Raw genomic sequence first — 135940 nt, 5'->3', positions numbered from 1 at the left:
CGCTGTGGTTCAGTCACGTCAGGCTGGGGGGTCTTATCACCGCCCTGCACAGAGTGACGCCACAGACTGCAGAGGGGCCCTGAAAGCCTTAACCGAGATGGCATGTGTGGGGTGCAGAGTCTGGGGTCCGGCAAGTCCCAGACGTGTCACCGTCACCAGACACTCTTTGTGTTGCTCCTGTCTGTCACCACGGCCATTACCAACGGGCCAGCTCCGGGCTCCAGCATCAGGGTCTTGCGGACAAAACACAACAGCTCTGTGCTGGGCCCTCACCAGGGAGGGGTTGAGGGGCCACGTGAAGAACAAGACGCTTCTCGCGGATCCTGAGGGGGCAGCAGGGACTCCACAGCTAGGCCGGGAAGCAGGAGGCAAGGGATCGAGGGAGACCCGGAGCAAGACGCAAGACGGGAGCTTCACTGGGAACGCCATGGAGTGGGGGTGGGTGGCGGGAGGGGACAGAGAGGCCCACACTGAGCTGCTGTGCCAGTCCGTGGGAAACTGTGAGCGGGATCGGCGCATGCAGGAGCGCCAGTGCCAAGGCCACTGGGGTGCAAACGGGAGGGTGGGCTGGGAAAGGTGGGACACCCGGACAGGGGGCCACTCAGGAGGAAGGCCGACCCATGAAAGGTGAGGCCCTGAGCAGCAGAGGGAGGGTCAGAGGGGGCAGGGGCATGACCGAGGGGGAGGAAGGGAATCCTCAGAACCGGCTGTAACCAGATGTTCAAGGGAAGTAAAGTAGGGAAGTCAAGGGTGAGCCCCCAGGTTGACCACCTGAGTCATTAGGTGGATGTCACGGCTGCTCATTCATCCCCCCATCAAAGATCTCGCTCATTCGTGCCCTCACCCACCCACCCACGCCCCGCCCACCGGCTTCTCCAGGCAGCTGTGAAGTGGGGGTGGAGCATGGAGCGCAGTGAGGGTTTTGGGGCAGGGACACAGGCCCTGCTCCGAATGGTGTCTCATCTGTTGGAGCTGGTGGGAGGACCAGCCCCTCGGCTGCCTCAGTGTCACCCACTGGGGAGGGACCCACACATCAGCCTGAAGCGTGACCATCATCAGAACAGCCCCGCCTCCCAGCCCTGCGCTCTAGGCCAGGACGTGGGGCTCAGAGAGGTTGTGGGACCTGTCCCTGGCTTCACAGATGGCTCGGCCAGACGGGCTGCTGTCCTGAGTCATACCGCTGCGCAGAGGGGCCCGGCGCGTGGGGGAGGGGCACGGAGGGCCAGGGCGGGAGGCCCAGAGTGAACCAGCTCCGTCCAGGAGCTCACGGACGGGTGGGCGGACAGTCAGATGCCTGCAGCCGCCCTGGCCTGACCGTGTGACCTGGGCGTGTCCCGGCTTCTCCCATCAACAGGCCCCCACAGTGTCCAGCTCTCACTGCCTGTTGGGCTGTACCCACACCTGCCCAGCCTGGTCCCAATCGACCTTCCTGGGACCTGGCGCTGGCTGAAGCCTCGTGCTGGGCCAGCTCGTGCTGGCTGTGTGACCCACACTCAGGCCTGGCCCCTCTACCCTGCACCCTAGGGTGAACACGGGAGGGGACGCTGGGAGCCCCGGGAGCAGAGGAGGGGCCGTGGCTGGAGTGACCCTAAGAGGAACAGGATGGGTCACCTGCAGGGGCGTCACCTGCAGGGGAGGGGGAGGGCATTTCCCAGGGCCCCCCCAAACCTATAAGCAGCAAAGCCGGACCCTTCCAGCCCCCTCCCCACCCCAGCACGAACAGCAGCCTGGGCCTGTGCAGAGGCTTCAAGGGGAAGAGGTGGGGCTGGCGGAGACAGGCAGGCCCAGGGCCCCCAGATGCTCGGGCTGGGACATATGGTGGAGGTGGGACAGCCCTTTGATGAGGCGCTGGCAGCCGGCGCACGGCCAGCTCCCCTCGGGCACAAGGCAGAGCCCCTACCAGCTTCTCCGCTCCTGTCCCCACCCAGCACCTGCAGCCCCCCACCCAGGGAGGAAGCCCCTCTGCCACCCCCATCACAGACCTCATCTCAGGTCGGTTCCCAGCAGTGGGAGGCAAGAACAGAGGGGCCCAGGGCCCCTGAGGGGGGCACAGGCCACGTCTCCGTCCTCCAGGAGCACCCGACATGGGCACTGGTGCCCCTCCCCAGCTCCCCGCCAGCCCCGGGGGCAGGCAGCCACCACTCACAGGCTGACCTCCCCGACTCCTGATGGAAATGCGTTGGCCCCATCGGTGACCTGGGAAAGCGAGGGGGAGGCTTCCTTGCTGGGGGGTGAGATCTGCTGTTAAGTGTCCCTGTGTCTGGAGGAGCGAAGTGCTGGCCCATGTTCACGGGGCCATTGCTACAGGCGGGGCCCAGGGATGGAGGGACGGTCAGGCACCTGGACAGCCGCTGCACTGGGGGAGTGCCCTCGCCCCCCAAGCCCTCACTCCCTGTGCCAGCGGCCACCGGACAGAGTGCTGTGGGGCCACCATGACGCTGACCTGACCTATCGGTGCTGTGGGTTGGACTGTGTCCCCTAAAATAGGTTCAAGTCCTAGCCCCCAGCACCCCAAAATGGGACCTCCCTTGCTGAGGGGCCTGTGCAGAGGTGACTCAGTGGAAGCCAGGTCACTAGGGTGGCCCTGACCCAATGTGACTGGTCTCCTTATGAGCTGGGGACATCTGGGCCCAGGGACACAGGGAGAGCACCATGTGACCGGGTGGACAGCTGCCCGCAGGCCAAGAACAGAGGCCCGGACAGGCTCTCCCTCACCAGGGGGCCTCAGAAGGAGCCAGCCCCGCTGCCGCCTGGATCTCGGACTCCCGGCCTCCGGGGCTGGGAGGCCATCACTGTCCCCCATCCCGCTGCCCCGTCTGAGGAGTTGGTCACCTGAGCTAACAGATGCGCACAGGTCCCCGTCTTCCTCTGACCTTGGGGAGTGATGGCCCCAAGGTCCTGAGCGCCTGCGCCAGACACGTCTGGGCAGCAGGGGCCTCGGGCCACGCCCTGGGAGCCGCCCAACCCGGTGGCTGGTCCCGCTCCCTCGGGACTGTCACAAGGCCCCAGGGACCAGGCTCCACGCAGACGCTCCGAGACACACAACAGCCCTGTCCTGGTGGTGCCAATCTTGGGCCTCTGGGGAGGGTGCTGGGCCCGGCCCCTGACCATGACCCCGGGAACAGCCGGCAAGGGGCCCAAATGCCCATTTCAGAGACACAAACGCTGAGGCTTCGAACGACAGCTCGTCCTCAGCCCAGGAGTGGCATGGGGACAAAGCTGCCCGAGGACCAGGAGCAGGGAGACGGTGCAGCAAGGACAGGGGCTGGGGCCGGGTGGGGGCCAGTGGGGGTCCTCGGTCCTGCCTCCGCACCCAGGAGGGGGCGCTGTACCTGTCCCTAGCCTCGCTCCCCACACCCTGGTGCCCAGCCAGCTGTCTGCTGTGACTGATCTCTCGGAAACAACAGCACTTGGGGAGGCCGGTGGGCTGGGGGCGGGGCTCCAGTTGCCTGGAGCGACGCTCTGGACGGGGGCCCAGTTAGTGTTGCCTGTGCGGGGCCCGAAGCACCCCGGTGTGGGGACCGGTGACTCAGTTCACTGGCCGCAGAAGGGCCCCAGCCACTGAGCCCCAGAGTGGAGCCCTTGGCACAGCCTCCTCCTCCACCATCTGCACTCTACACGCAGAGAACTCCTGCTCACCCTCCATGACCCGCTCCCCGGCCACCGCCTCCGGGATGGCTTCCCAGATGCTCCTCGCTGCATGAGGCCCCAGCTCCCCGTGTCCCTCTGCACACAATCTGCCCCTGTCATCCCGCTCAGCGGCTGCCCCTTCCCCCTCGGGCTCTCAAAGACGGGCGACCTGTGGCCGACGACCGCACTGAACTCGGCGGCAGACGGGAGCACAAGCAAGAGGAGCTACGCGGCCGCCCCGCCATGGAGCCATGGGGCCAGGAAGGCTCCACAGGCACCGCTCCGTGCCCACAGTGAGAGGAGGGGTGGGCACTGGGCTGTCAGTCCCGTGGCCCCCAACAGGTGTCCCCTCTGCCTGAACCCCTTCTACTAAGGATACGGGGTGCTGGGGCACAGCCCCAGGGGACAGTGCCTCCCTCCCCAGGGGACCGAGGCCATTGTCCCAGGAGCTCACCTTCTGGTCAATGTCACCGAGGGGCGGGGCCCGGACACCAGAACACACTTTCCCACCAGCCCTTCAGGCCCCGGCCTTGAACACGAGCGTCGCGTGGGGCCCAGGTGCCTCCTCACAGAGGCTGGGAAACAAACAAACAGAAACCCTGGGGCCCCTCTCCAGCAGCAGGGGCCCCGAGGGAGGCCCAGGGTGGGGATCAGAGGAGGGGGCGGGGCGCCAGGGAGGCGGCGTGAGGCCCCCGCCCTCCCATCTGCAGGGCTCCCCCTCCGCACACAGGCCAGGTCCCAGCAGCTCAGAGAAGGGCAGTGGCCCCCACCTGGGGCTCCCGGGGTGCAGGGTGCGCTCGTGGCTGTGGGACTCCATCCCTCTGCCCCACTGGGGCCCTTGTCGCCCCTCAGAAGCCCCGGGCCCCTACCCGCTTTCTCAGGACCTGCTTCTCATGCAAATGCATTCAGAATACATGGCATTTCGGAAATATCTATTTGTATATATTTAGACTCCACTTCAAAAGAATTATTCAAAACCAGAGCACTTGGGTAGATGGGTGTGGAAAGGCTTGTTTCTTAAGTGTTTGCATCAAAGATGCTGTGTTTTCTGAGTGGAGCACAAAGGCCAGAATTACTGGAACAGACACGTTCTGCTGCAGGGAATCACAGTGATGGGCTGGCTCAGGGGCTCTGGGTCCTGAGGACAGGATCCGGGCACCCGCACCGAGGACAGGGCACCGGGCGGCAGAGCGCTCTGCGGAGTGACCACAGGTCCCCGAGGGCCTGGCCGGGCCAAGGCGTGTGGCGCCAAACTCGGGGCCTGTCCCCCAGGGGCTGCCCGGACAGTCCCGCACCATCCTGCCCCGGCCAGGTCCCGGCCTGAAGGGACAGGGACCCACCCTCTCCAACCAGGACAGGGGAGCCCCCCGGAGGCCCCAGTGTGCCAGCGCCAGCACGTGAAGGATCATGGGTGTGGCCGGGGCCACACCAAATGCGTGGCCCGAAGGGCGACACACAGGCGCCCGCTGAGCACCAGCCGGTGACCGGTCCCGGAGCTTCAGTCTCCTTCCGCACAAGTCGCGCTGACGGTCGGGTCTCGTGAAGTCAGGAGGTGATGCCTGGGGTCCCCAGGGTCCCCAGGACGTCATGCTGGGAACACACACGCTCTCTCTCTCTCTCTCATCACTGTTCCCCACACCAGGGGGTCGTGCCTGGAGGGGGTCCCTCCCAGGCAGGAACAGGAGGAGAAAGCGCTGGGCCCGGGAAGGTCTGCAGCAGACACTTCTCTCCATCGGCGTCGGGGGCGAGGCCACTGTCCCTGCCGAGGGGGCAGTGGCAGCCCTGGGCGTCTTCTTTCCTCAGGGCGAGCGTCAGAGCTGGGGCAGAAGGCCAGTCTACTTCGGACATTCGCTTGCTCTCTTGTCCTTTGCTCCGGACATTCGCTTGCTCTCTGGTCATGTCCTTTGCCTGGTCCCCCTCGTGTCTTACTTGAGTGGCAGAGGCCTGACCCCTCCCTGTTAGAGGAAGCCCATTCATCTGATCCCAGGACGTGAGGGCCTGACGTCTCCTTCACGGCCTGGCACCCCCGCCGCCTCTTCCCTGGGAGAGACGGGGCCTGCAGTCTCTTCCCGGCACCAGGGCTCTGGCCCTGTCAGCCTCGCTCCTTCCTGGTGGCTTCCGCACCGGGTCAGGGGCCCCGCGTCTGCTGGCACAGGAGGGTATGTGCTGTGCACACAGCAAGAGAATGACACCAACTCGGCGTGTGACGTGGGGTCCCACGGGGATGCAAACCCCAACCAGACGGGACTGGTGGTGGTGATGGTGGTGATGATGGTGATGACTGCCCCTGACCAACTTGAGTTCACCCCAGACTCTCGAGTACTTCACGGTTAGAAAACCTACACATGGCATCAACCCACCGACGGTTTGAAGGAGAGAAACTAAATAACCACCCAACAGGGTGTGAAAGCGTATTTGAGGACATGAACACCCACCCAGGACTTTTAGAAAAGCTCCTCTCGAGCCCCCAGCAAACTTCTCGGTCTGACAGGAGCACCCGTGACAAACCTAACTGTCACACTCCTAACACGGCAGTGTGGGAAGCGACCCTTGTAAGGACCCAAACGGGGACGCCCCTGTCACTGCGAGGCCGACACACGCCAGAGCCCCCACCCAACACAAGGGTCTAGAGAGAGAAGCTAAAGGCAGGCTCATGGAGAGGGAGAAATAAAACCATCGTTATCAGCAACGACAGGGTCCTCGTCAGAGGGGCCCTGGAAGACATCTAGGGCAAAGCATCCGAAAGGAGACGTCACCACGCAGCTGCACACGCCTGACAGAAGTCACACACGGCGCCCCATCCCGCACCCCTGGGCCACTCACAGAGACTGACGAAAGGCCTGGTTTAGGGGCAGCTCTCTGAAAGGCCACTGTCTCCCTCTGGGACAGTCGGTGTTCCCACGCATCTCACCCACCAGAGCAGACGTGAGACGCAGGGGGACGCACTGTGTCTGCTGATAAGACCCGGCACCTCGGCGATGTCCGTGCTCTGCAAACGCTCCACAGAGTTAACTCAGCCGCAACGGAGACGCTGATGGGCTGTTCCGGAAGCTTGAGCAAAGGGCCGGCAAGAGTCCAGGTGACCCAGACAGGAGGGTGATGGAGTCATCTACCAGGTGGCATCACCTAGTGCAAAGCTGGTGACAGGAAGAGTGAGGGGTCCATGTGGCAAGGGGCAGAGGCCAGCCGGAGAGCCCTGTGTGGGGGCTGAGCTCGGACAGAGCCAGCAGCACAGAGGACAGGGACAGGGGCTGGGGGCACTGACCACCCCGCCGGGAATGGAAAGGCAAGCTGGGGTCCTTCAGACCAGGCGGGTGGGGGCGCACGGTTCGCACAAAGCCCTCAGACACCCAGAGGCCCCCCGAGGGAGGCCTCGGGGGACGCACGGGTGGGAGAGAGGTCTGCAACCCGACCCCAACCAGGCGTTGCATCCCGGGGACACACTCACATGTCTGCAAGTGTGTGTCTGTGCTATGGGTCACGGGAGGGAACAGACAAGCTGATTATAAAAACGGGCACAAGCCATGAACAGACTTTTCACAGCAAAGAAAACCCATATAAACGTATGAAAGATTCCGCTGCATTCGTAACCAGGGAAACGCAAATGAAGACCACAGTGAGGTACTGTTTTACACCCGTCAGTCACGGCTCTACCGGCAAAGATCACGGCTGTGCCGGGAGAGCGTCTGGGAAGCAGCACTCGGGTGTGAGGACACAGCGACTCACGGCCACTCTGGGGATCGCTCGGGGCCATCTGATGAAGGGGGCCGTCCACACGCCTGACCCAGCGGCCCCAGTGCTAAGTGCAGATTAGGGGGGAGGACCCTCCCCCTGCTCTGAGGCAGACGGCACCCAGACAGACAGAGCCCCCAGAGGACAGCACCCACGGCGGGCAGCACCCACGGCGGTGAGCCCCGGCACCACCGAGTCAGGAGCACCCTCCGTCTCCGTGAGAGGAGAGTGGGTTTACGCACCCCTGGAAAGTGAGAGGTACGGCTTTGCACGACCACGTCGGGGAGTCCTGGGGAGAGGAGAAGCAGCCTCAGGAGAACGCAGATTGCGGGCCCCATTTTAGGCACTAAAAAAAGCAAAGCCGAACATCACACTAACAACCAACACACTTTACCCGCGGGCTCCGAGTGGAGCGGCACCAAGCTGCTCTGAACACCCGATGGGCAGCGATCGCAGATGTGACCTCAGGGACGAGTGTCCCCGGGCCGAGCCCCACGGGGACCCGTGCTGACAATGTCTCGGTCCTGCCGGGTCAGGGGGAGGCTGACGGGAGTGCCCCTCATCACAGTTCCCCGGACACAGCCCACACGGCCTGTGCCAGAATCAAACGCCAGACCAGCAAATGACCCCAGGAACGGTGGCCTTTGGCCTGTGAGGGCTCTGCGAACCCGTGTCCTTTAACCCGCGTGGCGTGACCCGAGCACAGCCCTGCTCTGAGGTCTGGCCTGCTGACTCCATGTGCTTCGCCCCCCACACCCCCTATGACGAGCCGAGTAACCGGGTCCATGGTAAGATTCGGACACACCCCACTCCCAGGTTCCAGTCCCCAGCCCGCTTGCAGGGGCCTCCTGGGGACCATCATCGCCGGCCACTGAGGACGAGCCGTGCCTCCACCACACACAGCTCACACCCCGTGACACGCCCCCCCCAAGACCACAGGGCTGGGCTCCCACAGGGGCCCTCACAAGCTTCATACCGAGCCGACGGTCTAGGACCTGCTCCAGCTACACCAGCCCCTTGCTTTGGGCTGCTCCGGCCACTGCGTCCCCCAGCCCCAGCCGTCCCCAGAGCCGGAGCCAAGAGCCCCCTTCCAGGCTGGGTCCATCACCTGCCTGGTGGCCCCCTCACCCTGCCCATCTCCCCCGGGCCACCAGCTCACATGGCACTGTCTGGCCCTCTCATTTGTCCTCTGAGGGGACAGGCAGCTTGGCCCTCAGCCAGAGTCAAAGAGACTGGGTTCCAACCAGGTGCCACCGTGGGGTGGCCCTGTCCCCCACGTGGCCCGGGGCTCGCCGAGAATTCGGTGGAATGGTGTCCGCACATGGCAGAAGCTGGTTGATTCCAAAACAAAAGTATAGTCCCCCCCCCTCCAGGGCCCAACACGCCCCTTCCCAAGCGTCTCTGCCAGCCTGTACTGCCCCTGCGGCCAGCCAGCACCCTGCCAGGCCCATTTGGCTGGCTCACAGGACAGGGGGACAACCACTGAGGTCCCAGGCCTTGTAAGTGTGGCGGGAGCCTGGCTGCGCAGTGACGGCATCTGGAGCAGTTTATTCACACTGCCAGGTCGCATGCATGCTCCTCGCTGTGCTTTCCTGCAGACCCTCCACTGGTCCTGCCGACGGCACCTGCGTGGGCCCTCGCGGGCCGCCCTGCAGCAGTGGCTAAGTACCAGGGGCGGGGAACACAGCATTGGTGTGGCCGGGAACCCGCCGTGGGCCAGGCGGCACAGCCACAGGCGAGTCACCACTTCCACCTCTCCAGCAGGCACCTCAGAGGGGCTCTGGCTGGAGCCGTGTGGACAGTGCCCCCCGAGACCACCCTCAGGGACTGCCCCTTTCTCCCCGCGCCCCTGCAGGGAGACCGGGGCGAACCAGCACTCCCAGGGTCCAACAAAGAAGGGCAAGGCAGCCAGCTGGGCGCTGGGGGAAGGGGGCTGTCCGTGGTGCTGAAGCTCAAACCCATGCTGGGGACAGGTGCCCTGGCGGCCTGCTGAGGCCAGGGACACTGGGAGGTGAGCGTCAGGTGTGCCCAGGGGAGGAGCTGCAGGGGCATCCACCCCGCCCCCACCCACGGTCAGACCTCTGCTGTTCCTACGCCCAGCCTGTCACAGGGGCCTCGCCTAAGGTCACCTGCCCAGGACTCCGTGGCAGCTGGCGATTCCCTGTGGCCGGGGCTCCAAAGGAGAACTGAATCCCCCAAAACTGGAATCGAGGAAGGACAGAAAGGGACTCTGAGGGCGAGGAGGCTGGGAAGTGGCTACGGGTGGCTTTTCCTGCCCACGGCCTCCCACCCGCGGGCCACACACCTGCAAACAGGCGGGAGCCACTCAGGGGGCCACGGTCCCCCGATTAGGGTGTCGGGCTTGTCCATCCCAGGCGGTGCTGCCGCGCGCCCTGCCTTCCAGAAGCACACAGCAGACCCTAGAACCGCTGGCCCAGGAGAAGGGCCGGCAGCCCGTCAGAGGGCCAGCCCACATGCACCGCACCTCCTGTGGGCGGGCGCCACCACCGGCTGCCCACCGCACCCTTCGGTCTGCAGGGCACGTACTTTAAGAGCCAGCTTGTCTGACGCCCGGGTCCTCTGTTGGGTTTAATTTTGCTGTTTTTCTGCCCTGCTGTCAAGAGGTAAACAGGCACACTGTTCTGTCTCCTAAGGCGGTCAGATTAATAATTCATGGGCGGCAGGGGGCAGGGGAGGCCGGCTGGGCTTTCATCCCGGCTCTGTCCCCACTGGCTGTGTGACCCAGGCAAGTCACTGAGCCTCTCTGGGCCTCTTCACCTCCTGCACAGGTGAGGACTGGGGGTGGGGGTGGCTGGCTGTGAGTGCTCAGGTGAGAAGGGGTCCCACTTCCTCCCCACCCCACAGATTAGGCAGGCGCTGCTTACCCCCAGCTTTGTCATGACCTTGGGGGGCCGCCCCCCTGGACAGCACCCTGACGGGGAAGTGAGGACCCGAGAGATTGAGCAGTGTGCTCAAAGTCACCCCGAGGGGTCAGGGGTCACCAGCAAGGTGGGCTTGGGACCCAGGCTCTCTGCCGCAGGGCTGAGTCCCGTGCTGAGTGAAGGCAGCGGCCGCCCCACTGGGCACAGCCTCGGAAGGAGGACGAGATGCCGGCTGACAGGTCCCTAGAACACTGTTTCTCTGAACTCAAAGGAAAACAGTCTCATTTGCATGCAATTTGCATACAGCTGCTGAAAATGAGCCCCAATTCCCCACCACTTTAAAACTGCATTGTTTCTGCCTCAAAGGGACCTTCCCACGCACACACCCATCCCCGGATCACCCCGCTGTGGGTGGTGTCCCCTCGTCACCTCTCTCCGAAGGAGGCAACTCCCCCTCCCAGCCCAGCCCCCACACCCCCCTGGAGTGGCCAGGGTCCCAGCCAGCAGAGCAGGGCGCACACTGGGCAGGCGCTCACCCTGAGCCCGGGCCCTCGCACAGCCGGCCCTGCGAGGCTCAGCGCCTGGGCCAGGCCGACACAGACGCTGCTCCACCGCCGCCCCCCAGCCGAGCCCCTGCGGGAGCCCCCATCCTGCACCCTGTGTCCAGGCTCAGGAGTCCTGGACAGGCCCCCTTCTGGTACAGAGCTCACAAGCCCCATCTGGGATGGAACCTGCAGCCCAGGAGGAGACCTGGACCGCAGGGGAGCCCAGAGGCACCTGCAAGCAGGGTCTGGGCCTCCGAAGACCCCGGGGCGGAGGGGCTTGTCCTATAAGCGTCTGGGCAGTGACTGTGGGTGGTGTCCCACCCCTTCCTCCCGGCTGCCTAGTCTGGGCCCAGCTCAGGGCCAAACGCCTCGTCTGGGGAGTTGCTGCTCCCCCTCCGCCCCACGCCCGGCCCCCACCCTCCTCTCAGCCCTCTCCCTCCTCCTGTAGCCCAGCGGCCCCCAGCCCTGAGAAGTCCGCCTGTGCTCTTGGCTGCCCGACCCTCGCTGTTCTCCCAACACCACCGGTGGGTGAGCACCCAGCTCCCCACCCAGCACACGCGACTGCACGCAGTGCACACACACACACACACACAATAAACACACCCGCACAGCCAGGTGCACGCACACACAAGTACGAGTCTCCCCTGCAGGTGCCCACGCCTGTCTATCGTGTCTGGGACGAGCCCCCACCTCTTCGGCCTCAGGTTTCCTGGGCAAAGGAGCGCGCCCGGGCGGTAAGGGCACAGCTCCGGGGCCCGCGTGCACACAGGGCCACCCCTCCCGTCCCCACCAGCTGTCCCCATATGCCCTGGGACACAACCCGCTTCTTTGCAGACAGGAGAACAGATCTGCAGCAACTCAGTCACAAGAAGGACCCCCCAGCATCCACTGCACCCAAGTGCCACAGTCTCAGGCCCTGCAAACTGCAGTCGCCATTTACTCACCGGCCCGGCCTCCCCGACGAAAAGGCGGGCCCCTCCCCTGTACCAGCACAGGCTCACCTTCCCCAGCAGGGGGGGGGGGGCTCTGACGTCGGGGCAGCACCTGCGGGCGGCCAGGATGGGCACTGGTCTTCTGCTCCCAAACATGACTCCCGGCCCTGGGAGCTGGGCACCGTGGTGACCACACGCGGGAAGGCCCAGGCCACAGTCCACACGGCCCCAGTCCGCCTGGCAGCAGCCCGGACGGGGGGCGGGGGGGACGGAGGGACGGTACTTTTGGGTCTTCCTGCTAAACCACAAGGCTGGTCACGTGACCCCACAGCTCACTAACATTTCATTTAGAGTGAGGCCAGCAGCCTGTGATGCTCCTTTCGCACATGGCACATTCGTTTTACCCCAAGTTACACACGTAGGAATTTCCCCTTCCAGTTGTCTAGAAAAGTTCGTGCCAGACTGGCCCTCTGCTTGCCGGTGGGCAGAACGCACTCCAAGACCCTGGGGTCTTTGGTTTCCATGCCCACTAGACAGAGCGCTCCCCACAGACCAGACTCCACCTCTCTGATGCCAGGCGGGGCAGTGGGGGGGCCAGATGCTCAGAAGGTACCGAGTTGTACTTTCCCAGGACCCTGTCCACCTTGTCCCTAAGTGTCCAACTTTGTTGGCATAAACCTGTTCCTAGAACTCCCACTGTTTGTGGAGTTCCTGCTCTCCTCCTCCTGGGTCACACTCCGAGTGGCTGTCGGGTTTGCACAGCGTTTCCGAAGCAGCCGCCTTCGGCTCTGTGGAGATGGTTACAAACCCCCGAATTCTGCTCTGCGTCTCGTGTCTTCTTGCTGATTTCTCTGGGTTGATTCTATAGTGCTTTACTTTTATCTTTTTAACATCTCAAAGCATTCGTTCTCAGGCTTGCTCCCCCTTCGTGCAGGCGTGCAAAGCTGCAGTTTCCTCTGAAGGACGCGGCGGATGCGAGTGTGGTGTCCTCACTGTGCTTCACTCCCGCCTTTGTCGCATCGGTAACGCCTTCTTCTGAGACCTCTGGATTCTCCGGAACCAGGTTTGAATTCCCACATGCACAAGATGCTTTTTTATTTTTTTTGCTGCTGGTATCAAACGGTGACATTTCTCTACCTGCATTGTGTCCTGCCTCCCTAGTTCTCCGAAGCTCTGAACACCAGTGACACTGGTCTCATGACCCAAGTCACAATCAGACCTTGTAAATATCCACCCCAGACAAGAAAAAGCTGAAGGAGTTCACCACCACCAAGCCAGCATTGCAAAAAAATGTTAAAGGGGCTACTTTAAAGACAAGAAGAAATAACAGATAGAAATCATAGAATGGCGATAACTACGTACCTGTCAACAATTACTCGAAATGGAAGTGGAATAAACGATCCAATCAGGAGACATTCAGTGGCTGAATGGCGAAGAACACAAGACCCCTACACAGGCCTGCAGGGGTCTGTCTCCACCGGAGACTTGCGTCAGGTGAAGGGCACAGACAGCAAGTGACAGACGGAAGAAGATGCCCCACGAAAACAGGGAGTTTTAAAAAGCTGCGCAGCAACACTAGCACCAGACAAAGACGGACTTCGAAACAAAGGCGACAATGAGACCAAGAGCCCAGCAGTCCCCGGTCTGGGTGTCCGTCCGGAGAAACCGAGAACGTAGATTCGGAAAGACACGCGCACACACCTGTCCACCGCAGTGCCATGTACAGGAACCTAGACACGGAAGCGGCGAAGGGCCCGTCACCAGACCAGTGGGCAAAACACGAGGGGTGCGCGGTCCGGCAGGACACCGCTCGGCAACGGGGAGAGGGAGATTCTGCCGTCCGCGCCAGCGGGGCGGACCCCGGGGCATCGTGCTGAGGGAAGTCGGTCAGAGAGACACGGGTGGGACTCCTGCGCTCACACGTGGAGTCTACAAAGTGAGCACCCGAGACAGCAGCAGACTCCCAGACACGGAGCAAACTGTGGTTCCCAGTGGGGCCAGGCGGGGCGGTGAGAAAGGGGAGGGATAAGGGGGTTCGCGCTGGTGGTCAAAACACTGACAGCGCCCTGGCTGGTGTGGCTCAGTGGATTGAGCGCAGGCTGCAAACCAAAGGGTTGCGGTTTGATTCCCAGTCAGGGCACATGCCTGAGTTGTGGGCCACATGAGAGGCAACCACACATTGATGCTTCTCTCCCTCTTTCTCCCTCCCTTCCTCTCTCTCCAAAACTAAATAACGTATTTAAAAAATAACTAAAATAAAGGGATGTCAAACACAGCGGAGGGAGCACAGCCAACAACCTGTGAGGACCATGTAGCACGTCAGAGGGGTTCCAGGTTAAGTGTGGGAATCACTGTGTAACTTACATGAGTGTCCAGTCACTGCGTGGTCCGTCTGAGGCCAAAACAGCATTGTATGTCGGCTGCAATTGAAAGACCACTTTGAGGAGACGCGTCAGCGTCCAGGCGCCACGCCCAACATCAGGGCTCCGGAGCGTCTGCCGTGCCGGCCAAGCTCCAGCTACTGCCGATCTCTTCCTGATTTCCTGTCCTCGCACCCGTGTCCAAGCCTGCTGCTCCCACGAGGGGCTCCCCCTGCCGTGTGCACCGAATCCGAGCTGCCTCATCACGTGTGTCCCAGAGCAGGGCTCCCGTCCACCCGGCGAGCGCCCACTGGTGCGATGACTCCTCCTGATCCCATTCACGCAGCGCGCTCGGCCTGGCTGCGGAGTCTGCCTGCCCGCAGCGGCGCTGCTACCCAGCTCCCTCCGGCATCGTTCCTTTCCCCTCCACGTGCCCCTCCCACGGCTTTACGCGTCAGTGCATGTCTGATGGACGCAAATACCCCTTGTTTCTTCTGATCCCAAACCGTGACACCAAACCCTGACACCCGTGGCTCTTCCGACCTGTTACTTAGGTGACCAGGCACGGCTCCAAAAGCTTGCCTGCCGTCCCCCATTCGTCCTATTTGTCTTCCGTGTTATTTCAGCTTCTCTTGTGTCCTTCCTGTTTTTACTCAGTAAGAACCTTGGTTTGATGGCACTCTGACCCCTCTTTACTGCCTGGAAAGTCACAGACCCCCACACTGCTCTCAGGGGCCACCCTCGCCCCAGCTTGATTGTTTCAAAAAAAACGGGTTTCTTGTCTGTGTGCCTAGTCTGTGAGGCTTTGTCACAGAGTAAACCCCAGGGACCACGGACCGCCGTGAGTGGCAGCGACCCCTTGCTCACTCCACCAGCCCGTCTCCCATCTCCACATGTCCGTCACTTCGAGGGTGTTCCACGTGGTGGTCACACAGCTGTGACCTTTGAAACTGGCGTCTCCACTCAGCAGAACGCCCCCGGAGCCCACAGGTCCGCCCAGCCTCGCTGGATGCAGAGCAGGACCCCGAGGTGTGAATGCTGCGGGGTGCAAGCCTGCACCCCCAAAGGGCACCTGGGTGACTTCCGGTTGGGGTTATTGCACACAGGGGGTGACGAGCGTTTCTGCACGGGCTGGCCATTTCCCTGGGACAAACACCCAGGCACGCCGCGGGTGAGCAGCGAGGCGGGCGCAGTGAGAACGGCCCCGTCCCGTCCTGGGCCGCGGGCTGGCTTGTGAAACGCCAGCCGCTCCAATGGCTGGTGACGCCGGACATCTGGTGCGTGGTGCGGTGCGTATCTGTGGCCCACAGACCTGCTCTGGTGAAGTGTCGGCTCGAATTCTTTGTCCTTTTTCTAAATGAACTGTGTTCCTGCCGCTGCCTTTACAGAGCTCTGCACACAGTCAGGACGCAAGCCCTCCGCCGGACACGCCGCGTGCGAAGGTTTCCTTCCCGTGAGAGGCCTGTGTTCTCTCCCCCTTGACGGGCCTTCTGCAGAGCGAAGTTTTCCTGCTGATGGAGGAACCCCTGCGTTCTCCCCGTGCGTGGGAATAACAAACGCTGAACTTCATGCGCATGGAGGTTCCCCACAAATGACAGCAGCACCTCCCCCCACGCGGGCATCTGTCCTCTCTGAGACCTCGCCCCCAGATCAGACATTAGGTTCAGGACCACAACTCGTCCTAACAGCACAGTAACTGCACGCGGTCACCCTGGACTGGCCCACAGCGCTGTCCTTGAGTGACCGGTCTCCCCCCGGTGCTCTTCTCCAGCCCAAGGCGCAGCCTCCAGAAACTCTCCCAGGGAGCAGGTCCGGGTGATAAGCCCTCAAAGAGTTCGCTTGTACAGAAATGTCTGCATTTTTGTCTTGAAAGGCGGTTCTGTCAGGTGCATGGCACCGGGTTAAGGGTCACTCCCCCTCAACCTGTCACAGACACGACATCACGCCGTCTGGCCTCCCCCGGCTGCTCCTGAAGGGTCTCCAGCCGCTCCCACTCCACACCCCCGACGAGCTTCTGAGCCCAGGTGTGGACGTGGCTCCCCCAGACTGGCCTGGGGGAGGTTCGGCGCCCCACCCAGCTGTCCACTCTGGCCTGCAGTGTCCTGAGCCCGCCTGGACAGCCCCCCCCACTGCCTCTGTGCGTACTGTCCCCAGCTGCCAGGACGAGCGCGCACTTTCCCAGAAAGCCCTGCCTTTCCCAGCTGCTGCGGGGCCCTCTCGTCCCTGGACCCGATGTCCACCCTCCCCGCCCCTAGACACACACCCCTCGAGGGGCCCAGAGCTGTATGTTGGAGCCCAGCAAGAAGCAGGGCCCGAGAGCAGCGGAGGGGCCGGTGGAGGACGGCTGCTGGGCGCCCCCCAGCAGGAAAGGGCAGAGCAGCGTCTGGCGGTCAGCCCCCGAGGCTGCCTCGGCCGGGCCTGAGGGGCCAGATGAATGATACACGTTCTCACGTGCCCTGAGCCAGACGCCTCGTTCCAAGCAAAGCACTGCTATCCCCAGGGTGGGCCCGGTCAGGGGCAGACGCACGGCGGGGGCAGCAGAAGTCTGCACCTTCAGGAAGCCAGCACCCCCGGACCCAGCTTGCCCCTCTCAGGAAAATGCAGAAGCCAGCAAGCTTTCTGCTGGGGCAGTTCGGCGAGCGTGGGGGGCTCCCAGGCGGGTGCTGCTCTGCTCGCCGGGTGCTCCTTGCCCTTCGGCTCCCGCTCACTGGGCGGGTACACTCGGAGGAGGCCGAGCAAGCCCCCTGGAGGCGAAGACCCCTCCGCCTCTTCCTCCCCCTCCCCCACACCAGTCCTCCTGGGCTCTGAAAAGGCCCTCTGGGTGTGCCCCTCTCGGGAGAGGCCAGGGCCTGGGCCTTCTGGGGACAGCGCACGAGAGGGGGCCAAGGGCCACAGGCTTTACCCCCTCACTGACTTACTTGGTGCCGGCTGGCCCCAGCCAGGAGCTCGCTGGCGGCCTCTGTGTGCGCGGACGCAGCCTCGAGGCTGGCTTCAATGCTATCTGCAAACCAAGACAACGAGAGTGATTACTGAGTGGGGCTGAGGGTGGGGTGCAGGAGGGGAGTGGCGGCATCTCCCCTCCAAGGCCACAGAGGTCCAGGTGAGGAGTCCCGCCTCCCCAGAGGCAGAGGTGGCAGAGATGCACCAGGTGGTCCGCCTGGTGCAGGTGGTGGCTGGCCCCAGCCACGAGGACAAGGGCCCGACAGCGGCCCTCGGGGCAAAGGGGCCCGCTCAGAAAAGGGTGGAAGCCAGCTGTTAGGGTTCCAGCTGTTAGGGTTCTGCGCCCTTGGGCGGCCCCACTGCCAGCCAGGCCTCAGCCTCTGAAACAGGGTGGCCCTGTCCCAAGCATCTGACAGAGCCACCACGGCTGGTCTTGAACACACTCCACACTGACCCTGGGCGTCCAGACGCTGACTGGGGGTGAGCACCCTGGCTGCCGGTCAAGTGCTTCGCCCTGGGAGACCTCAGCCTGCACACGTCAGACAGAGCTCCACCCACAGGCCAGCTCCCTGGTGCCCTCCTCCTGAGCCCCAGGGGCTGCCAGGTGGGCGGGGGCAGTGCCGGCAGGTCCCGTGACCGTCTGGTGCCTCACCAGCCCCAGGCCACTGCTTTCAGGCCTCTGGAAGGTCCCAGGTTGGCCAGGGCAGCTCTGTGGGGACGTGGACCCCTCCATGCAGCCCAGGCTGGGCACAGGGGAGTGCCAGAGCACCGAGGCGACACCAGTGCCACACTGCCAGCCCCTCCTGAACCCCCAGGATGCCACCCCACCTGCAGCACCCCAAAGCCAGTTCTGGCTCTGCCCACAGGAAGGCCTGCCCCATCGCCGACGCCAGCCCAGAAATGCAGAGCACCCGTCATGTGCGCCCGCCCCTGGTCTGGGCACGGTGCCTGCGTGTCCCCACGAGGCAGAGTTCTGCTGTCCCCTCCGAGGTCCTCCAGAGGGAGCTGGTCCTGCTTCTGGCTTCATCCCCCAAAGTTTCTTCTCCGGAACTTTGCCTCCAGCTCCCCGGAAGGAAAGCGCCCTGCGGAGGAGGTGCAGCCACCAGCTGGGGACGGACAGCAGCAAAGGTGTCCTGACTGAGGGGACACTCAGAGGCCGTCTTGAGGAGGACAGGGCAGGAGGCGGCGGCAGAAGGGTGCCCGAGGCAGCTGTGTGCAGCGGAAATGTCCAGCCAAGTGCCCTATTCCCTCCTCATCAGGCACAGAAACTTCCAGCAAAGGTGGGCCCTGGAGGTGGGCCCCTGGGCTCAGGGGTGGGTGAGCGTGCCCTGCGCTCTGGGAGCCACCCTGGCCTGGCCAGGGCCTGAGAGATCCCCAGAGAGGAGCCCCAGGGGCAGCGCAGGAAGGGGCCACAAGGAGACTATCACCCTCACCCCCTCCCTGCTCAGGGCAGGTGCGAGGTGGGCGCAGGAGGGGCCGGCTGGGCCAGGGAGGGTGGAAACGGCCCCGCTGCCCAGGCCATGTGTGGGTCCTGAGGTCCCGGGAGGCCTCTGGCTGCACCACATCCTGGTGAAACAAACCCAGAAGGAGCGAAGCTCGGGACCAGAATGAACCTGACTTTGACCCCAAGCCCCTTCACTGCCAAGAGGAGCAGGTGCAGCCCTGGCCTGAGCCTGGGTGCGCACCTGGAGGCAGAGAGGGCTGAGCATATCACATCCCCAGGGCCTCACACCTCCTGGGGGCCCTGCTCTCGTGATTACGCCCTGGAGACACCGGCCGTGGTAGGGAGGACCCACGTACTGGGCGGGGGCTCTCGGGCTGGGCCCTCACCTGGGGGGACTGCAGATGAGAAGGACTCGGCCACCACGCACCCCATGGGCGTGAGGACGAGGCCGGGTGCAGGCGGGCACTCCGCCAGCCTCATGCGCACCAGCCCCCGCAGGTCCCGCCACTCGTGCTTGAGGTCGCCCAGGCCCCGCTGCCAGCAAGCAGCCCGGCGCATTCTCGCCTGCAAGATCCAGCTCCGCACACGGTGCTTCCGGGCGGGTGGGCCTTGCCGCGCCGAACGGCAGCGGGTGGTGGCCCGTCACCCGCTGCACCAGCACCTCCGTCTCCTGGGGGCTAAAGTTGGGCTTGTGGGTCCCAGTGCAAGGGTGGGGGCCTGGCCGCAGGGCCGCACAGCCCTGCCCGGACACCAAGGCTGCCGCGGCCGGCTCGGGGCCGTGGCTCTGCCGGCAGGTGGCCGTGCCACTGCTGGGCCCTGGAAAGGCACCAGAGGCTGAGGGGCCAGCCAGGGCACAGCTGGGGCAGGCGGTGGAGGGCACAGCACCACCAGGCTGTGGCCCGGCGCCCACCTGTCACAACTGGAACGGCACATCAGCACAGAGCAGGGCCCCAGGGTCACAGAGTCCCGGGTCCCGGCACCCACCCGTCCCTGGGCCCTGGCCACAGGTGCCGCAGGTCAGCGCTCACTGCCCTCTCCCCCTCCCAAGTCCAGAGACCAACCCTCAGATCTGCCCGACGCTGGGACTGGGTGGCCACATGGGTGGCATCCAAGTGTCCATCTGGAGTGGACACACCACTCAGCAAACCCACTGTCCCAGTCAGCCAGAAGCAGAAATGGCTACAACCACACCCTGAGACCCATAGGGGCGAGTGGCTGGGAGGATGTGGAGACAGGGCAGGTGCTGTGCAGAGGGCACCCGAGGGCAGCCAGGGCCCGGCTGGCTATGCAGGCCCTGCTGGAAGCACAGGCTCCAGAGGAACAGGGACTGTGGCTCAGGGCAGCGTGGCTCGCCCACTCCATTCACCCCTCACGGCGGGGGCGGGGCTCCTGCACAGCCCAGGGCTCCCAGGGGGCATCAGCAGGGCCAAGGAGCAGGCACAGAGGAGGGTGGGCGAACCCCCGCGTCCTGCCTGGGGGCTGTGTTGGCTCAGGGCCTTTGGCACCGGGGGCAGCAGCTGAAAACACCACCAGAGTGCCCAGAGGGGGTGGACAGGCCAGGCTGGGTGGGGCTCATGGGGAGACAGCTGAAAACAGCAGGGATGTCCGCCCTCCCGGCACAGCTCTTCCCCACCACACCCCTGGTCCAAGACGTGGCCACCAACAGCGGAGCCGGGGCCCTGGAGCAGCCTGACGTCCCCCCCTCGCCCCTCAGGGCACCGCTGAGGAACAGGCCTCCCCAGGATGGACAGCCTGCCCACTCCGCAGAGTCCTGGGGTGAGGAAGGCCCGGGGGGGGGGCATGGAGGCCACCTTCTTGCATGAGCCTCCCCCGCCCTGGCCCGCCTAGGAGTGGGAGGCTGGGGAGCCGGGGAGTGAGGCAGCCAGCACTCAGGCCTCCGGGACCCGCCCTGGGCCTTTCTCATCCGGGAGGCGGCCCTGCCCACCCCAGAGAGAGGGCTGGAGGGTGGGGAGCAGGGGCACGGGCAGCGGGTACCCACCAATGGCCTCTCCTTGCTCCGACACCAGGGAGGCCAAGTCCTTGAGGATCTGGCTCACATCCAGCAGGTCGCTCTGTGGGAACAAGACGGCGGTCCTCAGGTGCCTGGGGCTGCGGGGGCTGTGGCCAAGGGCATGGCCATCGGGGAGGGTGAGAGCCAATAACCAGGGATGGTCCGAGGTCACCCTGAGAGTCAGAGACGGGGCTGGGATCTGAACTCTGCCTCCGGACCCCAATGCCAACCCCAACTCTCCATGGACCCAGAGCCTCAAGCTCCCCACTGGGTACCAAGGAGCTGGGTCGGCCCCCAGAAGGTCACAGTCCTGGCCCGGGCCCCTGCGTCGTCCTGCAGCCCCATGCTCAGGAAAGAAAAGGCTGTGTGCCCACCAGCCCCGCAGACGCCCCCCACCGGTCCTCGACCACAGCCCCTTGACGGAGCCCTAGCTCTCCCCTCCAGGCACCTGGCACCGCACACAGGCCGCCGCCAGGTGCCGCTCAGGAGTCCCGGGGTCGGAAGGGGAGTAGACAGGTGGTGGGTGGGCGGACGGATGGACGCTGGACAGTAGCCCCACTGCTGCCCCAACACCGAGTGGCCCCATGAATTCGCTGGTGAAGCGTCGTAAGGAGCAGACCCTGGATCAGGGGTGCCCCCGCCCCACCTGCCATGCTGGCCCCTGGCATCTCCCGTGCTGTCCGACTCCATCTCCCTCCACCTGCCGGCGGAGCAGCACTGCCGCCCGTCAGAACGGCGGCCGCACCATGCACACGGGCAAGCCCTTCCCCCACCCCCGCCCTGACCTTGCAGCTCATTCTGGAGCCTGGGCTGATTTCCACAGGGTCACTTCACCCCACGCAAAATGTTACAGGGAAACTCATTTTCTTTTTAGGAGTGTTCTGGGAAATGAAGCAATTAGTGTGATCTTAAGCCAACACACGCTATCACTTGTAATTCAATTACTGGGCTTCACTCCGCCAGACTGGGGCCCGAGGCTGGGAAGGCGGTGGCCAGGGTGGGGCCCCCAGGTGCGGGCTCTGGGGCTGCCGCAGACGGGTGGGTGCAGGACCGCACAGCCGCAGGGACAGGGGCCCTCCCGCCAGGCAGCCTCTGTCTGCCCGCGCCATGGGCGAGCCCACCGGCCGCAGCCCGTGGGGGGCTTCGTGGAGGGACAGCAGAGGGGCTCTCCCGAGGACGCACAGCGCTCACACCTGAGGCTGACGGAACTGACTCAGGTCACAGCGCCAGACTCTGCCCCTCTGGGTCACCTGGGTGGCCGCTCCTAGGTCATGCAGCATGGCCCAGGCACGGTCCGGTCCACCTGTGGGCACCAAAGCCCATCCAGAGGCCGGGCCTCAGCGCCAATGCCCAGCCAGTGTCCTGGGTGTCCGCTGTCCAGAGCAGTGCTGACCCAGTAGCCTGGGGCGGCCCAGACACGGCGCAGTGTCCCAGCCTGACTTCTGTCCTGGGCCTCAGGAGAGGTCCCCTCGGGGGCCAAGGTGACCTTCCACACTGCAGACTCGCTGATGGCAACACCCGGCTCCCCACCCCCGGCCCCCAGCTCCCAGCAGGACGGGTCTGGGACAAGCAGTGGGAGGCAGGTCTGCAGAAGGGGGACCCCGGGAAGGAGCACAGACAGGCTGCCTCACTAGCAGTGGGCCGCACGGTGTGGGAGCATCAGGGCACAGGTGGCAGCATGAATAAGTGTCCCTCCGGTCACCTCCGGGCACCTAGGGGCCAAGCCTCAGCTCCTGACAAGGCCACTGAGGACCAGCGGTGGGGCCTGAGTCCCGGGCCCGCCTGCAGGGTGCCCAGAGATCTGGGTCCCACCGGGCCACAGGTGGGGCCCGCTGGGCCCTGCAGAGACGGAGCCTGCGCAGGGGTCTGAGTTCCCGGAACGTGGGCAGTGAGGGTGAGGGGCGAGGCTGAGACACCTCCACTCAGCAGATGTGGAAGCGGCTGCTGTTTTCCCGACCGCCTGCGACACCAGCGCTCACTACGAGCCCCCCAGAACCTGCTCTGCACCCCATGGGCACCGTGGGGTGACAGCCTCATGAGGGACAAGGGGGGTCAGCAATGCCGCTGCATTTTCCGCATCTCGAAGCCCCTCCTCACAACCACCCACCTACCGAGGCATCGGTTCCATAACCAGACAGCCACACTCGTGTGTCGGTTTTTACTCAGTGTCCACGCAGTGAGACATGAGCCCAGCCAACTGCCCGGCGCTGTGGCTGCACGCCCCACCTACGGGAGGGATCAGCCCCAGCCTCCTCCCTCCGAGGCCTGCCAGGTAGCCATGACAACAGCAGCCAGTGCTCTGAGCTCTGCACCTGGAGGGGAGGTCAGGTGTGATGGGCAGGAGCAGCCTGGCACAGACCCAGCTGGAGGTGGACAGCTGACTCCGGTCCCAGCTCCACAGGCCACACCAGTGCCTGGCAAGTGAGTGGCGTGGCCGCCCTCCCCTGCCCCAGTGGGAGGGGCCCTGCCCTGGCCCACCCTGCACATTGGGAGGGCAACCTCAGCCAGGTGAAGTCACCGCCATGAGGACAGAGCTGGCGCTGCCACTGCCGCGTGGTGACCTCAGTGACCTCCTACATCTTCACCACCTGGGACAGAGGCCAGCCAGGGGCCAGTGTCGGAGCACCAGAGCCGGGCCGGCCCTGCTCCCGCGTCAACCAGCCCGGCCCGAAGCACAGCTGAGCGCACGCAGGACACGGCCTGCGTGGACCTGTCACTTCGGGGACCCGGCAGTGACAGACAGGCCTCCATGGCCTCTGTGCGTGCGGACAAAGGTGGACGACGCGAGAGGGGGTCCAACAGCAGGCTGGGACGTGCGGCACAGGCCCCAGGCCCCGCCCAGCCCCGCACACGCAGCTGCAGTGGCCACGGGACGGAGGACACACGGCCGCCAGACAGGCCCCAGGCAGGGCCAGGCTTCGGTGCGGCTTCAGTGCGGCTGCGGTGGACGCACGTCTGCTCAGGGGCAGCGCACACAGGCTGGGGGACAGAGCTGCCACCTCTCGGCCACCTACTGGCCCGCGGTGGGCGTGTAAGCAGCCTCTGGACGTGACTTAATCAGGGGCCCAGACACCTCCTTGCTCCCCATCGGTCCCCCATGTCCTGCACCCACTCCCAACCTAAGATCCGGCAGCAAGAGGGGTGGCCTGTCTCCCCGGGGGGCTAGCTGGGGTGTGGGGGTGGGGCTCGAGGGCGGGGCCCAAGGTGGGCATCTCCAGAGCAGCACCGGCCCAGCTGGCCCTGGAGAGCTGGGTCACCACACTGGGGGGTTTGGGAGCACACGCACACACATGCACGCAGGTGCACGCACACACGCGTGCACAGGTGCTCACCTCGATCTGCAAGACGGCCTCCTCACGCAGCCGCGTGGCCTCCCAGTCTTCGGTGACCTCGGGGCACGGTGCCTGCTCCTGGCCCTGCCACACACAGCCGTCCTCGTGCCAGAGCTTCGGGTCGGCCGGTTCCGCCAAAGGGGCCTGGGGGCTCTGTTGACGACAGACAGGCCGGCTCCCCTGCTGCGCCTCAGGGCCCCTGGGCCACCTCTCCAGCCCAGGCCAGAGGCCCGCAGCCCCACCTCGAGGCCGGCATCAGCTCACAGTGCCAGGAGCCCCCAAAGTCTGTGTGCTCCCCACCCCAACCCCGCCAGCCCCCCGGCCAGGGGAGCACAGGCCCAGCCCGGGCTCTGCAGCCACAGGGGGTGGCAGGCCTGTTGCTCAGGGGACATGCCCGCTGGGCCCCGGGCACTGGGCTGCTGTAAATGGTGGACAGGGATCAGGCCTGGGTCGCCCCAGGCCTGGCTGAGGGGGAACAGTGGGATCCACAGCCCAGCTGCAGCCAGGGCCACACAGGAGACCCTACCGAGCCACCTCCATGTCCCCAGCCTTCTAGGGTGGTAACTCCAGGGGACTGCGGGGCCCCACAAAGCCCAAGAGCACGTGTCTCGTGAGTGGCAGTTCCAGGACCACACCTGTGCCCTGGCAGACCCCCACCCCCATGGGTCCGGCCACAGCCACAGGCCCTCCGGGAGAACATAATTCCGAGGCTTGAGTCCTCCCCAGCACATGTGTGGGGGCCGTGACGGCCTGCCCCGTGCCGGGGGCGGGGAAGAGCAGCAGACACACTGAGCTGGGCACAGAGACCAAGGAACCCGCCGGCGGGCACTGGGGACCCTCTGGAAAACGCCGGCATGTCCCAGCAACCCCTGCAGGAGGCCCCAGCAGCGATGGCAGCCAGGCAGCCAGGCACCAGGGCGGGGACAAGGCGTGACGCAAGCAGCGCCTTCCGTGACGTTGCCCACGGCTCCGCAGGTGGTCACGCCGCCCACAGTCGGTGACAGGGTGGCTGATGCAGCCCAGGAAGGGTGGGGGCGGAGAAGCCACACTAGCCTGGACCCGCCCCCTGAATACATGGTGCCAGGGGCGGGACCTCCTCCCCCAGTCAGCAGAGGCCTTTAAATAAACAAAATCATAAATAGACGCGTGTAAAATTAAAGATCTGAAAACCCCATTGACAAGCACTCCTGCGCTGGCGGCAGTTAACACCCCGCTCCAGGGGTGGGCAGGCGGAAGTGAGCTGAGTGGGCCCTGGTGGTCCAGCCCCTTCCAAAGCTGCAGCCTGGCCCTGCCGGCAGCTCCAGCCGTAGCCGCCAGGCCTCGGCTTCCTCACCTGCAGGCTGGGATCCAGACCTTCACCCCAAGGCCAAGGCTGTGGTGCAGACGTGGGGTGACTGGGACCCCACAAGCCCACCCTGCTGCACAAATGCTGCCAGGCCACCCTCCCCAGCAGCCCGTGATGAGAGACAGGGCAGGAAGAGGTGGCTGAGCCACCTGACCTGGCCTCAGCCCCTCCCTCCCGAGAGGACCAGAAAGCACCCCTTTGTCCTCCTCACAAAGGCCCAGTCTGGGTCTGCCACCAGCGGTTCGCTGGCACTGCGCAGGGGCCGGCGCGGGGGCCGCCCTGTGATGCCTGTCCAGCTCAGAGGCGCCCACAAAGGCTGCTTTCTCCTCCTTCCAGGCCCAGGGGCTGGGGCCCATCCTGACACGTAGAAAGGAAACCCACAGCCCAACGTGACTCGGCAGAGGGGCCGGGCAGTGAGCACTTTCCCGTGAGAAAGACGAAGCCCTGGGGGTCATCCCTGGAGCCTGGGACGACACCCCACCCCAGGAAGCAGGCCACCTCCTCCAGGGCTCCAACCCCGGACTCTGCGGGGGGCGGGGGGGCATCCACAACCTTGGGGCGGAGAGCAGGGTTAGGGCACGGGCCAGTCACACACTGGAGAAACAGCCTCCGTCCAGCAGCCGAGCTGATCACCAGCCTCTCAAGCCGTCATGACTCCACTTACTACCTGATGGAAGTTTCTGGAGACTTATCAGAGCCAGGCAGCCAGAACTGGCATGGCCATGCCCCCGCCCCCATATGGAAGAGGGGAGCTGGGCCCAGGAGCAAGGGGCAGCTCTCCTGGGTGGGGGCCGGGCAGGAAACTTCCAGCTGCCCAAGGGGCGAGGTGCCTCTTCACTGCCGCACTGAGCACAGGGCAGGAGCCAGCCCAGGCGCACCGGGACCCAGCTGGGGCTGCAGCCGCCATGGCCAAGACGGCCCACTGCAGACAGGCGGGCGGCTCCCAGCCACCCAGCAGGGGCTCAGAGGACGACGCAGGCGGCAGGCACTGCCAGGACCCCCCACCCCGCAGACAGCGGCCTTTAAAGCCGTCCAATCATCTGCAATTTCTCCCAAGCACCGCTGGCTGCTCTCTCCTTTGAAAAGTCCTCTGGAAACACAGCCTCCGAGCCCAGGGGGCACTGTGCTGACGTGCGTGTCCAGGGGCTGCTGTGAGGGACTGAGGGCCTCCCCACAGCATGGCACGAATGGGCGGTGGTCTCGGCGGCACCGGTGCACCCCACACGTGCGGCAGCCACCTTCTCTGAGGCACTATGGCGCCTTCCCACCGCCCACCGCTGCCCTCGGCTCTCGGAGGAAGTCAGATCGAGTCTTACTACTCCTTTAGAAATCACGAGACGTTCTTCTCAGGCTTCCCTCAGCCCTCGAGATTTTATCTTCAGCTTTCTTACCCAAAACGCTCTGATGATGTGAGTGAAAGTGGGCCTCTTAAAGGTGGTTTTTAAGAGACAAGATAAATGTATCCTCTTCGTCACAAGGGTTCTTCCCTCCCTGACGTGAAGCACCCGGCCAGTGTTGGGGACTCTCAGCCACTGCCTCCTCCAGTGGCTTCCGACCAACCCCCCACCCTCGTTCCCCCAGGGCTCTAACCAGACTCCTCTGGGGGTCCGCCAGCCTCCACTCACAGGGAACTGTGCTCCAGGGGTCCAGTGAGCCCAGAGGCCCAAGGTCCAGTGCCCACTCTCCCAAAGGCCCTCTGTCTAAGCAGACGCCCCGCCTATAGCCCCTCCTGCTCGTTCCTGGGGCGCCAGGGGGACTCTGTGCTGCCCCTCACGCCCCCGGCCCGCCATTAAGTCCCCACACCCACCTGCTGTCTGCCGCCCGGCTGCGCGGCGGGAAGCACGGCTTGGGACCTTTCTGCAATGTTCTGTCGGCAGCGGCACAGAAGCAGAGGAGAGACGGCCCGATGGACGGGAAGCAGCATGTGGCCTCGCCCAGAGGAAGGCAGCACCCAGGGGCCTTGGGAAAGCCAGGCGCCTGGCCGGGCTCTGCTAACCCCCTGGGGGACAGTCCTGTCCCAGCAACGGAGTCCCTGGGTCTGTTTCCTTGCCCACCAGAGGGCGTGACCCCTAGCTTCCCTCCTCCTGAGGGGGCTGCCATGCAAACGCCTTCTGGGTGGCACCAGAGGCCACCACCCTCCCCTGCACGCTCCCTGGGGCCCCACCAGCCGCCAAGGCTGTCCCACACCCACAAGGCTGGTCCTCCCTCGGCTGTGGGGGAGGGGGCAGTACCAGCCCAACCCAGGGAGCAGACACCACAGTGCGTGCCTGAGGGCGCCTGGCCGGCCACCGCCAGCGCCTCACCCTCTGCACCGCTCCATAGCGCTGAATGGCCTCCGAGAGCTGAGTCCTCAGGCGGTCCAGCTGAAGGCGCTCCTGCTGCAGAGAGAGCGGCGGAAACAGGCCCGAGGTGCCTGCACTGCACCCACCTCCAGGGCCCCAGCCCCCCACTGTGCCCCCGGCAGTGCCTGCACCAGGCCCGCCCCCGCCTGCCATCACCGCCACCCCCTCAAATGCTGACACGGGCTCCACCGCAGAGCCCGCGTCACCGCAGACACCACCACCGCCCCACCCACACAGTCCCCCACCCTGACCTCGGAGCCAGCCAGCGCTGCTGTGACCAGCACAGCCTCCTGGTCCCCCAAACAATCCGCGCTGGAGAGAAGCGTGCCGACCCCATCGGACAGCTGAGGAGACCCAGCCCGGCCCGACATGGCCCGCTCAAGGCCACACCCCACAGGGCCCACACGCCTCACCGCTCCATGCTGCTGCTCCTGGGACCACACTGCCCACTGCCCCCAGCCCTGGCACACGGCCTCTGCCCCCCCACCGGACTCCAGCCTGGCCTGGAGCAGGCACTCCAGACATACCGCCGCACGCAGGAGCGGACAAGCCAGCACTGCAGCCTGGGACCGCCCACTCTGCTGGGCCAGGGCCACCCCAGGCCACCGAGCCGGCCCTCCCCTCCCCCACACAGCAGCAGCACAGACGAAGCCACGCCGCCTCGGTGCCCTGGGACGAAGACCACTACGGGCACTCCTGGTGCCCTCCTGCCCCACGCCTCCCGCCGGCTCCCTGGATGGTCAGGCCACTCCCCACCCCGTGTCCCGTCACGGACAAGCCCACCCAGCCTGGGGGGCTTCCATGCAGCTCCGACGTGCACTTGGTCCCTCACCACCACACACCGACTGCCACGCACACCGGCGAGACCGGTTCCCAGCAGGGCCTTTCCGAGGCACCAGGCGGTGCCCGCGCCTCACGGTGCCCCCTGCAGCTGAGGCTGCGGCTCTGCACCTGGGCAGCCAGGCTCAGAGGCCAGGCAAGACCCTCCTCCTCGGCACCGCCTGCACCCAGACCCGTCTGAGCACCACGCTCACACGAGTTGGCCCCCACCGCTGCCCCCTCGAGGCCCGGGGGACATACCCGGGAGCAGCCCCGCAGCAGCTCCGACATCTGCTTCACGGCGCCAGCGCCGGCGGCCACAGTGTGGTTGGTCTCCTGCTGGGCCCAGTGCCTGTGGCGAGCAGAGCTGCAGGTGAGGCGGGGCCCTCCCTCCCAGACACAGGGTTTAGAACTCTGGGGACCTGGAGGGATCTGGGGAGACCAGCCCTCGCCTGCTTGCAGCCGACGGTGACCCCTTAGATGGAACCACGCCAGGGGCCAACCCAGCCCTCAGGCCTCCTGCTGGCGCACCGGGCAAGGGCAAAAGTGCCCGCTCTGCACCCCCCACGCAGAGCACGCAGCCGGCGAGGTTGGCACCCCTCAGGCCACCACACCCAAGTCCAGGCACGTGAGCAGGGCACACAGGGAGCTCACCGAGGGGGAAAACAGGCAGGACAGAAGGGGGCCCGAGCTGGCCTGAGATGGAGGCGGGCAAGCCCTGGTCCGTCAGCACTCCGCCCCCCCATGGGCCACCCGTCGGCCACACGGCTGCCGGGAGCCCTGGGGCAGCACAGCTGAGAGGACCTGAGGTGCCCCTCCCACGAGAGGGGCAGGGCAGGTGAGACCGAGCGGGACGGGGGGAGGCCAGATGGGGGAGACAAGGTGGGGGAGACGAGGGAGGGGGGGAGAAGGGAGGGGCGGGGCAGGGCAAGGCCCAAGCCGAGGGCGCACTGTAGGAGGGCACAGGGCTGAGAGGTGCAGTCAGCCCACCCCTGCTGGGGTATCTGCCCTTTGGGGCACCAGGAAGTAGCACATGCAGCTCTGATGCTACTCCCATGGCAACAAAGACCCCCACCAGCGGCGGAGGCAGGTGTGGTCCCCACTGATGCAGACCTGTGCAGGGAGCGGAGTCCATGGAGGCCGAGCCAGCACAGACCTCGGCCTGGATGGACGCTGCGGCCAGGCGCCCCGCCAGCCCCTCCACGGTCTGACTGTCCCAGGGGCTCCCAGATGCCAAGGTGCACAGTGAGACTCCTGCTGGAAGGGCTGGGGCCACCCAGAGCCCTGGGGCTGAGCACCCGAGGGCCAGCACAGGGGCGCCTTCTCTGTAGGCCCTGCCTGCCACCAAGGACAGCTGACGAGAGCCCAGGGCCCAGCCGGAGCCGGGACCCGGCACCCCTGCTGTGCCCGGGGTGGGGCCCCTCGTACCTCAAAGCGGGTCTCCTGGCAGCACCATCACAGTACTGAGGACACAGGGCGCTGCCCACAGGCGACTGCCCGTGGGGATCCTGGGCTTCTGACCGCCAGCAGCACGTGGCCCAGGACCCAGACATGCAGTCCGGCAGCTGCCACAGGGCCCGACTGGGGAGAGACCACCAACCAAGCAACTTGGGCCTGTCCAGACGCCTGTGCAGGGGGCCCAGCAGGTCCCCGAGCTGCGCTGATGGGGCAGCTGCCGCGAGGAGGAGGCCCGCAAGCTCCACCCCGGACGCAGGAAGGGCTGTCCTCGCCTGGGGCTGGAGACGCCCTCGGGCAGACCCGGCCTTCTTTGCTCCGAGGGAGCGGCAGCACAGTGAAGAGGGTGTGCGGTTTTCACGCCCTTACTTGGCAGAATGAAAAAGCTGGCAACTCCCAGTGTGGAGAAAAAAGAGCTGGCAACCAACCGAACATTCATTTCCAGTCGTTTAAAAAACGCTCACAGTCCAGGAGGCGCACCAGCTTCCCCACGAAATGGGGTCACAGCAGCTCGGGAAGCCACGGCTCCCTGGTGAGGGGCCGCCCCGCTGGGGGTGGGGTGTACATGGGGGCAGGAAGGCACTAAAGTTGGAGTTTCTGGACCTGCAGGCTGAGGCAGACGAGAGTGGGACTGGGGAAGGGTGCTGCCTCGGGGACACTGGGTCCCTGCGGGCCGAGCCCGTGTCGGCGACCACCCAGGGGCCAGGTCTGCTCTGCAGACCCGTGTCAGTGACGTCATCCTCCCACCAACCAGACAAGGCGGCCCAGGAGACCCGAGAGGGCCGGGGCCTGACAACGTCGCCTGCCTGACCCACACGGGACGCAACTCTCAAGGCCCCCACCCAGACGCAGGTTGCCGGTGGCTGTCCCCAGGGCTCTGCTCTCAGCACCGGGCACGAGAGCCCGGCCCGGCCTCGGCACTGGGCCAGGCAGCTTCCCCCGCACCCCCCGTCCGGAGCCTCAACCAGCACACGTGCCGGCATGTTACCCACATAAGCCCAAGTCTGCCAAGCTCAAGGGGTTTGAGAAGAGGCCGCCGGGAACACCTGGGACACCTGTGGGTCCCAACGCCACAGTGAGCACACTGCTTCCCTAATCAGAGAGCAACGTGCACTTAGAGAAAAGGAAGCAAAAATAAAAACCAGAATCACATGTGAAATCTGCAAAAGGCCCTCTGCTGCCCTGAGCTCTGGACCCCGGACTCGGAAGAGCTAGTCCCAGCCTGGGAGGGGGTGGACGGGTCAGGCCCGTCCATCCAGAGAGCTCCAGCCTTAGCCACACATCCAGGAGCCTCAGTGTTTTCATCTTGAAAGTGGGAATAACTCTACCTGTGCTCCTCCAGGTCGCTGGCAGGATCCGAGGGACTGAGGGCAGGGGTGGGCCCCAACAAGGACGCAGCGGGCAGGACACTGCCAGAACCGCCCATCCCAGAGCAGGAGGGGTCAAGGGGGAGACAGGCCCGGGGACACCTGGCCGAGAGCTCAGTGCAGCGGGGCACCGGGCACTTCCCAGACCACAGGGCTCCTGCTGGGGGTCTAGCCAGGTGCCTGCGTGGACACGGGGCCAGTGGGGGACCACGGCAGTCAGGCATCTACTGTGCCCTGGTGGGAAAAGGGGCTGGGCACAGAACCACATGGACACGTGCTGGTCCCCTGGGGTCCTGCCTGTGGGGCGGGCCGTCAGATGCTTGTTACCCACACGACGGCCAGGGGCCACCACCGGCTTTGTTTCCCACGGCCAAGGTCGGGGCGGGGGCGTTGGGGTGGGTCTAGCAGAGCCACGGGCTTTACGGTCTCTTCCCACCAGGGGCACCTGTGGGTCCCCAGAGTGGGGGGGGGGGGCAAGGCTGGGCAACAGTGGAGGAGACAGGGAACCCCTGCCCCTTGCGCTCATGGCAACCCCACGCCGTGCACGGGGCCCAGTGCAGCCCCGGCTCCTCAAGCCTGCTCGGAACCCAGTGGTGCCGGAGCCTGGTCAGGCTTAGGACGCGGGCTGCCTGGGAGAGGGACCCGGGTCTCAGCTGCAGCCCACACCCTTCAGAGTGCGTCTGGTCCCCCACCCCCTGCGCCGGCTCCGAGAAGCGGCAGGGACAGCCAGGACCCCCCTAGCTAGGAGGTGGCCGAGAGGACGGGCCCAGATGCAGCCTCAGGCCCAGGGCAGCGCGAACACAGAGCTGCCCCCGCGCTGTGCCAGCCGGGGAGGCGGGCTCCCTGCAGAGGTCTCCCTTCTCCAGGGCCCCGGGTGGCCTTTCTGTCAGCGGCCAACCCTCCGACCAGCAGCCTCCCTGGCCAGACCCAGGGCGGCCTCTGGGCACCTCAGAGGGAACACCAAGGGGACAGCCCAGGGAGGGGAGGAGTCGGCCCCGAAGCCTCACTCCACCCAGCCTCAGGCTCCAGGTGGCGGCCAGCGGGCCCACAGGTGCATGGGACGTGCACAGTCCAGGTGGCTGCCACACGGGGGGTGGGCAGGTGGCACAGAGGCGGGCGGAGGGCACAGCCGTGCACACCGCCAGGAGCACTGCGCACGGGCACTCACTCACAGACTGTCCCGCAGCTGCTGAGTGTCACTCGATGTCCCCAGGGACCGGAGGCCCTGCTCCAAGGAGCTCACTGCAGAGAGAAGGGGGCAGGTGTCAGGAGCAGCAGCCCCTCCACCCAGTGGTACCCAGACTCGGGGTGTGCGCCCACACCCAGCAGGGGCAGGCCGGGGCCTGTCGGTGTGGTTATGACCCCGCCAGGACCCCAGGGGGTAGCACAGCACAACCACACAGGGTCGGCCACACGGGGCCCAGGGGCTCCCAGGCACCTGCCTCCGTGGGCCCTGCCCCCCACCTGGGGGCCCTGCCCTCCCCTCCCCACTGCCCGGTCAGCACCCTCACTGCCCCGACCGACCTCAGGGCTCTGGAGCAAACACCGCCCTCACCCACGAGGCATGGTCAACGCCCTTGCCCGCGTGTCCCAAGTTTGCAGGGGCTGTCCTGGCGGACACTCGCCCCCGGCCCCAGCCTCGGTGACCAGCAAGCCGCCAGTCCGACAGCCTGAGACAGGCCCTGACCCTCTCCCTCCCGGGGGGGCCTCCTCCAGGCCACGCCAGCAGGATGGGGGTGGGGTGAGGGGGGAGCCAGTGCAGCAGGAGCAGGAGCAGCACTGTGGGGGGCAGCCCGGACACACTGACCTGCCGGACCCCATCCTGGGACGCCGGAGCCTGGGCCACAGGGCAGCGTGGTTGGGCTTGGGGAGGCCATGGGCACCAGCACCACCGGGTCACATCAACCCCGAGGGTCGCCTCGGCGGCCCAGGGTCAGGGTGGGGCCGCGGCTAGACTCACCACTGGAGTTGATGTGGAAGACACTGGCTGACGCCTCCTGGAACAGCTCCTGCAGGTCCCTGGGATCCACGCGGGTGGCTGCGGGGAGACAGGGAGGGGAGGCCACAGTCGCCGTGCGTCCATGGGGCAGTTCTAGCGCTGAGGCCACAGCCACCCCCTCCCCAGCCGGCCCCTCAGGCGGGCAGAGCGTCACAGTGGAGACGGAGACCGGAGCCGGGCAGCGGGGGCTGTGCACCTGGGCAGGCCCACGGGGGTCTGTGCGAGAGGCACGAGAGCGCAGGTGGCCGCACGGGCGCAGCGCCGACGAGGTGGGGCCCCCGAGGAGCCAGCACTGACAGCGCGACAGAGCCGCAAACGCCACCCATTGGCCAGGACCCTGAACGGCACGGTGCCGTCGGGGGCTGCCCGGGGCTCTGGGGCTGCAGGGGTGCCCCTCCGAGGACACGTCGGGCCCAGTCCCTGGCCGGCGAGCACAGGCTGAGCCCCCGAGGCCAAGCCCTGGCCGCTGCCTGCAGATCGCCAAGCCCCCAGGACACGGAGGACCACGCCTGAGCAGCTGCATCCGAGCCGGGGCCGAGGCTCCTGGGGAGGTGCCCTACGGGGTTTTCAGAACAAGCCTCGCGGAGGTCAAAGGTGCCACAAGGGTGTGAACTGCCTCTGGAACGAAGCTCAACTCTCCTCAAAGGGAAGCAATCAAACCGAGAGCAGATACTACAAAACTCACCATTACACCTCACCAGACGTATGAAAAACAGGGTGAGTGACCCCTGACCGTGACCACAAGGAAAACCGGTCAGCAGAAAACCCGGCCAGCAAGGACACAGAGTGGACGGAACTCGCAGGGAGGAGGAGCGTTGGCGGGAGTTTCAAGCCCAAGGCACAACACACAGAGAGGGACGCACCCGCCCAGTGAGACCACAGCGCCCGTGGGGTTTCTGAGAGACACAGGAGGGCGTGGGGTGGGGAGCAGATTGGGTGCCGAGAGGGAAGCAGGGAGAACTGGAGGACCGGGCACCAGACAAACGGATGCAGGGGACAAGGCGGCAAGGGAAACAGAGCTGCAGGCTGGTCCAGCAGCCCAGTCACACGGGCAGGGCGCCAAAGCGGGGCCGGCACAGTGTCAAGGGACGTGGGCCTGAAGAACCCTGGCGTTATGTGACTCCACGCCGAGAGTCCCCAGAATCTCAGCAAGTCCCAGCACACGCTCATGAAAAAGAAAACGCCGGGGACACAACAGAGTCGGAACTGCAGAACCCGTAGCAACGGCAGAGGGGCCCAGAGGCCTGCGCCACCCCCGGCAGAGCAACGGCAGAGCCCGTTGGAGCGAAGGCGGTGCGGCGCCACCTCCGAAAAGTGCAGGGAAAGAGCGGGACACTCGGCTGGGGTCCTGGGCCAGCAGAAGTGGCCTCTGCCTCCTCCCTGACCCGAGTATCATCCAAGGGACAGCTGAGCGTTCGAGCAGCATCGTCAGGGTGTGCAGGCCCTGGTCTGCCGGTGACACGCGCCATGACGACCCTTCTGCAGGCAGGCCGTGGACAGCTGAGCACGCCACACACAGCAGAGGCACTAGGCACGCAAACACACATGCGGACGCAGGGGGGGGGAGCACAGGGAAGCACAGACGGGAGCGTCAAGGCGGGAGGCTCAAACCCAGAAACAGTGGCGTTCACCCTCGGGACCAGCGACCTGAAAGCCAGTCGCCCGGCACTGTCCACAGGCGGCCAGTGGCGCCGCGTGCAGGCTGCAGACCGCCCGCATCATCCCCAAAGTCCTGGCGGGGGGACAGCTGTAACCTTTCAGACCAGAGCAGAGAAGGTCAGGAGCAAACTCACCACACAGCGGGCACGGGAAGCCCACTCCACGTAGGGAAGCAGACGGCACCCATCAGTGAAGGACCTGGAAACACATCACGGCGCCGGGACGAGAGACGGCAGGGCAGCCACGCCCGTGACAGCGGAGCGAAGGGACACCGTCACTACACTAACGGGCTGGACGGGTGAGGACGACAAATGCCCCGAAACGTGCGCACCCCCCAGACCTCAGGAGGAAAAATGAGAAGCAGAATGGAGCCAAGAAGAGAGGTGAACAAGCCCACAGTCCCCCCCCAGCTGTCATCCTGCTGTGGTCGGCGGAACAGGTTGGCAATCAGGGTGCGCAGGCCGACAGCAGCGCCCACGGGCTCCCTGACCAGCGTCCGCAGGGACCCTGACCACCAGCGGGATGCACGCCCCACCCAGGGCCCGAGGCCCGCAGCCAGGCCGTGGGCGGGGGGGGGGGGGGGGCAGCTCAGACCCAAAGCCTGTCTGTGAGGCAGCAAGAGACACACAGACAGACACTTTCTGACCGTAATAGGCTTAACCTGGAAACAGGGAACAGAAAGCTGTCCGGAAATTCCGTTATGTGCAAATCAAACGGCGTGTTTCCAAACAACCGTCAGCAAAAAGAGAAATGGCAAAGCTAGCAACAGTTTTAACCAGTGACGACACAGGGCGTGTGGACCTGCCAGAGCCGGGCGGTGCGGGGGGGGGTGTACAGCAACCAGGACGCCCGCGAGAAAGCCCGCGGTCTGCCATCTGACAAGAGCGGATCGGCCCCAAGGGAGGCGCGGGGAGTGAGTATCAGACGAGCAGAAATCAATCACATCGACATTAGATAGGACAAAAGCAATGAGATCAAGTCCGCTTTTTTGACACAATCAATAGAACTGATAGACTTACAGGCAGGCTAATCAAGAACAGAACAGCGGAGACACAAACCAGCCACCTCGGGAACGAAGGAGCAGCTCCCACCCCCGAGCTGGCAGCCCACAGACAACACGGCGGGGGCCGCGGAGCCGCTCAGAGACGCGAAGGACCACGGCCACCCTCGGGAAGGCACAGACGCGTGGGGAGCAGCGCGGCCTTCTCGGGACTGCGGTGTGAAATCTCCCCGAGGCGGACACACCAGGCTCCGAGGGCAGCGGGGAACTTGGCCGAACGCTGAAGGGCAGAAGGAGGCACACGGGCCCCGGGGACCCGGCGGCCCCGGACACCACAGCCTGGCTGCAGACAGAAAGGCGACAGAATTCAAGGGGACAGGGCGGTCTCCAGCCTGAGGCAGAGCAACTGGGTGCCCCGAATCGCAGCCCAAAACTACCCCAACTCGACACCATGCCGGTCACACTGAAACACAGAAGCTAGAACTGCAACACTCTGGACACCGAAGGATCAAAACACCGAAGAAAATAACATCAAAACCCACTGCTTCTGACCTTCCGAAGAGACGAGCCGTGCAGCTCAGAGGCAGCAGAGCCGGAGAGAGGCAGCTGAGGCCGCAGCGCATCAGAGCAGGCACCCCACACCCAGAACGGGCGGCACAAACACGCAACGGGTGGACGCACGGTGGCAGCTCAGCACACAGCGCTCGGCGTCAGGGTCCCCGTGCACAGCACCCTCGGGGCGGCGGGGCACCCACGGCCACAAGGGCCGCCCCCCGCCCCAGTGAGCACAGGCAGGGGCAGAGCCTACAGCCCACCCACGTGGGGCGGGGCCGACCGGGCACCACCACTTTGGAAGAGTTTCCCTTCTTCCTAAACGGCTACACTTTCAGTTCACAACCTGCAACCTGACTCGGGTACTTGTCAAAGCCCCGCCATGAAAAGGACGTCTGTCCACACAGAAACCTTCCACAGATGACGAGGCAGCGTGGACGGGACGAGGCTGTGGACGTCCCCTCCTGAGCGGTCAGGGACACGCTACTGACATGCGCCACAGTCTCAGCCAGCCCTGGACCGCGGGCTGAGGACACGTCAGAGCCGTGGCCTCCCTGACAGGGACCCTCCACGGGGACGCCCGCCTAGCCGCCACCAGAAGCTAACAAGCGGTGGGGCTGGGCGGGGGAGCCCGTGAGCCCAAGGAGGGGTGCGGGCAGTGGGCCGAGCCCCGACGCCCTTCCCTCCACTCAGCGGGGGGCAGTGCGGTTGGGCACCCCTCCCTGAGTCTCCCGACAGAGCAGCACCCCCGGGAGGAGGGCAGAGAGGGGAGCCCCATTTTCCACTGCCCCCGACACTCCCCGGAAAGGGAAGAGGACAAGCCATGTGGGGACTCACCTTCGCCCTTGACCAACCCCACCTGCGCTCCGTGAACCAGAGCTGAGTCGGCAGCCCTCGCCCCAGCTCTTCCCAGGCTGCCCCGCCCGTGCCTCCCGGGCACAGAGATAGTGGGGCTTCTTCTGAAAGGACCGCAGGGAAGAGCCGGCCTCCACTCAGCCGCACGACCGCGCGCTCCCATGTGGCACCGCGGCCACCGCCTCATCTGCTGCCACAGACCCCGGAGTTGAGACGTCCAGCCCTGGTGATGACGGCGTCAGGCCGCAGGCCCCGCACTGTGCACCACCCCACACTTCGCCGGTCCTGACGGCAGCTGCAGCAGCAACAGCCGCCTGCCAGGGCCCCCAACAGGCGTTCCCGGGGTGCACAGCCCAGGTGGGGCCCCTCTGTGGCCGTCCCTCGAACTCAGGGACCCGGGAAGGCTGACTCCACCACAGGTGACCCTGCGTGAAGACGGGTCATGTCTGGACAAGAGCCACGGGCCGGGGCCGTGCCTGGGCCAGTGCGGAGCGGCCCCGCAGCCCCTGCTGTCCCCCTGCACGAAGGCTGAGGGACACAGGCTCCCACACGTGACACTGGCTGGAAGGGACACAGCCAGGCCAGGCCCTGAGAACAACAGCCACTCGCTGCTCTGCCCGGGGTGGCAGCAGGTCCCACGTGGGCTGGCGGCAGAGGAGGGGACAGGACAGGCTGGCTGCAGGCCAGACACACGTGTGGCTAATGCTTTCTTCTGAAGTCCGGCCCCGTCTCAAGGTCAAAGCCCAGGGGGGAATTAGAAAAGCCCTTGAGACCCAGCTCCAGCCCTCACCCGGGGCCAGTGAGGCCTGAAGAAGTGCACACACCCCCTTGTGTCCCCTGCTACCCCCACCCCGCTCCCACTGCCGAGGGGGGCAGCTGTCCCACGGACACAGTGGAGTGGACACAGCCAGCCCCAAACACCGCCCCGCATGAGGGCGGCCTGCGAGCCCGGGGCTGCCCGCCTGGGCTCTGTGGGTTCTGCAGCACCCACACGCCCCGGTCCTCACACGCCCTGGCTGGGCACGAGCACGACCCGGCCACGTCCTGAGGGCGCCGACGCGACCTGCTGCAGACCCAGGCTCCCAGCCAGTCCCAGGTGGCGTGGTGCTGTGACCTTCGTGGGCGGGTTCCACGCACACAAACCTGGTGCCCGAGTGTGGGGACACTGTGGAGACCACGAGGCCCTCATCCTCCCTCAGTGCCAGGTCGCTGTGGCCCTGAGTGCCGCCGGGACCAAGCACCCCACCAGCCACAGCCGGGCCATCTGGCCATAGGCCCGACCCGGGTCAGGAGAGCAGCTCGGAGTGTCGGCAGGAGCACGTCACTGCACGGGGTGGGCGGGCCAGCACAGGACGGGGGCGGGGGCAGGACAGAGGGGTGTCAGGGACGACGCAGGGTCAGCACCGTTTCAGAAACCGCGTGTCACCCCGGCAGCGAAAGAAACCCGGGTGCCCCACCCTGACCGTCTGTGGGGAGAGGGAGGCTGTCCCGCCACGGGCCCTCCCTCCTCACTCCTCTGTGCTCTGGTGGCCTTCCCGGGGACCCCAGACCCAGCACCCCGTGGAAGAGCCCCGCTCCCTGGCCCTCGGCCTGTGGACGTGCCCGCCAGCCCCAGGTCGCCTTCCCCGTCCTTGCCCACACAGGAGTCCCGCAGGCTGCTCTCTGGCAACGGGCAGGGGATGTGGCGGATCCCACACTCCGTCCAACATCTGCCACGCTTTGCAGACAGCGGGTGACTGTCACGGCTCCGCCCAGCCCGTCCAGGGCGGCTCAGGGCACCGCTGGCAGGGCAAGGGCCCCGTGCAGAACAGCGGCACCTCGTGTCCTCCCAACAGCCACACACAGAGGCGCCGCTCAGGCCCACCTCCTCCAGGAAGCCTTCCCTGAATGCCACACCCTCCAGAATGTCCCTCGACCCTGGGAGACAGTGGGGAATTCAAAATGTCACGACATTCTGAGAGTTCTCTGCGTCACAGACCCTTCTGAAAGGTGACCCCACCGCAGGACAAAGCCCCTTAGAGCAGGGCACTCGGGTGCCGCCCACAGGCCAGGCTGCCTGAGACAGACGCTGCCTGTCGGTGGCGGACAGTGCCCCTGTGACAGTGACACGTGAGAATGGAGAACAAGGCTTTGCCGACACACGTGGCCATCTGAAGCCACCAGCACACCCGGGACGGGCTGGGTCTCTCGGTTCTTTTACAAACCATGCCACATTGGAAACAAAAGTGAAACGGAAGCCAGTGCCTCCTGATGCCCGCTGCGGAGTGAGGCGTGACTGTGGGGCAGGGGCACGTCCGGGGGCAGGGCTGGGCCCCCGGGAGAACTCTGTCTTCTCTTTGATGACGGTCATCTCTTCCCAAACACTTCCTGGGCACGTTTTGCTGAAATGTGCTGGAACTCTACGAAGTGCGTTCTAACATCTCTGGACCCGAGAAGACTTTCAATCACGTCACCAGGTGTCGGTGGTGGTGGCCAGGCCGTCCTGGGCTCTGCTGTCCCAGGGCTTCCAGAGGCGGCCTGTTACTGGAAAAGTGCCCAGGAGCTGAGGGCTGGCTGGCTGGCGTGCACGCCCTCCCGCCCACGCCGAGGCTGGCAGGAGCTCCAGGTCCTGCGTCTCCCCCAGAGCAGGGACAGTGGGGACAGCTGTGCAGCCGCTGCTGTGTGTCCTCTGGGAGACACTGCAGCCCAGCGTGATGGGGACAGGACTGCTGAAGGCCCCCGGGGGGTGGAGCTGGGCCCAGAGGCCCTGTCTTCCACGCCCCTGCTTCTGGGCCCACGGCTCCCAAGGGCCTGCCCCTGCCCCAGGACGGGCAGGAAGCACAGACACTGGGCCAGCTTATCTGGGGGTGGCAGTTCCCACGCCACAGAGAACAGCCCCAAGCAGTTTCTGGGTCCCGGGTGAGAACAGCCCTGGGCAGTCACAGCAGGTGCATGCGCCCAGGACCAGGCCCCACGCCCACACGTCTCCCCAGGTCTGAGCGCCCGCCCTTCAGCCCTGGCAAGGGCCCGTCCCCCCGAGGGCAGGCCCTGCGGCTCCCGTCCCTCTGCAGGGCCCGCTGCGGAGCCTTCGGGAAGGGCCTCCTCCCCACACGCAGGGCCAGGGCCCCAAAGGCAGACACTTCCCGGCCCGAACCCTGGCCCAGGAACTGCTGACCCCATGACGGTAGGCAAAAAGGAGTGCGGGAACCCACCCCCGGTGATGGCACCCCCTTCTCGGAGCCCCAAGGAGCTCTCCTGTGGGGGCTGGGCGGCCGCGGACCAGGCTGGAGGCCCACGCTGCTGCCCAAAGGCCTCGCCACACCAGCATCCGGTCACCGGAAACCCGAGCCCTGGCTGCCCCACAGTCCCCAGACACCTGAGGAGGGGCCACCAGAGCTGCTCTCCTGAATCGAGTGGCCCTGGACCTTCGGGGGAGGTGCCCAGAGAGAGAGTGCCCGGGGAACGGCGGGCACAGGGGGCAAACCCCACAGGCTCCGCAGGAGAACCTGCCTTCGAGGCTCAGACTTGGGGAAGCTGCCGCAAGGTCGGAGGAGAACCAGGGAGTGCGGCACGAGGCGCGCGGACGCACCGGCCGTGTGGCTCCCGTGGGCCATGGTGCGGTGCTCTGGGACTCGGTGGGACCCACCCGCCATCTACGAAGGGATCTCGCCCCACAGGGACACGCCCTGAAGGCCGACAGAGAGAAGCGACAGCGGAGGCGCCCGCCCTGGGGCAGGGAGGTGAGCGCCAGGCAGCACTGACTGGTCCCCCAGCGGCGCCACTAACGAGCCTCTGTCCCCGGCAGGCACCCTCGGCAGAGCAAGCCCACCGGGAGGGATGCTTACAGCCGCCGGACACGGCCCTCACCCCTGGACACATGGGACAGCGGGCAAGTCACTGAGAACCAGACGGACTCGGGGAACTGCAGAACTGACGCGGGGAGAGGCCCACGCACCCGACAAACAGCAGATGCCAGTCCGTCCCATCAGCTGCAGGAGCTTTACCCGGGGAGACTGGCCCACGCCCACGCAGCCACCGCACAGGCGCTGACACGGGCGGGAGCGGAGGGAGGGTGCTGGGCACATGTCCCCACCCCCTGCCGGCTGGGCCGAGGCACCCACGGGCCCTCAGCAAGGCCCAGTGAGAGGGCCCCAGCAGATGACCACGACCACCCTCGCAGGTGGACCAGGACAGATGCCACAAGGCACTTGCATCACCAACACGTGGAGCAGGGAAAGGAAAGGGCACTTCTGTCCCCATCACCTGCTCCTCCTGGGAGCCACACACACTGGCAACTCGAGCACAGACGGCCACAGAATGAAGCCATGTGGGCCCCTGAAGCAAGATCCGGGCCAGCCAAGCCAGGAAGAAAAGGGCTGGCCAGGTCAAGCACCACAGCCCACCCCACCGGGCCAGTGCCACCGTGGTCACAGGCAGCAGCGTTCAAAGAGACAGAACCGTGCACGGCCACCAACACGACAAGACATGACACAGCAGAGACCTGCCCACTGCCCCCCACCCCCGCCCACACAGCCGGCCACTGTCATTACCAAGTGGCTGGTAGCCTTGTCTGGAGGGTCCCCCGAAAGGGCCGTGGCTCCCCAGCCTGCCACTGCCGGCGATGGACCCATATGACATCTTCTCACAGAGGGCAGGGCCGCCTTCCCGCGGAGCTGCAGAAACACAGAAACCGGGCAGAGGTTAGTGCTCAGGGCCCAAGCCCGACGCTGCCGCCTCCGCCCACAAACCCCGGCCGGGTGGCCTCCTGTCCGGCATCCCGTGTGCAGACCCTGAGAACAGCCCTCCTGCAAAGGCCATGGTGGCCCCGGCCCCCCTGCTCTCCCGAGTGAGCCCACCTGCCCACCCGGTCCTGGGACCATGGGGCCCCCACGGCGCTGCCAGGGCTGAGCCCTGCACCAGGCTGGGACCCATGGGCTCACCCGCCTGTCAACCCTCGGTCTCCAGCTCCGGACGCCTGAGCGGCCCAGGACAGCAGGCGGGCAGGGGAAGGGCACTACCCTAGCAGCCTGGACCAGCACTGGCCCTCTCCAGGCCCTGGTCCCCTCTGCCAGTGAGGGGACAGGAGGCCGGCCCCTCAGGGCTGCTATGAGAAGGAAGAAGACGGTGCACCAGCCCTCAGAACCAGGGGACACACAGACCCGAGCTCGCTGCGGGCTGTGACCGCCGGTCTGCACTCCTGGGAACCGCTGCTTGGGTGGTGGAGGGGCCGTCCCCAGCGTGGGAACTGCCACCTGGGGCCCTCCCATGTCACCAGTATTCTTAGCGTGCCTGTGACCACACCATGCGGACCCCCAGGCCCGTGACCTTGTGCGTGGACGGCCTTCCCGGCGCCAGTCTGATCTGCCACATGCTGGCAACCTGGATGGGGCAGGCAGAGCTCGGCACAGGCTGGACTGGGCTCCCAGCGCTTCCCAGCCGCCGCTCAGCCCCTCACAACACCCCCGCAGAGGGCAGGCCTGTGGCCAGAGGGGGCAGCACAGAGGCAGGGAGAGGCCCGGCCCCACTCTGCGCCCCATGCAGCCCGTGCCACCCGGCCGTCCAGGGCAGGACCCCGACATCCGAGTCCCCGGCTAGGACTCACCAAGGACCCCAGACAGGCACAGTTTGCGCAGATCCTGGCCATCGCCACTTGCTGTGTCAGAAACCAAAACGAAGTTTGTAAAGAACATTTGATCATTTAGAAAGTGACCGTGTACGCCCCTCACCTGTACACATAAGTAACACTCTCCGCCAAACAAACCCCCACCTCCCCGCACCAGCCACGCAGGGAAGACAGCAAGTGTCTCCCAGCTGGCGAGGCCCCAGGCGGGCTGAGCAGACGGACTGCCTTCCCGACCCTGCCTCCCACACGCAGGTCCGAGGCGGAGCCTCCGAGGAGCCCGGGCCACCGCAGGGAGCTGGCCGAGGGAGGGGCTCGGGGACCCCCAGGGGTCCTCAGAGCCCATGCACGTGGAGAATCTGATGGGATCCCCAGGAAGGGCCTCTCAGGGAACATGGAGGAGTGCTGAGGAGCCAACCCTCCGGGCAGAGTGTGGTGCAAAGGTGGAAGGTAAGTGGGAGACACGCCCTGGGACAGCAGACAGAGAGGGGACAGCAGGGACCCCCGGGCTTGGCCAGGCTCCTCTGTACAGCGACAGGACTCAAGAGGAACACCCAGCACTGGACGCCCTGAGCTCGGCGGGAGCCGGGAAACTCACGGCCACGGGCAGGCGGCGGGCGTGACCCGGCCTCGAGCCAACACAACTTCGGGACCTGAGGATGCAGACGGCGCCCAAGGAACCGGCTCCGCTGTGCAGGGGGCTGGCGGGCAGGGCGGAGTGACACAGAACGGTCCCTCCGCACCCCTGCCAGGAGAGCACTCAGGACGCGCCCCCCACAGGGCCCACCTAGGACACGGCAGGCAGCACCACCCAATGCAGGGGCCGGGCAAAGGACCAGGGCAGAGGCCCCACCCAGACCAGGGGGCGAGCGGCAGAGCGGGACCGGCAGAAGGTTCCAGAGACACCCGCTGAGGAAGGTGAGCCGACAGCCCCTCAGTGTGAAGGAGGTAAGATGGTGCCAGCGAAGGGCTGTGGGCGGCGCTGCTGGGGCTCCCGTGAAACACGGCGCACGGGAACCACGGCGCAGGCAGGGAAGAGGGCGCAGCAGCCGGTCCCCTCTCCCGGCTCCGTTCCCCACGGGGCACGGGGCCGTGATGGGGAAGCCGTGCCCTGCAGTGTGCCACCACCTGTACCCGTGCAGGTACCTGTGGGCATGAGCACATATGTGAGCATGTGAGGCGTGTAGGTGACATGTGTGGCTGTGTGCACGAGGCATGTGCTGATGCAGAGCAGCAACGAATAAAGGCTTCTTCTTGATTAATTGCATAGAACTCATTTATTCTTTCTGAACTTGTTGGGTGTGTAATTTTAAGTAGTGAAAGGTCATTTGTAAACTCCAGGGAGGCTGCCATCTGGAAAGATTGTGTGGAATCACGGCGGGTGTCTCCTCGAGCGGGCGACATCCCCCTGTGGGGACCCGGCAGCCCCCTCAGCCCTCAGGAAGGCGGCCTGGAGAGCCACCAGCATCGCCCTGGGGTCAGGAGGGCCCCCAGGCAGACGGGGCCCAATTCCATAGACACAGCCAGTACACCCACTGCACGCCGGGCCGCAGCCCCGGGGATCTGCGCGTTGTCAGGAGTCAGCTGGAAGACACGGGACGAGGGCTCCAACAGGAGCTTGCTTGCAGAGACCTGCGGCTGCGGTGGGAGCCCCCAGAAGCCGAGGGACCCGAGCAGCAGGAAGGGGGAGCAGCGAGCCGGGTCTGATGGCAGAGGGCCAGGGGCAGCCCCGGGAAGATGGGAGGGGCAGCAAGGGCAAAGGAGAGGCCAGGCCAGCTGGAGGGAGTGACAGAGCCGGTGGGCAGAACCGGGGACCCGTGCAGCCCGAGAGGCCCACAGTGTGCCTGGCCGTAGGCAGGGCAGTTGGGAGGGACAGGCAAAGGCAGAGCGGGCAGCAATGGATGGCACCCAGCCACGTCCAGCGGGTGTGGCAGGCAGGGTCCCAGCGCACTGGCACCCTGACCTGCCCTGTCGCTTCGCTGTGCCTGGCACGCAGAGCCCACCTCTGGGCCTGCGCTGCCCAGCGGAGGCTGCTACCGGGACGGGAAACACCAGGACCTGTCCCCTGCTGCTGCCTGGTACCCCACCGGGCCAGCCACACTGGAGTCCCCGGCCCGTTCCCAACTGCTGGGAGACCACCCGGGGCACTCGGCTGCCAGCCAGACCCCAGGCTCCCTGGGCCCTGGGCCCAGGCCGTGCCCCCACCTCCGCCCAGCAGTTCCAGTTCGTGCGCCCGGGCCAGGCTGTGCCCTCACTTCTCACCCACGCAGTCCCCTGGCAAGGGCGGGCTGGGGCCACAGTGGAGCCAGGCGAGGAAGAGGGCGGGGCAGCTGGACAAAGGCTGCAGGAGTGCTGGCAGGCAGGCAGGCGGAAGCCACAGCAGGGCCAGGCAGGAGGGCCGGGCGGATGCTGATGGGCGCCGGTGCCCGGAACGGCCCCACACTGCCCCACGCTGCCAGACCGTGGTCACAGGAACAGCGTCCGCTCCCAAGGAAACCTCCTACTGAGCTGTTTCCGAGGCCACCCGCAGGGGCTGCCCGCCTCCTCCGGCCTCCTGACTCAGGCTGGCGCCTGGCTCTTGCCAGGGCACCGCCCCCGAGGCCTGATGGGAGCATCTGTGCTGTTCTGCCCAGGTCCCGTCTGGGGCAGCAGAGGAAGTGCTGGTGCCAGGGAAGCCGCCCCCCAGGACAAGGCCCCCAGGCCCCAGGTTGGGGAGCAACGGACCAGCGAGGCTGGATGCAGTGGCCTCAGCTCCAGGCCCCGTGTTGGGGCTAGGACGGGGCCCGGGGTGGGGGGCAGGCTCCGGCCCCCATCCTTCAGGGAACAGGACAGTGACTCAGCTGAGCTCACTGTCCAAAGGCCAGGCCCCTGCAGCCAGGCCACAGGGCACCACGGTGAGGGGAGGCTGCAGGGAGGCAGGAAGCCCTGGGCAGCGCTGCTGTGGGGAGGGGGAGGGGGCCCCAGTGAGGCACAGGCCTGCCCTCCCAGTTCCGCCCCCGCTGCCCGCCCGGCTGCCCAGCCCCTGAGGGTGCGACGCACTGAGTCAGTCGCTCAGGGTCCCTCCAGCTGGACTGAGGCCAAGGCCGTGGGCGCCCAAAGTCGCTCCACTGCCAGCTACCACGACTGCCACTGTCGAGATGCTTCAGCCACACAAAAGTGACCGTGGGGCGGTGCCACGGGAACCCTGGGGAAAGGTCATCACACCCCAAGATACAGGAGCGAGGCCCAGCCTGGGGCCACAGCGCCCTGTCCGCGGGTTGCCCCGGGAAACCCCAGCAGCTCGCCCTGGGACGCTGCTGCAGGCCCACGAAGCCAACCCTTCCTGGACAGGGCCTGGGGGCAGGCACAGGGCGAGGCCCCAAACACCATGAGCTCCTGCCCCCTGGCCCTGGGGCCACAGGCCCAATCTGGGTGCTTCGAACACCTTGCAGAACTCGAGGGCACCCACCATGGACATCTGCCTCCAGTGGCCAAGGCCGTCCTGGAGGGACCCAGCCCACCCTGGACAGGCAGCAGCTGACCTGTGCCTGTGGGGGCGGGGCGCCGCACTGAGATGCTCCCACCTGGGAAAGAGGGGCTGGGCTGACGGAGGAGGGGTGGCCCCTCGCAGCACGGGCCCTGGGGTGGGCACCAACACCCCTGCACTGCGGGGCTTTCCGGGTGGGCCTGGACGCGGCCGGTCTGCACGGCCAGCCCCTGGGCAGGTCTGCCGGCCAGCCCGTCACTGCGCACGCAGCAGGGCGTCTCAGAGCCTGGCCGCTGAACCAGCACATCAAGTCCCTCACGATGAAACAGTGGAGTCACCTGCATCCAGGACGCACGGGGTCACGGCGGGGCGGCCTCCTGAAAGCGAGCGCCTGCTTCCGCCCCGCCCCACACACGGTGCCCCAACACCAGGGACACCACCCGTGCCCGCCGGCCCAGGTCAGGAGTCGCCGAGGGACTCCAGTGCACAGGAGAGGCCCTGCCCCCTCTGTCCGCCTCCCCTCCCCGGGGGCCGGGGGCAGCAGGCCAGAAGTTGTGACCTGCTTGCTCCTCACAGGACAGTGTCAGGGAGTCGGGAGACTGCAGACAGTGCCAGGTCTGAGTCCCCACTCTGCGCCTGACCTACCGCATGGCCTAAATAAGGTCCCTCCCCACCCACCAGGGTCCAGGAAAGAAGGAGACAGAGAGCAGGTGTTGGGGGGGCACAGGAGCACTCACTGCACCCCCCACTCTGAAAGTGCAAGGGTGGCCTGAGCCCCAGTGCAGAGGAAGGACGGGCGGGACCCCCACAGACACTGCAGCAGGGAGTCTGCTCCCCCTTGTGAAGAAGTGGCTGCAGGCAGACCCAGGAGGAGGTTCAGGGACGCGGCTCACCCAGCATCCAAGGCCACGGGGAGAAGCAGTTCCCAGGCCTTCAGCCAAAGCGGCCCCTGCAGGTGGCCAGAGGGCGGCGCTGGGCACGGCTGCTGGGGGTCCTCTTCCCATGCCACGCTGCGCCGAGTGCCAGCCAGCCAGGCCGGGGGCCTCTGAGGGGCAGAACACACTGAGGGGCACCGGGCACCAGTCCAGAGGCGCCTCTGAGTGGGGACTCAGCCCCGGCACTGTCTGCAGTCTCCGGACTCCCTGACACTGTCCTGTAAGGAAGCTGACTTGGTCCTGGCTCTGCCCACCGCCAGGCTGCCTGCTCGTCAGCCCGGAGCTCTGCCATGAGGGGCGGCTCAGGGACGAGACGACTCGGCCTGCATCTCGTGACGCAGGGGTGGGGGCTGCACCCAAGCTGGGGAGCCACGGCCCCATCTGCCTGGGCACGCAGCCCCGCCAGACAGCCCGGCCTTCGGGGGAATGTGCAGACCAGCCTCCACAGAGCAGCCCCAGCTGAGGGGGGAGCGACCCCCAACCCACGGCAACTCTCCACGTCCCTCGCTGACCGCCTGCCCTCCGCAGGCACCGAGCTCAAGGCCAGGCCAGCGGCTGGCACACAAGGGGAGCCCCACACACCCAGGTGCTCACCCCAGAGGCTTGAGAAGGGAGAAGGCCCAGAGGACAGAGGAGCGTCCCAGGACCTGCACCCCCACCCCTCAGCGGCCTGGGAGCTGTCCACGGTGCTGAGCACCACAGCCCGGAGCCACCTGGCAAGCTGGGTCCATGCCCCTCTCAGCACCTCTGGGGTCCCCTGCCACCTGGCCTGGAGCCAATCCTGCCAGGACTGGCTGGCCCCCTCTGTCCCGCAGGAGGGAGCAGGGGTCTGGAGGAGCGCCCACTAAGTGCCTACCATGTTAAGTCCTACTGTGGGCACGCACCACAACAACCATTCCAACCCCAGAACCCTCTGCTTCACTCTCACAGCTCCTGGAGTTCACTGGGTACGAGGAGGCCGACTTCAAATATCAACACCCACTCACACCCACTTCCTCCTAGAACGCACTTGAGGATGATGAGGATGACCCCGAATGACCCCAAAAAATAACCGAACAATAAATTTAAAAGCCCCCTCTTCATATGCAGAGAAAGTAGAAAATGGGTACAATCCGCAGTCCTCCGAGCACAGCTGAGGCTTCCCAGAGCCTTGGCAACGGAGCAGAACCCCCCCCCCGTGGGAGCACAGTGACATGCGCGTGTGGTGGGGGACAGTGTGGCAGTGGGAGGTCTCCGAGAGCACCTGGACATCAGGGCTGGCCCTGCACGCGACACCTTCCCCCCACCACCACCACTGAGCTGCAGACCTGGGTGGGGGCTCGGGGGAGGAGCTGGGACCACAGCGTGGCTCCCCCAGGAACGCGTACAAGGCAGAGGAGCCTTCCCGGGGCACAGAGAGAGGAAGCACCACCAGGGGCGGGGACAACAAAAGTGAACAAACCGAGGTCAGAAGAAAGTAACCACGAGGGGAAGAAAGCCAGGAGGGCTTCCAGTCGCCCCGAGGCCACAGTCACCGTCCGAGCCAGTGGCCTGGGCTCCACGGGACATTCCGAGGACACTGGTCTCAACCCAGGAGGCCGGCAGCACACACATGGTCCCCCAGACCCAGGCGCTGCCGGTGGGGACACAGACCGGCACAGCTGCGGGGGACAGTGCACAGGCTCCTCAGAACTGGAAACCAGGCCTCCACCGCTTGGCCCAGCCCCCCACCACTGAGCATCGGTCCAGAAGAACGGACACTGGGGTTTCAAAGGGACACCCCTGGCCCCAAGCTCGCCCCACACTTGCAGTAGCCACAGTTCAGGAACAAGCCAAGTGTCCGTTCGACGACAAAGAAAATGCAGCAGCCACCAGGGGACGGTCCCCAGCCCCACAGAGAGGGGAGGTCTGAGGCCACACAGGGCCTCGGGGCGGTCAGCCTGCTGCTGTGGAGAGAAGCCGGACGCCGAGCGGTCCACTCACGTGAGGCGTCGACACAGGCAAGGGCAGGAGCCGAAGAGCAGCAAGGTGGTGGCAGGGGCGGATGAGTGAACCCCACGGCCTGCCGCCAACGGCGCCCACACACCGTGCGCACTTCCCAGGCTGAGAGGCAGCTCTCGGCCACGTGCCTCCCTCGCAACACAGGGCGGCTCTAAAACCCGTCGGCCGTGGCTGTGGCTGCGCAGGGCACGAGGGAACCAGGCTGCTGCCAGAGGGGGAGGGCGCAAGCTCCTGTGTCGGCCCGGGTCGGAGAGGGTGCGACGTCCGGGAGAAAGGGAGCCAGACGCACCCTGCACGCGGGGCAGGAGACTGAACTTCAGCAGGGGACAGGCTGCACGGGAACACGGGTTTCTCGTTAAACTTGAGGAAAAGAAGCTTCTGCTGATGCGACTCGAAACCCAAAAGCCACCGGATACCGATCGATGAACTTGACTCCACGAAAGCCACTACGTGGCAAAACAGTAACAGTGACAAAGCAGGGCGCAGACGACCTGAATTCCTCGGCCCGAAAGAGCTGACTTCCATCGTCCACGGGGAAAGGGTCGAGAAGGCAGCTTCTGAAGATGAGGGAAGGCGCAGAGTGAGCGGAGAAGGAAGCGCCAACCGCTCAGGCCGCACCGAGGCACCGAACTCAGCCAGTGACGAGCGGCCACACCCTCGCTTGGCTGAGCCTGACCGCCCCCTACGCGGGGATGCCAGGCCTGTGCGACCCCTCTACCGAACGGCATGGGAACAAGGCTATTCGCTCTGTGACTGGAAAGACGGAAAAGAACGGGAGTTCCCACCGGGTCCCTGCAGTGCCCCGCGCCCCGCCTGCCCGGAACCTGCCACGCCAGCTCCCTGAACGGGACCTGGGGAGCAGTGAGCGGCGGACTGGCTGTGCTGAGGCCCAGGCAGGTCACTGGACTCTCCCGGCCACCCTCTCCTTCTGTTCTGAGCAGCAGGTGCCGCCGCCGGCGTGCAGCACCTGATCAGGGCCGGCCCACCCTGCGGTCAATGCCCCTCGGCCCTGCCGGCCACCTGGGCATGTGGAGGTGGCCCCAGCACCTCAGAGGCTGCTACCTGGGGACAGCTGAGCTTGCATGAGTGTTTATGGAGCACCTACTGTGTGCTCCTCCTGTCCTGGGGCCACAGGGACAGAAAAGGCATAGGTGAGGGGCAACCACGGGGGCCCGACACTGCCAACCACAAGGTGACACACGACCTGCCCCGTGAGGCTGTACCCGTCTGCAGCCTTCCCGGTGCCCTGACTCCTGCAGCCAGAACAAACAGGAGAGGCCGGCCAGGGTGCCAGCCCCCCAGGCCCCGAAGACCCCACAGCCCCGAGGCCCCACAGGCTTGCACAGGGCCCCCTCGCCTGATACGGGGCGCCAGGCCTTCTCGGCAAGGGCAGAGAGCTGGCACCCAGGGCAGCCGACACACAGGCCCTGCAGGTCAACCAGGGGCTGAGAACACAATCAGGTCAAATCTCCAGGAGCTGCAGACGCCCAGGGCGGGAGGCAGCTCCATGAGCACAGGCAGTGTCAGCGACCCCCGAGCGGAGTGAGAAGAGCCCTCCCAGACCCCTCCCCGCTGCCACCCCCAGCAGGCCCTGAGTTCATCAGCACCTCGGCTGTGGGTGCCAGGAGGGCGGCCCTGCGGGAAGGCGCCGGCTCCTCGGGTACCGCCACTGAGCCTCGCTGCAGAGGCTGACTCTAGGCTGCCGGTGGTTTCCACAGGACACCCCTTGCCAAGTACTCGGCTAGAACAGACTGTGGACCCAGGGGAGGGCAGCCAAAGGTGCTGGGTGCAGGCAGTGGGCGTGCCCGCCCCCTCTGGCCAGCTCTGGCCAGCACGGGTCGTCCGCACAGAGCTCCCACCCCCGCCTTCACCAGCACCCTGCAGCCCTGGAGTCTAGGGTGCAGCCCTGGAGTCTAGCTCCCTAGCCAGTGCAGGCTCAGGCTGCGCACCCCAGACCACAGCCAGGGTCCGGCTCGGGGGGCAGGAGGGCAGGCAGACAGGCTCCGCACAACACCTGCCCCCAACCCTGCGGATGCCTGGTGGCTCCTTGACCGGGCGCGCCGCCCAGGTCAGGGAGAGCCAGCGAGGCCCCAGGCAGCGCCTCCTGCCCACCTGTCATCCGGCCTTGCCAGGCCCGCCCTCCCGTCTCCGTGATGAATGTCACACTTCCCGACCTAAACCAAGCACTGTCCGGTCACGTCCTCCAGGACTCAGGCGACACCCTGCCTACGGAAAGTGCGGCCGGCCGCACAGGCAAGGACAACAGGAAGCATGACAGCAGGAGCTGACCCCGCTTCGGGTAGCTCTGTCACGACCCCTCACTTCAACACACAGGCGTCAGGTGCTCACCGGTTCAGGCCGGGCCACAGCTGGGTGTGACGCAGCTCCCAGCAGGTGGGGGGGCAGACAGGGCAGGGGCAGCTGTGGCAGTGCCCTGGAGCCCCAGCCCGGGGCACGGGGGGCGGGGGGGAGCCTTCTCTGAGCCCCAAAGCCCCTCGCCTGAGCAGTGGGACCAGTGCCCTAGCAGCCCCCGGCCGGCCTCGGCACACCCAAAGAGGACGAGGACATTCTGGGCAGGGCGCAGACACACCTGCACGACTCCACAGTGACAGCTGGAGGCGGCGTCCCCGTCCCCGCTCAGTTCTGCTCACTCTCTCCCCTTGGCCTCCTTGCTAGCCCCCTGCACGGGCCCAGTACACACTCAGGAGCCAGGCAGCGCAGGGCAGTGTGGCGGGAATGGATGCTCCAGCAGGGGAGCCGCCTTCACAGCACCAGCAAGGCTGCCCTTCGCATGGCACAGAGCAGCCTCGAGAGAATGTGATGAATTACCCCTGACTGAGCCCCATGGGAAATGCCGCTGGCAGCAAATAACACAATCAAAGAGAACCCTGCAGCCCCAGGCAGGCCTGTGTGCGGGAAGAGAGACGGAACAATCCGAGCCCCGGCCACCTGGTCAGGTGTCCAGACACCAGCCGGCGCAGAGACCGCCCCACCTCCTGGGATGCCTCCGAACGTCGGGGGTGGAGCAGATGGCATCTCAGAGCTTCGAGATCCGGGGACCAGGCGAGTTCACCCCTCCGAGCCTCAGTTCCTGCTGTGATACGGCGCCAACAGGTCCTCCCCCGGGTCACGGTCCCCGTGGCCTGAGTTGCTGACCCTAATTGCTCAGGACAGGGCCCAGGCAGCCAGCACCATCACCCCCAGAATGTCCACCCCTCTCTGTGGTGGACCACACCGCCTTGCTACAGGGCCAGGCTCAGATCCCGTGCCGGGGAAAGGCCGTCCCCGGGACCTTGCAGCACGCACCTGGTCCTTGTCACGTATGGCTCCATGGACCCTTGTCAGTTTGAGTCTCTTCTCCACAAATAGAGGGGAAGTCCCGTCACCCCAGTTCAAGCTTTCCACGTGCTGAGGAGGCCCCTCACCACAGGTGCAGGTCTCCCCGTGTCCTCTTTGCCTGCTCTTATGTCCGGTCCACTCATGAAGACTTGCTGGGTGCCCACCAGGCTCCAGACACCGGGCCAGGGGCTCAGACACAAGGTGACCTAGACAGAGGCCCCCTGCCCAGCCACGGTGGGAGGCAGGCACAGCCGGCACCAGCGCAGCACAGAAAGGCGAAGCCGGCACGCAGGGCCATGGCCAGCAGCATACATGGGGGGAACCCACCCCCGGGGTGGCAGGGGACAGGAGGGCTTCCAAAGACATGTCGAGAGAACAAGGGCCTGGCATCAACACACTCACACTGGTGAGAAAACACGCGGGACGTGCAAGAGGCAGGATTCCTGCACCAACGCAGCCCACGAAACACACCAAGGAAGACACGGCTGGAGCGCAGGGAGGAGCCAGAGCCCAGCCTTCTCCCCGCAGGAGGCAGGGAAGAACTTGAGGACACGGCCCACCCTTGACCCGTGAGCCCCCAGGCAGCAGTTCCTGTGCCTCAGCACCCACCCCAGGACTGCAAAGGAGCAAGCACCCAGGTGAGGTGCCTGGACACAGCCAGGGCAGCCAGGCCAGCAGAGAAGGGGAGATGCATTGGCAGTCTGACTGAAGCACCTCCTCCTCCAGGAAGCCTGCTGGGATTTGCTGACCTCCCACAGCCTTCTGCAGTCACCACTTAGCTCCTGACCTGTGCTGGCCTGGGCAGGCACTTTCTGCGCTGGATCCCCACCAAGGACTTACAACCTGTCAGGCTGTACCACGTGAAAGAACTGATAGAACCAGCCGAGCGCCCCAATGCTGACACTGACGGCCTTCACCTGTCTCCTTCAGCCTCACACTTTGTCCACGCTGGGGTGCAGTGAGGAACTACCCCAGTGTCCGCCTCACGAGGACTAAAGATGAACCAGGACACAAGCAATAAGCAGTGGCGACAGGACCCGGGTCCTGAAACGCTAGAACAGGAAGGAGCAGGCCCCCGAGACAGGAAACACTGCAGGGAGAGGGTGGCCAGGAAAGCCGGCCAGACCCGCTCTGAGGATGGGGGAGCTCAGAGGATGGGGGAGCTCAGAGGATGGGCGTGGGCAGGCAAGGAAGGAAAGGGAGCCAGGTAGGCGCCATGGCTGCAGGCCCGGCCGCCCAGCACTCTGGCACCCAGAACGCTGTGGGATGGCGACAGTGTCCATACCTGTGCCACGTAAGGCCAGTGGCCACCGCTCCGAGTGTGACACGGGTCTACCAACTGGAGACCTTGGCGGGCATCGGGGAGGAGGTACAAATCACAGCCACCTGGAAGCTCCTAGGGCGCGAAGCCCTAACCCTCAGTACCCGGAGGCACCTTTTAAGCCAAACTTGGAAAAAGAACAGGAAAGCGCACAGGGTCCGGCTCTCCCTGCAAGGCCGGCTCCCAGCCGCTGGGGACTGGGAATCGACCCTCGCGCCCAACAGGTGGGCACCGGGGCCTCAGAGAAAGCGCACGCCCACCGCCTGGGTACCGTGAGTGCTCATAACCGCGGTGGAGGTCGAAAATTCCCACCGCTGCGTCCTGCAGCGTTGCCCTGGGGGAGGCGGGGCCGAGGGCGGCTACGCCCCCTTCCACGGCGGCCCCGCCTCTGCCGGCCTGCCCCACCCCGCGGACCCCTTGGGCCCCCTCCAACCCACCCCAGCCCGCCCCGGCCTCGAGCCTCGCGCCCTCCGGGACAGCCTGCCTGGCCTTCGCTGACCTGCCCCGGCCGCCCCCGCCTCACCTGGGCCTGGGTCTCCCGCAGGAGTGCTCCCTGCGCTCTCAGCGGGAGGGGCAGTGGGAGGGGCGGAGCCGACACCCAAACATCACGCGACGGCCCCTCCCATGCCGGCCCAGCGCTGCGTTGCCGGGCACCCTCCGTCCGGTCCGCCCCGACGCCTGGCGTCAGCCAATGGGCTGCCGGAGCTGCGGACACGCCTTGGGCTGTGTGCTCCCGGGACTACAAGTCCCAGAGTGTCCCGCGCGGGCAGCCGGAAACGGCCTGGGACGGGAACCAGACCCGCCTTAAGGCTTCTTCCACCAGCGCTTGCGCGTCTTCCCAGGCCGTGGAAGACTGCTCCTCACTCTCACACCCGAACCCCAGTCTCTCCCCATCAGTAGACGGGGTGACGGTGAAGGTGAAATTAAGGAGCGCGCAGGGCCAGGCCTCACAGGCTCTCCAGGAACAGGCTCCTGGCCCGATCCGACACCGAAGGGTCGGAGCCAGAGGTGCCTGCTGTAGCCCGCACACTGATGCCCAACGGAGCCGAAGGGGCTGTGCCCAAGTCGCATCCCCAGTGGCCCCTTCCCTGCGCGGCTGCACCCTGCACCCTCGGGGGGCCGGCCTGCCTGTTGGCACGGGGCTCCTAGCCCCAGGGCCACCCTCCTCCGGAACCACTGCGCCCCTGGCCCTCCTGGCGACACACCATAGGAAGGGACCTGGGAACCCAGGAAGGATCCTGAGGCCGGTGCCTGTGTGCCTGTGGGTCCGCACCCCGCATGGTCATCTCTCTGAGCCTGTTTCCCCACAGGTGGACCAACAGCCACACCTGGGCAGGAGAGGGGCCCACACATGACATCGATCCCCTGTACCCCTTTCATGCCCTTTATCGTTCTCCCGTGCCAGATGGAAGGTGGCCTTCTAACTGCGGCTGCTCTAAGCAAAGGCCTGCTGAGGTCCCCGAAGGGCAAGCCCTGAGGACAGCAGCAAGCGGCATTGTCACCAACCACCAAACCCTGTCCGTGGAGGGGCTGAGCCGGCGAGCCTCCCTGCCGTTGGGACTAACTGCACCCCAGACTCCTCATCACAGGGGAAACAAGCCCCTGCGCCCTTCATTCCCAGTGAATTCCAGCCGCTGTGCGCATCACTGGCACCGCTGCCCTGAAGGTGTGGGTCCCTGGCAGCGTGCGTTCACGCCCCAGGCATCCGGGGGGTGCCTGCGCAGGCCGAATCTCAGGAGCGGCGAGTGAGTGAGTGAGTGAGTGGGTGAGCTGCGCTCCTGGCCTTGTTTTTCAGGTGGCTTCCCCATGGAACTGAGTCTGTGTTCCCACAACAAACCTGCCTGTTTGGCTGTGTGACGCTGACCAGGGACATGCTTTTCTGGCTGTGTTCTCCAAGGTTTTCATGGGGGAGTCCACGGAGACCGCCCAAGCCGAAGCTGGTAAGGGCTGTGTGGGAGGGTGGCACCGTTGCCTGGTCACTGCACAGGGGTGACGTCACCAGGGGATGCGTGCTGGGTCGGGGCTGGCACTGGGCCAGCAAACTGGGGGGTCCCACCCAGGCAGGTACCTGGCCCCCAGCCATTTGAGACCAACTGTCACAGCACCAGGCTCTTAGAGAATAAGTGCAGCATGAGACTTGTAACAGCCTCCCAAGGTAGTTAACGCCAAGCAGGAGTGGCAAAAAAAAAAAGTAAAAGGAATCCATGGCAGGAGTGCACAGGGCTGTCTGCTCATCACATCCCCCGCGAAGGAGTTTGCTGCCGGCCTGGGAAGTGGCAGAGCCTGCTCGTCCTTGTCCCTCAAGAAGGCAGAGCAGCTGCACACCCCAAGGACCACAGTCTGTCTGTTCCACACCCACCACCGGCGCTTGCTGCCCGGCACAGTATCCCCTCCCCTCTCTTGCCAAATCTAATCTCACCCTCTCCGCCACCACTTATTCATTCAACAGTCTTTCCTTCCAATGACAGGCAACGTGCTAGGCCGTGGGGTACAGTTTGTTATTCCAGAGATGCTGACGAGGTTGCCCAGAAGACTTGGGGGACTGGTCCTGGTCCAGACCGGCTCCCCCTCCTCCTTTCTGTGTGATCCTGAGCAAGCCGCTCCACCTCTCGGCTTCGGTTCCTCGCCGGTGAAAGGTGCACAATGATAAAGCCTTATGGCGTCTCCCATCCTGCTGCTGTTGACCACTTCACAGCCTTCACCTCATGCCACCCACCCACCCACTCACAGGTTATCCTGACCCTAGCACTGCGGGCAGCAGTGGCAGAGCCAGTGAGACCCTGGCCCGTCCCACCGCAGGCCTCAGGGTGGGGAGACGGACCAGCGAGGCCACCACCCGGCCCTCGGCCACCTCTCTGACAGAAAACAAGCCCTGGGCCCCAATGGAGGAGGAGCACTGTGTAATCTGCACCGTAAGCGAGAAGAAAGTAGGGGGGTGTCAGGCTGTCTCGGTTGGTCGGGGTCGTGGGGTATGTCCCCGGGGTCTGGGCTGGGGATCCAGCACCCTCCCCAAGTGCCCTGGGTACCCAGCCATGCAGGTGTGCTGCTCACCGGCCTCTCCTGGTGACCGTGAGCCAGCGCCAGGGGCAGGCGGCGTCGGGCACGTTGACTGTATTTGGTGATCGTCGCTGTATTTACAGGGCTTGATGGGGATAAAAATAAAGTGAGGAGGAGCCGCGTGAGTCACTGTGAGTGTTTCACAGTGTGGGCGCTCTGCCCTCCCTCTCAGATCCAGGAGTGGGGTTCCCCCCCCACCGCCCTCTGTGTCTCCTTCCCAGGCTTCCCTGCAGCCACCGTCTTGCCAGAGGGATGTTCAGGGAGGTCCAGGCTCAGTGTGTGACCAGGGTCGGCATTCAGCCTGCGTTCCCAGGTAGGACGTGTCCCTAAACCCCAGGCAGGACCCGTGCTCAAGTTCTGTCTGGAAGCCGGTGTGTGTCTAAAAGTTCCCCATGGAGCACCCCATGGTCTGGGTCCCCTCCACGTCACAAGGCTCTCGGGGTGCTTCGTAGGCTGCTGGGGCGGCACTGTGCAGAGGCCAGGGACCCTGTGCATGTCCCCACAGCCCTGTCCTCCCCAGGACCCCACCTCCTCCCCGGCACCTCCCTGCTCCCAGGAGCTCAAGTCCTGGCCTGAAGGAGGCACTGGAGCCGTCCTAGGGCCACCTCCTCACCTGGGAGCCAACTGGGTGCTCGGTTGTCGTGCCCGCCCCCCTCCCCAGTGGCATTTGCAGTGGCTTCCGTGGGATCCCCGGATTCCCCTTCCGGCCTCTGAGCCCTGCTGGCTCCACCGTGGGACTGGCCCTAGGGAAAGCACTTCCCAATCTGAGGGATGTCCACACCCGGGACTGGGAGACATGTGCTGGAGCCCCTTGCCCCAGGTTGGGATGACCCTGCAGGGCCACCCCAGGTCCCGTGGAGCCGCTGAGGCTGCTGGGACCATGCAGCCCCTCCATCTGCCCTCCAACTCCCAACATGAGCTGCTCCCATCCACTTCCCCCATCCGCTCCCGGCAGGCAGATCTCCATCTGAGCCTGCCTCCAGGCTGAGTCCCTCCGCAGGGACCCTCTCCTGCATGGGCCCCTTCTCTGTGCTCTCCTGGACCCAGTCGACTTCCAAACTTTTCTGCCTCTGGCCTTGAAGTCCTGAGAGCACCAATTTCTGCACCACGGGCAGGAGCTGGAGAGTAAGGTGGGACATTTACAGAACCAAGTGACCACCACCTGGATCCACCTGGACCTGAAGTAGGCCCTGCTGGGGATTTATGGAGCTGCCAATTCCTGTCTGTTTGAACAGGCTCTGAGTCGAGAGCCCCATCTGATCCAGCTGTGGGGAACTCTGCGAAGTAGGAGGCACCTCGGATGTGGAGTAGTTTGGGACATGAAAGGGCTGCCTGGTGCCCTGTGTGTCCTGGATGAGGTCAGGGCCATGCAAGCCACGAGGAGTTTGGGAAATAAGATGCTGTGTCCTGGGAGGTCCTTCTGGCCATCGCAGCCCACCACCCCCGACCTGGGTCCCCCACGAGGCCTGCATAGGCGGCGATGGCAGGGGCAGAGCAGCCCTGCCCTCCCCCAGGCGGAGCACGGACCCGGGAGCCAGGTCAGTGAGGGCAGGGGCGGTGTGGGGGCCAGGGCAGGGCTGGGTACAGACCCTTCAGGGAACACTCAGCCCACCAACACGTCCACTCTGCTCTTGGCGTCCAGCTGCCCAACTCCTGGCAGTGCATGGCACGGCTCTGCTGGCCCTTCCCACATAGGGGTGACCCCTGGGCTTGGCGGTCAGGCCCAATCCCTCCGTGAATGGAGAGTCTGTGACCCCTCATGTCAGGGAGGCAGACAAGCAAATGAGGGGCAGGGGCCCCAACGCTTCTTGCCTTTCCCCAGAGGAAACCCCCTTTGGAGACAGGCGGGTGGCCCTCGGTTGGTGCAGTGGGCGGGGGGTCAGGTTCTGGTTCTAGGGCAGACGGAGCGGGCGTGCCCCCCACCCCAACTGAGCGGGGGAATAAAACCCCAAGTCCTCTGAGCAGCCGGACGAGGGCCACGAAAAGTACACGTCAGCCAGTGGTGGGGGAGAAGCCTAGAGGGGAAGTACCCTTCTGTCACGGGTGCGAGTCCCCTTGTCCCTCTGGTACCCTCCAGCTGGGACTCACAGCACCGGAAGCCCGAAAGTGGGCAAACTTCAGAGCCAACAGACAGAGAGGCCCCGAACGAACCCCCCAAGTCTGACTCAGCAGCAGGCTCCTCACACCTGCGGGGGGCGGGGGACTAGCCGACCCTGCTCCCAGACCGGAAGTACCCTTCAGCGGGTGATGGCCAGCTGAGGTCGGTCCACGTCCGGATGGGGCCTCCGACCCGGGGGCCGGGCCTCAGGACCATTCCTGGTGGGGGCCCCTGGGTGCAGGCAGCGGTGCCTCGGGGCACGGTGCTCCTGTCACCTGACGTGGCAGACAGTGACCAGCTCAGCTCTTCCCCCGGCACTTGCGCCAGTTGTCCCCTGCTCCGGTCTTTCCACCGCCCCCCTCTGGCTGCTCTCTCTCCCCGCCTGGCTCTCCGGGGGCAGGGCAGCCCCCCACTAGGTCGCCCACTCCCCAAAGCAAACAAGCCATGGAACTGGCGTTTCTTGGCCTCTGCTTGGTGCTGCCCACGCCAGCCCCTGCGGTGGAGACATCTGCCCCATTTTACAAGGGAGGCCTGGGAGCCCAGCTGGGGACAGTGATGGGATTTGAACTCAGAACCACCTGGGCCGCCCCTCCGATGCCCCCACCACCGTCCCTCCTCCACTTCTGTCCTGCTCTCGGGCCAGGTCCGCACCAACCCTGTGCATCCCCAGGGATGAACCCAGGGCGGGAATGTCCTGGTCCAGCCCTCCGGTCGCTGGTTTGGGGGTGACGGCGGTGGGGACCCGGACTCGGGCGCCTGCCTCCCAACCTCACTGGCAGCCGTCCCCCTGGGCTGCACTACCAGCCCCTCCTGCTGCAACGACACCGTGGGGCGATGCCTGCTGTGACGGGGTGTGGCCCAGTTGTCCCAGGAGGAAGCCCAGGCCCGGGGCACATGGGGGGACAGGGGAAGGACACTCCAGGCTGCGGGGTGAGCGGGGCTGGGCGTGGTGTCCCCAGGACACAGCGGGCGAGGGGCGGGGAAGCCGGCCGCCCCTGCTTGCCGAGCCCAGGACATTTCGCCAGTCTCCACCTGGCCCCATTTAAAACTCACAGGTAGTGCCTCGCGCCTTCCCCAGAGCGCGAACAGCACAGCACGACCTTTGCACCCTGGTGAGACTCACACATGACGCCACCGGAGGGACTGGCCACTCCCCTCCTCCTGCCACACGCCATGACAGCCACGCGTGCACGAGCACGCGCACTCATACAGTGAGGTCTGCACACAGCTCGTGTGTTTACATTCACACGTGGCTGTGCAAGGCACTCACATGAATGTCCGTGTCTGTGGTTGTGTGCACACACGTGTGGACACACTTGCACGTGTGTGGTGTGCATGTATAGATCTGTGTGTGTACACAGGAAACCCTGCTCGTGGTGTGTACACACGAGACGCATGTGCTTATGAGAGTGTGTGTGCGCGGGTACACACCAGCACACACTTGCACACGAGTTGAACACACAGGCACACACCAACATATCCACTCTTCCAGAGTTAGCAGTGACTGGAGCCCTGGGGGGCACAGGGTGAGCCGGGGCCCACCAGACTGTGGGGGTGCCCTGCCCACCCCTCGGGCCCCCCGGTGGCAGAGCCGTGGGGTCTCTGACCAGGGAAGAGGTCAGCTGTCCCACTCTGTGCTCCTATGTGACAGGTGGTGCCGGAGCTCAGGCCAGCCCCTCAGCCAGGCCCTGTGACCACTTGGTCTGAAAAATGGGCACCCTCCTCCCTCGCAGGCTCTTAGGATGTGGGAGGGGCCCTGGGAGAGGCGGACGCAGAAGCCGCCCTGCCCTCCATGGCGCTGCCGGGAAGCTGCCAGCTGCCCCGTGCTTCTGGAGGCAGAGACGGGAAGTTGGTGCATAGTTGTTCCGGGACCCGGTGGTGCTGAAGCCCAGAGCCTCCTTGGCCTGGCCCAGCTCTGGGAGAGATGAGGAGGCACCTTCCCAGGACCCAGGGCACCTCGGCACCAGCGGGGGCTGCAGGAGGCCGAGCCCTCCCCAGATTCCGCCCTTGGTCAGGGTAGGGCCAGACCACGCTGGCCGCCCCTCTGCGGGTGGGGACACGGAGCTTCAGAGACCACATGTGGCTGGGGGCGGGGAAGTGCTTGGCACTTCCGATCAGCTCTGACCGCCAAGGGCCCGGTCAGCCGTGCCGCCCCCATCCTGAGCCAGGGAGTTGGGACCGGGGAGGAGTCCTGTATCTTTTCTCCTTTGGGTTTTGGGAAGTAGCCTTTCCCACCTTCTCAGGGTTGGGAGAGCTGCTTGCTGTTCTTCACGCCGTCCCCACTTGGGGCCGCAGGTGTCAGTTCGTGGGCACTAAGGAGGTCAGCAAGGGGTACGAGCTCCGCTCCAAGGCCCCTCTGTGACCCACATTGCCTGCCTGTCCCACTCTGGGCTCAGTGGGAGGGCATGCTGGGTGTGATTCTGGGAGTGTGGGCGGGCGTGGGTGTGTGCTAACTGACCTCTTTACACACACACACACACACACACACACTGGCATGCTGTCTGTCCTCACCACCGCCCTCTGGCGCGCCCCAGGCCTCTGGGCCGAGAATCTGGGTTGAGCAGGAGGCACAGGGTAGCCCTTCCCGGTCTGGCCCGTGGTGCCCGGCCCAGCATCTCTTTCTGTCGCCTCCACTGGGGGGCCCGGCCGCCACGGTCCCTCCCACCCCCAGGCCCTGGGGGACGTTCCAGTGGTGTAATCGGGACCTGGAGGAACACAAGCGACTGACGTGGGGAGACTGGCCAAAGGCCCCAGTTCCTGACCTGCAGGGGTCCGAGCCTGCCTGCCCAGCAGAAGTCACATCAGGACTCCTGCCACCGACCCGATCTCAGTATCACCCCACCCCCCCAACACCGAACGCCACCAGGACTGCAGCCGCCATCTCCGTGCCACCCGCTGTCCTCCTTGGGCCCAGCACCATCCCTTCCCACGTCAGGGCCCTGGGAGAAGGTCACCACGGCGCCAGCTCCCCCCTCCCCAGCACCCCCCCCCCCAGCACCGCTGTGCCTGGGCCACCAGTGACCGCCCCTGATGGCGGGTCTCGGGCGCACAGTACCTCTGGGCACCTGCACCAGGGGCCCTGTGGGCCTGCCGCTGTGTGGCCAGCCCCCTCCCCGGCCCCCACACCCAGCCCTGCCTGCGAGCCTGCAGTCCCAGGCCGGCCCCCACCCCGCCCGTTCCCTGGCTGAACGCTAATGGAACCTGGCGGCAGGCTGGGCTGGGGTTTTGCTGCCTGTTTATTTTTCCCTCTTTGTGTGTAACTCCTTTTTTTTCCTCTAATTGGGCGCTGCGCGGGAATTCACCGCTCCCCTCCCCGCTCCCGTTCCGGCACGCTCTCTCTCCTCTCCGCGGCCCCAATTACCTAATTTGTAATATTTCATCTCCCCTCCCTTTCATCTTTCCCCAAGCACCCCGGCCGGTTAAAGTAAATATGTATTTTTAATTTTGAGGAGCCTAATTTAATCTGGCAGCCACGTGCCGCCATTCACGGGCACACATCTCTATCTAGTCGCGTCCCAGGCCACCAGGCACCCCGGCCGCCCGCCCGCCCGCCAGCGGCCATGTGGGAGGGCGCAGGGCCTGCACCCTGAGGCAGGCCAGGACCAGTGGACAGGGCCTGGGCCCAAGTGTCCTTTCCTGGAGAGGCTGTGGGACACGGCCATGGGACCTTACAGGGCCCAGACGTCCGCTCAGGCCTTCGGGTCCCAGTGCCCAGTACGGGACCGAGGGAGGGCCTGTGGATAGTGGGAGGCCCCACAGGTAGCTGTTGGCCCTTCTGGGCTGGCACGGGGCGTATCTCCCCCCTTCGTCTCTGCCTAGTCAGCAGGGTGGACGCATGTCTTGCTGCCCCTCTCAGAGGCCATTGTCACCTGCCTGAAGGCCACAGCCCCAGCCGCCTCACCATCGGTGCACAGACCTGGGCCTGTCGCTCTGCCCTCTCCCTGTCCCCAGCTCCCAGCCCTGGCCATGAGCATCACACCTGGGCCCAGGGGTCCACAGGTAACGGGGCTCCAACACCAGCACGAGCTGGAGGCCGGGGGGTCTCTCCCACCGGTGGTCACGGCGGGGCCCTGGGCCGGGCCAACACAGACAACAGACTGGCCTCCACTGCACTCCGGGCCCTTGGCGCCAGCCTGCCCCAGCTCACCAGGCTCCTGTGCCTTTCTCCCCCCGCCTCCAAGGCCGGCGGGGAGAGCGGGGGAGCAAGGACAGTCGGCAGCCTCACCTGCGCAACAGGCACGGCTCTGAGCTTTGCCCAGTGACGACTCGCTTAATGTCTGTATCTCCCTGGCACCAGCTCAGGGACAGAAGATGGGAAGTAGCACCGTGGCCAGCCCGTGATGGAGGGTCTGCACATCTAAGTCCCTCTTAAGGGACTAGGGAAGCAGCCCCAACCTGCCCTGGGAGGAAGGCCCACCCCGCTCCCTGTGGCGCCGCCATCTGACGCTCCCTGGCGAGGCCTGGGGTCCGTTGACCCGCAGGAAGTTCCTCGTGCGGCCACTGCTCCTTCCGTGGGAGCCTCTCCGGGTGGCAGCCATCAGGGGCCCTGCAGAGGCTTGGGGGTGGCCTTCAGGATCCCCTGGGACACAGCAGGGTGAGCAGAATGCCGGGTCCAGGAGAACAGACCCCAGGGCTGACTCCGCTCTGCCTGGTCCTGTGGTCCAGGCCCTGGGTGCCAGGTCGTGCGCACACATGTGTATATGTTTGTGTGTACACAGGTGTCCGAGTTTGTGTGTGCACACATGGGTGTTCACCCAGAGGCTGAGCTCTGTGGCATTCACAGTCCAGCCGTGACCCTGGCAGTAACCAGGCACAGGGCAGTTGGCCCGGCCAGGGACAGGGGAGGGTGGGGGCGGGGACGGCTGCAGAGTGAGGGGGGCTCTTGGGGGTCCGAGGAGCTGACCCTGTATCTTACTGTGTCTCCGTATCCGGACTCATTCGGACACCCGCTCAACACACAGGGCTGAGCAAGGTGGTCCCTGGGCCCAGCCCAGAGCTTGGGGCTGAAACAGATGCTGGAAGAAGGGTGCCCCAGGCCACACCCCGGAGAACTGGGGACCGTCCGCACAGCCAGAGGGGGCTGCCCGGAGAAGCAGGCTGTGGGACAGCGCGAAGGAAGGACTGTCTCCCCACCTTCCCAGAGCTCCGGACTTGGGAGGGGACACTGGAGTGACCAAAGGGTACGGCAGCAGGTCAGCCAGCCGCTGGCTCGGGAAACATCGAGAAAAAGCCACACAGGTTCTCGTTCCTGGAGCTCCGATCCATCCGAACCAGATGGATCTATTCTCTTAACATCATTGAAATCACCATTGTCACCACCACCACATTCATCATCCTCAGCACCATCACCCTCAGCACCATGACCACCATCACCCCGCCCTGCTAGGTTCTAGGCAGGAAACTGTCCGAGTCCATGGGGACCAGCGGCTGGGGAACCAAGTGCCCCGGGCAGTCGGCTGAGAAGGGCAGGAGGGCGTCCTCAGGGCCCAGGCCCTTGCTGGGCGGCTGGCTTGTCACATCGCCCTGCAGGCTGACTCGCTGTCCCGAAGCCTCACCTCCCCACCTTTGAGAGGGGACGCATGCTCCCTGACCTCTCTACTTTTTGTGTTATTTTGAGGCACAATAATTTGAATATTTGGAGGTGTTGTGTGAATCGCAAAGCGCTGAGCGAAGGTCACACATTGCCATCGCCCTGTCTGGCCATCGGCCCGCTGTCCCGCCCCAGCCCTGCCCCGGCGACCACGCGCTCGCCAGGTCTGCAGAGGCTCCAGTTCCACAAGCAACCCCAGAAGCTGGAAGATGGATTCCACCTGGGAGTGAAATGCAAACAATATGCAAATGACATGCAGATTCCCTGTGCCCTGTGGGAGCCCCCAGCCTGGCACTGGGCTGCCCTGGCCCACTTCTGGTTCCGAACAAGCCGGAGGGGGAGGGGCAAGGCTGTAGGGGTCAGAGGGGTCGGAAAACGAGCGGAGCATGAGTCCTTGACTCAGCGTCGTCCCCCGTCTCTGCTGCACAAAGTGTCACCATGTCTTTACAGAGGCGCGAGTGTCCCCTCATTGTCTTGAATGTCAGCATCTGTCCCTGTGTGCCCCTTGCCCCTCCCTCTCTCCTCCCTTCCTCCCAGTCTCCCTGCCAGGCCCTTGAGCTTTGGGGACAGAGGTGAAGAAGAGGTGACACCCACAGTCCCCACCCCGCCCTACCCTTACCTGCAGGAAAGTGACAGGGTCCAGGAAGCCCAAAGGGAGGGCTTGTCCCAGACAGGGAACACAGCTGACAGGGCCTTCCCGGGCCAGAAGGAGCCTGACTCAGGCAGGGGTGAGGCGGAGGGCGCCCAGGTGGGCCATGTGCTGTGATGGGCGTGGGGTTTCTTAGGGAGGAAAGGGGGGGGCCCGGCAGGCATGGAAGCCAGGACAGACTGGGTCACACCTGCCACTCAAAGAGGTCAGAGTTCATCTTAACGGCCCTGAGGACCTGACCCAACGTTCACTGAACATGGAGGGAAACTGAGGCCCAGGGCCAGGCGTCAGGACTCCCAGGCCCCACGTGCTCTCCGCCCCTCCTGCAGGTGGGCAGGAGGGCTGAAGGATGTGAGGGCCCTTTCCTGCTGCCTCTGGGACAGGCACCTGCTCTGCCTCCTGCTGAGCAGGGTGTGGTGCGGACGCCCCAGGCCCGGGCCTCGTGTCCCAGGCTGGTCCTTCCTTGCTTTGGCTGATCCGGGAGCAAAGTGGTCCCCGCTGGCCCTGCATCGCCCACGCCCCAGCCTGCCCTCCACCTCCTCTGGCAGGAGTAGAACCTGCCGTGGGAGTGGGGGCTCTCTTGGCCTGAGCTCCACCGCTGGTCCCCCCCCGTAGGGCCACAGCTCCAGGGGACTCAGGCACATGAGGCCCCCCGCGGGGCACTGCCGCCTTAGCCCACGGAGTGCACCGCGCTGCCTGGGTGCGGCCCGGCCGGGCAGGCTGACAGGGATGGACGACTCCCGGACCACAGGGGTGGCTCGGGGCCCAGAGCCGGTCAGTCTCTGACCTTGGCCTCCGCCCTCCTCTTGGCGGACCTTGGACCTCAAGGCTCACCCCAGACTGCCGGCCCCCGGGGCCTGAGGCTGCCCCTTGAGGAGCCCTGGTGTGGAGGAGGTGTGTCTATTGCCCTCTGCGTGTCTGTCTGTCTGGCCGGCTGACCACCCGCCCCCCAGGCTGGTCTGGGCCCAGATCAGGCCGCCCACCCAGTGAGAGCTGGGGACAGCAAGGCCTCCTGCTGGGGCCGTGGTGGGGGGGACACCAGGGCCTGGGCTGTGGCTGTGTGTGGCTGGTGGAGCGGCCACGGTGTGGCGTGGGGGCCCCGAGACCACCTCCGGCCTCTGCTCCCGCTGGCTCCCTGATCCTTCTGATCGCCTGCATTGATTTCACCCGCGCTGTTTATTAAACGCTCACTCTCCAGCCACTGAAAGCTCCCAGAACGTGCCTGGCACCCTGCTCAGCCCAGAGGACTGGCCTCGGGGGCCGCTGTCTCCACCAGCCTGACGTCCGCACAGCCTCTGCCTCGGGAACCAGGGCGGGCGTGGGCGGCTTGGCCTGGCGTGGGCAGGTGCCAGGCCCACAGAGGGGCCGATGGAAATGAGCCTAGAGATGCCCATCCTTGGGGCGCGACCAGGGTGCGGCAAGGGTCAGGGCTCTGGGCCAGGGTGCAAGCGGGCCCAGGGTGCTGAGAGGGCTAGAACGTACTTCGAGAGTTCCTGGCCCACGGCAGGAGCCCTGCACACAGCAGTACACCCCCCCCCCGCCCCTGTCCCCTCTGCCCTGCCAACCTGGAAGGCCCCTTTGAGGGATGGGCCTGTGACTCTGGGCCCCACCCTGGTCTCAGGGGAGGCTCGGCTGTTAGTCCTAGTCCCTGGCCGGGCAACCTCAGGCAGGGCGCATCGCTGCTCAGAGCCTGTGTCTGCAGCTTGGGGACGACTCTGTAGTTATCGTCACAAGGGCGGAGGACAGGGAGGGAAGTGAGCTTGGCCAGGACCACCGCTTCACCCAGCTTCACTCTGCAGGGCCCTGGAAGGCCCAGGGGTTCCCCACCTGGGCCACCCCAGTCCTGGGGGTGGGGGGTGTCCAGGAGCACAGGCCTCTCTCCCCGCCCTGCGTCCCTCCTGCCCACCCCCAGCGGTGTCAGGAAAACCTGCCACTGACACCTGCTTCTCACCCGGAGAGCTGTGAGAACCAGCGGATGGAAATAGCCTGAAAACCACCCCAACCTCCTGCTCCCCAGGACTGTGCAGGGCCGCTCGGGTTACATAAGCCCTGGGGCGGCGTCCTGGGGAGCAGGCTGAGGACTCACAGCCCCCCCCACCGGCCAGGAGAAAGGCTGGGTGCACCGGGTCTCGGGGCAGGAGCCTGGTCGCTGGAGGCTGGGAGGGGCCTCAGGACAAGGTGGGACGGAGAATTCTTCAGAGCACACAGTCCTGAGTCCGCCTCCTCCCACAGCCCCCCTGGGTTCCACCCACGGGGACCTGCTCCATGGCCTCGACCAGGGCCTTCCCTCTCTGAGCCTTTGTCGTAAAGCACAGCACACATGCTCAGAGGGGACAGGGCAGCCGTGGCCACAGAGGTGGACGCGAAGAGTCCGGAGCAGGACTGGCTCAGCGTGTGCCCAGGGCCAGTGATTAATGGCTTCAAAGTCACTTAGAGGTCAGGGCTGAGTCCAGGACTGTGGTCAGGGATTGATTGGCTTCCATCCATGAAGAGGTGACAAGGTCAAGCTCCTTCTCTAACTGAGTGACCAGGTCCTAGGACCTGATATCCAGCTAGATCCGGTGGGCCCAGCAGGGGACCGTCCATTTTCCCTGCCCATAGAAGTCCACCCCAGGTTTCTTCAAGCCCAGGCCAGACCCTGGATTTGCCAGGCAGGTGGCACAGCGGTGAGGGTCAAGGTTTGAACCAGGGTCGGGGGTTGAGGGGCTGGGTGTAAATTGGTAGAAGTCTCAGGAAAAGGGAACCTGGGACCAGGGTTCTCGAACCCTGGCATATCTGGAGCCCTCCGGAACCTTTAAGTCACAATGCTCCGGTACCAGTGGGGAACCGAGGCTTTGCCCCGCTGCGCTCACTGGCCCCCGGCACTCAGCTGGGAGCTGAGGGTGGGGTCATCGGGCCAAACCCCCAGTCTGTTCAGGGAGCAGCTGACTCCTCCCCCTCTTCAGGGAGGGGCTTGGAGGCAGGGATGCTCTGCCTCTCCGACAAAGGTTCTGGACCAGGAACTGGGGCAAGGGGACAGTTTTGTAAAAGAGGCAGGTCAGGAGGGAGATGAGGGGGAGATGAGGAGTCTCCGGGGCAGGGAGGAGGAAGGCATAGCCCTGCTGAGAGGTCCCACTGGTGGGAGACTCCGCCTTGCCGTGGGCGGGCCGATTGGAGGGGCCGCAGCCTCGCCGAGGCCCAGAGCAGAGAAGCCGGGGATGGCGGCTCCCCACCCCCACAGCAGCATCTAAACCCTGACTCAGAGCCCGCACCCTGTGCGCAGCCTCGTGGCCTGACATCAGAGGCCCCCTGGTGGCCACCGGCTGCCAGTGCGGCCAGGAGGCCAGACGGGGAGGGCAGCTGAGTGGGCCCTGGGCCCTGGGCCCTGGAAGGGTGGGCAAGTACCCCCTCCACGCCCCCTTCCAGACTCGGAGAAGAAAACCCTCATCCTGGAGGGAGCCAGTGGGAGGAAGAAGGCTGCCCGGGGGTGAGAGTGGGAAGGGGGCCCTCCCCTGCTCCGTGGCCCTTCTGACCAGCCCCTCAGGACACCCACCGCTCCAGGCCCAGGCCTCCAGCTGGCTTGCCAGGGAGGCTCCAATGCAGGCCCACCTGACGAGCTGCCCAGGTGCCTGAGCACTGGGGCGACTTGGTCTCCCGCCCCTTCACCCGCCGTGGGGGGCTGGTGCCCGGTGGGGCACTGACCATGGTGGGGGTGGGGTGGTGAGGGTGTGGCATGGGGGTTGGGGGTTCCAGCGACAGGCAAGGGGAGACGGAATGCAGGTGAAAGCTTGGGTTCAGGCTGAGGGTGGTGACAGTGAGCGTGAGCTGACGTTTCACAGTGACAGTGGTGGCACCCGATGGCGCCTCCTGCTGAGTCTACCGAGAAAAGCCAGCAGCGGGGGCAGAGGTGGGGCCCAGGCAGTGGAGGCCTTGGTGGGCTGCTGAGCCGAGTGTGGGACGTGCGGGCTCTCCAGGCCGGGCGGACTGGGTCCTGTGTTCACGGTGGACCACACGTCGTGGGAAGGAAGCAGGGGCTGGAGGCGGAAGCCCCGCGGCAGGGGAGCAGCCTGCAGAGCTTCCCTGAGGCCGTGCCTTCCCGGTTCCGGACCCCATCCCGGAGCGGCCCTCAAAAGAAGACGGCCTGTGGGTGCTTTCGGGGGGACCAAGCAGCTAGAGGGCCCTCTCCATCAGCTTGGGGAAAACCACACGTGGGGCTGGGTGTCCCCACGGTCACCAAGTCAAAGAGGATGACCACTGGAGCACGGGAAACGAGGATGACTGAGGCTCCTCTGCCCGGAGGTGGGACTGGGCTAACCCAACTTGGGCCGCTCCAGTGGGCCCTTCCCACCCCAGCCCCCCGACCCTCCTGGACGGGCTCCACCGCTGTGACGCACTGGCCCCCACTGGCCGGCACCCGCTTGACCTCCCACCTGCTCCTCCAGCGCCGCCCACCCCTTCCTTCCACCTGCCCAGCGGCCCTAGCCCTCCATGCCTGCGCCCCTTACCACCGCCTGTCCTGTCCATCCTCACTGCCACTTTCCTCCGCCCCCCTCTCCCACACTAACCCAACACCCTGCCCCTCTCTCCAGGCACCTGTCCGTTCTGTCCATCCATCCATCCATCCATCCATCCCCCCAACACCTCCTCCATCCACACCCACTTACCTCATCCATCCTTCCACCCATCCCTTCCTTCTATGCACGCTTATGTGCGACTTCTGTCCTTCCCTCCACCCGTCGGCATCTGTCCGTCCGGACACCCCCCACCCACCCCTCCGCCAGGCCGTCCATCCATCATCCAGCCAACAAGCAGCCTGTCCTCAGCTTCTGGAAGAGGCAGCGAGCAGAGCCCCAACTCCTGGCGTTCCTGCTGCCTGGGGCAGGAGCCGGGCTCTCCTCGGCGTGCGCGCGTGTGTGCATTTTATCGCCCCCCCCCTTATCTCGCTCCCCTCCCCCACACCCCGCCCCCCGCTCGCGCTCCCCTCTAACGTGTGATCTGGAAGCTCTATAAAGCCTGATGTAATCCGTAATGCGGTCTCTGGCTCCCGATTCGGGATCCAGTTTCAGAGAGCGAGAGAGTGGGGAGCGCCGGCAGCCCGGTGGGGGAAGCAGCTTGCCTCTCTCCTCCTCCTGCTCCCGGTCCTCGGCTTCCTCCTCCTCCAGCCCGCGCCGCCCCGCCCCCGGCTCGGCTCGGCTCGCCCCCCCCCCCCCAGGAAGGGGAAAAAAGGCGAGAAGAGCGGCGCGGCGGCGGCCGGAGAGGGAGCGGCGGGCGCAGGCGGCGGCGGGCGCGGCGTTGGCGGCGGCCCCGGCGGAGCGAGGGCAGCACCGGCGAGCCGGGAACACAGGCGGCCGCGCGGCGTCCTGGCCGGGCCCGCGCGCTCCGCATCGCCCGCAACCCGGGCGTCCGACCTCCCCGGCGTCCGAGGGGCTCCGGCAGGCTGGGGGAGGGGAGGGGGCCTGCGCGCGCTGGCGGGGGCGCTCCGGGGTCGTCCGGCTAGGCCTGGAGCCGGCCGGGGGCGGCGGGGACAGGAGGAGCCCCCCCTCCGGTCGGGCGCCCGGCTCGGCCGCCAGCGACAAGGGGCGCTCCCGGGTATTCGCAACTCGCCGGATCCAGTGCTCGTCCGCGGGGCCGCTGCTGCTGGGCAAGGTAAGGAAGGCTCCGGCCGCGGGCTGGGGGCGCGGCGGGAGGGGGCGCAGCGAGGGCGGGGGGCCGGGGGAGGGGCCGGCGCCCGGACTTGGTAACTTCGCCGTTTGGGGCTCAGAGCTCTGAGGTTTGCGTTCGGAGCTCAGGAGTTTGGACCCCCGGACCCCGGCCTCCGGCCTCCTCCAGCGGCAGCGACGGGGTCTGGCAGATCCCCGAGCGCCCGCATCGGGCTGGCTGAGGAGGGGGCGACTCTGGACGTGGGGGAGGCCCTTCGCGCGGCTCACCTCCCCCAGTCCGCACGCGCCGAGCCTCTGGGCCGGGGGAGGTGCCCCTTCCCACGGCGTGCACAGACCCGGGGCAGGCAGGGGAAGGCGTTCCCGCTGTGTCCCCGACACGGACAGACGCTAGCAGGATGGGGTCTTTGAGAGCCCCACATGTGACCCCCCAACAGCCGCACATAGACCCATGTAGGCTGGGGAGAGAGAGACACCCCAGTGTGTCCCCCTCTCCCTGATCGCACCCAGAGCCCCCTGCGGACGTTCCGGGCCCGGAGTCCTTCCCCCACACTCCGAGCCGGGGGCGTGCACCAGAAGCCCTCGCCCATGGACCCGGCCTTGGCAGCCCCCTCCGGAGACTCCCCGGAGGTTCTCTGGTCCCCAAACAGCGCCCCCGTTCCCAAACACACAGACGCCCTGGCTGTTCCCTTGTCGCCTTCTTCTCCACTTGGTCGGACAGGCCGCGCGGATAAGCCGCCTCGAACTTTGGGTCCGCCCTGTGCCCTCTCGGCGCGAAGCAGCGAGGCCAGGCGCGGGTTGGCCCCGGTTCTCAGCGAGCGGAGGCCGCTGGCCCTCCGCGGCCGCGGCGCTCGCTTGGAGCCTCCTGGGTCCCCCTGGAGGAACAGTCACAGCCCCCGCCGCCTCCGGGAGGAGCGGGGGCTCTGGTGTGTCCAGGCGCCCTTTCCCCAGTCCCTGCGGCCCCCTGGGCAGGGCAGAGCGCGTCTGGGGCCTGCCTCGGGAGGGGGCGGCGTAGCTGAAAACCGCTCGTCTGAGGCTGCGTCTCCGAGCCCGGGTCCCTCTGCCGGGCCTCGGCGGCTCCTGCTGGGTCGCTTCCCAGGCCGCCGGAGAGAGCGCCCAGCCTGGCACCCAGATCCTGGGCGCGGGGCACCTGTCCTTTGCCACTTTTATTTTGGGCTTCCAAGTTTCCTGGAGCGCAGGGACCCGGGCTGGGAGAGGACGAGCCCTCGTTCCCCTCCGCCCCAGCGCCTTTGCTGCCGCGCGTTCTCCATCACGTCCCGGTCCCCCGGGCCTGGGCCGAGGGTTCCTTAGCGCCAACTCCGGACTAGTTGAAAGGCGTGAACCGGTGTAGGTGGGCAGGGGGCGCGAATCCCCACCCCCACTCCCGGGAGCTAGTGGGCATACGTGTTGGCGAGGGTGCGGAGAGGTCCGCGTTCCCACCCCACCTTGGGGACCCCAGGACACCCTGGGCACCCTCCCCACAGACACAAACATTCGCCCCCCTCGGTGCAAGAGCCTCTGAGGGGAACAGGCAGCGACCGCGCGAGCGGGAGGCGTAGGGGGCGGATGCGGGGCTGGGGTCCCTTTGAACGTCTCCGAGGTGTATGGGGTCTGGGGAGGTGGGCACAGCTCTGTCTTCTAGAACCCTGAAGCCTTCGCGTTCTTCCCAGATCCTCGCAGCCAAGGAGGCAGCGAGGGAGGTGGAGGGAGGAAGCCGCTCCCTGTCGACCGCAGGCGGCAGCGAAACTCAGCGCCCGGACGCCCGGGTGCCGCCGCGTTCGGCTTTGAGCACCGGAGCAAGGTCAAGCCAGCGAAAGAGGGGACGGGCTCCTGGGCGCGGCTCTGCCCGCGTGGAGTCGGAGCTTTAGGAGCCGCTGTGAGCGGTCTGCGGAGCGAGCCCCCGGCGCCTGCCGCCCGCGCCAGGTCCCCGGAGGCGGACGTTGCGCGCGTTCGGGGATTCCGGGGCGCTCTGCGCGGTTCCGGCGTCCTCGCCGCGTTCGCCTGCCGCTCCTCCGCGCCGCTTTCCGACTTGTTGCGCCTAGATTTGGGGGCTCCGGGCCTGGGAGCCCTGAAGCCCGGGCAGCTGGGGCCGAGCCCGGAAGCCGGCGAGAATGCGCCAAGGCTGCGCGAGGCTACGCGGGCGGGCGCGGCGCTGGGGGCTGGAGCGGGGAGTGTGCTGCCTGCGACCCTGGAGAAAGGTGCCTGTCACCTTCGCGCTCCGGAACGGGGGCGGAAAAGGCGATTCGTCGCCCTGGGAGTACCGCCGGACCCCGGGCAGGGGAGGGGCGCAACCAAGTCGCCGAGCCCCCCTAGTCCCTTCCCTCGTCCACAGCCCTCGGCGCCTCGCGGGCCTTGGCGGTAGCGTTTGTGAAATGGGGGCGCGGGTTGTGCTCTGGGAGCCCTCCCGGCCCAGCCCCCGTCCCGGGATCCACGGTGCTGGGTCCGCAGTGTGCCGGGTCTGCGGCGTCCCGCAGGCCGGGTCCCGAGGCAGACCGGCGCCTGCGGACACGGCCGCGGGTTCCGGGAGGAGGCGGCTCCCGGAGGGTCGGGCGAGTGGCCCGGGCGCCGCACCCTCTCCTGGCGCTCTCGCCCCCTAGCCCTCCAGCCGGCCCCGCCCCCCCTCCGGGTCCCGGGGCCCCGGGCCCGCCCCCTGGGGACGCCTCCGGCTCGGGCCCGGGCTCCCCGAGCCTGGCTGCGGTGGCGGACCGCGGAGGGCAGCGCGCTGCGGCGAGCGGCCGGGAGAGGGCGCGCGCGCCCACCCGCCGCCCTGCCGGCCTCTTCCGCCGCCTCCGCGGCCGCGGCGCCAGCCAGGTCCTGGGCAGCCCCTGGGCGCCTCGCCGGCCTCTGCGCTCCCCCACCAGCGCCATTCGCTGGCGACTCAGCCCGAGCCCCAGGCACTTGTCTCTCCCCAAACTCGTTTGGCCCCCTGCCCTGTGCACAGGCGTGAGCGAGCGCGTTTGTGTACAAGGGCGCGTGTGTGCACGGGTGCCACTCACGCACGTGCTCGTCCAGCCGGCGTGTGTGCAGGCATGAAACTGCCACCGGCGTGCGCGGCGCGGTGTGGGTCCTCTGTACCCGCCCCCACTTCCCTCGTGGGCAGGTGCTGTGTCTGGGAGCAAGCTTCTCAGCCCCCGGCCTGGAGGGTCGCTGACCCCCGCCGTGCCCACTGTCCTCTGCCCCCTGCTGCCTCGCCCCAGTCTCCCGGCTGCTGCAGCAGGTAGTGCAGAGGCCGGTTTTCTGGGTAGACGCGGAGTGCCCCGGCCCATGCGCACAGACCACATACACACTGAACGTGTGGGTGCCTGTGTGTACACACTCACACGGGGAAAACTGAGGGCGTGCCCCCCCCCCACCAAGGCCAGAGGGCATGCAGGAGGACAGAGGCCCTGGTAAGCTCTGGGCTTGGGCTCTGGAGTGGAGGACAGCAGCCCGCAGGAGCCCAGAGATGGGGCTCCCCTGATGCTTCCAGAGGCTGGGCAAGGGGTGGTGGAGGGCCAGAGGTTCTCTGTGGAGACAACAGCCATGCAAAGGGCCTGTGGCAGGTGATCCTGGAGGCATGAGCACCAGACAGGCGACTGAGAGGAGAGTGACTAGGAGGACAGAGGGAGCGGCCCCAGACCTGAGCGTCCTGCAGGCCCCTGGCCACGTCCTGGAGGGCTGGGGCCACGGGGGCGTCTGCAACGGGGGTGCTGATGTGGCCTGATGGACACAACAAAGCGATAGCGCTCCAGGCAGCAGGGGAGGCAGGGGAGGCAGGGTGCACAGGGGGCGGCCCCACCCACCCCAGCAGGTCCGGGCCGCCGTCCTGGCCCCCACGCCGTCCGTGTGGCCTATGAGCAGAAATGCGGGGCAACCCACATTCCCCACAGCAAAGGAGGCCCAGCCCAGAAGCCCCTGTGCCTGGGATGTGGGCCCCTGCAGGGTCCACACCCTGGGAACAGTCGGGGAGGGGAGCCCCTCCTCCCCTGCCATGGAGAGTTCCGGGGAAGTGAGGCCCCGTGGGGCGTGAGCTTCATGGGGAGCTGATGCCTGATCTCCACACAGTGCTGGTGACAGGGGCAGGGACCCCTGTCCCCCAGCAGACCCTAGGACGTGACAGCTCCCTGGCCCCTCAGCCTCCTAGACCTTGTGCTGGGGACACAGTGTCCTATCTTTGGGTGTGGCAGGACCAGAGTGGGGGTAACCCAGAGCCGCTAGGAGGGACGATTCCTGTCCTGCTCTGTGTCCCTGCCTCCCCTTCCATATTAGCCCCTTACTAGTGACAGGCGACGAGTGGTGGGAACAGCACCGAAGGGCCCGAGCGCAAAGTGGCCCCCCCACCCCAGGCCGCAGGTCCCTGCACCCTGTGGAGCCAGTGTGCAGGCCACTGTCCTTCCAGAGTGCTCTGTGCCTCCCCACACGCGTCCTGTGCGTTTGTCCTGCAGGTGGCTTCGACAGACGGGTGTTCCAGGGGCCCAGGGGCACCTGGCTCGCCCACCCTCACCCCCACCCCCCACGGCCCCCCAAGACCCAGAGCCCCAGGGAGTCATGCAGGAGCCACCCTGCTCCTGACAAGGTGACTTTGACTGGCAGTCCCTGCGAAGGGTGTCCCTGAACCGTGAAGTGCTGGGTGGCAGGGGTTGGGGATGTGGGGGCAGGTCTTGGTGAGGACCCGGGTCGGCTGGGGGACATCGTGTCCCCCCTAGAGGAATGTGTGGAACCTGAGTGCAAAGGAGCAGTGAGGGAGAGCAGGCTGGCCACTGGCTCCTCCTCAGCCCTGGGTGTCCCAGCCCCACCCAAAGGCCCTGCCTCCCTCTGTCCACAGCACACACTCGGGGGCATGGCCACTGGACATGTGCACCATCCTCAGTACCAGCCTGTCTCAGACCAGGGCCCAGGCTGTCCAGCCCTGGGCCACAGGTCACTCATGCCGCCTGCTCAGGCTGGGCGCTGAGGGGCACAGGGGGGTTGTGACCCTGAGCCCCAGCCCCACACTCCGTTCTGTTGACCTGCCCCCCTCGGCTCCGCTGTCCCAGACAGAGGGCGGTGAGCACCCCGTGGGCATCAGGGGAGACCCAGGGCGGGGCCTGCTCTGCTGGGCACGGCCTCCAGTGGGAGGTCAGCCCCACTGAGCACTAGCCTGCCCTGCCTCCCCTGGGGACTGGTCAGCCCTGCTGCAGCCATGTGGGGGCGGGAGGGTGGACGTCAGGGGCTGGGACACACAGCGGGGCTGTGCCAGCACCTCTCCAGTCTCTACCCTGCACCGGGACTCTGGGCAGCCCCGGGGCTTGGCTGTGCACCTGATGCTGTGACCTTGGGCAGGTGACCTTGGAGGATCCCCTCCTGCTGGGGATCTCAGGTCCTGGCGTGGCATGGAGTGTGGAGGGGGCGTTGCTCCTGGGCCAAGGGCAGGACGGCACAGCCACAGGGCCTGGGTCTCCGGGCACAGGGCGCACTCTAGGCGCTGAGAAGGGACAGTGAGAGGAGAGGATGGCGGCGTGTGTCTCGCCCAGACTTCCAGGAGCCTCCCCTCCTCATGAGGGTCCCCCACCCTACAGGGAGGCCCTGTGCCTGGGACAGACTCTATCACTGTCCTCACTGGGAGGGGGAAGAGCTCTTCTTTGCAGAAGAGCACGCCTGTAAGCATGTGTACACGCGTGTGCATGTCGGGGTGCAGTGGGAGCACACGGGGGGCACATTCACTCGGGAAGCTCTGCAGGTTCAGGTGAGGCAGCTGCCTGTTCTAGAGGGGGCGTGGCCTGGCCGGGCAGCCCAGGGGGGACACACAGGAAGCGAAGGCTCAGGACCCCGAGTGCGTGGAGCATCTTCCGGGCCTGCGGCCAAGAGGCCGGGCCGAGAGGGTCCCAGCCCAGAGGAGGTGTGATGAGGCCCGGGGCCTCTGCAGCCCCTCAGAGAGCTTCCCATTGGCCCCACGGGGGACGAAGGGTGATTGTCTCTGGCTCCAAGGTTACCTGGAGATTCTCCGTCTCCTCGTGACATGCAGGTGACATCCCCCTGGCCCTTTGCAGGCAGGGGAGCAGGTGTGTATGGGGTGGCCCCCCGCACAGCCGGAACAGAGTGACGCACCTCCCCTGCCCCTGGCCACATGGGTCTTTTTGAGGTCTCCCCTCAGGAGGTCCCACTAGGTCCCCCCAGTGTCCCCGGAGCCCAGGCAGGTGGGCAGAAAGACAGGAGGAGGAGGAGCCCTCCCAAGGGACAGGCCAGGTGTGCTTTTCAGGAGCAGGGCCCTGAGGGCCACCCAGCCCCACCTGGGCACCCCTCCCAGCTCTAGGAGGCGCCTCCCTGGTCGGCCCGTGTTCTTCCCTCAGGGCCAGCCCAGGATGTCCCATGGGTCAGCCGGGTGGCCCTGTAGCCTGGTCGGCCAGGACTGGGGAAGTGAGGCAGTCTACCCGGGGCCTACCTGGCTCTGTGCCCCTGGAGGGAGGCCTGCGGGGCTCTGTTGACCCCTCATGGTGGTCCCAAGCCCCTGCAACCACTTCCTAGACGGGTGGTCCCGGGCCTGCCCTGCCCGCCCCCCCCCCCCGTGACTGCGCTGCCTGACCTGCCACAGCCCGGGGGGCATCTGTGTGGCCTACGGGGCATCCGAGCCAGGTCTCAGGGCACAGGCTGCCTCAGGCTGGGGTGGTCGGGCCCCTGGGCTGCCTCTCCCGCTGTGCTCCCAGCCCCCGCCCGCCAGGCCCCGAGCTGTCCTCAGTGACTCGGTGCCCACCCCGCCCTTCCCCCAGCGCAGCCTCTTCCCAGGACACACAGGCGGGCACTGTTCAGAGGGCCGGCCAGGACCACAGAGTGCCTTTTGTGGCTGGCGTCTGGGGACGCCGTTGGCGGCCCAGGGTGGGCGGGGAGGGGATGGGGAGGCTGGGCCCGGGGAGGAGGGCCAGGCGGTGTGGGTGAGGGGAGGCCAGCGCCCAGCTCCCGCCCTAGTCGGCAGGGAAACCGAGGCACCAGGGCTCTGATTGGCATCGCCGGGCTGTCTCTGGTGGCCGTCCCCATGCCTGCCCCAGGGGCTCCTCGCCCTTCACGAGGCCACCTTGCAGGGACTGGGTAGAGCTGGCCACAGGGGTGGGGACTGGACACAGTGTGGCCCTGAGAAGGTGGCAGGAACAACAGGGTCCCCAGGCAGCTTGAAGGATAATTGGCCCCTGGGCTTAGGAGCCCAGGACGACAGTGGCTTTGAGGACCAAGGCCGGGCTGTGGGGAGCCAGGTCCCACACGGTCACCGTGAGGGACCTGCCAGAGAGGAGTGACCAGCGACCTCACGGACCCCAGCTCTGGGGTCAGCCCCCACCAGCCCCACACCTTTGCCAGCAGGCTCGGGGCGTTCTGACCCCCGTGGGTGCTGGGAGCTGGGAGTGGCCGCGGGGAGGGTGTGAGCCGGCCTGCTGCTCCGCCCAGCCTGCTCCGCGGGCCCTGCTGTTGCTCCTCGCTCTCCCGCCTGGCCAGCAGGTCTCCCTTACCTGCCCCCTGCCGACAGGGCCCCTCTTCCAGCCCTGGCCCCACCGTCCCCCACAGCCCAGCCCAGAGCACAGCACTTGGCGCTCCGCCTGCAGAGTGCCCCGGACACGCAGGCACACGCGCGTGCACGCAGACACAGGAAAGTCCTGGCCGGGCCGTGGTGCTCGGACGTGCAGCTGGGCCAGCCCCACAGCAGCTCAGTTGCCCTGAGACTGTGCAACTAAGTCAGCAACCTCCGGCGGGGCCCGCACCTGGCCTCCGTGCCTCGGCTCCCCTCCCCACCCTGGCTCCCTGGTGGCCCGTGGGGGGTCCCCCCGTGGGACCCAGGGGCTCTAAGGAACCCTGAGTGAGGACCCCACGAGGGGACACCTCCGGCTGCCTTCCGGCCCCAGGAGTCTATCGAAGGCTCACTCCAGAGCCTGGGTCCTGGAACATGGCTGCTGGGAAGGGCTCCGGCCTCTGCCCTGCCCCTGACCCCCTCCCCCTGGCCCCTCCCTCCTCCTCAGTGTCCAGGCCAGGGACATCCCCTCCATGTCTGTCCCACAGCCCAGCGGGCCACCCGGGCCTCTCTTCATCTCCTGAGCACCCTCCCCCTGCCACCACCCAGCTCCACCATGCTCCCCTCACCTGTCCCCCCCAGCTGCCAGGCTGGCCTTCCAAGGGGTGCTTCTGAATGGGGCACTGTCCTGTTTCTGACCCTCGCTGCCACCTCGTGACTGCTGCACAGGACGCTGGGTGGTCCCCAAGTACTGAGGAGCCCAGCGAGCCGTTGCCCGGAGGCCGCCCCGCTGTGATTGGTGCTTCTGCCAGACTCTGTGCCTGCCCACCTAGGGCTGCATGCGGTCCCTGGGCCTGCGGCCGCCAGGGAGAGTCCTGGGGCTGGGGCTCCAGCCGGTGGCGTGTCGGGTCCCAGCCTGGACCACGGAGGGCGCTGCAGCCCAGCTGGCTGAAGGGCCTCCCGGGTCTGGGACGGGCTGTGGGACCCTGGCCCAGGCCTCGTGGTCCCCATACTTCAGTGGGCAGTCAGGGCAAGGTCACTCTGCTATAGCAATGCCAAAAGCTGTCCCCTACAAGCGGGAGGGACAAGGTGGGGGCCGAGTGAGACACGAGCAGGACAGTGTGCGAGCTTCCTTCCCGGGGCGCCAGAGCCTCACCACTGAAGAGCAGCCGGAGGGCCGGGTGGCCACGCTGTCCCAGGACCAGAGCCCCAGCCCCCTGCCCCCCACCCCTGGCTGCAGTTAGTCCCAGGTCCAGTGCTTACCTCTGCCGCAAGCCCGGCTTCACCCCCATCTGACAGTCGGGGAAACTGAGGTGGGGCTTGCCCAAGGCCACACAGCTATGAGGGGCATCCGGAGTCCAGGCCGGTGCCAGCTCCCCTCTCCGTCTCCAAGGCCCACGGGGGAGGGACGCCAGGAGGGGACTGCAGAGCAGTGACCGACCTTGTGTCTCCGGCCAGCTGGGCCCCGGCGGCAGGAAGCGGCGACTCCCCGTGGGCGGGCTGCGGCGTGTGTCCGCTCAGAAGAGCGGAGGCGCGGGCACCAGGAGGCCGGCGGGCCCCGGGGGGCCGACTGCCACTCTCTCTCCCTCGCCCACCCTCTCAGCTGCTGCACGGGGCCGACGACCCAGCCAAGGGTTCTGGGGACAGTGGGGCAGGTGGGCTTGGAGGCAGAAGGGACCTGCCAGGGGCACAAGCTCCTGGGGACAGGGCGGGGCAGAGTGAGCGGGGCCGGCTCCCACACCCGGGACGGCTCCTCCGTGTCCTGGTGCCCGTGTGCCGGGGCAGCCTTCCTGTCCACGGGCGATGCCAGCAGCACGTGGTCAGGCTCGGTCTGGGTTCCCGCGTGGGCTCTCCTGCCCCTACATGGTGCCCTTGGTAAGTCACTTACCCCTCCCAGCCTTGGTGTCCCCTTGTGGAATGGGGGACGGGTAACAGCGCCAGCCGGAAAAAGGAGGAAGCAAGGCGTCCATGCAGGGCGCTGGACGCAGGTGGTGCTGGTGACTCCCTGTCCTCAGCCCTCCCTACCTGGAACTGCAGGGCCCCAGGGGCCACTGGGTCCCCAGCTCTGAGGACAGAGGACAAGGAGCTGAGAGACAGCAGTGACGGCTGGGCCGGGGAGCACAGGAGGGTATGGGTGGGTGTCAGGTGCAGCTCCGGACTGGGGTCCGACCCCTGACTTCTCGAAGAACCGGCCACTCCTGCTGCGAGGAGGGGGGGGTGGGAGGAAGCGCTGCACCCTCACCCTGGGTGAGAGTCTGGGGGAGACCCTCCTCCTCTGCTCCCCACACCCCATGGCCCTTCTTGCCGGCTGCGCAGGGTGAGGAGGAGGAGGTCAGGGAGGCAGGAGACAGAGGTGGGGGTGGCCGGGAGAGGGAGACAGGGCCCCACTGCAGGTTCACAGACAGCCATGGAGGGCCGGGCTGACGGGTGGCCACTGTGGCTGTGACGGGGAGAGTGGGCAGGCAGCAGCCCCAGGGCCCTCAGGAGCCACGCTGGGCCACTGGCCAGACGGGCACAGCTGGGGCCCCTGTGGCACTCGGCCCTGGCCAGACGCTGCCCACCACGCCCTGCTCAGGGCTGGGTGGAGGAGGATCTCCTATCCCCTTGGCCGGGCCGGGCCCCTGCCCCTGCAGGCGGACGCACTGGTGGGTGGCAGATGGACAGGTAAACAGAGCAGGTGCCTGGGAGCGGTGCCAGGCCTGCGTCAGCTGTCCAAAGCCCAGGTGGGCACTGGCCTGGCCGTGCCCTCAGCCCCAGGTCCCCTGGGCTCACACCACCCCCCTCTGCCCTTTCTCTTCCAGCTGCTGCTGCCGGTGGGCAGGCACCAGGGCCCTGTGCCTTAGGGGCCACTGTCGCCCTCTCCATCGTCCTCTGAAGGCCTCTCCTCCCGCCCTCACTGGGAGCCGCTGCCCCGGCCCCCAGCCTAGTCTGCTTGCTGCCAGACCCTGGCATGTCCAGGCCTGGCCCACGCCTGCCGCCTGCCCAGCCCGCGGAACCCTGGTGGCCCCGCGAGCTAGGATGAGGGGCCAGGCCGCCACCCCAGGTCCCCACTGGATCCTCGGCCCGCTGTTCCTGCTGCTGCTGCTGGGGTGCTGCACCCTGGCGGCCATGGGGGCCGACGCGGGGCCAGGGGCGGAGCTGTGCACCACGCTGGTGCAGGGCAAGTTCTTCGGGTACTTCTCCGCGGCCGCCGTGTTCCCGGCCAATGCCTCTCGCTGCTCCTGGACCCTGCGCAACCCGGACCCGCGGCGCTACACGCTGTACATGAAGGTGGCCAAGGCGCCGACACCCTGCAGCGGCCCTGCCCGCGTCCGCACCTACCAGTTCGACTCCTTCCTGGAGTCCACGCGCACCTACCTGGGCGTGGAGAGCTTTGACGAGGTGCTGAGGCTCTGCGACCCCTCCGCGCCCCTGGCCTTCCTGCAGGCCAGCAAGCAGTTCCTGCAGATGCACCGCCAGCAGCCACCACGGGATGGTGCCACCGGGCCCCCGGGAGACGACTTCTCCGTGGAGTACCTGGTCGTGGGCAACCGCAACCCCAGCCGGGCCGCCTGCCAGATGCTGTGCCGCTGGCTGGACGCCTGTCTGGCCGGCAGCCGCAGCTCGCACCCGTGTGGCATCATGCAGACGCCCTGTGCCTGCCTGGACGGGGACCTCGGCCACCCTGCCTCTGGCCCCTTGGCCCCCCGTGGCGACGTCTGTCTGAGGGACGGAGTGGCAGGTGGCCCTGAGAACTGCCTCACCAGCCTGACCCAGGACCAGGGCAGGGATGGCGCCCCAGGTGAGTGATGGGCCAGGGGAGGCCCGGAGGAGGCTCTCTGGGCAGAGGGCGGGGGAAGGGTCTTTTCTGCAGGGCTGTCCTGGCCACTGAGCACACAGCCAGGGAAGCCAGTGGTGGCCTGTCAGGCTGCCGGGCCAGTGCCCTGCGCGTGGGGGTGCTCGTGAGCTCGGCGAACGGGTGAAGGAGGGAACGAGGGGCCTGGTTGCTGCCAGGGAGGGAGTTTTAAGCTTCTCGCAGGGAGGGTCCTTCCTTCTTCGAAAGCAGGCTGGTCTCACGGGCCAGCAGGCTGCTGGGGCTGGCAGCCGCAGTCCGAGGGGCCACTGGGGTGGGGGCGGCGTGGAGAAAGCGTGAGCAGAGAGTGGGCTGTTGGGAGAGGTGGTCTGGAGGTGAGATTTGGGGGTGAGTGTAGCATGGCCATAAAAGTCCTCTACACTGCCACAGCATCTTGGGTACAGCAGTGAGGACAGGTCTCTGGTGCTGGAGGTCAGGGGTTGCTTGGACCAGGGGCCAAGTTCAAGGATCTGGGAGAGGTGCGGGAGAGCTCCAGGGCGCTGGGAACAGCGCTGCGGACCAACAGCAGGGCAAAGGCTAGGTGTGTGCCCGTCAGCCTGGCAGAGAGGAGCTGAGGGGTCCTTTGTGGTGACGAGAGCGTGAGGGCAGGTAAGACGCTGTGTGGGGCTGGACAGGCAGTGGGGGGGCGGACCCCCCCTCCTGGGAGCATCAGGGAGGCTGGGGTGGCGGCTGGGGTGGGGAGGGTGGCAGGGGACACCTGGTCCCAGACTGTGGAGTCCGAGGCCCCAGGCAAGCAGCTGTGAGCCAGATGGTCAGTGGCCAGGCCAGGCTGTGCATTCCATGTTGGGCAGGTAACTTTGCCCCCGGCCCTTGGCCCCTCCTGCGCCAGTGAGGCTGACGGGCTGCTGTTCGGAGGAACGTCTCTAAAGGCATGAAATCAGAGTGCGGGGCACAGAGGAACCGGTCGTCCCGGCCCCTGGCTCTGCTGGTGGCCCCAGGCCCCTGATCCCAGGTCGGCCGCCTCCGTGAGCCGTGAACGCAGCTGGAGACAAGAGGCAAGGCAGACAGAGCCTCCGGAAAGGGGTGGGGGCAGGGTGTGCAGAACACCGAAAGGAAAGGCCCCACTGAGGCCCCTGGCTTCACGGCCCTCCCTGGGGGCAGGGCGAGGGTCCGGCTGGGGTGGCTGCTGCAGGGCAGGGGCACAGAGATGGCTGGTTCGGGAAGAGGCCGCAGCGGTCACCCTGCTCGGCTGCTCCCCAGCAGCCACCTGCCCCTGAGCCTCGGAGGCTCCGTCTGCAAGGTGCCAGCTGTGCTGCAGGGCTCTATCGTCACATCCAGGGGATGGCCCCAGGGCCCCGCCCACAGGGCGCCCAGCCCACAGAAAGAGCTGGTCTCCGAGCCTCTCCCAGCCGTGGCCGGGCTGAGAGATGCCTGCTGCTGACCAGAGCCGCTCGGGGAAGTCTGGAGAAGGTCAAGAGCTTGGGCTGGTGTGAGCCAAGTGTGAGGCCCGGGAGCCGGGGTGTGTATGTGGGAGGGAGCGGGAGCCCCGCTTCCCACTGAGTACCCACTGCAGGGAGCAGGCCTGGTGGACTCCTCGTCCCAGAGCAGAGCAGGGCGCGGAGGGCTCTGAGCAGGAGAGTGACTGGTGCTGACGCAGCACGCTTCCCCAGCTGCAAACGCACAAAGGTGTCCAGGCCCAGGGTGGGGGGGCCGGCAAAAGGGGGGGGTCCGCTGAAGGCCTCCTCAAGGGACTCAGTGCTGGCTCACTCGGGCCAGCGGCATCAGGGGAGCAGGAGGCCTGGTGTGGGCTGCAGGGTGTGGGCTTGGAGGGAGGAGGTGGCCACCCCCGCACATCAGCTGAGGTGGGCAGGAGGGTCCAGGGGTCGGAGTGCGTGACTGGAGTGTGAGATGCCCCTGGGCCACCTGGACGGGGCGCCCTGGGGGCCGGAGCACCAGGACAGACCAAGTCAGGTCCAAGTCTGGGCCGGCCCTTACACCCATCTCCAGTCCCATCAGCCCCTCATCCCCTCAGGTCCCTCGAGACAAAAATGAAGAGTCCCAATACCTTCTTGCAGGTGAGGAGTGAGACGGGGCACAAGTGTTTGAAGCGACGCCGGTGACGGGCTGGCGTTTATTAGCAGGCAGGGGACCTGTGGGGCGGGCGGAGACAGAACACCAGGCTCACCGGAGCCGGGGTGGCGGGCCGGCGGGTGCGGGTCCCTGCACCCAGGTGCCAAGTGTGTGCCTGTGTGCCGTTGTGTGCGTGTGCCATGGGTCATTGTACATGTGTGCACACCTGTGTGGGGCACATAGTGTTCCCGTGTGAGTGTGCGTGTGTGTGGTGTGTTAACACAGCTGCTGAGACGTGCGAGAGCCGAGGCTGGGCTCTGGGCCACTCCAACCAACAAGCACAGAGCAGAGATCAGGAAGGGCGGCTGGCCTGCCCTTGGGGGGCGGGGCGGGGCGTGTCACCCAGGCGGGTCCCTGCGCCCGGAATGCTGTCCCGGAGCTGGGGACTGAAGTCGCGGCCGTGACAGCAGCCGGGTTCGAGTGTTTGCTTGGTGCCCGAAGCACCCACATACTCGCTGGCTTCCTCCTCCCAGCAGCCCGGGCTCTTCCCGCCCCAGGAAGGCTCTCCCCGCGATGCCCAGAGGGCGCCCTCCCCCGGGTCCTTGCTCAGCCCCAGTCTCCACCCCGCACGCAGTCTCTGTTCCACCCACGGATTCTCCCTTCCTCCTTCTCGGTCCCTGCTAGCGTGAGAGCGCCGCCGCGGGGCTGGGAGTCTGCTCACTCGCCCACGCGGCCCTGAGTGCAGGACCCGACCGCAGGCCGCACGCCCTCGTAGGCGCACGCGCAGTGCGGGGAGGCATGGAGGCGGTGGCTGGGAAGGGTCAGCTGACCGCAGAGCCAGCGCCAGGCCACTTGGCGGCCCGAGACACTTAGGGCTTCTACTGTGCTGACCTCTGGGGGGGTCGGCGTGGCACGTGGACCAGAGAGGTCCAGGAGACACACAGCTGAGTCCTGTGCCCAGGGAGGTCCGCGCCACGCACGGCGGGCAAGGCCGGGACCGGCGCGTCCTTCATCTGCTCTCCCAGAAAGCTTTGCGCAGCCGAGCCAGGGAGCGAGCAGGAGGCCCGGGCCAGCCCGTGGCCCATTTTCTGCCCTGCCCCCTGCCCGCCTGTCCAAACGCCACATGGCCACGTCACGCGTCTGGCTCATCCCTCGTTCCTCAGGCCACAGCAACTGTTCCCTCCCACCTGCCCCTGTCAGGCGCCCTCCCACCGGGTCCTTGCCAGAGTCCTGTCCCTCTGTCTGCCCCCCCCCCCAGTCTCTGCCTTCTTCTGCCTCTGGCAAGATGGGGCCATTTCTCTCAAGGGTCGTTTTAAATATTCATGTTTTAATTAAAGAATTTTATTGCAGAAGCGACATGTAAGCTAATGGGAAAGCAGCGTCCCGGGGCTGGGAACCTGTCCCCATGTCCCCGCCCGCGCCTCAGTCCCCGCGAGTCCTCGCGTGCCCCCTCCATGCGGGGCGCCTGCGGTGGAGGGGCTGAGCCCCCAGCCCAGCCTCCGGGCCTGTTACCAGTGAGCAGTGGCCTTGCTGTGACGGAGAGCCCCCACGACTCCCGTCTGGAAGAGAGTCAGAGCCGTCCTCTCAGGCTACAGGGGTGGGGGAGGCTGGGCCTAGAGTAGGGGCTCTGGTGGCAGGGCTGTGTCCCTGAGTCCGCTGGGGGCACAGAGAGAACGTGGGGGTGCTTGGGCAGGCCCGACCGAGGACCTCCCCGCCGGGACACTGCCCTTCCACAAGGGCTGGTTGAGGGAACTCGAAAACAAGGTCTCATCTCTGCTGGAGACAGAGCCTGCCCCATGGCGGGCGGGGGAGGGGCAGGGCCAGCCGCGCACACGTGTGCCCTCCCCCGCAGAGGTTCCCACCTGAGCTCAGAGACCCTGTGCTGCCCGCTGCCCACGGCCCTTTTGGATCCATGTCCCCCAAAGAGGGACTGTCAGCACCAAGGCCCAGGAAGGGGAGGGACTTGCCCAGGTGACCAGGGCTCGAGGGCAGAGCTTATTGGGGGCCATTTTTAGGATGGGGGGCAGCCGCCCAACAAGGAAGAGAAGCCACAGATAGCGAGTGGCCCTGGGGACTGGGGCACGCTGGTCGGCTCGGCGGCTGCAGCTTCCCTTCTGTGGGGTGGGGGCAGGACGGACCTGCTCGGGGGGCCGTGTGAGGCTGACGGACAGCCCCTGACGCCTGTGCTCTCCCCGCCTGCGGGCGGCCCTGGGCTGGTGGTAGCTCTCCTGTCCCATCCTGAGGTCCCCTGGCACCTGCTGTGGCTGGGCGAGCTGCTGGCCACTGGGGTCCTGAGCATGGGGGCGGCAGGCCCCAAACGGACCAGCAGGATGTTCTTGGAGGGTAGACTGGGCCCTGGGCTCTGGGGGAGCTGTCCTGTCCCCAGGTGTTCCTGTTGGCACATCCATGCAGGGACAGAGAAGGGGGCTCAGAGGAGGAGCTTGGGTGCCCCAGACAGGGCCTAACTGGGTGGAGGGTGGGGCAGGGTCCTCAGGGGGGCTGGACTGGGCAAGGCAGTGGGTGCTTGGGAAGCCTGGCCCGAAGAAGCAAATGTGCAGGTGCTGGACTAGGGAGACCTCTGCTGGAGGAGCAGGGAAGTGCACAGCTCCCCTCCTCCAAAGGGGGACCCCCACACACACACACTGGGAAGGAAGGCCCAGGCTGGGGAGGGTCTCCCCCAGCACCCCATCCCAGCCAACTTGGGGCGAAGGGACGAGGTGGTCACAGCCTCCAGGCTGGGGCGCCAGGATGGGAAGGGAGAGGGCCGGGAGCCCCCTCTCCGTGTGCCCGCTCGCCTGGGTGGCCAGGCTGCCGAGAGGCCGTTAATCGGCTCCATTCATCCTGGAATGGGATGGAAATGAGGCTTCCAGACAGAGGGGCATTGAGCTGGGGAAGAATGGCCGCCTCTTCCTGGGCCTGGAGGGGCAGCCCACCCCCAGCCTTGCCCACCCTCCGCTGTTCCTTGGGAGCTCACCCAGCAGAGGCTGGCCAGAGCGCCTCTGCCCCGCATCTCGGGTAATCCCTGAGTCGTGGATGCACTTTATCAGGTGTCAGCTGTGCGTGAGGACACACGTTAGAAATAAAAACACCAGCAGAAGTAGCAGCACCCACCCCCTGGACGCTCGTTAGTGGCAGGAGCGTGGCTGGGGTCAGGGACTGGGACCAGGCCGCCGGTGCCCAGGGTCAGAAGGCAGACTTCAGGGAGGATCAAGGCTCAGTGTGTGGTCGGGGTTGGGACTCAGCCTGCAACCAGGGTCAGGATAGGCCCCGGGGACAGTTCTGTCCTCTGAGCCATGGCCCCCCGCCTCCCCCTCCCCCCTGCCACAGCCTTGCCACCTGGGTCACCAAGGTAACCAGCCCTGGAAGAGTGGGTGTTCTGGCAGCTGAGGCCTAACCTGAGTCTATCCTGAAAGACTCAGCTCTGCAGCAGTTGCCATGGGAACCGAGTGGCATCCTCTGATTAGCCCGGCTTGGACACCCTCTCTCTCCCACCCACTGCCAGCTTCCACGTCACTCAGGCTTCCGCGTGGGGGCTGGGTTGGGGCAGCAAGGGGCCACTGGCAGGACGAGCCCAGCCTGACCCCACTGCCAGGCCCACCTCCCTGGACTCCGGCCCTCTCTGTCCCTTTGTCTTGGTGTCACAGGATGGGGTGGCCCCCGGCAGGTGCCAGTGCAAAGGCCTGGCGCTCTGGACTGGGGCTGTGGTTGGGGACTGCAGCAGGCGGCCTTAGTGAATCTGGGGGCCCTGGGGAGCCCCTGGGTCTGACTGTGGGGTCCCGCCCCTGCCGCTCCCCTGTAACAAGGGCTCCCGTCTGCCTCCGGCTCTGACCCTGCATCTCGGCTGAGTCACCGCCACGCCGCCCTGCCGGCGCACTGGGCACAGGGAGGCTGTGCCCCAGCCCGCTCCACTCACCCCCGGGCGCATCCCCGACCACCTCGGTGTCAGACGAAGTGGTGCTGATGCAGCGCACCCCAGGCTGTGGTTCCAGCTGCCCCGCCCCCAGGCGTCTGACCATCCCCTTTGTGCCCCTGTTTCCTCTGCTGTAAAAGGGGTGAAAACAGAGCCCCCCGGCCTGGGTGGGACCTCAGGTTCCTGGGTGCCCAGGATGACCCCCTGGGAGAGCTGGCCACAGGGGGCCCAGCCGATGGCCTGGTGCAGGCGCACTCAGCCCCATCCCGGCTGGTGGTCACGGGCGCCCCTCCCCAGGCTGCCTCAGCCTGGTCCTCTGAACCAGGGGGCAGAGGGCCCTGCAGTAACACAGTGCCTGGAGGGCGAGGCACCCAGACCCAGGTCCGGGCTCGGAACCAGGCCCTGCGGCCCCCGGAGCAGCAAGGGCCGGCGCAGAGCTCAGCCCTGCCCCCACTCCATGGCCCTGGCAAGCCCCCCCACTCTCCCTGCTGAACCCAAGGCTGGGAGCTGCAGGTACCACCTGTGAGCAGGGACAGAGCAGGGTCCGTGCCCTCCCTCACCAAGGGGCAGCCGCTAAGGTCGGAGCCCCTCCTGCTGGTCACTGGGTGAGTCAGCCTGCCCACCTCTCCCACCATCCTCCTGTGTCCCACCCGGCTGGGTCCAGAGGGCAGGAGGCAGGGCTGCTGTGGGCCCTCACAGGGAGCTTTGCCTCTCCGGGCCCAGGGGACAGGGGAGCCCGTGGGAGGGCGCTCTGAAGGCAGGGAAAGAGGAAGGTTCTGCAACAGGCTGGGGGTGCAAGGCCCCCCTTCCCACTGTGCACCCAGAGTGGAGACAGGGCCACCATCCACACTGTGGAGGTTCCTCCCGGCCTTGCCTCCCAGTCCCTTGCCTCTGGCGCCCCCTGCTGGTCAGATTCTGGGACAGCACAGAAGCTGTGGGGGAGGGGCTCTGGCACTGACCCTTGGCCCGCACAGAACAGATCTGCCACCGCATGGCAGTCACTGGGACAGTGAACCAGCTGCAAATCAGAGTGGGCTCTCTGGGGTCAAGTCCAACCCCAGTGGCAATGCCCCCACCCCTCCCTTCCCAGCCCCAGCTGCCATTTGTCTCCATCCGAGAAGCACCCAGTCATCCTCAGATGGGGGGCATGAGGCCAGGGCAGACGGCCTGTGGGTGGTGGGGGGTCTTTCAGCCTCTGTTCTAGGGCCCACCCTCCGGGCTCCCCTGCCATCCCCCGTGTCGTAGACATGCCAACGCCCCAAGGGACACCTGGGACCCTTCTGCTGGGCCCTTTGAGACCTGCCCCTGGCCAACTGGCTCCCCTGCTCCGGCCCGGTCAGCAGGCCTCGAGGAGTATGGCCCGGCTGTCTCCCGGCCTCCTCGCCAGTGGGTGCGGTGGCAGGGTGCCTGCCAGGCCTGTGCCTCACCCATTGTGGGCGCTGCAGGGGCTGCCCCCCCCCCCCCCGTGAGGCCACCCTGGCCCGCTGGGCTGGCAGTGCAGGGGCCCTGGCCTCCCTGGGGACAAGCAGGACAGCCTGAAGCATGGCCTTTGAACAGAAGGCCCGGACAAGCAGCCCCCCTCCCCGGCCCTCCAGGGCAGCCCCTAACTCTGGCCCGAGATGGGGAGGCCTCCCTGCTCCTCTTCCCTCAGTGGTCCCCTGGCACTTTGAGGCTGTCCTGCTCAGCTTCCTGAAACTCGGGCCACCAGGGGGAGACAAGGCCAGCATGGAGGAAGGGGTGACCAGGGGTGGCTATGGTTGGAGAAGGGGCAGCTGGGGCCTGGAGGCTCTTGTCCCAGCACACACGGTGCCAGGTCTGGGTGGGGGGTGGCTCAGCCTGGCTGTCCTCTGGGTGTGAGGCCTTGCCAGGCCACCAGGTGTGGGACCCTGGTCACTTTCGGTGTTCCTGCACAGCAGGGGGGAGGGGGAGCACACAGGTCAGGCTGTGAGAGGGGAATAATGGGGAGACTGAGGCTCAGAAGAAACTGGACTGAAGACCATGGGAGGGGGTCCCAGCAGGGGAGGGGATCTGTCCGGACAATGAGGCCTCTTCTGCCATCGGCCCATCACCAGGATCTCACAACGCAGCTGCAGGGATGGGCTGCGGAGTCAGTCATTCACTCCCCAGACCACTCTGGGGCTCCAGCCTTGTCCGACCCCCACACTGGGGACAGATTCCAAGCTGGAGAGACCCAGGCCCCAGGTGCCCCGGTGCCCATAGACAGAGAGCCAAGAGCACTGTGGCCCCAGGGCGTGCCCAGGGGACGGCACTTCCTGGGCCGCCCTTCCCAGACAACTCTGCCCCTTGCACCTGGTGACTTAGCCGGCCAGGCCCGCACTGGCCTCCCAGGCGACCCTCCGCAGTGCTGCGCTGCAGCTCCCACCCTGGAGCCTCCCACGTGCGGGTCACCCTGCTGTGTCCCGTCCCTGCCAGGGAGATCCCCAGAAGTCAGCCTCCGAAAGACCTGACCCCTGCCCTCTGTTTCCCACCAGGCGGCTGGAAGCTGTGGTCCCTGTGGGGCGAGTGCACGCGGGACTGCGGCGGAGGCCTGCAGACGCGGACGCGCACCTGCCTGCCGTCGCCGGGCATGGAGGGCGGTGGCTGCGAGGGGGTGCTGGAAGAAGGACGCCTGTGCAACCGCAAAGCCTGCGGCAGTGAGTGCGCGGCGCGGCGCGGGGCGGCAGTGGAGGGAGGGTTTTGGGGTGGGGCCCGGTGCAGGTGAGCCCCAGGATGGGGCCAGACCAGATGAGAGAGGGATGCGAGTGAAGTGGGGGGCAGTGTGGTTACTTGGGGTTGGGCTGGAGGGGGGCCGGGATCCTAGACTGGCCAAGTCAGGTGGGGAAGGGGGACCCCTGGGCCGGCTCGGGCTAAGGGTGGTGTGGAAGCGGAAAGGAGCGCCCTGGGACCCTCTGCAGGGAAGGGGCGGGGCCTAACGCGGGGGCGGGGCCACAGAGGTGGAGCTTGGCCCAGAGCAAGGGGTGGGACACCAGCAAAGGTGAGGGCTCCGGAAGAGAGGAAAGTAGATGGGGCTGGGTGGGGCTTTCTTCTCACGTGCGGATGGAGAATTTGGGGGTGCATCCTCCCTCTGTCCCCCGGCCCTGGCCAGACATGCCCACCCCAGCCCCGTTCCACCTTCAGAACATATTTCTCTAATAAGACCTTCTAATGAACTCATGCATATTTTAACTGCTTCCATAAAGTTAAGTCAAGTTATAAGAAGACTGCCATTCCGTGGGCTGGTTTTCCTTGGTGAACTTCCCTGGGAAGAGGAGCTCACCTCAGAAGCCTGGGGAGGGCCCTGGGGCGTGTGGGGGTCCAGACCATGGGAAGCAAGGGTGCTGGTGAGATGCGGGTGGGGGGGCAACGGCTGCCCAAACTGCTCTGCGGCGCGTGAGGGCCCTGGAGGAAGAGAGGGAGCGGCACAGGGCAGGGGAGATGGGACCCACAGGAAGGGGCCAGACAGGGCTGGTGCCAGGCCCAGGAGCCCTGGCCCCAGCTGTCTCAGCTGTCTGGGGGGCCAGGCAGCCCTGGGGCTGCCAAGCCGGGGCCGCTCTGGCTGGGGACTGCGGACCCGGGGCACAGAGCGAGGCTCCTGAGTGCCTCCGCTGGACGCTGACCTGGGCCCATCCCGCAGCGGCTGGGCACACCAACTCCCGGAGCCAGTCGCTGCGGTCCACCGATGCCCGGCGGCGCGACGAGCTGGGCGACGAGCTGCAGCAGTTCGGGTTCCCGTCGGCGCACACAGGTGAGCCGCAGCGACGGGCGGGGCTGAGACAATGCTGTGAGGTGGGGAAGGCTGGTTTCGAGGGACTAGGTCTTTGTACAAATACTTCAAGTTATTAACTGCTGCTAATTGTAAGAAGTAAAGTTAATTACTCTCTGTAATTAGACTGCTCTTAGGCGCCAGGCTGTCCTCTCCGGGCCGGCTGGCGTTGGGGGCGCTAGTGCAAGACGGAGGGCCGTCGGGGCCAGACCCCAGGGACGCGGAGCCAGCGCTCGCCCAGCGGGACTTGCAGGGGAATGGCACGTCCTGCCATCAGCCCCGCTTCAAACACCTGGAGCGAAAAGCCTTGCTCCCGGGGGTCCGACCGCACTCTGGGCACAGAGGCAGCGGCAGGCCTGTGATGCTAGAGGTCTGGCCCTCAGGTGACCCCGCGGCCGAGGAGTGGTCCCCGTGGAGCGTGTGCTCCAGCACGTGCGGCGAGGGCTGGCAGACCCGAACGCGCTTCTGCGTGTCCTCCTCCTACAGCACGCAGTGCAGCGGGCCCCTGCGCGAGCAGCGGCTGTGCAACAACTCCGCCGTGTGTCCAGGTGGGCGGGCGGAGCAGCAGGACCGCGGGCGGGGCAGCGAGGATGCGGGCGGAGGGCGGGGCATCAGCACCGGCGGATTTAGTCCCGGGAGCCGGGGGGCGGGGCGTCTGAGGTGGGAAGGAGCAGGGGGCGGGGCGAGAGTAAGCGCTGCAGTGACCAGAGGTGGCAGAGCTCAGCGGCGCCCTCTGGCCCCTCTGCAGTGCACGGCGCCTGGGACGAGTGGTCGCCCTGGAGCTTGTGCTCCAGCACCTGCGGCCGTGGCTTCCGTGACCGCACGCGCACATGCAGGCCTCCTCAGTTCGGAGGCAACCCCTGCGAGGGTCCTGAGAAGCAAACCAAGTTTTGCAACATTGCCCTGTGCCCTGGTAGGTGAGAGGGAGGGCGCTGGGTGGGGGCAGACAGCAAGGGGGAAGGGCCCGGTGGGTCAAAGGCAGCCCCCGGAGCCCCAGACCCGCCTGCTCAGGGGTCGAAACCTCAGGCTGTGATGGAGGGGGCTTGGAGACCCTGGGGCCTTCTCATCCGTGTACCTTTGGTATTGGGGCGTTCGCGCCCACATCCCAGGCCTCAGTGAGTGGGGTGTGAGCCTTCAAATGTTGACACTTGGTACCCAGGCTCAGTGTTGGGGTCATGGGCCCCAGGGAGTGTTCACGCCAAGGCCAGGGCGGGGCGCAGGGCCTGGGTGTTCACACGGCTCCTGTCCCTTCCTCCCCCGGGCCGGGCAGTGGATGGAAACTGGAACGAATGGTCGAGCTGGAGCTCCTGCTCCGCCAGCTGCTCCCAGGGCCGGCAGCAGCGCACACGGGAGTGCAACGGACCCTCATATGGGGGCGCCGAGTGCCAGGGCCCCTGGGTGGAGACCAGAGACTGCTTCCTGCAGCAGTGCCCAGGTCAGGCTGTGCCCAGGGCCCACGGGGAGGTGGCATGGCGGGTGTGAGGGGGCGAGGCCCACGGGGGCTCTCTGTGGGCTCTGCGGGGACACGGGATTTGGTGGGAAGTGAGGGTGGTCGGGAGGGACGGTGTGGGTGGGGCACCTGTTTCTCTGTATCAAGATGAGCCCTGGTCTCCCCTCCCCTGGTCTCAATGTCTTCTCTCCTTGTGGCCTCCTACTCCAACACCCCCCCCCCTCTCCACGGCTCTGCGTGTCTGGCCCTCCCTGTCCCCATGTTTTCTGCCTTCCCTGTTGTCCCTGTCCCCACGGCCCTGTCTCCCACCACCGGGACGCCTGGACCTGCACCGCCTCGCCCCTGGGCCTCTGCACCTGGCGTGCCGCGCAGTGGACGGGAAGTGGCAGGCCTGGGCGCAGTGGGGGGGCTGCAGCGTCACATGCGGGGGCGGCACGCAGCGGCGGGAGCGTGCCTGCTCAGGGCCCTTCTTCGGGGGAGCAGCCTGCCAGGGCCCCCAGGAGGAATACCGGCAGTGCGGTGCCCAGCGGTGTCCCGGTGAGCGTCCCCGTGCCACTCCCCCAGCTGGGCTCCAGGGGGCACCCTGAATGACCGGGTGGGTGGGGCCGTGCTGGCCGAGGAAGGGCTCTGGCCGGTGACGGGGGTGTCCTGGCAGGGTCTGGTCCCCTGACACTGCAACCCGCACTCGGCACCCCTTCCTGTCCCCGGCCCCCATTCACCATCTCTGGCCCCTTGGCAGAGCCCCATGAAATCTGTGACAAGGACAACTTTGGCACTGTGATCTGGAAGGAGACTCCGGCTGGAGAGGTGGTCTCAGTTCGATGTCCCCGAAATGCCACGGGTGAGGGCCGGCAGACAGCTGCGAGGGGCTCCCGTCCCGCCCTCACAGAGCTGGGGCAAGGCGCTGAGCCAGGCCTTGGGGCCTGGCCGAGGGGCCATTGGGCAGCACCCCTGCCCCTTCCTGCCTGTGGCTCCCGTCAGGTGACAGGGCCGTGGCAGTTCTCCAGGGCCCTTGCTGCTGTGTGCAGGCAGCTGTGTCTGGTTCCCTGACCATGCACCCGCATTCAAGGCTGTTGCTCCCTGACTCCAGGTGCCCCGGTCTCCTCCCCGTGTGTGGAGCTGGGCGGTGGGCCAGGCTGTGGGCCCTCCCTGGGCTCTGGGCTAGGATAGACTCAGAGCAGCCGACTTGGTGGGGGGGCTCTGCCTCACGCAGTTGGGGTCCCCAGGGGTGTGGCTCCGGCTGGCCCTGCAGCAGCCACTCAGAAGCACTGTGACTGAGAGAGACAGAGGTGGCCTGGCCCCTGTGCCGGCTCAGAGTCCCTGCTTTGAGGGACAAGGGTCCCAGCCAGAGGGGCCTGGGCCCGGGAGCTGTGGGCGGTTGTCCAGCTAAGGGGGAGGCTGAGCTGACCCAGTGCCCCCCCCAGGGGTCATTATGCGGCGCTGTGAGCTGGACGAAGAAGGCATCGCCTACTGGGAGCCCCCGACCTACATCCGCTGCGTCTCCATCGACTACCGGAACATCCAGATGATGGTGAGGGCCGGCCACACCCCCGCCCTGCCTGCCCATCTTTCGACCTGACCCGGTGTCTCCGTGGGGCTGCAGAGGGTCCTGGAGGCACTGGAGGTCCTTGGGACCTGCCTTGCGTGCGGTGTGCCGCAGAATTACGGCGCCCAAACTTCTCCCTCTGTCCAGACCCGGGAGCACCTGGCAAGGGCTCAGCGGGGGCTGCCCGGAGAGGGGGTGTCCGAGGTCATCCAGACCCTGGTAGAGGTCTCCCAGGACGGGACCAGCTACAGTGGGGACCTGCTCTCCACCATCGACGTCCTGAGGAACCTGACTGAGATCTTCCGGCGGGCGTACTACAGCCCCACCCCGGGGGACGTGCAGGTGAGCTCTGGGGGCCGGGGTGGGGGGGGCCGATGGGAGCGCTCCTGGCCCCAGCCGCACACTGGGCCTGACCCCAACCTCAGGCGGGGCCTCACCCCTGGTCACACACTGAGCCCCGATCCTGGGCCTTGCCGTCTGCTCACTGGCCTGCCTTCCACTCCCTTCCAGAACTTTGTCCAGATCATTAGCAACCTGCTGGCGGAGGACAACCGGGACAAGTGGGAGGAAGCCCAGCTGGTGAGGACGCCGGTCAGGCCGTCGTCTCTGGGGCCTCCCTGAGTTCGAGTCTAGCCCAGCGTGGGGCCGTGGGTTCAGATCCCAGCTCGGCCTCTACCAGGGGCCAGGTGACCAGTGGTGTGACCTGGAGGAAGCCGCTGAGCCCTCCGAACCTCAGTTTCCCTATGGCCGGAGGACGGTCGCTCACCTGGTGGGACTCAGCGCGGGGGTGGGGCATGCGGGGACTGCTGGGTGCTTACTGGGGTGACCAGGACGTGGTGGCTGTTCCTCGTCTGGAAAGGGTGGTCAGCCTCCCTTCCTCCCAGACTGACCTGTCCCGAGGGCAGTGCCTGGTGTGGGGCCTGTGGGAGACCAGAGACCCCACGGTTTGCCCAGGCCCGACCCGGACCCCTGGCCTGGGTCTGAAGCACCGCAGCCTCTCCAGGCTCGGTCTTCCCGTCTGCCAGGGAGACGGCCACTCAGAGGTCCGCCAGACCCTGTTGCCCAAGGCAGGCCCGGGGCCTGCGGTGCTAGGGAGGGACCGACGGGACCCAGACGCGGACAGGTGGGAGGAAGTGGGAGGCGGTGGAGGGACAGAGAGGTGTGTCCCAGTGGCAGGGAGGCGGGGGGGCCTGTGACGCCACCCTCGGTTAGTTCTGCTGGTTGGCATCCCCGCTGGAGCTGCTGGCCACCATCTCTGAGGCAGCCTGACCCCAATCCCCAGATGGGCCCCAACGCCAAGGAGCTGTTCCGGCTGGTGGAGGACTTCGTGGGCGTCATCGGCTTCCGCATGAAGGACTTGCGGGATGTGTACCAGGTGACAGACAACCTGGGTAAGCCCACCCGGTGCTCCTAGGACCCCCGTCCCCGTCCCTCTGCTCTGCGGCTCTGGGCCCAGCCTTCCTGCCTCAGTTTCCACATCTATGTACACAGGCCAGCGTCTAAGGTGTCAGGTGTGCAGACCTATGACCCTGTGAGGGGTCAGCATGGGGCGTCTCAGACCCAGACGAGGTCCTAGAGGCCTCGGGTTTGAGGGCCCACCAGGAACCCTGCCCTCAGCACCCCCCCAGCCGGGCCCACTTTGGCCGGCCACCCCCTGCCCTCTCTGTGCTGGGACGGCCCTGGGATCTGAAGGCAGGACTCCACAGCCACCCCTTGTCCAGCCTCTACCCGCAGAGCGTCCTGTGGGAGGGCCTGGTCTTCGACATCACCCGAGTCTGCGCCACAGGAAGGTGGCAGGACTTCCCTGCAGCGGGTGGCGGAGTGCCAAACGAGCCCGGGGCCTGGGGGGCTGGTACCCCCGATAATCACACTGCCAGGGTGCCCTGTGAGGACACTCAAGGGCTATATTCTTCTAGTCCCCACCTCGGAGCACCTCCTGGCCCTCTCTGCATCCCTCCTGCACCCCACCCTGTTCCTGGACACACACCCCGGCAGCCCCGGCAGCCCGGCCTCCTTCGGGTCTTCATGCACAGTCACCGCCCCGGGGGCTCCAGCCTGCCCCGTTCGGCATTACCCCCTCCCCGTGACCATCACTGCCTGTCTGTCCCCTGCTGACTGTCAAGGTCAGCAGGGCCTCCTTGGCTCCTGCCACACCCTCAGCGTGAAGGCTCCCAGCACGCAGCGGGCACTCAGTGTCCCCGTGGGAGCCTGCCTGCCGCTGGTCACTCTCTCATTGGTAGTGGGCGCAGCAGGGCGCCCGCCCAGTTCCCAGGGCCTCCCATAGAGAAGATCCATGTCCCCAGAATGGACCACAGGTGCAGGGAGGGCCCAGCTGGGGGCCGGGGCACTGTGTGAGCAAAGGCGTGGGGGTGGCCTCGGCTGCGTGGTGGCTTCCGCAGGGGCAGGGCCCCAGAGGTGGGCGAAGGCAGACCCCAGGGGGCTGGGGGCAGGAGCACAGCGTCTGCCCAGGAGGGAAGGCCAGGGAAAGGGGGCCTTGAGCCCTGTCCCCCCAGGCCTGTATCTGCCGCTTGCTCAGCGGATGCCTCAGTCAGGAGTCAAGACAGAGCCTGGAGGGACTGGGTGTTCAGGCGCGAGCTTGGCTGGGACCGGGTGGGCCCAGGGTCCTCGGAGGTCAGCCATGTCCCAGGGCCACACCTTTGCCACTCCGACCGCTCCCACGCTGCTGTGTCCCCGTGAGCCCATCTCCCTTCACCGGACAGAGGACCCTTCCCCACCCCTTGTCTTCCTTCCACGTCACCCCCCCCCCCGACGTCTGCCACCTCCATAACTGTCCCCGGGAGGTGGGGTCTGCCCCGTTCCTTGTTCAGAGTTGCAGTGGAGGAGGGACAGGGATGCAGCATCAGGGGACGCCAGAGGGGACCCCACCAGCCTCTGGGACACGGCCACCCCAGGAAGCCTATGGAGGGACAGAGCGAGGGGGACAGTGCCGCTTGGGGCCAGGGCCCTTGGTGAGAGGCCAGGAAGGCGCGCAGGGCCTGTAGGGAGCCGGCACCGAGCAGCAGCCTGGCCGGTGGCCCCCTGCCCCCCCACCCCACCCCACTCCGAGCTGCGAGCACCCGCGTGGTGGTCCCGACCCCAGGCCTGCTCCCCCGCTCTTCTTGGCCAAGGCTCCTCGTCACCGATCTGCTCTCTCTGTCTCCCCATCTCTGTCGCCCCTCCTCCTCCCTCACCACAGCCCTCAGCATCCACAAGCTCCCGGCCAGCAGAGCCACCGACATCAGCTTCCCCATGAAGGGCTGGCGGGCCACGGGCGACTGGGCCAAGGTGCCGGAGGACAGGGTCACCGTGTCTAAGAGTGTCTTCTCCACGGGGCTGGCAGGTGAGGGCCCCGTGGTGTGGGGGTGGGGGGAGCCACATCAGAGACTTGGGCCCCAAGGGCCTGCACGCCCAGCCCCAGAAAGGCCCTCTGGAGCCAGGCCCGTGGTCTCCAGGTCCGAGATGGCATCCACAATTCCACTCAGGGTCCCCAGGCCCGTCCTCCCTGCAGGGCCCTCCTCTCCCCGTGTCGGACAGCTGCCCCGGTCTCTGCAGGATGGGCAGAGGGACCTCCCCATTGCAGGCAAGGGCAGCACTTCCCCTGAAGCCACAGCGAACATCCGCCCCGCGTGTCCTCAGCTCTCGGGGGTCACCTAGGGGACCCCCAACTCGCACTGCAGTGCTGTGTTTGTGGTCAGGGGGTGCACGAGGGAGCTGGGCCCAGGCTGGGGACGGTCAGGGAGGAGGGTGACCGGCACACTGTCTTCCAGAGGCTGACGACTCCTCTGTGTTTGTGGTGGGCACCGTGCTCTACCGGAACCTGGGCAGCTTCCTGGCCCTCCAGAGGTGGGAGCGAGGGGCTCCGGGGCAGTGGGGGCAAGGGCGGCCAGCCGGGCGGGGGCGGGGTGGTGCGGGCAGTTGGCACGGGGGCCCAGAGGCGGGCCGGGCCTGCGGTGGGGGGGCTCCAGAAGTCCGACACGTCCTGCCGCCTCTCCCCCAGGAACACAACTGTGCTGAACTCCAAGGTCATCTCGGTGACTGTGAAGCCGCCGCCGCGCTCCCTGCTCACGCCCTTGGAGATAGAGTTCGCTCACGTGTACAATGTGAGTGCCTTCCGCGAGCGTGTGTCCACACACGTGTGCGTGACGCCTGACTGGCCCTCGGTGGGAGGTCTCCCTGCCGCCTTGTGAGGGAGCAGCTCTCACCCCGAATGGTGGCGGGGAGACTGGGGCTCGGAGCGCTGCTGTGACTCCCTCAGGGTCACACGGCAGGGTGATGAGGGATCGGAGGCCAGCCCAGCTCGGCCACCACTGCCCAGGCCCGGTCCCGCCAGCCTGGTGGCTCCCCTGAGGGACAGAGAGCCGTGTATCTGAGGAACCTGTCCGCCTGGGCCCCTCTGTTCTCTGTCCGGCCGAGATGTCCTGTGGACCAGCCGAGAGCCAGGAGCCGCAGGGTCACCCCGCAGGACAGGGCAGTGCCAGGCCTGGAGCCCCAGGCTGGGGTTGGGAAGAACCCGTCCTGCCCTTTCCCGCGTGCGGACTGGGGCGTGTCGCTCTGCCTCCCGGTGCCAGGGCTCCCACCCTGACCAAGGGTGGGCTACAGGGTCGATGAGGGGCAGTATCTCCCACCAGCGTTTAGAGCGGCTGCCACCGTAGAAGCTGGGAGGCACGCCCCTACCACTGCTGTCCTCTCGGGGGCGCTGCACAGTCGCCCGCAGGACGGGTGTTCTCAAGGACCCCTGTGCCCGCCCGACCCACAGGGCTCCCAGGGAGGGGTCTCCCTGTGTCTCCACTTTGCGCAAAGCTGACTGGTCACGTGGGAACCTGGGATGGTTTTGGCCACTGCGGCCCAAGCCTGCTCGGAGAGGGGACAGGCACTGCCCAGGGCCCCACAGCGGGCTTGGACTGGGGCTCTGTGCCAGTCTCTTCCCTGCTCTGGGCCTCGGTTTCCTCCTCAAACAGCGTTTTCTTGGCGGGATGGCGCAGGCAGGGCCCCTGGCTCACCCGGGGGCGGAGCAGGGACGTGGCCCTCGGGTTGGCTCCGGGGCACGGGCAGGTGGCCCTGACTCCTCCCCACTCCGTGCAGGGCACCACCAACCAGACCTGCATCCTGTGGGACGAGACCGACGGGTAAGTGCCCCTGGGTTCACGGCCTTGGGGCCCTCGGGGGCGCTTTCGGGGAAGCCGGAGTTTCTCCTTCCGGCACCGCCCCTCCCCGCCCAGGTCTGGCTCCGGGGCAGCATGGTGCCCATCCAGCCTGCCTCCCACCCATCCGGGGCCCCGGTGCCGCCCCGGGGTGCACGGGGGAGGCAGCAGTGCAGGCTCCCGGGCCCAGGTCCGCATCCGGCTCCTGCTGCCCACGCCCTGCAGAGTGGGGTCCGACCGGCTGCTGTGCGGTCACAGGGCCCGGTGTGGGCACCCCAGAGCAGGTGTCCCCCGAGGCGTGGCCAGGCAAAGGGAGAGGTGGGAAGCCTCACTCAGCCACAGGCAAGAGTTTGTGCGAAGGCCCCTAAGTGGAGTGGCCCCCGGAGGGGAGGAGGGTCAGAATTTTGGGAGACAGGACAGGAGAGAGCTTGGCGGCTGGAGCCCGCTGGGCCAGGTGGGCCTGGGGGGCCTGGGCCTTCCCCCAAGAGGTTTGGTGAGCACTGGGGCTTGGTGTGCGTTAGTGTCAGTGGGAGACTGGGTCATTGTCACTGCGACCTGTTAGCCCCCAGGCCGGCTGGGAGGGTGAGTGGGCTCAGCGGGGCCCCCAGGCTTGGGGTGCCCACACCAAGTTCCTGCTTGTGATCTGGGCGTCCCGGGGACCGGCATGTGTCCTGGGCGGTCAGGGAAGGCTCCCGCAGTGGCTGGCATGGAGGAGGACTGGTGCGCTGGGCATAGAAGGGACGAAGGGGACTCAGGCAAGGCCTCGGCAAAAGCTGGAGAGCAGGCCGGGTGGGTGCTGAGGGGAGGCTGCCGGGGGTGTGGTCACTCTGTGGGGGCTGAGTCAGGAGCTCCGGAAGTTGTTGGGGGAGCCAGCAGCGGCCCCGCCCACCCCCCTTTAGTGATCACTGCCACAGGAGGTCTGCCCCTCTGCCTCGGGTAGGAGGGGCGTCCAGCAGGAGCTCACGGCCAGGCCCGTGTGAAGCATCAGGTCAGGCCACAGCCACAGGAGGGGCCCGGCTGGTGGCAGGAGGGCTTCCCCAGGAAGCCCACGTTTGAGCGAAGGTTGCAGAGCGCCGTGCGCGTGAGCCCCTGGGGAGGGGCAGGAGGAAGGGGCAGGGCGAAGACCTGAGCCCGGCATGTGCACGGCCGGCCGCCCGCACTGGCCTTTCCTGCTCTGGGTCTGAGGCTGGGGCAGAGCCCTCGGCACGGACCCCGGGCCCTGGGGAGCGGGCTGCAGCGAGGTTGCTGTCGACTGCCTTTCTCTGGGTGTTGCAAGCGGCACGTGCTCTGTGTACAAACAGGGCACCATAAAAGCATGAAAGGAGCACACGCAAGAGAGAGAGACCAGGCTGGCCACTGTGTCCTCCTCGGGGGCTTTTCAGAGTCGTGCCTTTCAAGGGGTGCAGGTTCATCCTCTCTGGCCCAGGCCCCTCCCGGGGGCTGTTCGCAGGCTTCCTACAGCTACCTGGGGCAGCTGGCCCACCGGACAGCACTACCGCCCCGCCCGGGAAGCTCCCCTCTTCATCCCCCTCCCGGCTCCCGGCTTCATTAGCACCCTCACTTCCTGTTGCCTCCTTGGCCTCCAGTCCCCAGACAGTTTTAGGCTCCTGGTAGGAAAGTGCTTTCCGGAAAGATGGGCCCTTCCCCTCTGCCTCAGAGAGGCCTGGCCTGGGCAGCCTGTGTCCAGGACAGTGCTGCTGGGGCCCAGGTTGGGCTGGGCGGGGCCTGGAGCAGATCCCACCCTCGGGGCCTCAGCTCCCTGGCCCAGCGGGAAGTCTGCCTGCAAGTGGGTCAAAGCACAGCAGGCAGTGGCCAGGCCCAATGGTGGCTCACCGCTGCTCACCTCCGGGTAGGTGGGGTCATTCAGGTCCCTGTGCCTGGGACCCAGGGTCCCAAGGACCACGGGATGGTGCCAACAGCTGGGCTGTGTTTGTGGCAGGCCCCACTGGGTCCCCACTGGGCCAGCCGCCTCTTGGAGGCCTGCGGTGCAGCTGGAAGCTCTGGATTTGGGGATGAGGTGTCCGACCCAGCACCCACAAGGAGGGAGGCTGCTGGGCAGAGGCGACAGGAAGCGCCCCCTGCCCTCACTCCTGCTCAGTGCTGACGGACCCCCTTCCATGGCTGCTCGGGGCTGCTCCTGCACAGGCCTCGGAGGGCCAAGACCTTCTTGGGGGACCCAGGGGGACCCAGGGGCAGAGCCCCAGGTCTACTCCCACCAGCATGCCCAAGAGTCACATCTGTGCTGGAGGGGACCTGTATTGGCATGTGCTTGGGGGAGAAAGGGTCTTGAGTGTCCTCAGGGTCACATGGGGGTGGGGCCAAGAGTCCTCTGTGACCATCAGGTGAAACAGTGACCTTGTGATGCGTGACTGAGCCCGGAGCCCTGACACAGCCTCAGCTTCGGTCTCACTGACCCAACCCCGGCCACAGGCTGAGCTCTGACGGCACGGCCACCCGAGGCGGGGTGATGGGGTGGAAAGAGTCCTTGCAGCATGAGTGGGTAGGCGATGAACGGAGGGGTCATGAGTGATGGGGAGGGAGCTCAGGGGCCCAGGCCTGTGGTTCTGAAAGGACAGCTCCCTGGGTCTTGAGCCAACAGGAAGTGGCCAATGTTTGGCTTCTTTCTCCTTTAAATACTTCAGGGTTCTGTAGGGGGCACAAGTCAGAGTGGGCACGACCTTCAGAGGTCGCCTGCTCCTTCTCAGTTGAAAATGGGGGCAGCCGAGGCCTGGGATGGGGACGGTAGTGCAGGCCAGACACCCCCGGCCCGCCTTTGCTCCTGCTCTGCCAGTGAGGAGGGCGGAGGGGCAGGCTGACCTCCAGAGGAGGTCCCTCCAGGGCCCCCATGCCCACCACACACCGCACCTGGGCTCACACCCACCTCAGCCACAAAGGCTCTGAGAAGTCCTGCAGCTGCCGCCCCACCCTGTTCCACTTGGTGGGGGTCCCCGACGGGGGTGGGGGCTCCCAGCATCCTTGGACTCCAAATCTGGGACGAGCTGGCAGACGATGCAGTGTGGGAAGAGTGACGTCCCTGTGGCATACTCTGTGGACCTTGTCCCGAGGCCTGACCCCCACTGGCACCTTTGGCCCTGCCTGCTTTGCACACAGGAGCCCTCTCTCCGGGCCGAGGAGCTAAGGACCCAGCCAGCTCACGGTTGCCCTGTGGGTTGTCCTGGCCTGCGCACTGTCCCCGCCCTGAGGGCCGGAAGCGGTCCTACGAGCTGGGTGCAGGCGTGCTGGGGGACGCAGGCCCTGCCCCTCCCTGGGCCCCTGCCAAGTGCCTGTCCTGGTCCCTTTAAGAGCCTTGCCCCCCATCCGTGGTCTCCTTGGAGAGGACAGTGAGGGGCCGGCCAAGCCGGGTGAGCGGAAGGGAGACTTGGCAGGTGCCCATGTCTCTGTCGGCAGCCGGTTCCCAGCCCGACTTCTCCCACGCCAGCTGGTTCCTGGTGGAGGCAGGGACCTGGAAGGGGACAGCCGGACACCAGGGCCTCTTCGGCGCGTGGGGGTCGGTCTTCTCCAGGCTCACCCACCCACCTCAGCCTCCGCCCTCCTCTCACTGCCCCTGCTGTGTCCTCGGGGACTGGCCAGGCCTGCTGGGGGCCCACCCTCCTCCCGGGGCTTCTGAGCCGGGGGCGTCTCCCTGTGGGGTTTGGGAACTGGAGGGGCCAGACCAGTCTGGACGCACCGCACAGCCCCTCTGCGCTCTGTCTCTGGGGAGGGGCGAGGGGCTCCCCCTGCCCGGCCCCCGGCCCCTCCTCCAGGCCAGCGGGACCGCTCAGGCCTGTCCAGTGCCCTCCTCTTCTCTGTCCCCACGGACCGCCACATGGGAGGCCTGCCTGCCCTTTCCTGGCATCCGCACCCCTGTTCAGTGCTCCGTCGGACCCCAGCTTGCGGAAAGTCACACATCCGTGTGTGTGTCTGCATCCTGTCTGCCCTCCCCCCCCCAGCAGGATGGGAACCCCCAGGGCAGGGCCTGGCTCTTGTGCCCCAGGAAGTGCCCACCTAAGGGAGTCCAGGCTCTGCCCACACTGGCTGTGGGATCCCTGGCCTCAGTTTTCTCCACAGTGAGGGAGCAAGATCAGTGCCCACCCTGGACCCCACCCAGCCACTGCCAGGGGGACGGGACTGGGGAGACTTGTCTGGAGAGGGGCGGAGTCCCGGGCCCCCCTGGGCTGCTCCCAGCAGTCTGGTCCCTCAGCCCTTCCATCCCTGTGCCCCCCGCCCACGTCTGGGGGCTTCTGTGGGCGGGTGGGCCTGTGCAGAGCTCACTGGGCCGTGCCCAGGGGGAGGGTGGGAGGGCTCGGCCAGTGCCACTTCGGTGCAGGAAGGATGGATGTAGGGACAGAGCAGGAGGCACTTGGGCTTGAACCTGGGTGGCACACAGAGATGCTTCAGTGCACTGCTGGCGGGGGTTTTGTCCATCTGTCCATCCGTCCGCCCATTTGCAATGTGCCCAAGTTCTGTGTGTTCGTAGCAAAGCTCCACATGGTTGAGCCCTTCCAGGAGCAGGGTCCAGGGTGGGGGCCGCCTCCTGGCCTCCGCCGGGTGCACCTGTCCCTGCGGACCTGGGTCCTGCCCCCCAGTGACTGTGAAGAGGCGGTGGGCTGCGGGCATGCGCTGGCCCTCCCCACTGCCTTCCCTCTGCCAGGTGTGCAGTGACTGGTCCGGCGTGGTAGAGGGTCTTCAGGACCCCAACACCTCACGTCTCAGTGGCCAGTGCAGTTGCTGGCAGTACTGGGAGGGCTGTTACCGACCTTCCTCAACTCCGAGGGGAGCCGACTTGGGGTGCGGAGGGCGAGCCGGGGGGCAGACGCAGGAAGGACTTCCGGGTTGGGAGCAAGCACAGGGGACCGTCAAGTCCCGTGCCCTTTCTCGGCCGTGGTGCAGGGGCACCAGAAGCCGAGGCTGGGGGAGTGGCCTTGAGGTCACCTGGGTGACTGGGCCTTTGGAAGTCAGGTGACCTAGGAGATGCCTGGGGACAGGCCGGTGGCCCAGGGTGTGAGGGACGAGGATGAGGTGCCTGCCCGAGTCCCAGCTGCCATGGTGGACGGGGATGGCAGCGAGACCGACAGATGGGCTTGGCCTCCACGGTGTCCTGGGCACCACAGCCACGAGCCCACGCTCACTGGCTGTCGGCGATAGGGGTCACCAGCCAGTGTGGGCCTCGCGACCCCGCGGTAGGGCTGGTTCTGCAGAGGCGACGGCAGTCACGGCGGTGCCACTGATCTGGGGGCAACCCTGGCGGTCGCGAGGACCATGCTGGCGGTAGCCGTGGTTGTGCTGTTGACGCCGTGGGCGGGGGCATCAGTGCGACAGGCTGGCTCCTGCTGACGAGGCAGCTGTCACTGATGGTGCTGGCGGTAGCACTGATGGCGGGGTTGGTGACGTGGTGACAGCGGTGGTGTGGCTGTCGTTCTTGCTGAAGGTGGTGGTAATGCTCCGGTGTCCTCAGTAACGTGGTGGTGCTGCTGCTGATGGTGCTGCTGGCAGTCATGAGGCGACAGTGACATTTACAGTGTCAGTGATGGTGGCACTGGTAGTATTGTTGGTGTCGATGGCGAAGTTGTACTGACGGTGGTGGTGCCTTCAGTGACAGCAATGGGGGGGCATGATGACAAGTTAGGGGTGTACTGGTGGGACTAGATCTTAGGGGGATGTCAGGTCCTCCCATGAGAACCAGGGCACACCCACAGCAGTGTCCCCAAGCCAGCCTGCAGCAGACGTGGCCAGAGTGGATGGGAGGCCACGGGGAGAGTCCACAGCCATCCTGGAGAGGACGCGGCAGGGCAGGGTGCGGCCAGCGCTGAGCTTGGGGATCTGCTCGAGTCAGCGCAGTGCATGGGGCGCCCAGCGCCCAGCCCCGGGGCTGGCACAGGCAGGCCGGGCAGTCACTTGCCAAAAGAGTGGGTGAGCGCCCCAGCCTGACCCCTGCTGTACCGGCAGCTGGAGTGTGAAGGGTATGGGACTTGGGGACGTGTTCCCTCAGTTGGCAGGAGTGACAGGCCAGGTGCAGTTGGTCAGGGACACACCGCAGGAATTCTGAGCGAGGGCAAAGGGCACAGGTGGGATTCCTGGGTCTGGGCCTCTGAGCTGGGAGCCGGACCTCAGACCGTGCAGGCCGGTCCCTTCCTTGTAGGCTCAGGGTCACCACCTGCAGCGGCCCTGGCCCGCCCGGTCATGTGGACTGAGACAGGAGCAGAGCCAGGCCTCCAGGGAGGGCCAGGTTTCCAGCCCAGTGTGGGCCTGTGGTAGGAAACCCTGACTCGGGAGGTGGAGGCGCCAGGGGCAGGGAGCCAGGAGCCGGGAGATTGGCATCTCGGGTGGTGGGGATGTGAGAAGCTCTGAGGTCTGGTTCACAGCCCCAGGGATGCTGACTGGGGCTCGGAAGGCGTCAACTCCAGGCGGGACGTGGGCCCGCGGAGGCAGGGGCCTCACCTGGCAGCTCACTCAGCAAGACCCAGGCCAGGCAGGACCCCGCGGGGCCCCCCGGTCACAGGCGTTGCTCCCAGGCCCTGCACCAAGAGATGGTGCTGCTCTGGGCCAGGTTCTGGGGAAGCAGACGTGGCCTGCTCTGCGGGTCCTCCAAGCCGGTGGCCAAAAATGGGGCTGGGCAGGGAGGGAGGCCTGGGAGGCTTCCTGGAGGGGGCAGTGACTAGGGAGTCCTGAGGATGAGGCTGAGTCAGCCAGTGGACAGGAGAGCCTGGGGTCAGCTGAGACCAAGGCCTGGAGGCAGGAGGGCACCTGCATTCTGGGGCTCCGTCTGCGTTTGCCTGTGTGGACAGGGCCACCAGGGCCGAGGGCTCTGGGCGTCACGATGAACCTAGGGTGGGGAGCCCAGTGCAGCAGCAGCTCTACCAGGCCCACGGCGGGTGCTGTGGAGGGACCTGCTGGAGGGGTCAGATGCAACACCCGGGGCCTCACAGGGGGTCCAGGCCAGCTCCCTGGAGGAGACCCAGCACTAGCCTGGATCTGTGGCTCAGCAGAGGTGGGGGGCGGGTGCCCCTGAGGGGTGCACCATGATTTAGGGGGCACACACTTGGGCTGGCTGTTTCAGGGAGCCCAAGTGGAGGCTACACCCCGAAGACCGAAGATGTTGAAGGCCAGGCTGCAACATTCTGAGGGGCTTCCGGCAGCCCTTGCCCCCAGAGACTCCTTGCCCACCCCCTGCTCTCCTGCTGGGGTGTGCTGTGCCCACTGCGGCTTCTTTCAGCCATGTGGGAGGGCCCCTGTGAGTCATTCACACTGCAGTGCGAATTAGCCCATCCAAGCGGGCTCGATGGGTACAGTCCCTTCACAGCACCCGCCTGTGGGCTGGCAGGATGCATGAAAGCAGCAAGGGTCCTGGCGCGTTCCAAGAATGTGGGGGCGCTGCAGGGAGCTGGGCTCACAGCCCGAAGGTGGACAGAGTGGAGCTCTCTAGGGGACGTTGGGGGACCGGGGTCATCCCAGGGACCCTGTGGACTCCTGAGGGCAGCATGGCCTGTGCCCTGAGTGAAGTGGGAGCTTGGAGGGCTTTCAGCAGCCGGCCTGGCACTGGCAGCAGCCTCAGGGGCCAGGGGACGCCCAGGGTGGGCGAGTGCCCAGGGTGGTGGCCCGGCGCAGGGGGCAGCACAGGGACTCTCGGTGCATGGTGAAAGCAGCGCCGGTCGGGTTGCCACCGGGCCAGCTGTAGGCGCGAGAGGAAGAATGAAGGAGACAGAGGCGGTGCTGCCCAGGCCTAGCTGGGCACCCGCCACACCACAGTGTGTGGGCAGCACAGCGCGCAGGCCCAGCCCAGCCGGTCCCATCCTCCCAGCAACTGGAAACTGGGAGCAGAGCATAACCATGGGGGGAGAGCCAGGCAGCAGGCGGGAGGGCTGTGCGAGGTGGGGGCTGCAGGTCAGCAACAGGCCTCGCTGCAGCAGCCTGGGAGCTGGCCCTGGCCTGTGGCCGGAGGTGGGGCCCACCGGGCTGGGCCTGCCCTGGGAGCTCTGGTCTGAGGCAGGGCTCTGCCCTTCGGAGGCCTGGTCTGAGGGGCTCAGGCTCCCTTCAGCCTCCCCGAATGCAGAGGAAGGCCCCTGTTCTAACCCCTGGGCCCCCTGCTCTTCTGCTCCTGGAAGGAGAGATGGCCCCAGTGCCTCTCTCACCCTGGACCTAGCATGGCAGGGATGATGTCGATGACCCAGATTCCTCGGGCCCGGGGACAGGGTGCTGGCTCTGTGACCCGGACGGTCCAGGTCTTTGAAGCTCAGGCAGGAGGTGGCAAATGGTCTTCCAGATGCCGCGTGGTCACCGTGGGTGAGGAGGGAGCGACCCGCCAGCCACAGAGGTGGGAACAGGTGTCCCCCGTAGCAGGAAGGATTCTGGTCAGTCCTGCAGGTCCCCTGCCCAGGCAGCTCCCAGAGTGGTCAGCAGCTGCCCACCTCCTGGGCTGCCAGCCAGGCCAGCTTGTTCTGGGGACCCGGGGTGGCATATCCTCATGCCCCCCGAGGCCGGAGGCTACAGGCAGACCCTGGCTTGACCTCGACGTCTGGTGGGCAGCTGCCCCTGCTCCCTCCTCCGGGAGGCTGATAAGCCAATTAGTGCCCACAGCAGGAGTCCTGCGGGCTCAGCCACCGGCCTGGGCTGGCGTCCTCCCAGGAGGTGGCCGGCAGCTGTCTGCTCGGCGCCCTGCAGACCCGCCAGTGCCGGCTGGGAACCTGCCAGGCTGTCCGTCCCAGCCAGCCTACTCCCCTCACCCCAGGCCTCAGGGTGCTGCCATCCCCTCCCGGTTCTCCCAGCAACTCTCAGGCTGGAGAGAGACCTGGGTTGCCCCTCCCCAAGGAGCAGGGCCCAAGCTGTGTCAGCAGCTGGATCAGGCATGAGCAGGGCTGAGATTTGAACCCACGACTGGCTGGCCACACGGCCAGTGCTATCCACAGGCTGGTCAGCTTGAGAGAGGGAGGTGCTGGTGGCCAGATGGAATGGCCAGCAGGACTCTTTCTTGGACCGCGCTGTGTTTGGCTGTCTCCTGGCTGTCCCGGTGTCTGGTCAGTGTCTGGTACCTGCAGGGCTGCAGGGGACGCATCCTGGGGCTGAAGGCGCTCCCAGCGGGAGGCGGAGACGAGGGTGGTGGCGCAGGCTGGGGTCGGCCAGGGCTCAGTGCGTTGTGCCTGAGTGGCTGCTGGGGGTAGAGACAGCGGCTGGGTGTGGGGGGACCCGGCTGGACCTGGGGTGTTGCCGGGAGGGCCTGCCAGGGCCCTTTCCTGTTCCTTCCGTTGCCCAGGCCTTGTTTCTGGTTCTGTGGTCAGTGGAGTTTCCCCTTCTCCTGAGAAAGGAAGTGGTGGGGGGAGGGAAGGAGGAACGGAGGGGTCTCTGCTGGGCCCTTAATAAGCTCTAATGGCTGCTCTGGTCTGTGCTGGGTACGTGTCGCCTGCAGGGTGGCAGAGGGGGCTGGGTCCGCACAGGCCACCGAGCTCCAGGGCGCCTCCCCGCGGCCTGCTGGACCTGCCAGGCCTGCTCAGCTGTGTGGCCCTGCGCACCTTGGCTCCTCCTGGGCCAGCAGAGGGGCAGGGGGCCAAGGCTGGGAGGCTCAGACAGAGACATCTCTGGAGCCAGAGGCGGGGGCTCCAGGGCCCCTCTGTGGCCTGAGTCTGCTTCTGCATCCTTGCTGGTGGAAGCCCCTAACATGACTGAGCTTCGAGCCACCCCCCAAACTCTGGCTCCCATGGACTCAGGGGACCATACCCCTGGGGAGAGGGATGTTCCCTCCTCTCATGCACTTCAGAGATAAGCGAACAGGCTGCGAGGTGGATGGGAGGTCTCTGGGGTCCCAGAGCCCTGGCCGAATCAGGGGCTTTGAAGCAGCTCTGCCTTGCTGCCCCCTTGGGCCTCGGTTTTCCACCTGAAATGCAGGGTAGATCCCCTCCCGTGGGGGGAGAACCGAGGGAGAAAAGCGTAAGTGAGGGTGTCTGGCCGACCCAGCTCGTGCCTTCTCCCCGGCCCGAAGCGCAGAGCCAGGGTTGCGTCACACCTCGGACTCAGCAGAGCCCCACCTGCCTGGAGACACCACCCCATACCCAAGCACTGTGCTGAGAGCTCCCGGGGCCGGCCCCCTCCCCACCTTAGAGAAGTCGCCACCTCGGCCCAGACGGGAGGTAGCCGTTCCAGCTGCTTGCAGACTCAGGTGACCGGGCAGAGGCGTCATGGTGTGTCACCGTGCCTGCGTGGGCAGGTCAGGGCTCCTCCGGGTCGGGCCGGGCAGACAGCAGCCCGCCCTAGCCCACTCCTGCACGTGGCTCCTAAGGAGCAGAGTTTCAGTCTTGTCTCTCCCGGCAGCCTAGAGCCCCCCACAGCACAGGCCTGGGGCCCTGGGGGGGACCCTCCGTCGCCACCTTCTGCAGGCCTGGCCCCTGCAGGCTCAGCCCAGGCTGGATGCTCCCAAATTCCTGGATGTGCGCACCGGCCTTGAACGCGGGGCCGGACCGCTAAGGGAGGGTCTGCAGCAGTGCCGGGCAGGTGCACTGAGGCCGTGGGGGCCTGTGTTTCAGCGGAAACCGAACTGTCCGGGCCTGCAGACAGCAGGTGGGCCCTGGGTCAGCCCCAAGCGGCTCCGCTTCTGCTCTGGGAAGGGAAGCCTGTTCCTGGCCTAGAAGAGGAGCTTCAGGCCCCAGGGACTCCAGGGCCTGGGGGCGGTGGGTGTGGGGGATGGGGCGGTCCCAAGGTCACCAGAGCGCCAGCCAGGGGCTGCAGGGGCGGAGGGGCAGGGGCTGCCCACCCCGCCCACGTGCGCCCCACGCCACCCCCACTGCCTGGCTGGCCGCCCCCTCGGCTCAGCTCAGGCTCCGGGCGGTGCTGGGGCGGCGCGGCGGGCGGGGCGCTCCCCGGCTCAGCCCGCGCTCCCGTGAGTCGCTCTCCCGTGGCTCCGCGGCGGCAGCCATGGGGCGCGAGGGTCCGGGGGCCGGCGGCGGGGCGGACGCGCGACCGCGGGCGCAGGTGCCGGTGCGCGCCGGGGCTGGGGCTGGGGCCCGGGGCGGGGCGGGCGGGGGCCGCCGCTCACGCTGCCCTGTCTCCCCCAGACCCGCCTCCCCCGCCCCCCCGCAGCTCGGGCCCTGGTCGTGGCGCGGCTGCCGCACGGTGCCCCTCGACGCCCTCCGGACGCGCTGCCTCTGTGACCGGCTCTCCACCTTCGCCATCTTAGCCCAGCTCAGCGCCGACGCGGTGAGACCCCGGCGGGACGCGAGGGCGGCGGGCGGGGGCGCGGAGGGGGCTTCCGGCCGGACTGTCGCCGCCGGGCGGCGCTCGCGGAGGGCGGGACTGGCGACTGGCGGGAGGGGTCGGTGCGCCCGGCAGCCCCCGGGTCCTGGCCCCAGAGCGAGGGCCTCTGGGGTGTGGGAGGGGGGAGGCGAGTGGGTGCAGTGTGGAGTTGGGGACTGCCGGCCAGAGCAGGGCTGGGGTCCCGGGAGTGTCTGGTGGGTGAGTCTCACCCACTCTCCTCAGAGGCCTGGGACCTTGGAGAGAGCCAGTGCTCGGAGGAGCCAGGCCGGGCACCGGGCTGGGCTGGGAGACGGCAGGGCCTGGCGGGGCCGGGCAGACCCCTTCCCTTGGCCAGCGCGTCCCTCCGTGGCAGGTTCCCACCCTGCCCGGGAGGTACGGGAGGCACTGCCACCTTTTTCAGAGCCCTTCCCCACCCACCCCAAGTGGCCCCTGGCCTGTGGGGGAGGCTGCGCCCGGGTGGGGCCCCAGGGTGGATGGGTGCTGGGTCCAGCCCAGGTCCACAGCCTCTCCAGAAAGGCCCCTCATCTCAGGGGCCTCCTTTTTGTTTGGAGATTCTTGTGGGGGCTGCCAGTTTCTATGGCAACCGCATCTGGGGCCAGCTGGCTGGATGGAGCCTTGGGTGCTGAGTCCAGCCCACTGGGGCTGCTGGGCCCTCTGGCCAGGTCCAAGCTGCCCTCACTGGTCCCAGGAAGACCTGGCCCCGATCACTGGACGCCCCGAGGGAGCGGAGTGTTCGCTCACCAAGCCCCTCGGCCGCGGCCCAGTGTGGGCAGCAGACACAGAAGACAGACGGGAGGGGACGTGGCTCTGCCGGGCGTTGGGGTGGCCTCGTGGGCTTGGCACCGTAGCTCTCCCTTCACGGAGCCCAGGCTCAACATGGGAGAGGGTCCAGGTGTCTCGGAGTGTTCTACCCACTCTTCCCCCCCGGGACACAGGGAGGGAGGGAGGTGTTGTCAGCCACGGTCCCCGCAGGATCAGAGCTGGACGGGACCATAGAGGTCACTGCTACTAAACGCACCGGTTGACAGGCAGGGGAGCCAAGGTTTGGGGAGGGGGTCTTAACCCAAGGTCTTAAGGTGAGGCTGGATGGACAGGGGTCTGCGGTCCTGCCCTGGACCCAGGGTGCCCTCCTCCATCGGGCTGTCCCTGTGACAGGCTGAACCTGCTGGCCCTGCTGGTTCTTAGGTCAGGGCCCCGGGGGCAGCAGCAAGGGCCATCCCCGGGGGCTCCCTGGAAGAGGCAGCTTTCTGCGCAGCTAGTCAGGGTGAAAGCAGCAGTCTACCTGCTCGGGGAACGACCGGGGGGCAGGGGTTTCCTCAGCCCCCTGAGAGGCCGGGGCAGGCAGGCAGCGCCCAGCTGTGGATCCCAGGTGTGACAAGGACGCAGGCCAGGAGGGGTCTGGGCTCGGTGGTGGGGTGGGTGCCCACACGCCCCTGCGCCCCCAGCCCGAGGCCTGCCTGGCGCAGAGGAGGACCCGTTTGGTCTTGACACGCACGCTTCTCCCTTGCGCACAGTGAGTCTGCAGTGGCCTCCGCTCCTCTGAGCTTTGGCTTCCACCCCCGTGGGGGGTGCTGACCCCGTGCTGCTCGTGGGGGGCACAGTGAGGTGCAGACCAGCTGGTGGGGGCTCCTGGAGCAGGGCCCGGCTGCCTCCTTCTCGGGCGGGGGCCGAGCGCGCAGGCCTGGCGCTGAGAGCAATGCTCGGGGAGGGCGGCACTTGGGCGAGTGGGTGGCTGTGCTGGTGCAACTCGGGAGTGAAGGAACTTGATGCCAAGGGGGCCTTTCTAGGAAAAGCCGACCTGTGCCAGGTGCCTTGGAGCGGGAGCAGCCAGGCCCCACCGCCCAGGGCGGCAGGCGGAAGGCGGGGCCGACCGCAGAGGGCCTTGAGGCTCTGTCTGGCGCTGCGTCAGTGGACGAGCTCAGGGGTTTCTGGGGGCAGCCTCGTGCGTGGCGTTGGTGTGCATGGAGGCGGGACTCAGGCTGTGTGTCAGGCACCCCGTCCCTGCGCCCCAGAAGAGGCACCGAGGTCAGGCATGCAGGGCTCACGGCAGCTGTGAAGCCGAGGGCAGGCCGCCTGGCCTCTCTGAGCCTCGGTTTCCTCATCTCTGAGACAGGATGGCAGTCGGGGCCTCACCTGGTTCTGTGACCCCTGAAGGGCATGGGTGTGAGCAGGGAGCGAGTGTGCCAGAGGCCCCGGGGTGGGCTCCAGCCTGCCCGAGCTCCCCTGCCTGCCAGCAGCCTGGCACTGCCTTCCTCTGGCTTTGGGCCAGCTCTAGCTCAGGGGGATGTCACCCCAGAGGTGCCAGGCCGGGAGCGACCGAGAACAAAGGGAGGACCACAGTCATGCACCCCCAGTGCTGTGCTGAGCCCCGAGTGCCTGTGGCTGGGACAGACCCCAGTCTTGGCCTGGTGGGGCAGGGCCTGTGTGGACAGGCCTGAGCAGCCCCTGGGGGGGCTTGCTGCTCTCCCAGAGCACCCTCTCTCCTGGGGGCGGTTCGAGGGCCAGGCGTGCATAGGACGTTTGCAGCGGGGCCCTGAGGGGTGAGCAGGAGTTCACTAGTGAGCTTGGGGCGGATGTGGGGGGCGGTTGTCCAGGGAAGACAAGAAAGGCAAGAAATGGGAGGCAGGGTGGGGTTCAGACGTCAGAGCTGCGCCCGGAAGAGCACAGCCCACTGGGCCCTGGAGGAGCCCCTGCAGGACTGAGGCAGGGTGGCCCAGGAGCGGGGGGGGGAGCGGTCCGGGCTGGGTGCATGGGGGATGGACGAGGGCCCGCCTGCCTCCACCAGCAGGGCCAGCTGGACACTCCGGGTGTGGGTTTCGGTCCGAGTAGGCAGACCAGCATCACAGGGTGGGAGACAGCCTCCAGGGACAAGTTCAAAGCGAGGGCCCAGAGACGCCAGCGGGGTGGGTGCTGTGGGTGGGCCCAGGAGCCAGAGAGGAATGAGGATGGGGGAGTGAAGGGAGACCGGACGGAGGAGCCGGAGCGCCAACTCCCACTGTGCCGCCGCGGGCGTGCTCTGAGTCACATCCGTGAGGGGGCCGGGGCCACCTGCCTCAAGGCTGCGTGGGGGGGGGGGGACGGGGTGAGGTGTTTACAGCACCCGCCACGGCTGGGCGGGCAGCAAACAGCCCGGTTGTCGATGGCGGTGTCCCTGGGTGTGCCTGACCCTGGGTTACACGTGCAACCTGGGCCTAGGCTCCAGGTGACCAGGGTCAGGGCTCAGAGTGTGCTCAGGGTCACGGCCAGCCTGCAATGCAGTGAGGGCATATTTGTTGGGCAGCTGGGAGCCGTGGGCAGGGTCGGAGCGGGGACTGAGGTGGTGCCGGAGGAGGGAAAGCGGTGCGTCTGGGGGCAGAGCGGAAGTGGGCGTCCAGGTGGGGGGTGACCCAGCCCCGTGGACCATGCGGGGAAGCCCAGGCTTCCGGGACACCCTGGAGAGGCTCAGGACGAGGTAGGGGTGCTGAGGACTAGGGCTGTGTGCTCAGGCCGGGCACCGAGATGTCACCTGGGAGAGAAACCGCCGTGGGACGGGCAAGGGCAGAGGGCCGGCTGCGGCGCCACACTCCGCCAGGGCGCTGGACTCCGGCAGGTGGCCGCTCTCTGCGTCACCTGGTACCAGTCTCTCACCCTCAGGTCTCCAGCCCAGCCAGCAAGGCCTGGGGTTTTCTGACACCCTTGCCCACCCGTCCTGTCACCTGTCCCCTTTACATGGTCCAGAGCCTGCCAGGCAGAGAGGAGGAGGGAGCAGGTGGGCAAGCCGGCGGGTGTGTGGCTGCCGGGCCTAATGGGGACAGGGGGAGGCAGATGGCCACGAGCAGGCGGGAGCCGCTCACTCAGCCACCCATGACCCACGTGACTGGCTGTGGGCCAGCCCCGTGTCCTAGAAACATTTGTTGGGGTTACCCTGCCCCCACTTATCACTTTCTCACTGGCCTTCTCCCAGCCATGGGCTGGTTATGGGGTGATGGGGCTCCCACAGAGCCCCCACTTTGGAGCCTAGTCTCTGGTAGACAGTGGCACTGTTCTCGTCCCCGGCAAAGCATGCAGGTGGGGGAGCCGCCCCCCGTCCCCCTGGGGTAACCGGGGGCCTGCCTGGAGGAGGCTTCCTGGCTGAGCCTGGCGGGTCCGCGGCACCTGGTGCGCCCAGGCGATCGGGGGAGCGGATGTGCTGGTGAGCACGGGCCCAGGGCCAGGAGGCAGGTTATGAGGTGTGCCAGGAGTGCGGGTCTGCAGCAGCGCTGGAGCCCCAGGTGGGCGACCTCACACCTCACCTTGACCTCGGAGAGAAGAGGGAGAGGCGGGAGCTCACAGCCGGGTGTCTGGCCCCCCATCCACACTGGCGGGAGCTCAGCGGTCACACCCGTGCCCGGCCCAGGCTGGCGGCAGCTGAGAGGCCGGCAGGCGCTGGGCCTCGTTGGGGGCCAGGGCCCAGGGGTGTCGTGGGCTGGGGCAGAGGGGCCAGGCTGTGCTGGAAGTCAGGACCGGCTGCCCCTGAGTGCCGCGGGGCTGGGCCTGCCCTCTGCTTTCTGCCTGGCCAGGTGGCAGCTAGGACAAACGGCCAATGGGGACCCGGAGGGTGGGGTGCTGAGGCTACCAGTTCAGGGCCAGCTAAGCCCAGAGTCCAGAGCCCCCCTCCCTGGAGCCAGCCAGCTCCCTAGGGGCTAACAGACATTGGTGCTGGAGCTGTGTCCCCAGCGATGGGAAGTTGTCAGCTTCAGGGTGGGGGATCCCCTCCACTTCCGGCCACGCTGTCCCCACCATCTTTCCCAGACCTGAGAGGCAGCAGGCCGGGAGGGGCTGTAGCTGTCTGGGGGCTGGTGCGTCCAGCCCCCCATCGTCCTCCGTAGTGCGCTCTCGGGCCCCGGGCGCTGCGGGACGGTGGGTGGACGGGGAGGGGCCCTTTAGTGGGTATTTGTGAGATTCTCTGGCTGCTGCTCGGAGGAGAGCTCCAGAGGGCTGGAGGGTGGGGGGCGGAGGCAGGAACCCTGCCCGGGGCCGGTCTGCACGTCCGTCCAGCCCCCGCCCTCACTCTGGTCTCCCCTCAAATCCCCAGAACATGGAGAAGGTGGCGGTGCCGTCGGTGACGCTCATCGTGGGCTGCGGCGTGTCCTCCCTGACCCTGCTCATGCTGATCATCATCTACGTCTCCGTGTGGAGGTGGGGTCCCCGTGGGCCGGGCCGGGGACCCGGGGTCCTGGGAAGGGGGCTGTGTCCTGCCTGAGGGTGCCGGTGTCCGGGTGGTCAGCATGCAATGCCCCGCCTCCGGGCCCACGTGCCCTGAGCCCCTGTGGACACGCCCCTCCCAGACCCGGGGGTGGGCGTGGGGCGGCCGCACTGCGGTTTGGAAGGCCGAGCCCGCGACGCTCCAGGCGCCTCCTCCCACAGCTGCCCCAGCCCACTGCCGCCAGGCCTCCACCCTGACGGTCCAGGGGGCAGCGGAAGCCAGGAGCGGGGTCAGGGCCCACCCGAGGCCACCCGTCACAGCAGGCCACATCGCAGCCACCAAAGCTCTGCCCTGTGTCCTCACCTTGCCACCTGCCTGGGTCTCAGCCACCCAGGCCACCGGGGGCACTGAGTGGGAACCCAGAGTAGAACTGTGACAGGTGGCCCACCCTGCGTATGTCAGTCACAGCCCAAGGGACGGCTGCCGTCAGCCTCACCCCGTCTCAGGAGAGAGCGAGGTGTGGAGGGGTTGGGACAGGTTCCCAGGGTCACACAGACACAGGGGGCCTAGGCTCCTCAGCCCCCACGCAGAACCCCTCCACCTTCTTGTCTCAAGGTCAGGATCAGGCTGGGGGACAGGGCCAGGGCAACGGGGTGCTGCTGGGGTGAAGACCGGAGGCGGGACCCTGAGAGGGAGCTCTGTAGCTCTGCCCGGGCTGTCCAGTGGCAGGGAGGGGATTGCGCATGACAAGGAGAAGCAATTTTAAGGATGAGTCACTCCCAGCAGGAGAAGGCAGCTGTATTTAGAGGCTCCCCAGGGCTCTCCCTGGCGCCTGACTGCACTGGAACTTGGTACGTGGTGCAGTAGGCGTGGTGGGGGAGGTGGCGATGGTGAGGATGGTGATGGTGATGGTAGTGATGGTGGTCGTTGTGGTAATGTGGTGATGATGGCGATGGTGGTGGTGTGGTGATGTGGTGATGGTGGTACTTGTGATGGTGGTGATGGTGCCAGCCCCACTGTTTGTGGGAGGCAGCAACCCTACTCGGTGCGGCCACAGAAGCCCAGGTCTTGTGAAGCGAGCCCCTGCCGGGCGCTGACCGGGGGCCCCCCTCCCTGCAGGTACATCCGCTCCGAGCGCTCCGTCATCCTCATCAACTTCTGCCTGTCCATCATCTCCTCCAACGCGCTCATCCTCGTCGGGCAGACCCAGACCAGAAACAAGGTACCGCCCTGGACCTGCCCTGCACATCCCGGTGTCCCTGGGTGGCGTGGGCGAGGGTGGCAAGGGTGACCGCAGCAGGGCCTGGGCCCTGGGGTCCCCAGGAAGCTTAAGGAGGAGGGGACCGGAGCCACTAGCTGTCCTTTCCGCTCCTCCCCTGGCCACGGTGGCCACATGGCGCAGGCCCAGGATGGGGTGGGGCTGTCCCTAGGCCAGGATGGACACTGGTACTCGGTGTCTGGAGTGTCCAGCTGGACAGAAGTTTTGTGATGAGCCAGCTCAGGCCTCTCTCCCAAGCCCACTGCTGGGCACCAGTCTGAGCTTGTCCTTGCCTTATCCTGTGGCCTTGTGGGTGAGCTGCCTTCCCTGGGCCTTGAGGTCAGTACCTCCTGCGTAGGTGGGCTTGAACCAGAGCTCTGCGGTGGGCTCCTGGCCAGCTTTTGGTGTGTCTGTGAATGGGTGGGAGGGGCACCTGTCCCTGGCCATTTGTGGGTTAGGTCACACAAGCACCTGCCGGGGGCTTAGATGTTCCTCAGCCCATCTCAGGGCCATGGACCAGCGACCCCTCAGTGGCTTCCTGCCTGGGGCTGGCCCTGATCACCGCTGCGGTCGCTGGGCCACTCAGGTGGCCGCGGGGCCCACGCAGCCCCCCACCCACACGCCCGCCCGCCCAGGTGGTGTGCACGCTGGTGGCCGCCTTCCTGCACTTCTTCTTCCTGTCCTCCTTCTGCTGGGTGCTCACCGAGGCCTGGCAGTCCTACATGGCCGTGACCGGCCGCCTGCGCAACCGGCTCATCCGCAAGCGCTTCCTCTGCCTGGGCTGGGGTGAGTGCCCGCCCTGCCGCCCCACGCGCCCCGGTGCGCCCGCCCTCCCCCCGGGACCCCTGTTCCCCTCACACGGAGCTGCCAGATAAGTTCTCGACGCCAAGTGGAACTGAACTTCGGGTAACGAATAACATTTTAGTGTAACTATGTTCCATTCGACACAACGTAAACCGAAAGTGTTCCGTCCGACATCCGGAAGTCGGAGGGCCCGGCTGCCCTGCCCCCATTTCCTTACGTCCTCGCCCCATCCCCCTCCTGACCCCTCACCCTCCACCGGAGGGCGTGGTGGCGGGGCACCCACCTGTCTCCCTGCTCCTCCTTCCCCAGGGCTCCCCGCACTGGTCGTGGCTGTGTCTGTGGGGTTCACCAAGGCCCGAGGGTACAGCACCGTGAACTAGTGAGTCGGGGCAGCACGGGGATGGGGGCCCTCCCGGCACCTCCGGGCCCTGCCCCTGCCCTAGAGGGTGACAGCTGGTTGCACCCCCCACCTCACAGATGGAGGTGGCCCCGAGCTGGAGGCCAGGCTCCCCGAGTGGCCACCTCTCCTAGCCAGCTCTGCCCAGCCATGGGCAGAGGGGCCAAGAGAAGCCGAGTCCCCTCCCTCTATCCAGGACAGGCCAGTCAGCCTCTCTGAGCCCCCAAACCTGCACCTGTGGGCTGCAGGGAAGCCCTGGGCAGGGCGGGGCAGGTGGGGGTCTGTTCCTCAGAGGAAGCCACCGCCCTGCAGGATCAGCCGGGCGAGGGCCAGGGACCCTGACTTGCCAGGCTGGGGAGCTTGGGCTCATCCTGGAAGCAGCTTGGCTCCCTGAGGCGGGGGTGGGGGCAGGGGACCCGAGCTCTGCAGGTCTCCCGCTCGCAGGGACGGGGAAGGAGCGGGTGATGAGGGCCCCAAGGAGCCGCTGGCACTGGCTGCGCCCGTTGGGGTCACGGTACAGCCCAGGGCACAGGATGTGGGGGCCCCTGAGCAACTCCCCGTCTAGGGGGGCAATGGACAGGAACAGAGACCCAGTTCCTGGGGGCCCCAGGGGGTGAGTGCCGAGAGCGGTGGGCTCGGGAGGGGAACAGTCTGTTTGCAGATGGCCAGAGAGAAGGCTCAGGGAAAGGAAGCCGGGGGGGGGGGGGGGACAGGGAGGGTGCCCTCCATAGGGTCGAGGCTCCGGGGACCGCCGTGAGGGGTGTCCAGGAAACTTGGGGGAGAGTGGCGCTCCAGACAGAGTGAGAAGTGCGGAAGAGCCGGCCCAGACTCAGCAGAAGCCCAGGTGCTGGGGCCACGCAGCTGCGGCAGGTGGGCAGGCAGAGGACCAGGCCCGACCCAGCCCAGCTTCTGGCGTCATGGCAGGAAGGGGTCTTGGCGGAGAGGGAAGGTGACCAGGGTCGGTCCACCCCTGCTCTGGGGCCCGCTGCTCCACCTGTAGACTGGGGGTTATGGGGCCACCCAGCCCCCCGCCCCAGGGCTCTGAAGCCGGAAAATGAGCGTGAGGTTCCCACCCTGGGCTACACGTCTTCCGCGCTGGCAGCCTCTGCCCCTCGCAGGGTCTCCCCCGTCCCCAGCCTGTGGTGCCCACCCCCCATCACGGGCGGGACCCACACCTGGCCACTGACCAGGCGTCTCCTTCCCCAGCTGCTGGCTGTCCCTGGAGGGAGGACTGCTGTATGCTTTCGTGGGACCGGCCGCCGCTGTGGTGCTGGTATGGACCCCACGGCCCCGGGCTCCAGCCTGGAACCGCAAGTTCTGATCCCCGTCCCCGGGGTGGGGCGTGTCAACAGCCCCCTGACCTGCCTTCGGGGTGCAGCGGTGCAGAGGCCGGGCTGGGACAGCCACCTAAGATTCCTGAGCAAAACTTGCCTGATTCTTGGGGACCAGCTCTGTACCCGCCAGGCCTGTGCACGTTTGCCGAGAGAGGGGGCGGCGGGTGGATGGGCACACCCAGGGGAGCCTCAGAGCCTGGGGCGGGGCGTTCTTCTCCTTGGGTGGGGCCAGGACAAGGGAGCCCCTCCCCTCCCTCGGCCCTCAGTGTTCTTTCTGCTGTCCCCACGTTCTTTTGGTGAGGGATGTGAGAGTGCCAAGTGGCACCAGGGTCATTGTCCCCAGGTTACAGGTGAGCATGGGAGCCAGGACCCAGCTCCTTGGTTCCTGGGAGGCGTGGGCAGAGAGGGGCTTGCCTCCAGGCTGGTCTGCGCAGCCGGTCAGCGGCCAGGGACCATTTCAGGGCAGGCGCCCCCCAGGGGAGGGCTGAGGCAGGAACCTCTTCCCACCCTGTGTCTGTTCTCAGGATGCATCTGGAGGGGAGGGCTGGCCCTGACCCACGGCTGTGGGACCTCTGCCCAGGGGCCCCTGGGGACATGGGGACATGCAAATGAAGGCTGAAGATAGAGTGTGCTGCAGGCAGGTGGCAGCTGGGGTCCTGCCCTCCGCTGGCCCTGCCATGTGACAAAGGAGGTCACCCAGGAAAGTCACCTCCATGCTGTCAGGCTGCGGAGTATTTGATGACCCTGTCTGGGACCTTCTGTTGACGGTGGGAGGCAGGGCCCGGGCACCCACTCAGTGTGGAGTCAGCCTTCCTGGGCCCCTGGGCCCAGGGACCCACATGTCCAAGCCGCAGGGACTCAGCAGAGGCCAAGCTGCCTCCGGGGAGGGTGGGAGCAGGGCAGGGGGCCTTCGTGGGAGGGTCGGAGGGAGAGGCCAAGGAGCTGTGCGAGGGGTGCCCTGGGGACACTTATCTGAGTCCCAGGTGGCAGTTAAGCAGCAGCCTGCGGAGAACCACCTCCCAGGGCGGGGCCAGCCCTGGTGCTGGTGTTCCCGAGCTACAGGCTGTGAAGGGCTCCCGGGCTGAGAAGGAGGGAGGCAGCACCTGGGTGGGAATGAGCTCCCCACAGTGGGTGGGGTTCGAGAGCCTGGGTGGGGCACGCTGGCCTGGAGGTCACTAGAGGTCACTCCCAGGCTCTGAACGGGGCAAGCAAAGTCAGCCCCACTCGGGGGGAGGGCCAGGTTCAGCCCGACCCCAGCCTGACCTCTGGACAAATGGAACCCCGCTTTACACACCATGGCTGGCCACAGTGGAGACGGCAGGCAGGCCACTGGGTTGGCCAGTTGCGCCCACCTGACACCGCCTGTAGGAAGAGGCCCCCCGTCACCCTGTGCGCCTGCACTGGGTCAGCCTGGCCCTTCCCCGTGACCCCTCCGCCTGACAGGGCTCCCAGGTCCTGGTGGAGCCTGCGAGGTGGGGGGTCACGTGGGAGGCTTGGGCTTCAGCGCTGGGCCTTACGGGGGCGGGACGGGTCTCTGGGCACAGAGGACCTCGCCAGACAGCGGGGACAGATGGCGGGGCGCAGCGGTGGGGCCGAGTGCAGGCTACCCACACCCGCCTCTGCCCGGCAGGTGAACATGGCCATCGGGATCCTGGTGTTCAACAAGCTCGTGTCCAAAGACGGCATCACGGACAAGAAGCTGAAGGAGCGGGCAGGGTAGGACCCAGAGCTCACCCCCCACCCCGCCCGGCCCAGGCAGAGGGGTGCCAGGGCCCCCGCTGTGACAGGGCGTGTGTCCCGGGAGGTCCGCAGAGACCCCAGTGCTGCCAGTTCCCCCCTCCCTCCCCTTGGGGTTGGGGGCCCACCCTAGGGCACCGTCAGCACAGGAACAAGGAGTGGTACATGGGCCCGGTGGCCTCCCACCCGAGAAAGTGGCCTGGCCAGGGGCACACGGCCCAGCCGGTGGCGGTTCCGAGTGGCTCGGCCTTGCCCAGCAGTGGGGGGCGTGCTGCCCCTCAGTCCTGCGGGGAACGGGCTCCAGGATGAAGGGGTGCAGGTCACCTCCAGGCCAGCGGCAGGTGGGACCGTCCCCCCTCTGTCCGTCCCCCAGCCAGGCTGGTGTCTGCGTCGGGGTCCCTCCCACCTCGTGCCAGTCTTGCTTGGCCTGTCTGTCTCCCCTCTGTCTGTCCCTCTTCCTGCTCTCCCCAGTGAGCCAGAGTTTCAGGAAACCAGCCCCTTGGGGCCTTGGTGGGTTCTGGTCTTGGGTAGACACCAGCCTGAGGGAGGTCTGTGGCCCTGGATGCCCACAGCGGCTGGGAGCGTGGCCTCGGGTGGGCAGTTCGGGAACCGGACCGACCGGTCTGCGCAGGCCCATCCCCCCGCCTCCCGGACAGCAGGAGGCCCCACGCCCGCAGGCTGCCCAGCCAGTGCCTCGGGGCAGGCCCACCCCGTGCAGGACTCTGTCTGAACCTGCGGCCCCCCTGGAGGCAGGCTCTGTCGTGTCCGCACGTTGCAGCGAGACCACCGAGGCTTGGGCAGGTGGCCCAGGGCTGGAGCCCTAGGTTCCGAGAGCCCAGCCCGTCTAACCACGGCCTGCTCTCCGTGGCCGCTTCCCGCCATGCCCCGGGGGCCGGGCTTGGGAGCACTGGTGGGAGGCAGCCGGCCCCACAGCGTCCCCCGGGCCCCTCACGTGTGCTTAGGGCAGGCCTGCTGGGCCACCGTCCCAGTCACTCTCAGGCAGGGGCTGTGCCGGTCAGACAGGGCACCAGGGACCAGAGAACGAGCAGTGGCCTGGCCCCGAGGGTTTTGCGTCTTTGTGTAAATGTGTGTGGGCGGCCCAGCCCTCCCGAGGCCCAGGCTCTGGTGCGCCGGGTGGGAAGAGGACCCAAGGACGGCTCTCCCTCAGGCCCCATCCGTCCCAGCCCTCAAGACCTTGTCCCCAGTCCCACAGGTCCCCCCTCTGTCTCTGTAGGGTCCCATCCCTACCCCCTCCGGAGCCTCATCTCCCCAAGACCCCTTTCCCACATTCTCCAAGACCCTGTCCCCAACCCCCAGGACCCCGGCCCAGGAGGCTCCGGCTGGACTGCAGTCTGGCCGCCCCCACCTGCCCCCTTGTTCTCCGTGAGAACCTCCTCTGCCCGGTTCCAGCCTCTGCCACTGTCACAGCCGGCCTCCCTGGGCCCCTCCGGCGCGCCCCCGCTCGTGCCCCTGCGGAGCCCTCTCTGAGGTCAGCGCCCCTCCGAAGCCCCAGTAACGCCGTGTCGGTGCCTCTCGGTGCCCGCCCACCTGTGCATCCATCTCCGCTCTCCTCTGAGTCACAAATTTTGCTTGTCTGACGCTTTTGCTACCATTTCCGTCATCCCCGCTGCTCTCCCCAGGGCTCCAGGCAGCCCCCACCCCCAGGGCCTCTCAGGGCCAGAGACCTGAGGGCAGGGAGCCCACCGGGCAGGTGGCTGTGGGCCAGCAGCTCCCCGAGTGTGCTGTGAGCATGAGCGTGTGGGTACAAGTGTGTTCACGTGTGTGTCTGCATGTTGGCCAGTGTGTGCCTGTGGATGTGTGTGTGGCAGGAAGGGCCAGCGTTCTCATCTGGTGTCCCCGGTGCCACCCAGGGCTGTGAGCAGGGCAGGGCTTCGTGGGCCTGGCGTCCCAGGTGGAGGCTGCACCTGGAGGGGGCGTGGCCCTGTCTCCGGCCCACACATCCCTGACCCTGGGACCCTCCTGTGTGTGCTCCCTGGGCTAGACCCTGGGACCCGGGGCTGCAATGCCCCCCGTGGGCAGCGCGTGAGCACGGGTGGGCCGGGTCAGGCTCGGGCTCGTCTGGCTGAGTCCCTGCCCCCTCCTAGGGGAACCTGACTTTGCTAAGGGGACAGGCGAGGTGACTGCCCACAGGCCTGCCCCACCCACTCCTCCCCTGCCTTGATCAGTCAGGGCCTGCGTGGGCTGCCTCTGCAGAGGCTGTGGAGTGAGTTTCAGGTCCCCAAGCTCACTGTCAGGCCTCGGGCCGGGGAGAGATGACTCACAGAGGATGAGGACTGGGTGGGGGTGGCGCTGGCCCAGCCTGGGCTCCGCCTGCTCCAGACCTGGGGTCCAGGCCCAGCCAGAGAAGGCCCAGGTGGAGGTGAGGAGAGACCGCCCCGCCCCACCCTCACGAAGAGGAAGAACCGGGGCGAGAACGGGAGGGGTGAGGGACTGCCATCACCGAGTAGACTCGAATCTCCCTGGGGGAGGCCCCCTTGTCCAGGCTGGTGCCGAGCGCAGGCACAGCAGCGGCGGGAGGGGGGTAGAGGCCAGTCTCGGAGTGAGAAGGGGAGCCTGTGGGGGGGTCCGCCAGGAGACTTCCCCACCCGGGGAAAGGGCCCTGCGCAGGACACGTCCTGTGTGAGGGCAGCGCTGCTGTCTGAGGGGGCCTGGGGGAGACCCCAAGGTAGTTTGAGGTAGGAGGGGAGGAGAATGTCTGTGAGGTCCAGTTCTGGAGCCCCCACTCTGCCTGGGGAGAAGGGGCGGCTTCAGGGTGACCGCTGGCTCTGGCCTAGACCCCCCCCCCCGGCGGGCGGCCGTGGAGTGGTCCCTGAGTTGGGGCAGGCCCTGGGGTTGGGAGTAGGACCAGGGCCTCTGTCCCGGAGGAGAAACTTGGGCCTGGGCTTGGGGACCCTGGTCTTAGAGATCGGCGGCAGGGGGCGGGCAGAGGAGACTGAGGGAGAAGAGGCGGTGAAGGGGGCCCGGGAGCGCAGGGCCTAAGAGGCCAGTGGGCTGCCGCACCCAGTCCCAGAGGTGGGAGGTGAGTATGGGCAGGCGTGTCCCAGCCTTGGCCTCGGGTCCCCTGTGGGTCCTAGCCCACAGGGCAGAGTGGGTAGTCTGGGGGAAGTTTCTGCCCCGGCCGAGGCTCCACAGGTTTGGGGGTCCTTGTCCTGGCTGGACCCTAGCCCTGTGTCCCCAGCTGCTTCCTGGTGGCTCTGCCCTGCGTCCCTGTCTCCGATACGCTGGCCCACCTGCCCTGCTCGTGCTGCGAGGGAGGAGGGAGCCAGTGGCCCGGACAGCACCCCCACCCCTGGGGGTCACCTCAGTGGCCCCAGCAACCCCTCAGAGCCCTCGCGGGCTGGCACTCATCTCTGGGGACAGAGCTCACCCTGGCTGGGTCCTCCGGCTGCTGTGGCCCTGAGAGGCATGACAGTGACCAGGATGGGTCACGGGTCCTAAGCCCCTGCAGGTGCTCTTTCTGTGCCCACGACAGCCCTTTGAAGCAGCTTCGTGTCCCCACTGCACAGTCTGGGAGGTGGGCTCCAAATGGGCGTGAGTGGAGCCTGTGATGTGTCGGGGGGGGGGGGCCCAGACTGCCGAGGGCAGTGACTGGAGAGGGCAGGTGTGCTCCTGGAAGACTGCCTGGAGGAGGCAGCCCCCCTTCACCCGAGATGGGCAGGGGAGGGAACCACCAAGAGGAGGAAGCGCCTGTCAGTCTCTGTTCCTGTCGGTCTCTGCCCGTGTCCTCTGCCTGCCTGGCTGTGTCTGTCCTGTCGCCTCCCTCCCAGACTCTCTCCTCTCCGTCTCCCTCCCTCCCTCTGTCCGGAGCCCAGAAGCCTGGCCAAGCACTCCACCCGGTGGCCATCTTGCTCTCCGGGCCCTGGACCCTGACTAGGGAGGGACCTGAGGGCTCTGTGGGGACCTGGGACCCGGAACTGTAGGAGCTTCCTCCCCTCCCTACAGCCTCCTGGACAGTCCAGAACTTGGGTGCCCCAGAGGGCTCCCTCCCTCACTGGCCTCCCTCACTGGGCACCCACCCCCTGAGTCCCCAGCGCCCCCAGGAGCCTCAGGCTGCTCAGGGAGGGGTGGAGCAGAGGGGAAACATCCCAGGCCCGGAGGGGGGGCGGGGGGGCCCCCCCGGCCCCGGCAGGGAGGCGGGGCTGAGGCCGGGCGGCCCTGACTCGCCCCGTCCGCAGGGCCTCGCTGTGGAGCTCCTGCGTGGTGCTGCCGCTGCTGGCGCTGACCTGGATGTCGGCCGTGCTCGCCGTCACCGACCGCCGCTCCGCCCTCTTCCAGATCCTCTTCGCCGTCTTCGACTCACTCGAGGGCTTCGTCATAGTGATGGTGCACTGCATCCTGCGCAGAGAGGTGGGCGCGCCGGCGCCCCAGGGGTCCCGGGCTGCGGGGGCATCCACTGAGGTAGCCCTGTGCCATGTTCTGGCTCAGACGGGGGTGCAGCCTGGGCCCACAGGAGCCATGGGAGGCCCCTGTTCTGGCATTTTCCGGACCTCTCCAGAGGTAGCCAGGCAAGGCTCTGGCCCAGCTACATCAGGCTGCCACCTGGCAGGAGGCAGGGACCAGGGCCATGTTCCCAGTCGCAGGGAGTCCAGATGTGAAACCTTGTGCATCTTGGCGTGGATGGACTTGGTGCTGCTTCAGGGCCGTGAGGAGAGCAGGAAGGCCAAGTACAGGCTCATGTGGGGGCCACTGGTGGGCAGGGCACCAAGTCCCAGCGCCAGGACATCCACGGGGCTGTGGGGGCGGGAGCGGGCGGACAGATTCCAGGTCCCCTGGAACCTCCTGGAATGCGGCAGAGGCGTGCTTTAAAGCTCACAGATCCGGAAGGATGCGGAGGCCGGGAAGCAGAGCTCAGCCCGGTGCGCAGCCGCAACCAGAGGCTGGGGGCAGCAGGCTCACCCCACGGGGCCCAGACAGCTCTGGAGTGGGGCCCCCTGGGCCCCAAGGGAAGGCCGAGTGGGGCTGCTGATTCTCCGTCCGTTTAGGGGCCAACTTCAGCTCCTGAATGGGCAGCAATGCACCCACTGGACCCCTGCCAGGAGCTTCCCTGTCCAGGGTGGACACAGGCCCCAGGGTGCCTGCGCCATTGAGGACGCGGATGCCGTATTGAGAACGTATCAGGGGAAAGACGGGTACTGACCTTGGTCACCCCACCAGCCGAGGACCCCCCCGCACCAGGCTCATAGCTCCCAAGGAGCTGGTAGCCCCTCTCCAGGGGCTCTGATCTCGGGGAAAGGCACGAGTGCAGACCCAAAGTTTTTGCTGCCAAAGGGGCCCTCGTTAGTCCTGAGGGTCCGCTCCAAAGGACCTGAGGACAGCCTGCAACCAAAAGAGCACAGGCCCCCCAGTGGGCCCCGGAGACAACCCAGAAGGAAAATGTCATGGGACGTGGCCGTGTGGGCACACTCTGGCCCCCATCGGCTCATACCCGTGGTCTGGTGACAGCCCCTTCTGCAGACGGCGGCCACGTACTGCCCAGGCTCTCAGGCCACACTTGTGGCCCTCAGTGGCCCGGCTCCTGTGAGACAGGGACAGCAGGCTGTAGAAAGGGACCTCAGAGGACAGAGAGTGCCCGTGGGAGATATGAGCAGGCGAGCACAGACTGTGGCCTTCTGAGGAGTCCCTGGCCCTAGTGGGTGACCCCCCCCCCGCCCCATGGATGGCGGATGCGGCTGCTCCTCATACAGACCCGTGGCCCCACCCAGGACGCTTGGGGACACCCGGGTGGGCATTGCTCGAGCAGGCGAGGGCCAGGCCCTGGGCGGGCCCAGACAGTCCTCGAAGCGGGGGCCGTGGTGGCAAAGTGCAGGCAGGACACCGGGCGACCCTCCTCAGCCTGATGAGGGGCCTGCAGCACCGTGTTGTGGGGTTCTCGCCACGAGGAGCACAGAGACTCTCAGAAAAGCCGCTGGGCCTCGGTGGACTAGCCTGCCCCCGCCCCCTGCACCACAGCCAGTGCTGTCCTCATGGGCGGGGGTGTCACCAACCACCTGTGCTCTGTCCCCTCAGGTCCAGGATGCTGTGAAGTGCCGAGTGGTCGATCGCCAGGAGGAGGGCAACGGGGACTCGGGGGGCTCCTTCCAGAACGGCCACGCCCAGCTCATGGTAGGGCTCGGAGCAGGGTGCAGGCTGCCTCTGCGCCTGCCAGGCCCCGAGGCCCCGTCACGAGGAACTCTGAGCCCAGTCTGAGGCCGGGACCAGGCTCCCCGGGGCCACGTCCCTGGTCCAGAGTCTGGGGGATGGGCAGGTCGAGTGGCCGAGAGCCTGAGTGGGGCTGGTAGCAGCAGGTGTCTTGGGTCGGACACCACCTCGGTGTCCCCACCCTTGCCTCATCTCCTGCCCTCTCCAGCTGCCCCTCAGGCCTTGCAGCCCCAGGTGCCCCGCCCGCAAGCCCCGCCCGCCCCTGCCACTCGCCCCCAGGTGTGCGCCGAGGGGCCGGCTTCCCTGGGGAGCCCTCCCTGACCCCCCATGGCAGTGCCCGTTCCAGCGCTGGCAGTGCCTCGGTGACCCCTCCCCACTGGCACTCTGAGGCTGCTGCCCACTGGGTGCCCCGGGCACGCAGTGAGGCGGCAGGCGGCAGGCACCCATGGGGTCTTCGGGGTGCCTTGCCACGCCACAGTGGTCGATAGGGCCCCAGGCAGGGCCTCGGCAGATGCCGGTGCCAGCCTGGGGTACGCTGCCGGCGTTCTTCAGGGCAAGGGGGGCCCCAAGGTGGAGGAGGCCAGCTCCTGGGCCCCTGACGCTGCTCCTGGCCTAACCTCCAACCTCGGGCTCTGTGGTCTTCCGGCTAAAGGAACCTCCAGGTTTGAGATGCAGGGCCCGGCTGTTCCCTGGGGCCAGTCGCCCCGGAGGAGGCCACACGCTGACCTGGGGTGGCCGAGCTGGATCCCCAGCTCTGGGCCAGGCCAGAGTGGGTGCTGCATGCAGCAGGGACCACAGCCACGGCTCGTGGTCCCGCCCAGGCCCTGGACATCTGTGTTGCAACCCTGTTCTGCCCCCTTGGCTGGCCAGCCTCCCCCCCCTCAACCCCCAGGCTGTCTCAAGGACTGAAGGGGTGATGTGGAGCAGGTCCCCACAACCCACTGCTCGGCAGTTGGTGGCCTGAACCGCAGGGGGCTCCCCTGTGGGGTCTGTGTGCCCCAGTGGGGGAATGGGAGGGCCCGGACAGGGGTCCTTGAACTGGAGGCCCAGGGAATGGGGCAGGGGAGATGGGCTGGGGAGGAGTGAGCACAGGAGGACAGGAGTGAGCTGCGGTGGGACTGGCTTCCCACTTCCCAGCTAATCCATGAGTGCCTTGTGGAGGGAACATGCTCACGTGTGCCTGCACATGCATGCATCTGCACACACGCAAACGGTGCACAGGCCTGCTTGCATGTGCACACACTTGTGTGTGTATGAAAATGTGCACGTGCATGTGTACACATGTGCACATGCATGCACACAAACAGGCGTGTGTGATCTATGTGCATGTATGGGTGCAATGCACATGCATGCTCGTGTGCACACGTGTGTGTGTGTGCACAGGCGAGAGCATGGAAGGCATGGCTGTCCTTAAGGCGCTCACTTGGTGTGAACACGTCAGCACACGGGCACCTCTGAATGTGTGCAGTGTGCACACACACCAGACACACACAGCACACGCGCCCCTCCCGGGTGCGGCCGCAGCCCCAGCGTGGCCCTTCCCCATCAGCCTTCCCGGCCCGGCCCGCAGCCCGGGGGCCCTCACCTCGCCCCGCTTCTGTCTTGCAGACCGACTTCGAGAAGGATGTGGACCTGGCCTGTAGATCAGGTGAGCGCCTGACAGGTGAGAGCGACGGTGGCCTGGCCCGGGCCCACTGGCTTTTTTTTCCTTTCTTTGTGCATCTGTCTGATCATTTGTCTGTCCTCACCCAGCCCTGCCTCCCCCCAGCCCACCTAGGCGGAGGAGACGCTGTCCTGTGAGCCCTGAGCAGGGAGACGGGGCGGGGGGGGGGGTGCCTCCCAGCCCAGCCACACCTCTGGGGCTGCAGGCAGGGTCCCTGGCGCATGGACCCCTGTGCTGGTGGAGTTCGCAGTCCCGCACAGGGCCTCTGGCCCCACCCTGTCCCCACTGTGCCTCAGTCCCCAACACCATGGACACTGCCAGTCCCCAGCCCCACCCGCCTCCTCACAGGGGCAGTGAGGCTTGGCCGGCTCTGTCCTCCGCTCCGCCTCCCCCTCCCTCGAGGGCTCGTGTTCTGTGTTGCATTCATTCCCCCGCTGTTAGTCCGACTGCCGAGGGGGGCGAGGTGGGTTTCCAACACAGGGCACACCAGTGGGAGTGGGAGGAAGCAGGTAGAAGGACTCACTGCTGAGCTTCCTGGAAGCAAGGGCAGGAAGGGAATTAATTGCCCAATAAAAGGAAGCTCCTCCGGGATCAGTGCTCTATGAGCCAAGGGTCTGTGGGAATGACAGGCAGTCCTTCGAGGGCACCGCCTCCCTCTAGTCTGTCAGGTATTTGGGGAAAACTTCTGTACGGACAACCCAGGGATTAGCTGGGACAGCCCCGGGTGGGGAGTGTCAGCTGCTGCCAGGTAGACCCAGGAGGGCTTCCTGGAGGAGGTGATCTGTAGGTTGGCATGAATGGGAGCTGGAGCCACCCCCATCTTAGTCTCAAGCTATCTGACCAGTCTCCCTGGGAGGCAGCCTCAAGGCTTGGGGGCTCTGGGGGACTTGGCCCCACCTTGTGTGGGTGGGGTGGCCTCTCCGCCCGTATTTCCTTCCTCATTGGGAAGGTGGCCCAGCCTGGCCCATACCTCAGGAACAAGAAATGGCTGGTGGCTGTGGGTCTGGGGACAGCTGGGAGGGAGTTTCACAGACACAACCAAGCTCCAGGTGTGGGGAGCGGATGCCGCGTGGGCAGGCACCGGGTGGGCAGGCATCCAGCCAGGGGCCGGGCCCCGCACGCAGCCCGACTGCTGCCCAGTGCATGGGAGGCGCCGGGCCAGGTCCACGGGGCCTGACGCTCAGTCCGTGTGGGCAGAGAGGCCACAAGTGTGGGGCCCTTCAGCCTGGTTTGGGGACAGGTTTAGCAGAGACGGTCCCGTCGGACCCCACGGAGCGGAGCTAAGAGCTGTGAGCAAGGGAGCAGGGTGTTGGTGGCCCGCGTGTGGGGGGAGGCTGGGGGGGGGGCTGCCTAAGAGGCTCCGGCCCGTAGCGGGCGAGTGACCAGCAGCCTGGGCAGTTGGGTGGCTGTGCGCTGGCGAGACAGGACGCAGGGAGTGGCCGACGGTCGCCGGTCCCGGGGCCGGGCGGAGGCGCGGTGCGGGAGCCGGGCTGCCTGGGTTCTCCGAGGTCCTGCCCAGGTCAGATGCCCGGTGAGTAGCGCGGTGCTGATGCCCAGGTCAGAGGTCAGCGCAGCCCGGTCCCACCGTGGCTGAACAGGAGAGACCGAGGCTGGGCCCCAGAAGCGGGCCGTCCTCCCCACGTCAAGAAGCTGTGTCCTCGAACTTCCAGGCAGCGTGGGTCACCTCGGGGCCATCAGAGGCCACCCAGCTTCTGGAAGGGCAGTGTGTGGGCGGTGGTCATCTGTCCTCTGGTGTGGCACCCTGTGTCCCAGCCCCGTGTGAAAGCGCAAAGGGACCCCGGGGGCTGCAGTGCCTCACGTGGGGGGTGCATCCAGCGGGGCCCTGGCCAGGCCGCTCTGACCCCTCCCCTGTCCCTCAGTGCTGAACAAGGACATCGCGGCCTGCCGCACGGCCACCATCACCGGCACGCTCAAGCGGCCGTCCCTGCCCGAGGAGGAGAAGCTGAAGCTGGCCCACGCCAAGGTGCCGCCCCCCAACTTCAACAGCCTGCCAGCCAGTGTGTCCAAGCTGCACACGCACGGCTCCCCCCGCTGCCCGGGCGGCCCCCTGCCCGACTTCCCCAACCACTCGCTGACCCTCAAGAAGAGCCGCGCTCCCAAGTCCTCCTTCGTGGGTGACGGGGACATCTTCAAGAAGCTGGACTCGGAGCTGAGCCGGGCCCAGGAGAAGGCCTTGGACACGAGCTACGTGATCCTCCCCACGGCCACGGCCACACTGCGGCCCAAACCCCAGGAGGAGCCCAAGTACAGCATCCACATCGACCAGATGCCCCAGACGCGCCTCATCCACCTCAACATGGCGCCTGACGCTGGGCCCCCCGCCCGCAGCCCGCCCTCCCGCCAGCCCCCGGAGGCGCCCCCCACCCAGCCCCCACCACCCCCTCCTCCGCCACCCCCCCAGCAGCCTCTGCCCCCACCGCCCACCCTGGAGCCGGCGCCCCCCAGCCTGGGGGAGCCCAGGGAGCCTGCCGCCCACCCGGGGCCCAGCACGGGGACTGGGACCAAGAACGAGAATGTCTCCACCTTGTCCGTGAGCTCCCTGGAGGTGAGGGCCGCCCAGGGTGGGGGGCCAGGGTCCCTAGCTGGCAAAGGAAAGGCACACACCCCAGGCGCCTCAGATTTGGGCTGGCAGCCAGCGTCAGGCAGCACCCCACCTCACTGGCTGAGAGTCCCATCGGCCTGGCTTAGGACCAAGGTGTCCTGGCTCCGCCCAGAGGGAGTGCCAGCTGCTGTCCCCACTCGGCCTCAACCCTGCTGGTCTCTCAGGGCGTGGTCCCAGGAGGGTGGTCTGGCCCATTGCAAGTGGCTCAAGGACCCCCACTGCACTTGAACCTGCTGGGGCTGAGCCCCTCCCTTCTGTAGTTGGGTGGTCACTCTTTAGACCTGAAACCTGGAGTTGAAGCCCACGCTCTGCTCAGCCTGCAAGACGTGAAACTCAGAGACTGGAGGGGTGGGGGCGGCCAGGCCCAGCACCCCAAGGGCAGGTATGGGGTGCTGGGGTTCCTGCTACTCCACCTTTAGGCAAGGAGAGGCCAGGACTTGTGGTCAGGGAGGTTTTAGGGGCTGGTTACAAGTGCACAAACTCCTCTCCCCACAGAGGCGGAAGTCGCGGTATGCAGAGCTGGACTTCGAGGTGGGTCCGGGGCCCCTTCTGCCAACGCCTGGGGCCAGGTGTGTTCTGAGCCTCTGGCCAGGCGGCTCAGGCAGGCCCAGTAGGCCAGGCAAGGCCTGGGGGGGAGGATCCTGCCCTGACCTGGGAGGCCTGGCCCCCAGGGGCCAGCCCACAGGCCGGCAGAGGACAGGTCAGGGCAGCCCCCTGCAGCTCAGGACTCCCACCCGCCCCTCCTCCCCTGCAGAAAATCATGCACACACGGAAGCGGCACCAGGACATGTTCCAGGACCTGAACCGGAAGCTGCAGCACGCGGAGAAGGACAAGGAGGTGCTGGGTCCGGAGAGCAAGGTCTGGGGCCGGGGCAGGGCCTGGGGGCATGGGGCGGGGCCTGGGGGCCGGGGCGGGGCCTGCGGGCATGGGGCGGGGCCTGGGGGCTGGGGCGGGGCCTGGGGGCCTGGGGCGGGGCGGCCGGGGAAGCGCCCTGAGGTGAGACTGCCTCTCCCAGCCGTCCTGAGGCCCTGTCCATTCATCTCTTTATTCCTCCAGCCTTGCAGGGCTCCTGGAAGGTTTGGGGCCCATCTGGAAGGGTAGGGAAGCACGTGGGGGAGGGTAGCCTGGGGCCTCCAGCTGCCCTTCCCTGCAGGTCACCCCAGACCCTGACCCACTGGCGGGCCGCAGCCCTGGTGCAGTCCGGGAGGAGCTCTGCACCTGCTGCCCCACTGTGCTGGGCCTCCCGTGCCCTGCCTGTACCTCTCAGGTCTGACTCCCCTCTTCATTCTTTTCTCCATCCCTGTCCGTCCCCCTCTCCGGCCGCCCCGCCCACTGGCCTGCAGCCGGAAAAGCAGCAGACACCCAACAAGCGGCCCTGGGAGAGCCTCCGGAAAGCCCACGGGCCGCCCGCGTGGGTGAAGAAGGAGCTGGAGCCGCTGCCCCCGTCGCCCCTGGAGCTGCGGAGCTCGGAGTGGGAGAAGTCGGGTGCCACCATCCCGCTGGTGGCCCAGGACATCACGGACCTCCAGACCGAGGTCTGAGCCGGTGGGCGGTGGCCACACACTGGGCACGGAGCAGGGGTGCTGCTCCGCCCGCTCCTGCTGCAGGGTGGGCGCCCGCACACTCGAGGGCGGTGGGCCCGGCCCACGCCCCGGCCTCAGGGCACTCGGACGGCGGCCAGGCGGAGGCCCGCAGTGCTGGGACCAGAGCCAGACGGGACAGGACGCGGCAGCCCCAGCGGCACGGGGCTCCAGAGGCTGGACGGAGCCTCGGACTCTGCCCTCCTCGGACCCAGCCCCGGCGGTTGGACGGGCGGCGGTGGACAGTGGCCAGGCGGGGTGCAGCCAGCACCCTCAGGACGCCCGCCCGAGCCGCTGCAACAGAGGACCAGCCTGCTTGGCCCGGCCGGCCCGGCCCCGTTTTTTAGACCCACTTCCTCGGAAAGCAGCCAGCCCCCACCCGCCCGGGCCCTGGCCGCCTCGACCCAGGCAGGGGCACAGCCCTCGCCCCGCCTGCCCTCAGTGGCAGGCCCAGAGGCCCACTCCGGGACGAAGCAGGGGTGGGGAATCTATTTTTTCTCTCCTTTTCTTTTCTTCAATAAAAAGAATTAAAAACCCACACCTGTTCTCTGAGGCTCCCTCTGGCCAGCGTGCAGGCCTGGGCGGCCTGGGCCCTGCGGCTGAGGCTGAGGCTGGACTCTGCCCACCAGCCTCGCTCCCTCCACCAGGCAGAGAGGCTGGGGAGGCCTGGTTGGCACCTGGGTTTCACCGTTCCCTGTGCCCTGCTTGGGCGTCAGGGACCTGCCAAGAGGGCCGTGGCCCCGAGCAGCCGCTCATCTCCGGGGGTGCTGGGCAGGGACCTGACAGGGAGCCCATCAGCCTGGACCGCCTCCTCTCCTCAGACCTCGGGACTCATGGGGCAGGCATTTGTCGTCCCTGGGGCCTGAGTCATCACGGGAGGGACACCCTGGGACAATGACGAAGGCGGAGTGAAAGACTCGGGGGAAGGAGGGAGCCGGGGTGCCCCCTTTCCTGCTGGCTGGGTGAGGGGGCGCCATCTCCTCCAGGACCTCAGCATCCCCTGTCCCACCCACGTACCCCTCTGTCCTGGGGCAGGGCCAGGGCAGGCTAGACTTGGGACCATATGCTGGGGTCCCGGGACTCCACTGTCAAAGGGGCAGGTGTGAGGGACGAAGGTGGACACCCACAGCTGCCCCACACATCTAGGGCAGGGTGTGCACCAGGCCCCCTTCCTGGTCCGCCCAGGCCTTTGCCCCATCCCAGCTCGGTTCACACTGTGTGGCCCCCATGCACTTTCCGAGGAGGGCACCCTGGGAGCAGAAATGCTTGCTAGAAATGCTTGCTGGTCCTGCCACTTCTCCGTGTTTCCAGCAGGGGGCAGCCTGCGCCTCCACAGGGAGCCCAGCTGGGAAGCTGAGCAGGATGGGGATGGTTGGCCAGGCCCTGCTCCAGCAGGGCCCCTGCACCCCACGGGGGTGCCCCAAGGCCTCAGGAAGTCTGAGACAGTGAACAGAGGCTCCAGCTCGGAGAGGGGGTGTGCAGGTAGGCCGTTTGGGGGTGTGCAGTGCCTGGAAGATAATGGGCCCTACGCCATGTCACTGAAAATGAAAACAATGTGGACAAGCTGAAAGGGGGGCTGCCTGGCCTGGGGTTCCCACGGTGACCTGCCCATCACTCGTCACTCCCCATCCAGGGTTCACCTTGTGACACCCCAACCCGGGGTTGTCGCCAGCAGGTGCAGCTGGGGTGGGCTGGGCGCTGCCTCCTGAGCAGAGTGGCCGCAGTGACTGTGGGCAACCACCCGTGTGAGCGGACAGCAGAACGGGCAGGGAGTGCGGCGCCGCGGAAGCCGGGAGGAGCCGGTGCAGAGCCCTGCGGCCGCAGCAGGGGGCGCTCAGAGACCGTGAAAGCGAGGGCGAGGGTGGGGCTGGGCGGTCCCCCTCTCCCCCCGCCTCCACGAAGGCGGCAGAGCAGAGAGCTGGAGCAACTGGCCTCAAGCTTGGCGGGGCTGAGGGGTTCCGGTGCGTCTGAGTCACTGTGTACCCCCT

The 135940-nt window shown here is 66.8% G+C and overlaps 3 protein-coding genes across 17 annotated transcripts in view; 2 read left to right on the top strand and 1 right to left on the bottom strand.

The window, feature by feature from the left end:
- The window catches only part of TSNARE1 (t-SNARE domain containing 1), a 61526-nt gene extending 7029 nt beyond the window's left edge, over positions 1 to 54497 (bottom strand). For 2 of the 12 annotated variants that reach the window (XM_037166636.2, XM_037166634.2), the window contains exons 1-10: positions 54365 to 54497; positions 41731 to 41853; positions 33097 to 33174; positions 32309 to 32378; positions 28576 to 28666; positions 27457 to 27531; positions 26961 to 27020; positions 23809 to 23961; positions 20465 to 20537; positions 17000 to 17082 (exon numbers count right to left, since the gene is read on the bottom strand). In XM_037166636.2, the coding sequence (XP_037022531.2) occupies positions 17000 to 17082; positions 20465 to 20537; positions 23809 to 23961; positions 26961 to 27020; positions 27457 to 27531; positions 28576 to 28666; positions 32309 to 32378; positions 33097 to 33174; positions 41731 to 41818 (771 nt within the window). In that variant the 5' untranslated portion in view covers positions 41819 to 41853; positions 54365 to 54497. Of the gene's footprint in view, positions 1 to 6545; positions 6768 to 7655; positions 7709 to 13062; positions 13452 to 14085; positions 14142 to 16999; positions 17083 to 20464; positions 20538 to 23808; positions 23962 to 26960; positions 27021 to 27456; positions 27532 to 27746; positions 28307 to 28575; positions 28667 to 32308; positions 32379 to 33096; positions 33175 to 41730; positions 41854 to 52487; positions 53513 to 53805; positions 54182 to 54364 lie in introns of those variants that run through there. The other 10 variants (XM_053661244.1, XM_037166630.2, XM_053661245.1 and 7 more) reach the window with 10 other exon arrangements.
- Positions 54498 to 70242: 15745 nt separating this feature from the next.
- On the top strand, positions 70243 to 79565 carry LOC128626723 (collagen alpha-1(I) chain-like). Its single transcript, XM_053660932.1, has 6 exons — positions 70243 to 70312; positions 70427 to 70860; positions 71382 to 71958; positions 72542 to 73069; positions 73204 to 73814; positions 79155 to 79565. The coding sequence occupies exons 1-6, from the start codon at positions 70243 to 70245 to the stop codon at positions 79563 to 79565; spliced, it is 2631 nt and encodes an 876-aa protein (XP_053516907.1).
- Positions 79566 to 80152: 587 nt separating this feature from the next.
- Positions 80153 to 134443, top strand: ADGRB1 (adhesion G protein-coupled receptor B1). 4 transcript variants are annotated; one of them, XM_037166659.2, is made up of 31 exons: positions 80153 to 80196; positions 81123 to 82102; positions 90587 to 90748; positions 91729 to 91839; positions 92241 to 92405; positions 92606 to 92770; positions 93128 to 93292; positions 93680 to 93844; positions 94047 to 94148; positions 94732 to 94838; positions 95001 to 95195; positions 95364 to 95432; positions 96136 to 96244; positions 98050 to 98193; positions 98621 to 98696; positions 98851 to 98953; positions 99936 to 99979; positions 111034 to 111175; positions 116286 to 116389; positions 117516 to 117618; positions 118290 to 118440; positions 118768 to 118837; positions 120062 to 120128; positions 121820 to 121905; positions 126123 to 126294; positions 127954 to 128049; positions 129694 to 129733; positions 131629 to 132314; positions 132867 to 132902; positions 133126 to 133230; positions 133716 to 134443. In XM_037166659.2, the coding sequence occupies exons 2-31, from the start codon at positions 81340 to 81342 to the stop codon at positions 133911 to 133913; spliced, it is 4701 nt and encodes a 1566-aa protein (XP_037022554.2). In that variant the 5' UTR covers positions 80153 to 80196; positions 81123 to 81339; the 3' UTR covers positions 133914 to 134443. The 4 variants fall into 4 exon arrangements, with proteins under 4 accessions (XP_037022554.2, XP_053516762.1, XP_053516764.1 ...); XM_053660787.1 differs by having other exon boundaries at positions 129694 to 129748; XM_053660789.1 differs by lacking the exons at positions 80153 to 80196; positions 81123 to 82102; positions 90587 to 90748; ... (8 more) ...; positions 95364 to 95432; positions 96136 to 96244 and having other exon boundaries at positions 98109 to 98193; positions 98623 to 98696; positions 129694 to 129748.
- The last annotated feature ends 1497 nt before the right edge of the window (positions 134444 to 135940 follow it).

This window comes from Artibeus jamaicensis, unplaced genomic scaffold (genome assembly GCF_021234435.1).
Source record: "Artibeus jamaicensis isolate MK-2021 breed Jamaican fruit bat unplaced genomic scaffold, CSHL_Jam_final scaffold_916, whole genome shotgun sequence".
NCBI lineage: Eukaryota > Metazoa > Chordata > Mammalia > Chiroptera > Phyllostomidae > Artibeus > Artibeus jamaicensis.
This window is presented reverse-complemented; position numbering and strand designations above follow the sequence as displayed.

Coding starts and splice junctions, on each gene's coding strand:
- LOC128626723 (XM_053660932.1), top strand. CDS start 70,243: ATGCGGTCTCTGGCTCCCGATTCGGGATCCAGTTTCAGAGAGCGAGAG. Junction 70,313..70,426: donor TGGGGAGCGCCGGCAGCCCG/GTGGGGGAAGCA, acceptor CCCCCCCCCCAG/GAAGGGGAAAAAAGGCGAGA. Junction 73,815..79,154: donor CCCCTGCCCTGTGCACAGGC/GTGAGCGAGCGC, acceptor CTGCCCACCTAG/GGCTGCATGCGGTCCCTGGG.
- ADGRB1 (XM_053660787.1), top strand. CDS start 81,340: ATGAGGGGCCAGGCCGCCACCCCAGGTCCCCACTGGATCCTCGGCCCG. Junction 95,433..96,135: donor AGTGGGAGGAAGCCCAGCTG/GTGAGGACGCCG, acceptor CCCAATCCCCAG/ATGGGCCCCAACGCCAAGGA. Junction 99,980..111,033: donor CTGTGGGACGAGACCGACGG/GTAAGTGCCCCT, acceptor TGTCTCCCCCAG/ACCCGCCTCCCCCGCCCCCC.